Source organism: Biomphalaria glabrata, chromosome 13 (genome assembly GCF_947242115.1).
Source record: "Biomphalaria glabrata chromosome 13, xgBioGlab47.1, whole genome shotgun sequence".
Lineage (NCBI taxonomy): Eukaryota > Metazoa > Mollusca > Gastropoda > Planorbidae > Biomphalaria > Biomphalaria glabrata.
Window position 1 is genome coordinate 34089874 of NC_074723.1, and position 144179 is coordinate 34234052.

Here is a 144179-nt window from a genome sequence, read left to right on the forward strand (position 1 = left end):
TGTGTTGGCCAAATGACACCCTCGCTTTGCGTAGGCCACAGAAACAGATGACCTTTACATCATCTGCTCGAAAGACCACAAGATCTGAAAGGGGGACTGTATTTTTACCTTTTTACACCAAAAGCACACTCGCATATTAGTAAACGATATATTATGGTTCTTTTTCAGAAACTAGTTGGCCGAGTCATTATTCAAGAAAACAAGATGGCCCAGTTAACTAACACAGATACACAAGGAACTTGTTTCTATGGCGAGGAAACAGGTAGTAGTATTATACTTTTAAGTTGTCTTATATTTTTTTCAGCCGTTAAAAGTATTATTTCATTCTCATAGAGAAACAAAAGCTAATGAAATATTCCGAAAGAAACAAAGTTAAAGACATTTCTTATTCCGAATGGTAGGATATATTCGTGCAAGTACTCATTCTAGTTTAGGGTTGGTCAATTATCTAGTTAACTTTTTTTTTTAGTAATTAAATGTGTTTTGTTACCAGGGACTCATGAATGTTTACTGTCAGAAGGAGGCGAAGGCAACCTTCAGTCAGACTATTTTCTCTGTGAGAAGAACCCAGGTCACAAAGAGTTTACACCAATGAAATCTTTCCGTCTGGAAAACCTGCCTGAATTGTATCGCGATCCAGGACTCTACGAGTACGTCAAAGCTGTAGCAGAACTGACGGTCAGGCTGGAGGTCACTGTAACTAGCCCACACATGGCTGCCTGGTTGTGAGGTTTGCGCGCTGGACTGTCGTTCGGATTTATCGATGGTCGAGGGTTCAAATCCTGCCCGCTCCCATCCCCCGTCGTCCTGCGGGAGGTTTGGACTAGGAAGTAAACTATCTTCAACTCTGAAGGAACATCCGAAACATGTAAAACATTTTACAAACATTTTACACAGACCAGAGTTTTACCCTGGCACTCAAGTTCCGTTTCCTTTCTACGACCTAAGAGGCAAGAAAACCATGCGATACGGAAGTGGCCAGATAAACGTGTTTAAATACGAAAACGGATATGGCTGCGACTGTCGTAGCTCGGCACTTGATATCTTTGGAGACATATACAAAAAAATATACAAGACATGCACTTGCAAAAAGTGTCAATCTTCAGAGGTGCCAAGTACTATCTGGTGGGAGATTGTGGTCCACACAGCTGCACATGTGGTCTTTGACGACGTCGAAGCGTCTGAAAACACAATTTGTAAGCTGTTTTACGATGAGCAGGACAGTGATGTTTTCATTATTTATGATCTAAGAGTCAGTGAAATCAATCTCATGGAAGATGTTTGCCTCTTACAGTATTCAACCTGCGACGAATCGATCGGAAAGAAGCTCTTCCAAAAAAATGAACACTTGTGGAATGTCTGGATGATGTCCTTGGCTTTGTACACAACCAGAGCAGACGACAAGCTATGTTTCATAGTATCTCACCCACACGCGTCCACCAAACAGGTCAGTTTCGGCCGCTGGGTGGATAAGGTGACTGTCGCGAATTTGAAAGAGTGTTTCGAGAAGACCAAAATCACCTACTCCACAAGCACGTGCCCAGGGAGTAGCGGCGCCCCAGTGAGCTGCGTCGGCCTTCCAAGCGGGCACTGTCACAGTGGAGCTATCAAATCTGACGGTCTTAACTATAGTGTGATCGGTCTTCAATACATATTATAAAAATAGTTTAGTGATAGGCAGATAGGCTTATACATTTCGGAAATTCCTTTAGAGACTAAAATTAATCATTCATGTCCACACCTCTTTCAAAACTATAAGGAATTCCCCTTAACAGGCTTTTTATCATCCACCAAATAGTTATGTGCCTCTTGAAATAGCGGGGTTGTAGTGTGTCACTTACACCTCGACCAAACCAAAGTAATATACGAAAGGGTTAAACTTATCTAGTTTTAAATAATTGAGGAAGTATAATAAAGAGTCTTTTTCTGAGAGCGTTGAAAAAATCTTTTGGAATTCAGAGTATAGAGATAACTTCTGTTAGCTTTTTAAAAATGTTTATTTCGTATTATTGGTTTATTTCCCTTGTTTTCTTTTTTTTTTTCAAGTATTTAAATGACAAGTTCACTTTTTCTGTCTTCTGTTTATCTTCTTTTCTTCTCTGTCTCTCTTTGTTTCTCTTTTTCATTCTCTATTACCTTTATCTTTCTCTCAATCTCTATATTTCTCGAATTCTTTTTTCCGTTTATCACACATTCTCGCTCGCTCTCTCTCTCACTCACTCTCTCCTGAGCCTGCAAGTAAAGTTCCATTTTCATGACCTTACGTTCTTTCGGCAGATGATTTAAAGGTCATCTTTGTTTCTGTTGCCTACGGTTAACGAGGTTGTCGTGGCCAGCACAACAACCAACCCCATTTACATTTCCCTATTTAATTTCAGGTACCCGGTGATGGTCATCTCATTCCCGGTCACCTCATTTCCGGTCATTTCATCCCAGATAAAATATTTTGTGTACTTCTGCTTATGCTTAGATTTTTTTAGTTCTCATTTTATATAATATATGAATATGTTCATTTAGAATGCTTGTTTGATATGTTTGACATGTTTTTTTAGTGTTTATAGTGTTCCCCTACATTCTTCATACTTGTTGAGAAATGAAGTAATATAAGATAAGAGAGATAAGATAATTTTATTGATCCAATCAAATGGAAAATCAGTTTGTCTTCAATTGACAGCATCAGTGTAACTACTTTACAATAACAGTATAGATGAAAAAATTCGAACAACATTCACACACGAAAATACATACACATTCACAACCAGCGTTTTATGAATTTGACTTCTATGAACTTCTCGATGACGACAGATGATCTTGTAACACTCTGACCGATAGTGGGATAAAGGAGTTTTTAAATCTTTTCGTTTTAGTCCTAATGGAAAGGAGACGACCACTTCGTTCAGATCTGATGTAACAGTGGTTTAATGTGTGCAGGTTGCCCTTAAGAATCAACAGTGTTTTGGAAAGGCATCTTTCATGAAAAAGCTCTTCAAGAGCTATATTCGAGTGATATGCGATGCTTTTTTCAATTAGTCTTTGTGCCAGTGAAGTATATATGTAAATAAGAAGATATATTGTAAAGATGGGTCTGCATTTTATATTGTTTTTATTTGGTGTAGGAATGTCAATATTAGCCGGCGCATATAGCCGTGATGTAATGATCAAAGGCCAATGTGTGATGGATTGAGAGATGAGAACGATTTCAATACTTATAATCATGCCGCTGATAACTTATCTCCTGACCGTCATCTTTCATTTTATCTTTATTTGTCAATCATTTTTTTCTTGAATATGAGCGTATCATTTCAAACCATGATATAACGTTTGATTTATGCTTATAAACGCCCACGTCAGCCTTCCTCTTGAGCTGATTCAATATCACCGATTCATATCGCATTCATACGCTTTGTTGTAATCCTTCTTATAACATTATAGTTATAAATTGTGGCATTGAACAACGTTAAAGGAAGAACATTGACCGCCTGGTCGTGCGGTTTGCGCGCTGGACTGTCGTTCAGATTTATCGATGGTCCAGGGTTCAAACCTTGCCCGCTCCCATCCCCCGTCGTATTGCGGGAGGCTTGGACTAGAAAGTAATTATCTTCAACTCTGAAGGAACATCCGAAACATGTAAAACATTTTATAAACAAACAACAAACAATAGCCTACAAACAAACAACAAACAATAGCCTATCTTATTGAATTCGATTAACACACAAAAACAATGTGTACCTCTATATCTATAGATGTTAATTTTTTTTTATTTTAAAGACATTAAATTATATTTTTTTAATGTGTCACTTTTGTCATGTAAATAAAAATTAAATAAATGAAATATAGTTAATTTCATACTTTTTACAATTATTATTTGTTGAATCACTGGATGTAATGACCAGGGGATGAAATGACCAGGGTATTAAGTGACCGGGGATGAAAGTGACCGAGGATGAAATGATTGGGGAAGAAATGACTGGGAATCAGGTACCCATTAGACCTGGGTGGACTCAAATGCGCCCTTAATATCCCGAAATTAAAAAATCCCAGTCTTCACCAGGATTTGAACCCAGGACACAAATCAAAGACCAACTGCATTTACTTTTCCTTATTTAATGTCAGATACTCATTAGAGCTGGATGGACTTAGAGGCTGGCGCCCTAAAGATCCTGAAATTGAAAATCCACAGTCTTACCAGGATTCGAGCCCAGGACTCTCCACTTCATTACCCAAGCGCTTGACTATTCAGCCACCACGCCTTTGAAACCTTGTAGTATTGCATAAACACAACCACACATTATTTTTATTACTTTATTTTATATGTTTATACATTGTAGCGAGTTATGAACAAATTTCACACTTGTAGAAATAAAATATAAAATCAAAATTAAAATCTTGTGTTCATTATTCATCGTTTCAATGTACAGGTTCGAATGACTTTCCAGGGAAATTAAATTTTATTCTCTCTATCACGTTACTATAATTACTATGTATGCTAATATCATCGTTTTATTTTAGCAATTAAGAATCTTCATCAATGAACATAAAATATCCACTTTAAAAAGATACATGCTTATTTAAACCTTATACAACAATTAAAGGACAAAATATAAATAATCTATCATTTTAGTGCGATAAAGAAAAGAACTTTGATCATATGAGTGTCCTTACAATAAATGATTGATTTCTTAAGGAAAAAAATATTTTTCAAAAAGCATAGCTTACATGTGCTTTCGTATACATAATACCAAATAAAATTATGACTTAATTTATTAAAATCATACAGGACATGATTTTCTGAGCTAAAATTCATATTAAAATGTGATAAAAATGTATTTTTTTAAGTTCAAAATAGTGGCTTAAAAAGTAGCTAAAAATGTGCCAGATGTAGTAAAACAAAGTAAAACAAAGTAAAACAAAGTAAAAGAATGGACTATATTAAATCAAATCCTAGTTTGTTTTCATATTCTGAGAACTTGCACTGAACGAAAGCATTAGTTATAGAATGATCTCAGCACAGAACTGCAACGTCACAACCTGTCGTCAACTTAAACCAATAGCTCGCCAGGATGTGGCAACGAGCCATTGGTCTCAACAGCCCACAGGTTGTGACGTTGCAGATCAGAGTTGAGGCCTTTTATAACGATTGGTCTCACATTGAAAGTACTGATTACATAAATGATGTGATGGGTCACTCTTCTATGTTGCAAATAAATACCTTTACTTGCCACTTTTTCTCTTTCTTTCTTACACTAATACAACATGGGCAACGGTTAGTTTAACAATAAATATAGACATTTCAAATACATTTCCCGTGATACTTAGAACAGGAAGTATCTTTGAGCCAATGAAAGTCTTGACGCTGGGGGACAGAGAAGTGTCTCCGATTTCTTGTCTCCATTTTTTGTGATGTTTACAGTATAGCTCTGAGGGTCAACTGTGGGATGAAATAGATGAATGTATTACGGTAAATATCATACTAGAAGTGAATCTAATAAAATTAGATTCAGATTAACATTTTAAATAACAGAAATTAACTACCATACTTAAGAGAAGATAAAATGTATTCAATCAAGATTAATGTATACACACCAAAAGTGCCATTATGCTAACAATACACAGTACTTAGCATGTCTTCGGACTTAAAAAGGAGGCGGTAGTTTAGACAGACAATATTATCTAGACCAGTGGTTCCCAAACTGTGGTCCTCGGACCTCAATGGATCGGCAAGAGGAACTTAGGGGGTATGCAGAACGATGAAAAATGTACACAATTAAAGCAATTTCTTCGCTAAAAGCCAGTTTATTCAATCAGATAAAGAACTCCACACTCAGTACTGTTTAATATTTATATTACGTATTACTCTATGATAAACTAAACCAAAGATTTGAAGACATTCTCCACTTGGATATTCTCTGCTGAGCATTGAACCTTTTAAAGCGTGTACAAACTCATAGATCCCAATCACAGATGAATCTATACTACTACAAAGACAGCTTTTTGAAATATCCACATACCAGGAACTTCAACCAATATCTGAAAAAGGAGACCACAAATTCTGGTAACTAAAGCAGATTTCAATTTTATAGTCTGCATAATCTAAGTTGTTGGCTGCTTTCCGGCTTCTTACTTGGTAGAAGTTGAACAAGACACTGGCCCCAAAATACCCTTATAGAAGGAAACCTATTTGGAGAGATCCCTGATTTGGAAACTATTGCACAGTTCATCTCATATATTGGTCTAGTCATGTGAACGCTCCAACATAACAATGACAACAATGTAGTAGAAAAAAACTAAAAAGTAGCGTTTTCAGCTTGATCACAGCGGACACTGTAATTGAAGATCATATTATAAGAAGCTTCCATTTTTATCTATTTGAAAAGACAATAGCGTATTACTTATATAATGTTGTGTACCAATTCTAAAGTAGTTTTTTTTTTTTCAACAATGTTTGGTTTACCATTGACCAGGGCCGGTCCTACAGATTGCGGGGCCCTATGCGAAACGGATTTCGCGGGGCCTATTCGGGGTTAAGGATAATATGTGAAAATTAAGATTTTGTAAGAAAATAAATTCGTCATTGTATTTTATTCATATTTTTCATACTAATTACAAAATCACTGTCAAATTATCTCTACGAGCCATCTACAGTAGATAGTAGTCTACCAACAAAAAGCCGATAAACATTCAGATCTGATTTTTAGATTACTATCGACTAGCAAAATATCGCTTTTGTTTTTTTTTGTTTTTAAGAGGTTGAGATAGATTTAGATCAATATTCGTGCGGGGCCTATGAAAGTGCGGGGCCCACTGCGGCCGCATAGGTTGCAGTGGCCTAAGACGGCCCTGCCATTGACCATCAAAAACAATAAAAGTGGAAGTGGTATATAAAACTATATTTACAGATCGCACACTAAATTATACATTTTAGTTTCACCTTCAAGTTGTGGACAGAAGTGGTTGAGGATCATGTCATCTTTGCTGATGTTTCTACAGTTCCTGACGGGATAAATGTTCTTGGTCAGCCCATAACTCTCCACTGTTTTCTCCTCTGCAGACACCTGGTCAAAGATAGAAAACGTCATGTACATTTTATATGTGATCACTTTTTAAAGAATACTATTATTATATCTAATGGTATTGGAGGTGCGGTGGCTGAGCGGTAAAGCGCTTGGCTTCCGAACCAGGGACAGGGGTTCGAATCCTGGTGAAGACTGGGATTTTTAATTTTGGGATCTAAGGGCGCTTCTGAGTCCACCCAGCTATAATGGGTACTTGACATTAGTTAGGGAAAAGTAAAGGTTGGTCGTTGTGCTGGCCACATGACACCCTCGTTAACCGTAGGCCACAGAAACAGGTGACCTTTACTTTTCCCTAACTAATGTCAGGTACCCATTATAGCTGGGTGGACCACAAGGTCTGAAAGGGGAACTTTACTTTACTTTTTATTTAATGGTTAGGGGGGCAGTGGCTGAATGGAAAGCGCATGGCTTCTGAAACTAGGGCTTTTGAGTTAGAATCTCAATGAAGACTGGGATTTTGAAGTTAAGGATTTTTAGGGCACCCCTGAGTCAACCCACCTCTAAAAGGTACCTGACTTTAGTAGGCGAAAGTAAAGGCTGTTGGTCTATGTGTTGGCCACACAAAACATTGCTCGTTAATTATTGGTCAGAGAAACAGATGACTTTAACATCATCTGCCCTATACATTGCAAGGTCTGAAAGAGGAACTTTGTTTTAATTTAAATGAAATGGAAACACACGAGACCAAAAACAAACAAACACGCATGCGTACAAAAACAATTTTTCAACAAAGAAGAGGGAAGCTGAGAAATAGGTTTAGTTGCTAATAGCAACGAAATAATAGGTGAGAATGTAAAGCTATCAATAGTTTCGTACAACGTTTGGGGAGATATGAAGTAACGCAATGAAAGTGATAAGAAGATTATGGAAAGACACGAAAAATCAGAAGAATTTAAGTAGCTTTCAAACAAAATATTAAATCAATATCTATATATCTATCAACGAAAGGCAGCTATAGAAATAGAATCAGTTGCCTCGATCAGCCAGGTACACTAAGGCCTTAGCAAAGATTATGTCACTAATTAACACACTTAAGTAGATTGACCCATGAATACATGGATAGGACATAATCAACGTTTTCTTCTGTTAACTCTAGACATGGTGAATAACTCCACTCTAAGAATTATGTTTTAAAAATTTGTAAGTAGTCTCTCTTATTGCAAGTGGGGCCGCGGTGGCTGAGTGGTTAAGCGCTTGACCCTTGAATACATGGATAGGACATAATCACGCAAAGTCAACGTTTTCTTCTGTTAACTCTAGACATGGTGAATAACTCCACTCTAAGAACTATGTTTTAACAATTTTTTAAGTAGTCTCCCTTTTTGAAAGTGGGGGCGCGGTGGCTGATTGGTTAAGCGCTTGGCTTCCGAACCTGGGGTCCTGTGTTCGAATCTCGGTGAAGACTGATTTTAAGTCCTGGGATGTTTAGGGCGCCCCTGAGACCACCCAACTCTAATGGGTACCTTACTTTAGTAAAGGCGGTTGGTCGTTGTGCTGGCCACATAACACCCTGCTAGTTAACCGTTGGCCAAATAAACAGATGATCTTAACATCATCTGCCCTATAGATCTAAAAGGGGAACTTTAGTTTTACTTACTGAATGTGGACCCCAACTAGTTACATTATGCCTAATAAAGATATAAGTAATCACATGGCAGTTGAATTGGGAGTGATTGTTTTTTGCTCTAATAGTAAATTCAATGCAGTACCAACACGTTAAAAAAAAAAAGACAACATTATAGTAATGGTTAAGGTTAGTGTTTTTTAGTTTATTTCACGCGACCTGAAAGATTGTAAATATTACAAGTTCTTAATGCATTTGTTCATCTTTTATGAGATTAAAAGCAATGATATGTATTTAGTTATGTGATTTTTTAATATGTTTTGTTTTGTTTTACAATGTTTCGGATGTTCCTTCAGAGTTGAAGATAGTTTACTTCCTAGCCCAAACCTCCCGCAGGACGACGGGGGATGGGAGCGGGCAGGGTTTGAACCCGGGAACCCGGGACCATCGATAAATCGATGAACATTTGTTCATTCCGAAAAACTTTATATTCTCGATCGAAATAATTCGCATTGAAAGAGTTAAGAAGATTGAAATTATGTATAAAGTTTATGGAACGATAAGATCATGTTTACTAACTTTATTGGTAAAGACATACGACTGTGGCCCCACAGCTTTGCCATAGGCTCCAAACATCTTCCTCTGCTTCACTGGTTCAGGCGTTGGAATTGAAGCGTTCGGCAAGCCTGCAGATGTAGAGTTAGTAAAGATGTCGATAAACACAAATACAATCCACAAAGAAACTGGAAGAGTTACTCATTTTTATCAAAATTGCTTTCATATAGCGAAACCTTTATGTAAATAGCATGCTCAGTTCACTCTGGTCCCCTTTACCCTTTTAGTGCCAGTAGGGTAGGTTGTACCTGGGACATGGTTATCGCACTGCCTTTAGGCTCTCGGCAAACAAAACTCAGCTCGAGTTGGGACTTAAAAATCGAGCGCCCCCCCCTCCCCCTTTGATAGATAACCAACCGGTTCGCGATGCTTCATCATACAAAAGTCATGGAATGGCTGGCATTCAATAGTAAGAAAATATGTAATAAGGGGTGGTTACACTTACTGGAATACACAAGAATCCAGCACATCTTTGTATATATGGATGGCTGCCTGGTCGTGCGGTTTGTGCGCTGGACTGTCGTTCGGATTTATCGATGGTCGAGGGTTCCTGCCCGCTCCCATCCCCCGTCGTCCTGCGGGAGGTTTGGACTAGGAAGTAAACTATCTTCAACTCTGAAGGAACATCCGAAACATGTGAAACATTTGACAAAACAAAACATATTTTTCCCTAGGATTTTACGTCTAGTCATCGAGTGCTTTATGTCGATGTATAATTAACGTCTTCTGTACAGTTCACGGGTTGTAAGGCGATGACGTAAAACGCGAAGGGGCTCATTGCTCCAGGACCCACTATGAATACAGGCCCAAACGGGCTTTAGTAAAGCTGGGTGTGTGTGTGTTGGCTGTAAGAATTGAAATGCTTTGTTTACGAACGTTCGAAGTTCCACAATCTGCCGCTCTAGACCAGGGGTCGGCAACCTTTTGAGTCGGAAGAGCCAAAAAATAGAATTTACACAATTTTAAAGTTTTAAAGAGCCACAACATTTAAGCACAATAAGCACTCACACAACAACAACTATACTTTTTATTCCTTTATAATTAGTGTTTTTGCAACAAATTAGATAATATATATATATATATATATATATATATATATATATATATATATATATATATATATATATATATATATATATATATATATATATATAATGGCATTATAAGATAATTATTTATAAATTAAAAAAAAACAACCAAAGCAGTTAAACATTTACTTACAATCCTAACTTGTACTTCAATAACAAAATTGAGTAAACAAAGTCAATGGGAGCGATGGCTTTGGTTTTAGAAAGTTTGGATACATTTCGGTCATAACTAGTTTTTTAGTTTCAAACACGACTATTCAACTCATCAACTCTCGGCATTCCTTTTAAAGCTGTCCACTTTTGTTGTGTTACGTACAAAAATGTCTGGACCTCCAATTCTTCCAACTTGATTTTCAAGTCTGTAAATTTTTTATCCCACAAAACTTTACTTTTTAAATCGATCAATTACATTTCTAGAGATCCAGTATCAATTCTAAATGAATCAATGTGGATTTCGTTACTATTTGAGTTGAGATCGTGTACCAGGAATGCCCTAATAGTTTTGTTGGTTTTGAACTGCTCAAATCTGTCAAAAAATTCATCTCAGATTTTTTTTATAACTGTGCTGAAGTAATTCGTGTCAAAAGTTGCACTGATTTTATCGCGATACTGCTTTAGACATTGAAAATGAAGTAACCAGCCGCTCTAAATATCTTCTCAGAAAGATTTTTTTTCTTCAAACCAAAACAATTCTTCCACCAAAACATCAGCTGGATTTTTACTTTCCTTGCAGTTTTAGATTCAGCTCATTTAATTTCTTTGATATATCCACCATAAAGTAGAATCCTAGCAACCATTTATCGTTCTCTAATTTAGGGAGATTAATGCCTTTGTCATTTAGAAATGTATTTATTTCCTTCAAGCACAAAGAAAAACGTTTCAACCTATGGAAAGCCCTTGCATTTTATTGGAAAGAATGAAGTCGGAATACTGAGTCTACATTTCCTTTAAGAATTCATTTAACTAATGATGGTGCTTTTGACAAGATGCTGTTAACAATCTTGATTACCAAATGTTTGGACACAGCGCTTAGTGATGTATTATTCAGTGAAACGTAAGATTTTTGTGGTGTATTTTGCTCCGAAGAATCGTTGTTGCCCCTTTACTTTTTCCTATCATTCTTCCGGCTCTATCTGTTACTTTTGAAAATATTTTATTTAAATCGAGCTTAATGTATGCAAGGTATTTTTGCACGGCATGCGCTACATCATCTCCTTTAGTTTGCCACGAGAGCAGTAGCAATCCTAGAAGCTCTTCTCTTGGGCCTTTTAGAAGACATATCTGACAAAATGGGCAACTTGCGCCGTGTCTTTTATGTCGTAAGACTCATGTATAGCAAGAGATAAGAAAGAAGAATGTGGAATTTTCCCACCTGCAAATATGTTACATTTGAAGACAATTGAGCTATTCTATCTTGTACTGTTTTAGTGGGTAGTGGCAAACCTTTCGATTTTTTTTTTCAAGATATCTGGTTCGTTATTGAAATCACGATACAGTTCTTCAGGTGCTCGTAGGAAGCAGTCTTTGACATACTCATCATCTGTAAATGGTTTGCCTTTTTGTGCAATTTCTAGTGGTACCGCAAAGCTCGCCATATTAGCATTACTTGTACATTGCTTCTATCTTTGAGAAGATAATCGCTTCTAACTCATTGACTTAAAACAACAAACTATACGTCTCACCCAAAGCGAGTGGTGAAGATACCAATTCGTCTGGCGTAGAAAGCGAATTAAAACCTTCATAGGAAAATCCGACGGACTGTCGAAGGTGACGAAGCTTGTGTGGTAAAAAGCGAGTACAAGTGGTTGAGAGATAGAATCAGTGCCTAATCTTCGTTAAACGATTCATAACTTAACAAAAAAATATTTTCGATAAAATAAATAATATTTGCGTATGGAACTAAAGAGCCGCAGCTTCACATCCAAAGAGCCGCATGTGGCTCGCGAGCCGTAGGTTGCCGACCCCAGCTCTAGACAACAGTTTCAACACACAGTTTCAACACACACATTCTCAATTTACCCATATAAATATATTGTAAGGACTCAATATGTTAGACACATAGATTTCGGGACTAATCGGAGACCTTCTTTAGCGACGCTACGGTACATTAAAAACATAGGACGGAAATGGCTTAGAGACAGATTAATGGACATAGCAACTATTGCAGGAGTGATTAATAAAAAAAAATTCGTGTTTAATTTATAAATTTGATTTGCAGATGACCGTGCGCTTCTTTAGTGAATAAGATGATATATTATTTTAAAAAGGCCTTGTTTATTTATTTCTGATGCTGGTTGTGTGGACATATTCTAATCAGTTAAGTAATATCTAGAATCATGTTGGCCTCCTTAAGTCGTAGAGTGACACCTGGTTCATCTGCAACACTGTGACTGGGGAGCCTAATTTTGGAGAGACACCCCTGTCCAGAAATATCGCAGGTTAAGGTGGCTTTCGCTTTTTGGTAGAGGAGCTGGTCATTTTTCGTATGACACGCCTTTCTCCCAGAGCAAGAATAATGAAAACTCGCTAAAACACACAGCACCATTTCAAGTCACAGCAGACAAACAACCTTTCAATAATATATAAATATCACTAAACGAATAGCTATTATATTGTATTGCCGGTAGAGAGAGAGAGATCAAACAAGCGAGATGACAAAGTAAACCTAATTACTTTAGTTAGAGTAATATGAACTCAAAGAATGGTAACTCTTGTACTGTCGCTCCAGCTCTATACTTATGTGTTACATTGTTAAACAATAATAATATTAAATATCAATTGTAAGCATGTCTCAACATCATCCACACAATGTCTGAAAAGGAGACTTAAGTATGTAAATTATGTTTTTTATAGTGATATTTTAAAAATATTACGGTGCTATAAGCTAGTTTAGATACATAAATTAATGTTATAAGTAAACAGAAAAATTCAGTTTTATTAGTCTTTAAGCGTACTTCTATAAGTCCAAAAACTTTCTTAAAGCATAACTTACAAATAAAAACATATTAATAAAAAAAATAAAAAAATAAAATAATAATAAAAAAAAAAAAAAAAAAAAAAAAAAAAAAAGCCCACAAAAGAGGCAAGATGGCCCATAAAAGAGGCATATAAAGCCCAAAAAAGAGGCAAAGAAAAGAGGCATAAAGCCCAAGGATTCCTATGATGATAAAGCTAAAACTGAATAGCGCAAATTCTGAGGTTTCCTTTAAAAAAAAAAAAAAAGCATATTCTCCCTTAAAAAAGTATTATAATGGTTGGTATTACAACCGCCCACGAATTGCCGACCTCATGTGGGATATAAGATTCCTAAATTTCGACTCCATCAATGATATTACTAATTTTTTTTTTTAGAAATTCGTACTTATATATTTATCTCGACATCCCAGTGGACCTTATACTGAGTTGGACAATCCACGATCTTCACACATTTTCGTCTTCTGTGAAGTTGATTTTAAACATTCAATCAGAACCTTGTTTTTGTTGCCCAGGGAATTCGATTACAGTGAGGCTCAGACTGGGTACGGTTACTATCAACCTACCTTATGGGGGCCCAACCTCGCATTTCTGAAACCGGGCCCACGCCTTAGGTTGCTAGGAACGAGGCTCAGATCAAGCAGACGCCAAGAGGGACAAACAGGACCCCAATCCGGTCTGAACAGAAGGGAAAATCAATTATGCATCTTGCGTACGTATTTCAATGTATTCGTAATGCGGGCGAAGTGCCCCACGCGTACCCAAATAAATGGGGCCCTATTATTTCCTTCGGAGGGCCTGTTGGGGTCATCGTCAGTGTAGTACCGATTTCGAATTCTAACCGATTTCAACTCCCATCGTTCTGTTAGAGGCTTGTAGAATTCTTTCAGAAATCATCATCTCATCAAACTCCATTTGAGTGAGGGCTTGAGAGGCTCAAATCCTCTCTTGCAAAAGCCCTGGACAGAAACCCTGCTGTCTTGCGTAGTGCATAAATGTCGCCATACAGGTCGAGAATTTTTGGTTTCCCAGACCTGTCCAGATGGAGATCAGCAAATCTGGGGCACTCAAACAGAATATGAGATACTGTTTCCTCTTCTTCCCTGCAGCGGGGGCACCGTGAATCAAAATTTGGCAATAGCCGTGAGAAATATGAGCCAGCAGGACAGTGGCCTGACCTGAACTGTGCTATAATAGCTTGCTCTAGCCTGGACAGCCCTCACCACGGTGAAATGCGGTCAGCGCGCATTGTGAGCTCCCTGACTCCACAGGCCTTAAGCGGGACCTGTCCCAGCACTCAAACCACTTTTCCATTTCTGTTTTTTTTAATTATAGCCGGAGCATGATGAAAAAATTAGAACCTGTTCGGTGGGTGGAAATGGAATCTAATGTAATTGCTTATATCCGGCTGCGTCTCCATAGCTCCATACTAAGTTATTTTCACTGCACTCTGATCCAATTCTCTTTATAGAGGGGAACAAATTGATTGTGTTTCCTCTTGACGATCAGTGAACGCTATTCAGTTCAATTAAAATATATAAAAAATATATAATTTAAACAACGCACGATTACTGTCATCTATCAATACTGCTTGATGTATCTCCCATTTCTATATTAAAAAAATAATTTAGACTAATTAATTAACTGATTGGTACATTATTGGATTGATTTCTGTTTTATGAATTATCTCATCGATAATGAACAATTGTGCAAAGTTTCCACTTGACACGAGAATGGGGAGTGGGGGGAAATAACGAGTACAAGATTTGTCCCAGACAGACAGACAGAGTGTAAGTTCATATACGCTTTGCAATTATGAAAGGAACTAGTCTTCGTCGGATATTAACTCGAGCCTCAGTTGCTTTTCGGTTAATTTTATTCATCTCGCCCCCCCCCCCACACACACACTGACAAAATTACTTCTTGATACTTAAGCCCATGTGTCCAGACTTACCCATTTGTGCCCAGGCTATCTGACCTCCCTTCAGTATCATTTCACACTTGGCGCCGAAAAATGCTGGACTCCATAGAACTAAATCTGCAAGCTTGCCAACCTGGCCACATGAAAACAACAACAAAAAAAAAGTTAAGTCAGTGAACAAGAAAGTAAACAACTAGACCCTTACTATTCAGTTGATGAATAAGAGTGAAGGTCAAAGTCGGTTTCATAATAATTTTTTTTAAACTTTCGAGGTGGGGGGGCGTAAAAAAGTGGGATTGAATGTAGACTATATATATATATATATATATATATATATATATATATATATATATATATATATATATATATATATATATATATATAATATAGTATAATGAAAAATCAATGTTTATTATTAAAAGATGTGTGTATTGTTATAATTATCGTCAGAGTATCTAGCGCGAAAGCGGCTGCGCGAAAGCGGTTGCACCAAAGCAGCTACGGCTTTCGACAAAACGTCGAGGCTTAGAGGTGACGGAAACCACAGAGGTGCCGAATATGTTCACGGGTCTTATTTTTCATTATTACTGATTGAACATACAGACATATACATCATCATCAAACTCCAATTGAGTTAGGGCTTGGGAGGCTCAAATCCTCTCTTGCAAAAGCCCTGGACAGAAGACCTGCTGTCTTGCGTAGTGCATGAATGTCGCCATACAGGTCGAGAATTTTTGGTTTTCCAGACCTGTCGAGGCGGAGATCAGCAAGTCTGGGGCAGTCAAACAGAATACGAGGCACGGTTTCCTCTTCTTCCCCTCAGCGGGGGCATTGTGAATCGAAATTTGGCCATAGCCGTCAGAAATATGAGCCAACAGGACAATGGCCTGTCCTGCACTGTGCTATAATAGCTTGCTCAGGCCTGGACAGCCTCCACCACGAGGAAGTGCGATCAGGGCGCCTCATGCGTTCCAAGACTCAGCGGGCTTTTTGGGACTCAAACCAATTTTCCACAGCAGACATATATAAAACTTATCATTTATAAGTATAGAATAGAATGTTAAATATTTTTACACTAAATAACAAATAAGCGTTTGTTTTACCTTCACTGATCCGACTAACTCATCAATGCCATGTGCTATGGCTGGGTTGATAGTGTACTTTGCCACATATCTCTTCACTCTCAAATTGTCATTGTCACCCTTAAGAGAAAAGTGAAACGTGAGTTAGTATCACCAAGAAGATTCTTGACAATTAAAAAGAATTTATTTTGTCTAAATAATATATTCCTTATATTATAAGGTTGAAAAGGTTTTTGTAATTTGCATAAACATTTTGTCACTTCTGTGAATTTTAAGCCTATACATTTTATATTTTGAATGTATTGTTATCAACGTATCAGACTGTCTTTCAGTGATGACAATCGGTGGCGATACTAGGGTGGGTGTCGCCCGCTGCGGTCACCTCAGCGTGTCCCCCCTCCCCACCCCTCCCTTTAAAAAAAATCTTTTTTTTCTTTGTTTGTTTGTTTTTTTTGCACTGTACTACATAATAGTTAAAAGTTATCTACGTTATTTGATAAAAATGAGAGTCCTGTTAAATTTTAAAATTCAATTATGTATTACAATTTAACTACAGTTCACAGGGTTCACGTAGTCATGTCAAACTGTGCACTCATCCTTTATCTTTGGAGTCAAAGACATTAACTTTAAAATATAGTTCAACTATGCAACAATGCAGCCATAAGTAAATTACCCTTTTTTAAAAGACATTTTCAGATATAATTATGTTGATCAACTTTTTTTGTCTCTCTTAATATCGTATTTCTAAATCTGATCAATATAATCTATTTTATGTGTGCTAAACCATGTGTGTTGTCAAACAAAATACAATGGTGCTTACTAGTCATTCATACATCAAGACCTACATAGTTTGCTAAAAAAAAATTTATAAACTTTTTAAAAATTACAGATATACTTTCAGTTGTGAGTTTGGTCTGGATATCATTTCCATTATCTCATGGAAATTCTTTATTTCCTAAAGTCTGTTGTGGTTGTTTTAGTAATAATTATAAAGTAGATCTAGGTCCATAATGAAGTCTTTCTTAATAAATCATGGAGTTCGCTTTCAACCAAACAACACATAGTAAATTGTATAATTGACTTGATAAAACGGTATATAACTTGATAAATAATATTGAATCCAAAACGAAGGGGCACAGTCCAAATGTCAACAGTACTACTAAAATTGATGTCTCGCCATTAAAGAGGAGTGAGTCGTTCTTCTATTAATCTTAACCGTGAACCTATCCCATCATTCCTTATTCAGTTAATATCCCATAATTCCCTAGTTCCGTCTAAAATAGATTTTTGTTTTTGTTTGTTAAATGTTTTACATGTTTCGGATGTTCCTTCAGAGTTGAAGATAGTTTACGTCCTAGTCCAAACCTCCCGCAGGACGACGGGGGATGGGAGCGGGCAGGATTTGAACCCTCGACCGTCGATAAATCCGAACGACAGTCCAGCGCGCAAACCGCACGACCAGGCAGCCATCCAATAAAATAGTCTATGTATAGTGTCGTCAAATTCCCAATTAAACTACACCTATAACAAAACTCGTTGTTATTATGGTCGGTATGTCAAATATTCTGCTTTTATAGAAACAGTCCGTGCAATATTTCCTTCCATTGTTTTTCTTCTTTACATCAATACAAGCAAGGACTTCCTTTCCAATAGTATTTCTAGCCCAATGCCCTCGTTTTCCAATTTCCTAATCCAGATGAATTCTTCAAACGTCTTATAATATTCCCATTGCGAAATTTGTTTTTCAACCAGACATTAAATGAAGTCACACATTTCTATTTCAATACAAATAGTTGACAACAAAAGAATGCAGTTTGTTTGCAGGTAAGTGACTAAATCGTTCCCGTTAGGAAGCATCAGAACCATTCTTGGCACTAGCCTAGAAGAAAAATCCCCTAAAATATTCAATTATATCATTCGACTGAAACATTGTAACTTTCCTTCATCTTGGCTAGAGCTTCTTTTACAGAAAAATGAAATAAAATCTTTTTCAGAAATCTAAATGACCAATTATTTAGTTTCCTAGTCTAGAAATTGTACATAAATTACATATTTTATGCCCCAAGAATGTCGCCCTTTATTAAACAGTGACTATTGGTTGGCATCCTGATATTACGGTGCTTGCTACAAATACAATAGACACATTTAAAACGTTGTTTTAAATCAAAGCTGTGTTCATATACATACATGCAGCTGGTAACATCTGAAAGTTAAATATGAAGTAACATGTTAAACCTTTTTGATAGAATTTTATTAAAAAAATATGTTTAGTCCAAATGAAAAAAAAAAGTATATAGATCTTTTTATTAATTGTGGCTAACATGTTTCAATATTTGGCCACTTTCGTTTTTTATTAATTGTCTGTTATTCACAAAGTTCTTTTTTTTTACTTGGGTGTCACCCCCCTAGCGGGTGTCACCCGGTCCAGGCTGCACCCCCTTAGTGACGCCACTGAAGACAACGTTATTGTTATATCCCAAGACTCATACAGGATGGCAGGGGGTATTACAGTGCAGAAGTATCAGACGCCATTATCGTCACCACAATCCATCATTTTTAAGCTCATAATGTTATTTTAAAAAGAACTTTTGAGGTTTTTGAATATTTTCATACCCCGTTGACCTTTTGATCCACTTCTTAACACCTAGTGATACTTATCAACCCGGCATTGCATCTTCTTTAAATACAATTGAAACAATTAATTCTTACATGTGGGTGTTGATAGAAAGAGTATTACATCCGTTCTCCAAATGCTTTGAGTGAAATTCTGTATTTATAATTTTTGTGTATATATACTTTATGAGTAAGCTACCCATTTGTTCTAAAATTGGTTTTCACTGTGTATTTTTATTCTGTGCTTTGTTTTCATAGCTTCATACTTCAAAAAAAAACAAACAGATCAAAATGTTTATTTATAGACTGATGGATAACTTCCTGATCGTTTGGAACGCGATCAGGAATAACCATCGGTCTCACGAATGTCCCGGGTTTGAACCCTGCCCTCTGCCATCCCTCGTCGTTCGGCGGAAGATTTGGGCTAAGATGTAATTATCTTCAGAATATGAAACGAACATCCGAAACATGTAAAACATTGAAACATGGAATTGATATAATGTAAAAAAAAAGCATTATCACAGAGGTGTATCCAACCTTCTCATCACAGAGTCTTCCTCTAAACAGTTTCATCTTGTCTGCTGTCTGCCAGGTACGTGTTATGACTTCACCTATGCGCCCCATGGCCTGAATATAATAATAATTTAATAATAATAATAATTATTGCACAATTTAAGGGAATAATTCCATATATTTATGTCCTAAGTAAGTTTAAAAAAAAACACAAATAACGATAAATCGACTGAAATGAATACATTGGTATATGTTTCTATTTAAAAAACCAGACAGGAAAGACAACCTGAGAATCAGACCCCATCATGCTTATTGCCCCTAGATCATGTAAGATGTCTTCAGCAGCTATGGTCTCGGCTCGTATTCTGGATTCAGCAAAAGCAAGATCTTCTTTTAAATTTCTGGAGAAAAATGAAAAGAAAAGAAAAAAAAATGTATACACTCATACAAGGGAAACTTTCAAAGCTTGTCTGAAAGCCTTCAACATTAAACCAGCCACCTGGGAGACAGAGACACATGACAGAGCATCATAGCGTCACGCTGTGAAAACTGGGGCACAAATTTCAGAGGAAAAGAGAACAACGCTGGCAGAAGAAAATCGCCAGAGAAGAAAAGCAAGGCCAATGACACTATCTCCAACTGGAATAACCTGCCCAGTGTGCAGCTAAACATTCCGGGCTCACATAGGTCTCACCAGCCCCATGAGGAGGCGCAAAACCCCAGTGCAAAGCCCTCAGCCCTCTGGATGACTAAAGTGGTCATCATCGAACCACGATGGACGGACTGTATAATAGAACTATGTACCTAAATATATATCTTGTAATTATTACCCCTACTTTTATAGTGAGTGAGTGAGTGTGTGTGTGTGTGTGAGTGAGTGAGTGTGAGAGTGAGTGTGTGTGAGAGTGAGTGTGTGTGAGAGTGAGTGTGTGAGTGTGTGTGTTGCTATGGTGAAATTGAGAGAAGAAGTTAACGTTTATTTAGTGGCTATGCTATGGGAATGATGTAAGATTAGCGGCACTGTCGTAAGCTGCCAGACGAATCCTTGATACCTGAGTGTAAAGACGTGTTTTTAGTGTGAGATAGATCTGTACAAAATTGTACTAGTCCCATTTCATCTCAAGTTGAATTTGTTTATATATTGTTAAAAACAAGGTTTTATTTAGCTCTGTTCTCAAAGAATTTTTTTTAAAGTTCTTTCAAGCTTTATAAATTAAGATACAATACGCCTATAGCGGTTTAGTTGTCCACCTGAAGTTTGATTATGGAAGTTAACAACCGCCAACATTTACCCATTATTTAACTATTATATTTTGTTTAATTGTTATCTTTTTTTTTTCACGTAAAAGATGTACACTATTATGCAAAGTTAGTTCACAGCAAGTATTTCACTTACTTGTCCAAATGGTGGCACACCATCAGCATATCCAGGTGTTCATCCAGCGTGTTGACTGTGTATGGTCGTGTTGGATTGGTAGACGATGGCAACACATTCTTGTGACCACAAACCCTTAGGGTCAAATGTGTAGTGTTGAGATAAATTGCACATGCCTCAGAAATATTCTTCTAGTTTATTATCAATATAATAATATTTGGTGTCAGAAGGGTTACAGTGAACGTGAAGTATGTGTCCTCTGTTACTTATGCTCGAGCAATTAGTTATGTGAGATTTGGCTGTTTTGTTTTTGGTGTAAATCTGGTTGAATAAAACCAGCACATTTTTATCACAGTGAGGAAGTGTCTACCAAAGCAACCATATTTTGCGTACATATTTTTTGCGTACACATTCTTTACTGCATAGCAAATTTTGGGACACCCAGTTATAGTCGCACTATGAAGAATTCCCACAGATATGATTTATGCTGAGCTTGTAACGATTTATTTATTTTGAAACAAAATGAAATTTGAATAGAACTTGGAATAAATATTTCAATTTCACTTTAAACATTACGTAACGTTACATTTTACACCTTGTGTAACGGAACAATAAACTTAAATTTAAAACACTACGCTAAGGACTGAAAATATAATTACAATTTGCATTTTTTTGGACTTACTTTATAATATCTGGAGCATGTCCGCCCCCTGCTCCCTCTGTATGGTAAGTATGTATGGTGCGCCCTTTGAAGGCGCTGACAGTTGTTTCTACACAAGCAGACTCATTCAGTGTGTCGGTGTGAATCATGACCTAGAACACAGGTTTATAATTTGTAATATTATATTATTAAAAAAATAAAAATTATAACCTTCCAATTACATTAAAAAAGATTGGATCAAAAACTTTATTTTAATAAAAATTCTTTTAGCCATAAAAAAAAAAAAACAACCGTTAAAAGAAATGTGAAATAGAAATGTGAACAAGAAATGTGAACAAGAAATGTGAACAAGAAATGTTTATTACACATTGTTGTACACGTTTTTCCTCCCACACCCAATCAGTAAACAAGCTGAAATTTTGTTAATAAATATTACTTTTTTTTAAATCTGAAAAATCATCTTCACACAACAAAAATTACCTGAATATCAGCTTTCTCTGCAGCATTTAAACAAGTGTGAATGGCGGCTGGGGTGCTTCCCCAGTCTTCATGCAGTTTCAACCTACAGAAAAGGAATTGTTCAGTTTTTGAAATTTTATTAATCATCTTTCTGAAGAAGTGAAAAAAGTCATAAACTTTCGGTCACTGCTTCTCCCTAATTACCACCTTATCAAATTACAGCCACCCCATTCAGGGGCGGACTGGGTGTTAAGATCGACCCGGGCATTTCTATACAATTCGGGTTATATCATACTAGGGGCATCCAATTCTAGGTCTACCTAGTGTATCGATAACTAAACTCATGCATACAATGAATCTTCATAAGTAAGAAATATATAGGCCTTATGTTGCTTTTTCATCGCCAAGTGGGTAAGCCCTAAAAGGATGACGCCTAAAGTAGCCCTGCTAACGAATATTGGTTATTGCATTATTTCGGGAAAATGTGTTAGATTAAATTAGTATTAATCAAAGTATAGAGCCTGCAAAAGGTTGTTTTTTTTAAACACGAAGAGAATAGTATAAAACATTAAAAAATTTAACGCAACACTTTCTATAGTGTCATTCATAAGGCCCTTTAGGTGGCCCTACCGGCCCAGTTGGGTACCGGCCTACCAGGCATTTGCCCAAACGCCCATATAGCCAGTCCGCCCCTGCTCCTATTGGACGACAACAGTTTCTTATAACCTGACCTCCAGAATGCATTCTCTTAGCGTTTACTGTGAATTATTCTTTGTAGTAGAAGCAACAAAAAATAAAGCGCAGCTCATAATAAGGCTAAGATAGGACGAAATAGATTGATAGTGAAACGTGACATTCGAGCTACTTCTAAAATTGGGCGTGATCGTCATTAGATCATATTCATGTTCATCATCATCATCATTCCTTTGAGTTCCTCGTGGAACATAGGGCCTCGACATAAACACGCCACTCTCCACGGTCTCTTGCTAGCTTTTTGATGGTGTCCCAGCTCTTCCCGGTCTTCTCTGCTTCTTCAAGTACACTGCGTCGCCATGTTCTTTTTGGTCTTCCTCTGCGTCTTGTTCCCTGGGGGTTCCACTCTATGGCCTGCCTAGCTCTGTTGCTGGTATCTTTTCTAAGGGTGTGACCAATCCATCTCCACTTCCTCTCTAAGATCTGCACTTCTATATTTTTCTGTCCACTCATCTCCCACAGTTTGGTGTTTTCTACTTTGTCATACCAGTGTATTTTTAGGATATTTCTCTGGCATCTGTTGATGAAGGTCTGTATTTTTTTTGTTGTGGCTTCAGTTGTTCTCCATGTTTCAGAACCATACAGTAGGACAGCCTTGACATTAGAATTAAAGATTCTTAGTTTAGTCTTGTTTGAGATGTAAGGAGATTTCCAGGTTGGTTTTAGCTGTGTAAATGTCTGACGTGCTAGATTTATACGGCGTTTAATGTCTTCATCTGTTCCACCTGATATACTGACTACACTCCCAAGGTATATAAAATTTTCTACTTGGTCTATTGTCTGAGAATCCAATACTATGTCTCCACTTTGTTTATTGTTTACTTTAAGTACTTTAGTTTTTTGGTGGTTTATTTTGAGGCCTACTCTTTTTCCTACTTCGCTTAAAGCTGTGACCTTTTCTTGCATATCCTGTAGTCTGTGTGATAATAGGGCTATGTCATCAGCGAATTCCAGATTTTCCAGCTTTTGTGTGAGAGTCCATTGGATTCCTTTCCCTGCGTTAGAGTAGGCTTCTTTTGTGACCCAATCCAGTACTAGAAGGAACAGGAGTGGTGAAAGAAGACATCCCTGTTTGACTCCTGTTGTGACTGGAAATTCCTCTGACAGCTTGCCACAGTGGGTTACTTGGCAGGTGAAACCATCATAAAGGTTCTTGATTATGGTTATTATTTTATTGGGGATCCCATAATGTCTCATTACAGTCCAGATAGATTCTCTGTCGACACTATCAAAAGCTTTTTCAAAGTCAACAAAAGTTGCATAGAGAGGAGATTGCCATTCGACACATTGTTCTACAATTATCCTGAGTGTAGCTATTTGGTCAGCACAAGATCTCCCTTTTCTGAATCCGGCCTGTTCTTCCCTTAGGTGTTCATCACATGCTCCCTTTATTCTGTTTAGTAGGATTCTGCTTAAGATCTTGCTTGGTACTGACAGCAAAGTGATGCCTCGCCATTTCTCACATTGTGATAGATCTCCACTCTTTGGTATTTTAATTAGCAAGCCCTTTTTCCACTCACCCGGAGGTGTTTCTGTTAAACAAATTTTGTTGAATAGTTTGTGCATTTGGTCAACTATTTCACTTCCTCCTTCTTTTAGGACTTCGGGTGGTATGTTGTCAATTCCAGCTGCTTTACCTTTCTTCATTTGTTTGAGTGCATTCCTTATTTCTTCTTTTGTTATTTCTTCCATGTTTATGTCTAGTGTTGGTCCTGCATTTAGATCTGGTGGATTTCGTGGTTTAGGTCTATTGAGCACTTCTTGAAAATATTCTTTCCATCTTTCAAGTTGTTCATTTATTGAAGAAAGTAGTTTTCCGTATTTGTTTCGGACTGGAACATTGCAATTAGCCTTTTTGGTACTGAGAAGTTTGGTGATTTTGTATAGTTGTTTTATATCTCCTTTACCTGCTGCTTCTTCTGCCTGTTCTGCCAGATTATTGTAAAATGATCGTTTGTCTTGTCTAAGCATTTTGGTGACTTTCTGTGAAACTGCTTGGTAGTCTTGTTTTGATTGTTGCTTGTGGTTTCTTGTTTTTGCTAGGTTAACTGCCTGTTTAGCGCATTTCCTTTCTTCGATTAATTTCCATGTCTCGTCACTAATCCACTGTTTTTTCTTCTTAGGGTTAAGGCTTAGTACTTCATTGCTTGTTTCAGTAATAATTTCTTTGAAATTTTGCCAAGATTTATCGACGCTTTGTTTGGCCTCATCTAGTTGTAGCACAGCAAATCTATTTTGAAGGGATAGTTGGAATTCCTTTTTAATCTGTGTGTTGTTGAGCTTGTCTAGGTCAAATCTTTTCCTTTTGTTTCTTTCTGTTTTATTGCTGGCCAGCTTCATTTTTAGTTTGGCAACAACTAGGTGGTGGTCTGAGCCAATATCTGCTCCTCTTCTGTTTCGTACATCTAGTAATGTGCTTCTCCAGTTCCGTCGTATGGTAATGTGGTCGATTTGATTCTCTGTTTTATTGTCTGGTGAAACCCATGTCACTTTGTGGCATTTTTTGTGGGGGAAAATGCTGCCTCCTATCACTAATTCATTAAATGTGCAAACATTTCTCCATTTTCGTTTATGGTGCCAAGTCCATGGGTGCCCATACTTTTCTCTCTCTCTCTGTTGTCACTTCCCACTTTAGCATTCAAGTCTCCCATGACGATCAAAACATATCTTGTAGGTATTTTGTCAACTATACTTTGCAGTTGGTCATAGAATGTATTTTTGTCAGTATCACTTGCAAGGTTGGTGGGAGCATAGCACATAATGATGTGAACATTTTTGAACTTAGCCAAAAATTTGGCTCTAATTATTCGTTCTGAAACTGGTTCCCATTCTAAAAGACTTTTGAAAGCTTCCTTGTTTAGTAGTAGTGCTACACCATTTTCATGTAAGTCATCTTCTTTTTCCTTTCCAGAGAAGAGAAGGGTTTCTCCTGATTGCAGTCTTGTTTCACCGAATGTGTTCCATCGAACTTCACTCATTCCCAGGATCTGTAGTTTGTAGTTGGCCATTTCCTTGGCAGTTTGTGCACATCTACCTGGTTCTAGTAAAGTGCGGACATTCCATGTTCCCAAGTTAAATGCTGCCTTCTGAATAAGGAAGTGTTTCTTTTTCATTGGTTTAAGTAGAGTGGTCGGCCTCACAGGATTCGTTCGACTTTCCCTGCATAGCTTCATAAGTCTCCTTTGTGGAGCTCTACTTTCGCCTCTGACAATGTTTAGTGTTTGTGCTTTTGTTCTGGTTTCTATAACACTTTTTTTTTCCATGGACAGGTTGTTAGCCTATCGCACAACCCCTGTGTCCCGGGGAGGGGGATGCACCTTTTGTCTGGCCTCTTTCCTAACAGACCTGTCCGGCTTGGTAGTACCTGCCAGGAGTGATGAGCTCCCGCCGGTATAGCTCTGAGGGTCATTGAGGCACTCAAGCTGTCACACCACGGCAAGGTATGTGCATCAGGTGACAGATATTCATGTTAAGCATAAGAAATGAGGTCGTTAGGAGAGGGGTCGTTAGGAGAGGGGTCGTTAGGAGAGTGGTCGTTAGGAGAGTGGTCGTTAGGAGAGTGGTCGTTAGAAGAGTGGTCGTTAGAAGAGTGGTCGGTAGGAGTGTGGTCGTTAGGAGTGTGGTCGTTAGGAGAGTGGTCGTTAGGAGAGTGGTCGTTAGGAGTGTGGTCGTTAGGAGTGTGGTCGTTAGGAGTGTGGTCGTTAGGAGAGTGGTCGTTAGGAGAGTGGTCGTTAGGAGTGTGGTCGTTAGGAGAGTGGTCGTTAGGAATGTGGTCGTTAGGAGTGTGGTCGTTAGGAGATTGGTCGTTAGGAGAGTGGTCGTTAGGAATGTGGTCGTTAGGAGTGTGGTCGTTAGGAGATTGGTCGTTAGGAGAGTAGTCGTTAGGAAACAGGTCGTTAGGAGAGTGGTCGTTAGGAGAGTGGTCGTTAGGAGAGTGGTCGTTAGGAGTGTGGTCGTTAGGAGAGTGGTCGTTAGGAGTGTGGTCGTTAGGAGTGTGGTAGTTAGGGGGAAGGTCGTTATCAGAGTGGTCGTTAGGAGAGTGGTCGTTAGGAGAGTGGTCGTTAGGAGAGTGGTCGTTAGGAGAGTGGTCGTTAGGAGTGTGGTTTTTAGGGGGAAGGTCGTTAGGGGGGGGAGATCGTTAGGGGGGGGGGAGATCGTCAGGAGGTAGGTCGTCAGGAGAAAGATCGATAAGAGGGAAGCTGGGAAGAGGTCGGTCTTAAGGTGGAAAGTCGGGAGGAAAGAGTTTGGTAGGAGGGAGGTCTGGGGGAGGTAGCTTTTTAAGAAAGCTGTCGGGAGACTATTTTTTTCATTTTTTAGATGCTATGTTTTGCTTAACTCTCTACTTTCTATTTTGAATGCAGATATTATCATATCTTATAAATTACAGACTGTGTGTCTTCCATGTTAATGAGACGTAGACTCTGCTAAGTAATTGATCTTCTTGGCCGATTCAGGCAACTCGTTCCATGCTCGAAAGACACCAGGGAAGAACAAGCACATGTAAGACAATAATTATGTAGATATTATTTCTTGTGATTATTTTAATTTGGTAAACTATCAATTTCATACCGATCTTCAGTGCGGATGATTCTTAAGTCAGCTGTTAGAAGGACCCACGGATAAGGGAGGTTTCATGTTACAAGCAAACCAAATACTGTCTTTACTTTCCCAATGTAATGCCAGGCACCCATTAGAGTTAAATAGACTCTAAGGCCACGCTGCGACTTGAGTATCGACGGCTATGTTTGATTTTTTCCACATTATTTCCGGATTGTTTTAAGCTTTGCAACTAACATTGAGCAGTAATGTATGAACAAAATATTCGAGAAAGTAGCTTATCGGCAGCATAGTTTTTTTAGTATATGCAAATATAACAATTTTTAATTAAAGCGCTATTGTATCTTACAGCGGGTTGCCTGAATAAGCCTTGACAATAAATAAATATATAACGTTAAAACATCTGTAGAAAATTAAAAATGAATTATAAGCTACTTGAAAAAAATAGGAAGTTAATAAAGACGAAACGATTTTGACGTTTGCTAATTATTTGAAAATACAAATAATGAAAATATACCCGATAACCCCGGCTTTTATCTGTTCCCACAATTCCTCGGAGACTTTCTCAGTGTCGGTTGTGTTTCCTTTACCAGTGAAACCAAAGTTCAAAGGGAAGCAATCGGTGGACTGCATCATATGCCTTAGGAAAAACAAACATAAACTTTAAAATTAAAATGAATTATTTGGCTAATAAATTATTAAACATAAGCATGTAATTTAATAATAATATGTTAGATTCGTACTAGAAAATACTTTTAATGAATATTGATATGGATCTAGCTGTATTTATATATGTATAATTGCTCACAGCAATTGATTGCTTTTATACCGTAATTATTAAATGCTTCAATACGCGAGAATTGACATTTTGATTTGTAAATCGTACTTTTCCATGATACACAGCTGCCTGCACAGGTTGGGCATAAGTAATCACCAGGCGTCTCTGCATATTTACTCTTCCCTCTACTACTGTTGTGTATGGCATCTGCAATCCGGGAACCTTCCGTTATGCTCGCTCTCAATCTATCCAGTGCCACTTTGTCACAGCTGTTGGTGTCGATTTTGAAGAGCTTCATGTCCCGTTTGCATACATCCGTATACTTTAAAAGTTTACGGTCAGCAGCCTTTCTGCCTTCTGTTAGATCACCAGAATGTCTTGTGGAAAGCGACATTGAGGCATTCTATGAACATGGCCAAGCCAGCCTAGGCGTCTGCTGCTGATAACAGAGAGGATGTCCTGGCACCCTACACTTCATAGTACTTCCTCATCGGTAATTTTATCTTGCCAACTTTTTAAAAATATCCTCCTTAGGCGTCGGAGGCGGAAGATATTTAGCTTTTTTTTTCCTGAATAGGTTGACCATGTCTCACTTCCGTATAGCAAAGTGCTCATCACACAGGTCCGGTAGACACATGGAATTAAGTCTACATTAATGGCAAAGAAGCATAGATTTCTAATCATCTGGAACAGTAGGAAGTGCACAACATTTACGTACACCAGTTCTTCCCAATCTTTGTTCTGCGTAACCCTACTGTTTCTCGATCTACTGGAATAATTAACTAGTAGACCACCACCTGAATACGTAACATACGGCGCTATTTAGTGACGGGTGTACTTTTCCTGAAAGGCACAGTTGTTGAAATGAGGTGGGTGGTTCTCACCCCTCCCATTTTTTTTTCTGAGCGCGCTCTATGTCTCCGCGAAAGTTACGTGGGGTAACTCTTGTCCGACTTGCAGAAATAAAAGAGTTATCTATGCATGACTTTTTCATCGAGGGTTAGAGAGTTGGCGTGCATGCGTCTTGTCCCGCATGGTTGGGTGACGTAGAGAATTATATATACAGATAAGCCGAGTGTTCCGTAAAAGAAAAAAAGTTTGAGACACACTGACGTAGACGACACAGTATCTCTTACCTAATATGGTTAGCACCTGGAGTGCACGTTGTAGCGTTGGTTCCAGTCGCTGGCCCAGTGCCTCCACCAATCAATGTGGTGATTCCAGAAGCTACAGCTTCGTTGGCTAGTTGCGGACATATGAAGTGGACATGTGTGTCTATGGCCCCAGCAGTGACGATTAAACCCTCGCCAGATATGACCTCAGTACAAGCCCCTATGATTAAGCTCTGGAAGAGACCACACACAGATTACGTGGCATTGTATGTCAGATAATAATCTTCCCAAATAATTACAATTAAGCTTAATCCACATTCGTATTGCCATATTTGTATTCATATACACTTCTTTATGCTCTCTTTCTCTTCTCAAAGTCAACTACCCTGAGTCTTTAATTATCGCATCGTTTCCTGATTACTGAACTATACAAAAAAACACCACCAAACCAACACACATACAAAATTTTTTCCCAATACTTAACTACCTTTTTAAGGCGCGGTGGTTGAATGGTAAAGTGCTTGGCTTCTGAACCGGGAGTCCCCGATTCGAATCCTGTGAAGACTGGGATTATTAATTTCGGGATCTTCAGGCGCCTCTGAGTCCACACAGCTCTAATAGGAACCTGCCGTTAGTTGGGAAAGGTCGTTGTGCTGGCCACATGACACCCTCGTTAAACGTGAGCCACGTAAACAGATGACCTTTGCACCAATATCCCTATAGACTACAAGGTTACCTACTACCACCTTTTACGATAAGTACCATTACAATTGGTTGCTTTCAGTGAGACAGACACACACACACACGCGCACACACACGCACACACGCACATATACACGCACACACGCGCACATACACACACATAAGCACAATCTACTTGTAATAACCAAGCAGCTTTTATCTATTATCAGGTACTAGTTTATTGGTTTCAGGGAATTGCCGAGAATCGCGAAAACGTCACATGCCTTTAAAGTGAAAGAAACTTCCCCCTTTCAGACCTTGTGGTCTATAGGGTAGATGTTGTGAAGGCCAGCACAACGACCAACCGCCTTTACTTTTCTCCAACTAATGTCAGGTACCGATTAGGGCGGGGTGAACTCAGAGGCGCCCTAAAAATTCCGAAATAAAAAAAATCGTAGTCTTCACCCGGATTCGAACTCGGGACCCTGGTTTGGAAGCCAAGCACCTTACCACTCTGCCATCCAGTACATATAGTATTGTTGCACCTTTTATTTTTTTCCAGCATGTCCTAATCTTGATTTACGTTACTTGAAAGTGAATAAAACAAAAAAAAAAAAAAAACAGAAAAAAAAAACAACTAAGAAAACAACAAGGTTTCTACCTCGTGCACTCCATCCATGACGTCAGGCTTGCCAGATTTTCCGATTCCAACGATTCTGCCATCCTGAAATTTACGACATTTACGAAATTTACGACAAAATAGCTTTCATTTTGACATTTAAAAAAAATAAAAAAATAAAAATAATAATCTTTATTATCCGTAAGAAAATTTCTCTTACAATGTGTGGATTACACCAAACAAAACATTATAACCATAGATACATTATTATTTATAATCAGCAGCAATAGAAACGGGTCATCTGCTTCCAAAACAATAATGTCTTTCTAATTCTTCTTCGTTCACATTGTACATGTCGGAGAGTTCAGATCAGTAATCCTATGTCTGAGATAAACCGCTCAGTGATTTCCAGATCAGGCAGTTCTCCGTAAAGTTTTTCTTCTATAGAAGGTGGCAATGTCTGAAAGTTGTTCCTTTCCTTTTCACAAAGTTTATATCTGTCTGTCTGTCTAACTGCCTGGTAAAAAGTATGTACACGTTATTTCTCCGACACACATACTCATAAAGAGTCAAAATTTCACACAATTATTTATTCGCATAGACAAGACATGAATCCATTTAAATAAAAAAAATAATCCATTAGTCAGTTTATTACTGGTAATTATTTTGTCTCATATCAACAAGTTAAACTTATCCTTCAGTATTCACATATATGGCTAAATTTGTTGGGTTTAGTCCCCTTAAATATTTGTTAACGCTTTTTCTACCTAACGCGTACTCCGATCAAGCTGAAACTTTAAACCTTTATTGTACCTAACAAAACATAAATCAATTTAAAAAAAAATCAATAAGCCATTTCATTGAAAGTTATTAATTATTTTCTTTGATATCGAATAAGGGAAATAACTTGTCAATTATTGATATAGTCTTATGTGCGAAGTTCTTTCCATTGGGATAAACCTTTTTAAAATATTTACCCTTTTCAGGGGCCGCAAAAAAGCGAAAGCATTCTGACATAATAAATAGATCAGGTTCTAATGAGTTGTGTATGTTAGTTTCACCCCTATTTATTTCATGGTATGGCCCATAAACTTCACTCATTATTTAAATTTTATTTAGACTCATCCACCGTAGATACTACCAAACAAAAGCGGTATGAGGCCTATCAAAAGAGGCGGAAGCCCATCAAAAGAGTCGAAAGCCAAAAAAATTGTATAAACGCAAAGGCCACTGTCGATTGTGTTTTGACTACAAAAGCGGCTATGTATTGTCTCCACAATCACATGATATATGCGGATTTGCATGTGCCTATAATCCATTACAACTCTTTTCTTGAATATTCTGAAGAAACACAAGAGCTGAAAATATTTTCTTGACCTAAATGCTATTAAATTTAGTTAAATAAATTAAATAATTAAAGATTTAAATCACTTGTTCAATGACTGCCATAGCATACTGTAGTTGTTATAACACTCTGTAAATAATACAAATTAACAAATATAATCCAACAATGAATATAACCACACTAAATAATCAACATGGAATAGTTACTATCGCGTAGTGACTGTGAACAATGACCAATGACCTAGTTATATAGTACCTTACAAAGCTTCTTCTGTATTCTTATACAACACTGATAGTAAATACTACAAGCTTCACAAAAAATTCACATTGAGCCTACGTATTATTTTATTCCAAATCGAGGTTATGTAGAATGATTCCACGCACACGTAGTGTGACCTAAAAATATGGAGAGTTTATGTTGATGAAACAAAGTAATGTGCAAAATTGTTTTATGGGACAAAAGTATTTAAATAACTTTAAAACTAACTTACCTTTATCCCAATGTCTGCTTTGACAATACCAGTTTCAGCATCAAGAATGACCGCACTGGTTATAATAGTATCTACCGCCTGACCACTGGCTATACTTGAGGCTTGTCCCATACCATCACGAAGAACCTATTATTTGTAAAGTTCAAAGCAGATTGAGATTTATCGGCCTGATCAATACATAAAGAAATACAAGGTGTTACTAAATATAGTCTAAATAATTTTCATACATTTTTTTCTAAGTTGCAGACTCCTCTTTAAACAAGTAAAAAAAATCTCAAATTCATATCGCCTCACGTCGTGCTTTCACTAAAGCAAAGACTAAGACTGCTTTATTGATCCTTATGGAAATTAGTTGTGATTACAAGGACTCTTTTCTCATATAAAGACAACACAACAGAAACATACACATAAATAGAACAGACACAACATAAAGAGCTCATGTTTCCTGATCAAAGGGTGGCGTTGATAAAGGTATCTATTTCATCATCTAGATTCCAGACCAATTTTTTACTTGTATTTTTTGACTCCACGGGAATAGCAAGATTGCATGGCAGTGGCGTAATAAGCCCTGGGGGACTTTGTCAAAATGCACTGGCCCCTAAAAAAAAAGGTCAAGTCTCCTGGACCCATCCTAGCTACGCCACAAAGGTAAAACAATTTATAATAAAGGGAAATGAACAAACTTACTTTGCCACCCCCAAACTTGCATTCATCGCCATAGACTGCGAAATCGAACTCTATTTCAATAACCAAACTCGTGTCGCCTAATCGAATCTGGAAATATAAATTCAATAAAGAAGTCAAAAATAAGATCTATAACTACAGTGTTGTGATTATTATGAGTAATATTATTATATTTTTTTTCTAGGTTTGACTTAAAAGACTCAGGTGCTCATTCAGAAATAAAAATGTCCTAACGGCCTAGTCCTTACATCCAGAGCAGGGAATAACAATAGGTTGGATTCGAACTTGGAACCACTTGATGACTATGTTTTCATTCACAACTCTGGGCAACCGTCTATGTGTGAAGATAATGTAAAGCTTGTCTGTTTCAGTCAATAGTTTGTGTGAGTGTAACGCACGCAGTACATTCTCAGTGGAATATGAAAATGAATTTCTAATGCTAGTAGAAATATATAGAGTGTAATAGTAATGTATTGATATAATGAATCAATTGAATATTAAAAACTGTAACTGAAAATATTTAATATATTTTGAGGTTTTAAAACATTGGCACTATTTTGGCCATGTCGTGCCCATAAACCTACAATGGTTATTTCCCCTTTATACATGGGGGATAACATTGAACGTGAAAACTACTGTCCTCTACCTCGTCCTAACATGTACATGGGAGATAACACTGAACGTGAGAACTACTGTCCTCTACCTCGTCCTAACATGTACATGGGAGATAACACTGAACGAGAGAACTACTGTCCTCTACCTCGTCCTAACATGTTCATAGGGGATAACACTGAACGTGAGAACTACTGTCCTCTACCTCGTCCTAACATGTACATGGGTGATAACACTGAACGTGAGAACTACTGTCCTCTACCTTGTCTCCTACTGTTGGCCCAAACGTGTTAGCGTAGAGAAATCTTGAGATGACTTCCGGTTTTCCTAGAGGAATTATATCCTGGGAAAAAAAATGTGTTTAAAACATTTTATTTTATCTAAATTTTAAACTTTTGAATAATCGACATTAAAATAGATACGTCTCAAAGTAAATAAATTCATGCATGTGTCATACTTCTATAACAGTTTTAGCTTATTTATTTCTGGGTTTTATTTTCTAATACAAATTGAAGTAAAAATGAGATCTTGAGATATATAGGGCAGATGATTTTATGGTCCTATGTTTAGGTTAACTAGCAGGGTGTCATGTGGCCAACACAATGCCCAACCACGTTTACTTTTCCACTAACCCTAACCCTAATCCTAACCCTAACCCAAATTCCGGTACCCGCTAGAGTTGGTTCGACTCAAGGGCACCCTAAGAATCTCGAAATTCAAAATCCAAGTCTTCACCGAGATTTGAACCCAGGACTCCCAGGACAAATAGATAGTTTAAAATGCGTTGTTGTTTTTTTTATATTACAAAGAATGAACAGTATTGCAAAATGAACTTTGTTATCTAGACTCCTTGTGCTAAATGCCAAGAAATGAAGTTTAATTATCTATAGGTTTACATTTTGATCAAGATTTATAAATATCTTTAACGAATGAAATAATAGAACCATTGTCTGACCTGTTTTTTGTGCCCAAAACTATGCTTGACAATCCTTTTCATCACTTTGGTCAGATCATCGATAGCGCCGTCACACAAGTTATTTCCTCCACGGACAATCCTGTACATTGAAAAGTATCATTTAACATGAACATTGTTTTGAACATTTTCAAATGAACATTTTCTTCAATCATTCAAGGAATATTTTCAAATGAAATTTTTAGACGAAGTTATTCAAAAGAGCATCTCTGAAACAAAATCTTCAAAAGAACACATCCAAATGAGCATTAGCCAAGCAACCTTCATCTTCAAATGAACATCATCAAACCAGCTTTTTAAATGAACTTAATCAAACCAGCTTTTTTAAATGAACATAATCAAACCAGCTTTTTTAAATGAACATAATCAAACCAGCTTTTTTAAATGAACATAATCAAACCAGCTTTTTTAAATGAACATAATCAAACCAGCTTTTTAAATGAACATAATCAAACCAGCTTTTTTAAATGAACATAATCAAACCAGCTTTTTTAAATGAACATAATCAAACCAGCTTTTTTAAATGAACATAATCAAACCAGCTTTTTTAAATGAACATAATAAAACCAGCTTCTTCAAATGAACATCATCTAATCAGCTTCTTCAAATGAACATCATCTAACCAACTTTTTTAAATGAACATAATCAAACCAGCTTCTTTAAATGAACACCATCTAATCAGCTTCTTCAAATGAACATCATCTAATCAGCTTCTTCAAATGAACATCATCTAATCAGCTTCTTCAAATGAACATCATCTAATCAGCTTCTTCAAATGAACATAATCAAACCAGCTTTTTTAAATGAACATAATCAAACCAGCTTTTTTAAATGAACATAATCAAACCAGCTTTTTAAAATGAACATAATCAAACCAGCTTTTTTAAATGAACATAATCAAACCAGCTTCTTCAAATAAATATCATCTAATCAGCTTCTTCAAATGAACACAATCAAACCAACTTGTTCAAATGAACATCATCTAACAAACTTTTTTAAATGAACATAATCAAACCAGCTTCTTCAAATGAACACAATCAAACCAGCTTGTTCAAATGAACACAATCAAACCAGCTTCTTCAAATGAACATCATCTAATCAGCTTCTTCAAATGAACACAATCAAACCAGCTTTATGAAATGAACATCATCTAACCAGCTTGTTCAAATGAACACATTCAAACCAACTTTTTCAAATGAACATAATCAAACCAGCTTCTTCAAAGGAACATAAACCAGCTTCTTCAACTAAACATCATCTAGCCAACATCTTCAAAGGAACATAAACCAGCTTCTTCAAATAAACATCATCTAATCAACATCTTCAAAGGAACATAAACCAGCTTCTTCAACTAAACATCATCTAACCAGCTTCTTCAAATAAACATCCTCTAACCAACATCTTCAAAGGAACATAAACCAGCTTCTTCAAATAAATATCATCTAACCAACATCTTCAAAGGAACATAAACCAGCTTCTTCAAATAAACATCATCTAACCAACATCTTCAAAGGAACATAAACCAGCTTCTTCAAATAAACATCATCTAACCAACATCTTCAAAGGCACATTAACCAGCTTCTTCAAATAAACATCACCTAACCAACATCTTCAAATAAACATCATCAAACCAGCTTCTTCAAATGAACATTGTCCAGTCAACTTCTTAAAATGAACATCATTCGACCAACATTTTCAAATGATATCATCATAGCTTCATTAAATTAAAATAATCCAACCAATCAATTAATGAAAGATTTGACAGAGAAGCCAGGGAGATATATGCTACTGTATTCTGTGTGGAATAGTAATCGAGGTATTGGAGATGCTTGGTTTGACCGGTAATTTCCCCCCCCCCCCCCCGATTTTGATAGATTGGGGGGGAGGGTCTGGTTTTTTCCATTTTCATTTAATAAATCATTTTACATATCTCGAACTAAATAAATTATCCCTTGTATTTCATCTGTGCGTCTGTTGCCCAAACATTGATTGTGCGCTGGTCAATGGTTGAATGTAAGAATAAACCCCTTGACCTTGCAGCGCCAATCCATCTCCAAATAAATAAATAAATATTTCCAGGATTTTAGAGAAAATTTATTTCGCATTGTTTATATTATTCTTTAAATGGCTGGTTTGATCTAGATCAGCGTTCTCAACCTTTTAAGCTCGGCGACCCCTCTTTACAATCCCACACTCTGCCTCGACCCCCCCCCCCCACCTCTCTCAGACACACAGCAATAGAAGAATAGACAAAACTATTCATTTTTTCGATGGTCTCTGGAGACCCCTGGCAAATCGTCAATCGACCCTCAAGGGGGTCGCGACCCACAGGTTGAGAACCCCTGATCTAGATCAAAATAAAAGCAAACTTGATCTTACTTATTGCCTCCAATATCGATCAGCTTCACAGTCTTCACACTCCCAGGTTCAAATCGAACTGATGTGCCAGATGGAATATTCTGAAATTTAAAAACAAATTGCTTTCTCAGTTCAGATATTAGCTGCACTGTAACTCTTTGATTTAATACCGTAACATCGAAACAGAACTTTTGAATTCAGGGCTATACATAGTAACAAAGTATTAACATCTTTTAGGAAACTGAAAACAGATGACATAATCTCTCAGCGTACATTTAAAATATTTTTTAAATGTGATTCAGCAGTTGTCTCATTCTCAAAGAAAAGAAAAACAAACCTACTTACCAGTCTTTTACCGTAGGCAGCCTCTCTGTCAAATGTTAAGAACTTGTTTGTTTCAATAATATGGTAATGGCTCCCAATCTAAATAGTTTAAAATGAAAATATTTCATCACTGTTAAATTAAGAATAGAATGAAAGTATTTAGAAATGCAACTTTAAACTAGCAAAATAAAAATAAAAAATCCATTTAGAAAACATATTAACAACTTTTTTCTAAGAGTAAGAACTTCAAACTTTCAATTGTATATCTCAATAATGTAGAAGTTATTTTCCTTTTTCGATGTCAGCATTATTCATTACCAATAATTAATTGACTAACTTTCAGTTAATTTATTAATTGTTCATGTTTTATTAGGTACAATAAATAATTTTAAACAAACATTTGCTTGATCCGACAATAGGTGTCAAAGAAATAAAGTGTACAATTATTTAAGAGGATAAGAACCTAACATATTTTACCATAGCTTTATTTGGGATCAAACAAGATAATTAATACCCAGTAATTAATTTACTAGTTATGTTTTTTTAATTGATTCAAGTATTCAAATTTCAACATGACCCGACAATGGATGTGGGAGAAATAACTTGTTCCAACGTTTTACAGACAGACAGACAGAGTGATCTGATATATAAATCTCGTAAGTAATTGTTTTTGTATACAGAAATAGTCTCATTGAACGTAAGTTTTATGGTATTGTATGTTAGTGATATTTTGGTTGACTGTTGTAGTCAAACGGAGAATCCATTTTGCTAGGATTGATAAAATTGTTTTATGCAGCAGGCAAAGCACAAGGTTAAGCTGGTTTGACCTTTGGAGAAAGGAAAAGATTATTGATTCGATACTGCGATATTACCAGAGGGGGACTAGGTTCTGAAAAAGATAGAGATTCAGAGAGAGACTGTGAGGGAGCAGGAGAGACATAGTGATGGAGGGAAAACACAGACAAGACATGAGAAACATATTCAGAGAGAGAGAGAGAGAGAGAAATAATGCAATTGATAGTGTAGTATGTGGGAGAGGGTGTACCACATTTTTTTATGCAAAAGCCCTTATCTTAACTGTAAGACTATGTTTTAAATGAGCTTTAGAAAATGTGCATATTAAAAGACCTGAGGTAAGAGTTGCTAGTGGGACTAAGATTTCTCCTAATTGTTAAATAGCAACTAGAAAGTTATCATTTCGACCCTAATACCCTCCTCACCAATAGGAAACTGTCTGGGTCAAGGGAAAGAAGAAGATACAACTTACCTGTACCGGTCTATCACAGAAGCTAACTACATCAAGAAGCGTGGATTGTTTCCCTTCATTGATAGTTATGGTTCCTGGTTGGACAATAAGTTCTCCTGGTGTGACGTCCAAGGGACACTTGATATGTTGTTTATCTTCAGCCTGGGATTTTTTAAAAAATATATTTTTTTAACCAATAACATATCTCAATATTACAGGATTAATGTCCTTTTGCCTATATGAAACAAAATAATAAACAAACACTTGATTCACTTCTTTTTTTTTTTTTCTTTTTTTCTATTGATTCATGAACTTTCAACGTAATGTTCCCTTTCAGACCTTATAATCTAAAGAGCAAATAATGTAAAGGTCATCTGTTTCTTTGGCCAACGGTTACACGGTTACTAAGCAGGGTGTCACGTGGTCAGCACAACGAACCTTTACTTTACCTACTTGAAAATCGACTATAAATAAATTAGCAAAATTAAAATTTAATCTGAGAATGGGAATCGGAAGAGAAAAAAAAATGTACAAATTATAATTCGAGGAACTAGAATTCCTCATATACAGTCAAGTAGCATTAATTTCCCTTTTTAGATACCAAAACAAATAAATAATTAACAATAATTAATTAACTAATTGGTTAATTGATTCATGTTTTGGTATGTACAATAAGTGTGTACAAAAGTTTCAGCTTGATCCGAAAATGGCTGTGGGAGAAATGACGTGCAAAAAAATTGTACCCAACAGACAGAGTGAATTGATATTACCTTTGTTGAAAGGTATGAATCAATTTTTTTTCTACAAATTAAAAATGGAGATCTATTTTTTTCATAGTCTTTTTATTTAACCAGTAATATAACCAATAATGCCCAAACTACGACCCGTAGACCACATCCTGCCCGTGACGCGGAGTAATTGGACCCCTCGGACCTCTCCTCATAATGCATACTAAAGCTGCTTAGGTCTCGGTTCGATTGTCTCCAAATGCAAGAAGTTATACGGTATAAATGTTATCAGAGGCGTCACTTTAAAAAAAAAATTCGTGTGGTTCGGGCCGCACCACGTGACACCCACCCTAGTGACGCCACCGGATTTGTGAAGCCCTTGAAAGTACAAGGCAATTAAATCAGACACTTCGATTTCAAATGTATATGAAGGGATAACATAGACCAATTAACTTTTTTATTCCGTTTCGATTTTATTTTTAACAATTTTATGTTTCTCCTTCTTGGCAGGAACCTCTAGCCAAATGAGGGAACCATCGAGACGCCAGTATATAACGCTAACCACAAGACCTGTCACCCGTTTTATTATTATAAAGATATCTATATAAGTCTTTTTTTTTTTTTTTTACCTATAAAGATAAGTTGTAACATTCATATAGCGCTACTTTCATGCTTATAGCATGCTTAGAGCGCTTTTGGTCCAATCTCATTTGTGGACCAGTTGGGGGGAGGGGGTATCTAGGAGTTGGTTTTTTCGTGCTGCCTTTAGGCGCTCAGTAAACACAACTCTGCCCGAGTCGGGTGTCGAACTTTGAGCCCCCTTCTATGCAGCCAAGCCAAGCCAAGTTCAAGCGCACTTGGCCTCTCGGCCACCAAATTAAACACATATTACCTACCCCGTAGGGCAAAACCTTACCTCAGATGAATTTAGGGTTTCTTTGAACTCAGTGGGTGAAGGAAGAAAACTGCCGTACAAGGCAAGGTCTAGATCACCGTCTTCTCGGACTATTGGGCTGTGAACTGTCACCTGTGTTGAAAGGAAGTCACCATTGTACAAAGACACACAAAGACACACCAGAAAGTCAATAATTATGTCTCTCTGATTCTATGTCTTTTTCTGAGACAGACCAACAGAAAAGAGAGAGGGTCAAAGAGAGAGATTTACACCTGAGAGACTCGAACTCACGTAGCCTGACAGCAAGAGAGTAACTCAGAGACTAATTCAAGGAGATACTGTCATTTGAGCAAAGAGAGAGAGAAACAGAGAGAGAGAGAAACAGAAAGAGAGAGAAACAGAAAGAGAGAGAAACAGAAAGAGAGAGAGAAACAGAAGGAAAGAGAGAAACAGAAAGAGAGAGAAACAGAAAGAGAGAGAAACAGAAAGAGAGAGAGAGAAACAGAAGGAAAGAGAGAGAGAGAGAGAGAAACAGAGAGAGAGATAAACAGAGAGAGAAAAACAAAAGAGAGAAACAAAAAAGAGAGAAAAACAGAGAGAGAGAGAGAGAGAGAAACAGAGAGAGAGAAACAGAAAGAGAGAGAGAGAAACAGAGAGAGAGAAACAGAAAGAGAGAGGGAAAACAGAGAGAGAGAGAGAGAGAGAGAGAGAGAGAGAGAGAGAGAGAGAGAGAGAGAGAGAGAGAGAGAGAGAGAGAGAAACAGAGAGAGAGAAACAGAAAGGGAGAGAGAAACAGAGAGAGAGATAAACAGAGAAAGAGAAACAAAAAAAAGAGAGAGAAACAGAGAGAGAGAAACAGAAAGAAAGAGGGAGAAACAGAGAGAAAGAGGGAGAAACAGTGAGAGAGAAACAGAGAGAGAGAAACAGAAAGAAAGAGGGAGAAACAGAGAGAAAGAGGGAGAAACAGAGAGAGAGAGAAACAGAGAGAGAGAAACAGAGAGAGAGAAAAAGAAAGAAAGAGGGAGAAACAGAGAGCGAGAGAGAGAAACAGAGAGAGAGAAACAGAAAGAGAGAGGGAGAAACAGTGAGAGAGATAGAGAAACAGATAAAAAAGAGAGTGAGAGAGAGAGAAACAAAAAAAAGAGAGAAAAACAGAGAGAGAGAAAAACAGAGAGAGAGAAACAGAAAGAGAGAGGGAGAAACAGTGAGAGAGATAGAGAAACAGAAAAAAAGAGAGTGTGAGAGAGAGAGAGAGAAAAACAGAAAGAGAGTAACAGAGAGAGAGAGAAACAGAGAGAGACAGAGAAAGATTAAGAGGAGATAATATAAGAGGCTGAGAGAGGCAGAAAGTACAGAAAGAGGGACAGATAATTGGATGGATAGATGGATTGAAAGATGGATAGATGGACAAATGCTTGGATAGATAAATGAATATACGGATAGCCAGGTTGTCTATAGAAACAAAAGCGTCTGGAGTTGCGTTTATATTTTATAGTAAGAATCGTTTTTTAATTTAAAAAAAAAAATCATCTCTCATCCTTCCAACGAGCTAGAAGATTTAATTACCAGTTTTGTGCCGTCTGGGAATGTAGCCTCGATTTGAACTTCTTTGATCATTTCAGACACGCCTGGCAGCACCTGGTTTCTACCTTTAAGAAACATTAAGTGGAAGTTAGTCTGATAGTAAGAATTCTTTAATAGTAACATGAAACGTTTTCCTTGTATAATTTTTTTTTCCGACAGCTTAGAAAGTTTACTTCTGTGCCATTCCATCAGTAACAGCTTGTGCATAATTAAAATAAAGTTGATAAAGTAGCTAAATAAACATAATATAAAATGATATTTAAACAACACCAAAATCAGTTTGATGCAATTTCTAGTCAAGGCCACATGCATATATGCTTGTGAGTCTTTAGACGCTGACTGCAGAGCTAGAGAGGAGGATCCTAGCACTGGAATTGAGATGCTACAGAAAGATCCTAGGCATCATATTTAAAGACCGCATCACAAACTAAAAGATTGGACAGAGGGCTACCACAGCGATTGGACCCCACGATGACCTGCTAACTATTGTAAAAAAACGCAAACCAAAACTCTATGGATATATTTTAAGGTCTTCGGTGCTCGCAAAGACCTTCCTACAGGGAACAGTACCAGGAAGAGGAAGAGGCTGACAGAGAAAGCGATGGGAAGACAACATTGAAAAAAAGGACAGGCCTGCCATTGAAAGAGGTTCCATCCAAGGCAAAAGACAAGAGAGGAATGGATAAATACGCCCCCAATGGTCCAACAGACTAAGAGATAGGTGAAGGTGATATAACCAAGATACTAAATAGCTTTCTACCTATCCCCTATTCATTTAAATTACTCCCTATTACACTTGAGTCTCGCCTAAATACTTCTAAACTACAAAGGTAACTTCAGTTTCTTAATAATAGTATGTTTTGCTTCTACATGCTCGCTGGCAGTAAACTCTATTCATATCTATAAAAAAAGTAGTAAAGTTCACCCTTTCAGACCTTGTGGTCTATAGAGCAGATGATGGTCATCTGATTCTGTGGTCTACGGTTAACGAGGGTGCCATGTGGCCAGCATAAGGCGCCCAAGGACCCCGAAATAAAAATCCCAGGATTCGAACCCGGGACCCCCGATTCAGAATCCAAGCGCTTTACAGCTCAGCCACCGCGCCTACTATTCATTTCTATGAGTAAGATAAAAACATTTTTGGAACCTCAATTGTAAGATTGATGAAAAAGACTTGTACCTAAGATCAATCTTCCTTTTTCCATGAGATCCATTACCCTAAAGCCATCTCGAGCCATTTCTTGCATCTAAGAAAAAAAAAAAAGCAGTTTATTACTATATACTATTTTATATTAATAAAGCAAACCATAAAACAAACATACATAGATAACAGTTGGAGATTTGGTCTTTAACTAATAATTATTATTATAGCTTTTATATAGCGCTACATTCATGCTTATAGCATGCTCAGAGCGCTTTTGGTCCAATCTCATTTATGGACCGGTGGGGGGGAGGGGGTATCTAGGAGTTAGTTTTCCGTGCTGCCTTGAGGCGCTCAGTAAACACAACTCTGTCCGAGTCGGTTTTCGAACCTCGAGCCCCCTTCTAGGTAGCCAAGCCAAGCCAAGTTCAAGCGCACTTAGCCTCTCGACCACGCTTCCCACACTGTAAACAATGTAAACATAATATAATTAGCCCTTAACTTTATTCTATAAATACATTTTTGATCTGTCATCTAATTCATACATTAGATTTCTAGTTTTTTTTGTTGTGGTATTTTCTGTTTGCATCTTCATATAAAAAAAGATTTTAAGATCTTTCGCTTATTCTAAAGGACATTTAGAGTCAAGAGATTTTCAAAAAGGCGCTCTAAATTTCTTTGTCTAGTTACTAAAGACTATTAAAAAAAAAAACGTTTTCCTTTCAGACCTTGTGATCTAGCTTTACCACTCAGCCACCTAAAGGGATATTTGGAGTCAAACTATATCAAAATGGAGCTCTGAGGCTAATTACTAAAGACTTGGAGCTTCTCTTTTACAGATTTTAATAAGTAGATTTCAATTTTATAAATGAAATGTATTTGTCTAGGTCACACTAGGACTACTTTTGGTATCTCGTGGATATTGATGCGTAGTAATTTGGCTTTAGTGTTTGTATCAGTTGGCTAAGTCTTTGTTCGTATTGCGCTCTACTGTTACAACCACGAGCAATCTCCTCACAATACTCACCACTGCTGCTATGAGTGCTGTTGCTTCAGGCTGGTTCAACTTCAAGCCTCTCGCAAGCCGTTTCTGCGCCAAGGAGCCAGCGTGGAAGACAAGCAGGCAGTCAAGCTCTCTGGGCAATAAGCGCATCTTTTTCTTTCTCTTCACTATTCAAATAGTGTTATTAAACAGGAATTTCAATTAGCAGCAAAAGAAACAAAATCTAAGATAATTGCTAAATTATAATAAAATCTATTGTTTTTATTGTCTTTTAGGTATAAATACGCTTACAAATAAATAGTAGGCCCTAAAATAAAAGGAAAGTTCCCCTTTCAGAGCATGCGGTCTACTTGGCGGATGATGTAAAGGTCATCTGACGCTGAAGCCCTTGGACACTCTTTTTATTATAATTAGAAAAAAATATATATATAAAACTGTTTTTAGCGGTTGTCCGCTCGTACTAAGCAAGTTGGAGATACAAACATAAAATAAGTATTTGCAATTTTTCTTTTTTGAGTACTATTTATTTGGCTTCCAATCCTGAGGTTTCCGGTTTCGAATTATGGTAAATACTGGAATTTTATATTTGGGGGATCTTTAGGGCTCTTCTGAGTCCACACAGCTCTAATGGGTGCCTGGCATTAGTTAAGGAAAAGTAAAGGCTGTTGGTCGCCGTGCTAGCCTTGGGCTATTCATAAACATCCTAAGGGTCTACATTGAGTATACAATACGCATTTCGATAATCTAACTCTTTCACTCCTAACTGACGATACCAACGTTGGTTTGACCCTATTACATTAAATTAATTTTTTGGTTTTATAAACTTTAATTTGTGTTCTATAAAAAGAGCATGCATTCTTCTATAAATATATGCCTAATTTAGCATTTCCTAATGACATATAAAAAAAATTATTGAAGTTTAACAACTGAAACACAAATGAGCAAAATGAATGATTCCATCGGAACGTTGAAAATAATTACGGAGAGAAAGAGTTAAAAAGTTTCCCCTTTCAGACCTTGCGATCTATGGGGCAGATGATGTTGAGATCATCTGTTTCTTTGGCCAGCAGCTAACGAGCAGGGTGTCACATTTCCCCAACTAATGTCAGATACCCATTAGAGTAAGAGGCAACATAAAAATCCCAAAATTCAAAATCCCAGGCTTCATCGAGATTCAAACACAGGACCATATGCGCCCTTCGTTTCGAAACCAAGAGCTTAACCACTCAGCCATCGCGCCCTCCAGTGTAATAATTTATGTTGTCATGTATATTTATAATGCACACAAAAAAATATAAACAATACTATATTTTTGAGAATCGATGCATACATAAATCGATTAAGATTTGAAACGAATGAAAATGGTCCATGTATGTTTTTATGGAAATGAAAATTCTTTTAGGATTAAGGAGGAAAAAGATGTGCATGATTTTTTTTCTAATATCTTGAAATAATAGATACTCGCTGTCACTGCCAGTACTACTAATTGCATAAGGAAAATAATACACATGCCATGCTCGCCTTTGCTTTTTTTTTTTAGTAGTTCAAAAGGTTTTCCATCGACAAAATCAAGGAGAACAAATTTCATAGTCTCTCACGACAAGTAACATTCTATGTCAAAAAATTGTTTATTGTTCATTTCGTAGTCCTATTTTCAGGCTGGAGACACCATGGCTGTTGTTCTCTGTTGTAGAGTTGTAGACACATGTACGAACACATGTAATATACATGTCCTCACATGCCAAAAGATGAAACAGGATTCTTCCGAAGGCAGCCGCCTTCAGTTTACATGGAAGCCTGGAAGCCTAAAAAATCTCGTAAAATACAATGCTAAATGTTTTTTGTTGGTGCGTTTCCTAGTGGACAGATCAGCGTGAATCTTCATTGTTCTGTTGTTGTTACGTCCAACACTATATACTTATAACTAGGCTAATTAATACAAAGAATGTTCCTGGACATCACTTAGTCAACACGTTGCGGATGAGGCGTGTGTTCAGCGCCATTGTATGGAGGTCCAAAAGAACATTATTAATCTGACATTTTTCCACCGGCTTTCATATGTCAACCTATCATCAAACCAAGATTGAAGCCAAACAGCATTGCAGTGAGCTCAGGAGGAATTTGGTGGACTAGATATAAGTAAGTTATGAATACAAGCCTGTCTGGTCTCGTCTATATAGTTAAGTGAAATATGAAAATAATAAATTTAAAAGCAAATGAAAATAATTACGTTATAGATAACCAGTAAATGTGTAACAGGAGGATGGTTTAGTTGTTTCCAGGTACAGGTTCTGCTCGCTGCCATTATCCATCGTAATTAGGCAGGTTTAAGTTTTTTACAATATATCTTCAGATCCAAACAGTTTAAAAGATTTTTCGAACATCCTTAAGAAACCATTATGTTCTAGGCCTTCTGCAAGACGGCAAAGTATCACTGCAAAAGGTAACTATAGGCATCATAAGCAATAGTCTAGAGCCCCTGCTATTCGAGGGTTACCAAATATGATTTTAGGGAAATTTTTAAATTATTTTATTGGAGGAAGACAAAATAAAAATTGCCTTAAAACGTTTAATGTCGTAAATAGTTTAGGGCCTTATCTATTCTAAATCCGATCCTGCAAACGATAGCGTGGCCAAGGGTTTGAACCAGAAACCATCAAGACGACAGTACCGGGCAGCCATTTTAATTTGCAAAACCCCAAAATTAGCTAGTTTTTAACTAGTTATAATCACTTACCTATTCAGTTAAACGTGAAAATAGCTTGGATTAATTTAGCAAAAGCCGAGTCCTTAACAATTATACTATCCGCAGAGTAAGACACGCATCACAACGAGGCTTGGTGAACTCCACGTGTCAGGTTGACGGACCCCGCGAAAGCTCCTCTGGTGTGAAGTGGGACGAGAAAGGTGGTTTGTCATTAGTTAACTCTGTCCAGAATTGGACTTAAGGTCACACAAGCCAGGTCAAATAAAATATTTTAAAAAACACAGATCAAGAAAGTGTACTATTAATCATATTTTAGTGTGTAGTTTTGTGTGTTGCTTGGTGACGTGTTTTTTTTTCCCTCTAGTGGTAAGTACTAATTATTATAATAAAAGAAAATAAATCTATAGTACCATATTCTTGACATTGCTAGAGTATTATTTAGCTTAAAATTGGCAATTCTTTTCTTGTTTTCTAGTATTGCTAGATGTGCTAAAACTAAAGAAACACCTTTAGTAAAATCACTAAATTTAGAAAGCCTTCAGGACAGAAGACTCAAAAGTAAAGTAGCAATCATACATAAAACACTGAAGCATAATCTTCAAATACAAAAACAAAATCGAATTAAATACTCTGAAAGACACAAAGATGAAGGCACATTCATTATTCCATATGCTAGGACAAATATGTACCAGTGTTATTAGAGCATGGAATGGGTTGCCTGAGCTAGCCAGGAAAACCAGTGACTTGGCAGAATTTAAGTCATTGGTTAAAAAGGCATGACTAGATGCACCACGCGTAGGACGTTATCTTCTTCTTTTCTGAAGAAACGTCTGCATTTTATAAGATAAGATAAGATGGCAAAAAATGTTTTTTTTTTTTTTTCTAATTTTGGGCGTTTTCTTCTAAAAAGGACTTTACGTTCAAAACTCAAGTGGGCAGGTCTTGAATTAACGGACCATAGCGCGGGCAGGTCTTGAATTAACGGACCATAGCGCGGGCAGGTCTTGAATTAACGGACCATAGCGCGGGCAGGTCTTGAATTAACGGTCCATAGCGCGGGAAGGTCTTGAATTAACGGACCATAGCGCGGGCAGGTCTTGAATTAACGGACCATAGCGCGGGGAGGTCTTGAATTAACGGACCATAGCGCGGGAAGGTCTTGAATTAACGGACCATAGCGCGGGCAGGTCTTGAATTAACGGACCATAGCGCGGGAAGGTCTTGAATTAACGGACCATAGCGCGGGAAGGTCTTGAATTAACGGACCATAGCGACGATAGACTGAAAAGCATATCGCCTGACTAAAACATATATCTTCTTTAATCCTTATCATTTTATACTATGAATTGTCTGACCCACCCGCCAGACAAAACAGTTTAAACAGTGTACACTGTTTTCATTCAGGCCGGTGAGAGGGAGCTCTTGTTCACTTTTTCTGGCCTAGAGTTCTAAGAGCCGAAGGCTCAACTCTACCTGACAGTTTGAGAAGAAGAAGAATAAGATACTATTAAAGTGCCATTGAATCTAGGAGGTTAATAAAAAAAAACGCAGACAATGTATCCATTGACAGTTTCCTTTTTACGATATAATCGCAGCGAATTCAGTTTACAGAGAAACGAATGACATCATTTAAAGACGTCTTTATCTTATAATTGAAAGACGTTTCTTAAAAATTAAAGTTATATAATTACGTCCTTCTCATATCTATGTCTTAATCTAGTCGTACTTATTAATTGGAGTTCTAATACTCTTAAGCCATAGCTTTTCCTGGCTGATTTGGGCAACCTGTCCTAATAGCACTAGAGAAGAAAGATCACTTGTATGACTTTGTCCTAGTCATTGGAATAAGAAATGTCTTTATCTTTGTGTTTTTCTGACAATTTTCTTTTTCTTTTTTTTTATTAAATACTTTATGGTTCAAGGTATTAACTATTATTGTTACATTACTTTTAAGTCTCCTATCCTGAAGTGCCTTTAAATGTAGTGCTTATATTCTTACAAATCTTGTGAATATCGATTAGCTGTAAACTTTTAGCTCAATTTATTTTATTTTCCTTATATTCTCTTGAGTTAAGGGGTCCCAAACAGAGGACGCATATTTTGATATTGGTCTAACCAAGTTTAAATAGTCTGAAAAGCAGCGATAAAGCACTTAATGACTTTAAAATACGTCACATGAAATCTCGTATAAACTTAATGATACATTTCCCACAGGAGTAAAATAAAGTCCCTCGCTATTCTGCATTTTAAGTTTGCGGTCATTTAGTTTTTTACGACAAAATCCAAATTATTACATTTTAACGACAGAGCAAGATTATTTTACCGCACAGGTCCATTCCCTTAAAAGGGGCCTTCTCATTTCACATATATTTGGGGGGGGGGGCGCTCTCTTCTTTTTTTTGCATCATGACTATTTTTTTTTGTCGGTTATTCAGGCCATATACCGTTTAGTTTTCCTGACACCTACATCTGACACCTATCCATATCTGAGGGATTTGAACACAATAAATAAAGTAGAATAATATAACAATTTAAAAAATGGAAACTTAATTAAATTTAATCCTGCTCTTTTCTTTCTTCTTCCAGCAAAACTAGCAATTATATTTAAAAAAAAACACTGAACCATAATCTTCAAATACAAAAACAAAATCTAATAAGATACTCAGAAAGACAGAAAGATAAAGGCACATGCCTCGTTCCTTAGGCTAGGACAAATTTGTACAAATGATCCTTCTTCCCTAGTGCTATTAGAGCATGGAATGGAGTGCCTGAGCCAGCCAGGAAAACCAATGACTTGGCACAATTTAAGTCATTGGTTAATATGAATGTCTACATGCATGACGCGATGGACGAAATCATCTTCCCTTTTTTTGAAGTAACGTCTGTATTTTATAAGAAAATATTCTCATGCTTTTAGATTTATTAATTTTTTTAGGTGCTTTGATATTGAAGCTTGAAGGCAGGGTCTCCACTAAGAAAATCTTACCTAGGGCCTCTACTTACTAAAATCCGGCACTGTCCTGTCTTATAGCATTGGAGATTTAATGGCTCATCGAGAGTTACGTTTCTTTGTTTACTAAACTCGTAGCCTGAAATGTTTACAACTGCCACCACAGTGAAGAATTGAGTTCGTTGACTTTTTTTTTAGGTACAGGTAAAAGTTTACAAATCAACATCATTTCGTGGTTTGCCAAAAATAATCTGTCGCACGAAAATAGCGACTTGATTTACCATGACTCTGACACGAGAAAATAATCTTAACTCTTTCTCTCCTTAATTATTGACCACATTCTGGTGGAATCAACGTTGGTATCGTCAGTTGGGAGACAAAGAGTTAATTATAGATGGCAAAATAGTAGCCATTAGTGTTTCAATACTTTGGTGAAGTTATAGAGTTATTTCCCATTACTGTAACAGTACGCGTACTACTTGACCTGTGGAGTAGCTACCGTGGCTCGAAGGAGAAGGTTACTGTGCCCGGGTACAATGACCGACCATTAGAAAGAATCGGGTTACATGTGGTTGTTTGGTAGAAGCTCCAGTAAAAAAAACTACAATAAAAGCGCGTTGTCCTGTTTCTGACCTCCGACTGTAATCTACATCATTCGTTCACCTTTCTTCATTCCTTCATCTGCGATGATGTTTACATGTCAAGGTGGGAAGCTCTTAATTAACCAAGTTACCCACCCCAGCAGATAAATGCATTAATATATGACAGCACCACCACACACAGTACATGTTAAATAAACTAACCAGCACCACCACACAGTACATGTTAAATAAACTAACCAGCACCACCACACAGTACATGTTAATTAAACTAACCAGCACCACACACACAGTACATGTTAATTAAACTAACCAGCACCACCACACAGTACATGTTAATTAAACTAACCAGCACCACACACACAGTATATGTTAATTAAACTAACCAGCACCACACACACAGTACATGTTAATTAAACTAACCAGCACCACCACACAGTACATGTTAAATAAACTAACCAGCACCACACACACAGTACATGTTAATTAAACTAACCAGCACCACACACACAGTACATGTTAATTAAACTAACCAGCACCACACACACAGTACATGTTAATTAAACTAACCAGCACCAAACACACAGTACATGTTAATTAAACTAACCAGCACCACACACACGGTACATGTTAATTAAACTAACCAGCACCACACACACAGTACATGTTAATTAAACAAACCAGCACCACACACACAGTACATGTTAATTAAACTAACCAGCACCACACACACAGTACATGTTAATTAAACTAACCAGCACCAAACACACAGTACATGTTAATTAAACTAACCAGCACCACACACCCTGAAAGGGGAACTGTACTTTATTTACTTATTACCTAATTAAAACGAATTGAGGCTAATACAATAGTTATGTATGCCACATTACATCTTGACTACTAATTATTGTTATTTAATTGCATTTGTGTATCGAATCTTTCACTCTCTGATCCCTTCTGTTTTGTGGATTTGTGTCGGTCATTAAAAGAGAGAGGGGAGGGGGGATTTAAACACAAACCCCTCTTGGCTACGCTTATAGAATCTGGTGACTGATGTATGGATAGTCTTATGGATAGTCTTATGGATAGTCTTATGGATAGTCTTATGGATAGTCTTATGGATAGTCTTATATTGAAGTAAATTTCGGAGTGAGGTTTAAAATCAAAATTTTTCTGAGCTATGCTTTTGGAATTTGGGGATTGTCGTTTGCATTCTTTTTTCTTTTTTGGTTTTGTTTTATAGAAGATGGTAATATGACTGCAAAGCCCCCTGGTAGTGGGTTTTAAACTCAAAACCCCCTTGGCTGCGCTGGGGCAAGTGATGGTTTAGTATTAAAATCTCACCTAAAATGAATAGAATCAAAGCAAAAATCCAGTCACTAAATTTCGATCTCCCCCTCCCTGCGGGGGGGGGGGGGGGGTAGGGGGGTTTCATTTCGGAAGGGGGGAGGTTTGAACCCTACCCCCTCTGGCTACTCCCATGAAATAAACTATTGTTTCTCGTCAAGTAAAAGTACTGTTTATTGTTATTATCACGTGACAGATGATAACAATGAGATCACGAGCTAATGGCGATTTGGTGTCCCGAAAGTAGAGCTATCGTATTAATTCGTTCAATGAATCATCAGGTGGTAGAGATTCTCTGACATTCTCTTAATTTATACACTTATGCTTCTCTTGGTTTAATTATATTAATTTATTCATCTTATTTCTCGGCCATCTTCCTAAATCATTAACCTCTTTTTTGGTTGCTTCCCCTCATACAAAGGGAAAGTTGTGACATATCACTTGTACAGGATACAGTTATTCCGGTATGCGCTTCGAAATGAGGACATCTTTGTTTAGGAGTTCAAAGGTCAGAAGCTCGAACTGTCATACTGAAATATCATATTTAATAAAAAAAACATGTGAAACGAATAAAGCACTCAATTAAAAAGGAATGATATCTGAGTGGAGATTACGCAATATCCATAAGACAACGGCCGTGTGGTATGCACTTCGAAATGTCGTAATATTTATTATATCTTATATGAAGGAACATAGCCTAGTGCTAAAACATTTGGCTTTCTAAGCGAGCCTTATTTATTATATCTTATATGAAGGAACATAGCCTAGTGCTAAAACATTTGGCTTTCTAAGCGAGCCTTATTTATTATATCTTATATGAAGGAACATAGCCTAGTGCTAAAACATTTGGCTTTCTAAGCGAGCCTTATTTATTATATCTTATATGAAGGAACATAGCCTAGTGCATAAACATTTGGCTTTCTAAGCGAGCCTTATTTATTATATCTTATATGAAGGAACATATCCTAGTGCATAAACATTTGGCTTTCTAAGCGAGCCTTATTTATTATATCTTATATGAAGGAACATAGCCTAGTGCTAAAACATTTGGCTTTCTAAGCGAGTAATATAGAGCTAGAATCCAGGAAAGCAGTAGAATTTCAAACTTCTGGATTCAAAGACTCGTTTAAAAAAAAAAAATGGGTACCAGGCATAAAATGGGGGGAGTAGGGATACTTCATTGTCTTCTCTGAAAAGTAAACGTCGCTAATTGATAAGTAAAGGTCATTGGTCGTTTTACTTGACAATTGACACCCTCGTTAATTAATTGTCGTCAAATACTTCAGGTAAGATTAATATCATCCTAATTGACTTTTATATATATATATATATAAATATATTCGCATTTCGGATGCAAATTTTAACATCCATACAGCTTCCTGGGCGACTAGTACGGGCATAGACCCTGGGGACGTTTTTTTCATTACAGTTATTTTTTTTTTTTTTAAATCGATATAGCATTGCTGATAGAATATAGAAACCCTGGCACAAGGGCAATACCCCTGTTTACGAGAGAGAGAGAGGATTGACCTATAAAGTGTCGTATCCTATTGGCATCTGCATAATTTGAGTCTTTATGCTAATTTAGCGAACACCTGTGCTGCCATGGGAAATAAACGGAACCTTACTTGCTTGGAATCTTTGAATCTTGTAAAGAAACGAAAGATAATGACATTTTTTTAAAATTAATATAACTTTTAAATTACACTAATACTTTCAGAAATTTACGTAGAAGATGGGTTCGCATTCAACTCCAGGCTTTAAGTTCATTAAAGGTAAATGTATACTTATATTTACTTACTTGTTGTTCTTATATCGTACCTGTTATGAATGTAGTAGAGTATACAGTGAATATGACATAGATAAAAGAAGCAGATGGAAGAGACATCATTGTTGTGTTGAGGATATATATAGTATATAGTTCGTCCATCGTGGTTCGATGATGGTCACTTTAAAGATAATTACATCCTAGGCCAAAGCAACCGCAGGACAACGGGAGAAAGCAGTGGGAGGAGGGTGAGGCCGGGAGCATAGAAAACACTATTTCAGAGTCCAGAGCGCTCACCCAATGATCAGGCATCGGGAGACAGAGAGACAGACAGAGACAGAGAGTCAGACACAGAGAGAGAGAGAGAGATGTAGGCAGAGACAGGGAGAGAGCGGCATAGACAGAAAGATATAGACAGAGATATAGAGACAGTGAGATAGAGAAAGAGAAAGAGACAGAGAAAGATATATATATATATATAGAGAGAGAGAGAGAAATAGAGACACAGAGATAGAGAAATAGAGAGAGATATATATAGAGAGAAATAGAGACAGAGATAGAGACAGAGAGATAGAAATAGAGACAGAAAGAGAGGCAGAGACACAGACACAGAGACAGAGAGTCAGAGGCAGAAGGAGAAGCAGATAGAGAGAGAGAGAGAGAGAGAGAGAGGCAGAAACATAGTCAGAGACACAGCGAGAGTCAGAGAGGCAGAAAGATAGTCAGAGACACAGCGAGAGGAGGCAGAGACAGAGAGAGAGAGAGGCAGAGGCAGACAGTCATTGACAGAAAGTCAGAGACAGAGGGAAATGCAGAGACAGAGAGAGATATATATATAGAATTAGTACCAGACAAAATTTCACAAATTTTCAGACACTCTCGCTTTGCGGTTTGGTATTAGCGTAAGCTACTTATGAATGCTGGATTTATCGTGCACGCTAATGTATTATTTTAAATCCTTGCCATTGAAAGAGAGCCCACTAAACGAACAAGAGAGATAGAGTGAATATGATGAAGTCTCTTTTTTTTTTTTGTAGTGTAGGCTATATAAATTTAGAACATAGTTGTCCATATCAGCGCCAAATCTGGCAAAGCCAAATCTGGTAAAGCCAAATCTGGCAAAGCCAAATCTGGTAAAGCCAAATCTGGCGAAGCCAAATCTGGTGAGGATTTTTTTTTATAACTTTTGGTCTCGATTGTATTTCCTTGAACTAATGAGCTTGTATTGTTACATTTATTCACCAGGCAGTCTGGGTATCAGGTCCGAACACTCGGGTCATTCAAATGGTGGACACAGCCATTCACATGACCACGGACACACCCACACCCATGATCTGCCCGATGGCCCTGGACTCTTCGACCAACGTGACCTGCCTATGTACAGAACTGACTGGAATCAGGTCATTGTCCCTATATGTCATATACAAAAAGTATAATTTCATTATTTTTTTTTTTAATAGTAAGTGTTGTTTTTTTTTTAATTTTAAACGACCCATGTTCAGAAAACACCTCATTGGAAGATTTTTTTTTATTACAATACCTCTATTCAAGTTACAACTTCATGGAACCTTCAGGATATTTTTCTGTAATAGAAGTGTTGTCTTTATAAAACAAAAAAGTATTTGTAATGTTTTTTATCCTTTATTTTGTTTTTACAATAGACAGAATAAAAAAAAAATTAAGGCAGAATTTTCGACAAAGTTAAGCATTTCTTATTTTAATTTGGCAATGATAATTTCTTTTTTTAAATTGTGTACTTTATTGTAATAAATATTTAGTATGCAGATTATATCAACTCATTCTGTCTCTAGGTCTGTCTGATATAGATTCTGAAAATGTTAATCTACACACCATTGCTGAGTTCATAAAGTTAAAACTTTTCCCAAATATTCATTGTTCCTAATAAAACATGAATTAATTTAGACCAATCAACTAGTTGATTAAATTCTAGTAACGTATCTTTTTAACTTATAGATAGCAGACGTTACTTCAAAGAAAACAGATAATTACGTCATACGCATTCATGTGTCAATTTAGTCATGTATGTTAATCAATCTTTTAAACTCTGATAAGTCATTGGTTTTCCTGGCTGATTCAGGCAACCCATACTATTTTTTAATGGCACCACACTAGAGAAAAAGGAGCACTTTTACAAATTTGTCCTGGCGTATGGAATAAGAAATGTGTCTCTATCATTTTGTCTTTCTAAAAATGTTATTAGGTTTTATTTTCTATTTGTAAATTATAGTTCAATTTTTTTTAATGTATTAATGCTACTTTACTTTTTATTCCTTTGACCTGAAGTGTCCTAATTGTGTTAGGCATTTAAAGAGGAAATAAAATTTACAATATTGAGACATGTGGCTGCAATATTTAAACTCTTCCCTTAGATAATTTTATTATTTGTTAATATTTTTTTTCAGTAATATTCTGCTTGTTTATCTACATTCGAATTACTATCACTTTTATCTGATCACTCTTTTTCCACAACTCACTTTTTCTGCTACTCTCTGTATTTCTTCATATTTCTTCATATTAGAGGGTTTTTTTTTTCTGTCTCTTTTTTTCTTTTTGTCTTATTTTCTGTGTGTCTCTTTTTCTCTTTGTGTCTCTTTTTCTCTTTGTGTCTCTTTTTCTCTTTGTGTCTCTTTTTCTCTTTGTGTCTCTTTTTCTCTTTGTGTCTCTTTTTCTTTTTGTGTGTCTTTTTCTCTTTGTGTCTCTTTTTCTCTTTGTGTCTCTTTTTCTTTTTGTGTTTTTTTCTCTTTGTGTCTCTTTTTCTCTTTGTGTCTCTTTTTCTCTTGTGTCTCTTTTTCTTTTTGTGTCTCTTTTTCTCTTTGTGTCTCTTTTTCTCTTTGTGTCTCTTTTTCTCTTTGTGTCTCTTTTTTCTATCGCTCCATATTTTTTTCCTTTCTTTTTGTATTTCGTTTATTCTCATCTTTCTCTCTCTCCCACCCCCATTTTTTGTCTATCCATAGCAATCTATTTCTTTCGTTCACTCACTCTCTAACCCCTATCTCTTTCCTTTCTCTCTATCTCTCTGCCTGTTCTCTTTAACCAAGCTTATTTTATTTTCTTATTTCTATGTCTCTATTTGTTTCATTTCACTGTCTTTCTCTCCGTTGTTTATTTTGTATGTTGACTAAATCATTCTCTCTTACACTCACTGACAATACAGATACACACACACACACACTTTGTTTCAATTTTTTTTCCTCTCGACATACTGTCTCCATGAGTTGCCAAAGATTTCAACCAATTCACTAACACAATCACACGGAGTAATGAATATATGTTTTTGACCCAGAGAGCTCAGAGGGTTAGGGTAAACAATGTCATATCTAATGAACGCATAGTTAACACAGGGGCGCCCCAGGGGGCTGTGACATCGCCATTGTGGTTCATTTTGTACACCAATGATTTTCAATCCGAAAGTTCTTGTTGCTCCTTCACAAAATTCGCTGATGATGCGGCTCTTCTTGCCCTGCTCTCAGAGAGCTCAGACGTAAATGAGTATTTCAAAGAAATAGAACACATTGAAAAATATTGTAAAGATATTTTTTTATTATTAAATGTAAAAAAAACAACCAAAGAAATGATAATCGATTTTCGTAGGGACAAGAAGGAAAATAATATTGTTTCTGTAGATGGAGAGACTATTGATATTGTGCAAACCTTTAAATACCTTGGTACTATCCTAGACAATAAACTAAATTTTACTGCAAATACTGATTATACCAGCAAAAAAGGGCAGCAAAGATTACGATTACTAAGAAAACTGTCCTCGTTTAATGTTAGCGAAAAGGCCTTGGCTATGTTTTATCACGCTCACATCTGCAATATTTTAAGTTTCAATATCACTGCCTGGTATAGCAATCTGAGCATTAAAAATAAAAATAAACTTTATAGAATCCTAAATGCTGCTGGCAAAATCAATGGCAAAAAACAAACCCCGTTTGGGCAGTTGTTTGAGACAAACATCTATAAAAAAGCTAACAAGATCCTCGAAATAAAGAATCACCCTTTGTGTCAGGATTTTGTGATTTTACCATCACAAAAGAGATACAAGACACCGATAGCAAAGACAAACAGACACAAACACTCTTTTGTTCCCCTGGCAATCAAATCATTAAATAAGAACAATCTGGTATAAACTTTGTCACATGTAAATTATGAGTGAGTCTGGTGTGAATGTACACTTTGGTTTCTTATAGTTATAATGTTTTTTGTTTGGTGTAATGCACAAATTGTAAGACAAATTTCCTTACGATAATAAAGATTATTATTATTATTATTATAATTATATATATATATATATATATAATGTAATATATAAACAGAGCTTATATTAGGAAAAGAAATGCACATTTACAGTCATATCTCTATATTGTAATATTTATTTCCCTTTTTCAATATCAAACGAAATTAATTAATTACAAATAACTATTTAATTGATTAATATTTATTTATTTTTTTCGGGGGGGGGGGGGGATAATAAATAATTGTGCCAAGTTTTAACTTTATCCTAGAGTAAGAATGGAGCGAAACAAACTTTGTACCAGGCAGATAGCTAGCCAAATGGAGTTGAAATAAGTTTTTTTTTTAAAAATCGCTATACAGCGGTTAGTAGCTTTCCGCTGTTTTCTTGAGATGTACGAATAGTGTCTAGATCAGTGGTTCCCAAACTTTTTTGTCTTGTAGACCCCTTGCCATGTTTTCTGGTTTTCGGTAGACCCCCTGCTTGATTTGCAATTTTTTTTTGCAAATTCATTGCCATTTTTTTAAAACTTATTTCTAACTGTAGTGAGGTGAAGAGATTAAAAGTAGTTTAAAGCTACAATAAATGTATAGAGATCTATTATTTTTTATTCATAAAATTCAAATTTAAACCAAACGCGCTGGAAATGTTTTGTTTTTGTCAGGATATGCATCCGTTGCTATGGATATTATGTTTCATATAGGAATTTGTTGTTCTATAAAGTAGATATTCAAACATTAAATATTAATTAATAAATTAATTTGCCTAAGTGGTATTGTAAAAATTTTCGCAAAGAGTAGTCTCCAGTGTATCTCTTGATCTTTCACGTCTGGCTCAACTATTTTTACTAACAGGAGAAGGGGCAAAAGTGAGTAACTGGCGCCTAAACCAGTACGCTTCGAGCAGGAAGGGCTCATTAGCCTTGGCTTGTCACCCACCTAGTTGATGGAAAACTGAATTCAAACCTCTGCTGCATTGCAGCTAAACCCAAACATGGCCAAAGGCTTCGTGGGTTAACCCTCAGGACAAATATGGAGCTGGCGACCCTTAAGCAGTTTTCAGCACACAGCGCTACACCCTGTCAGAGCCTGTGACACTGCTGATCCCAAACAATATATATGTCATTTGCAAAAAATTACATAAGAAGCTTTTAATTTTATAATTCATGGCACCGATGTGCTCTTGAACTGTATTGTTGCTTAATGAAATTCTTTTAATAACATCAGATTAGGTTTGTGTAAAACAGTTTTTACAACTACAACGGCTGGTAAAATTACCAGTTTAACCTTTTGTGTTTTCCGTATTTTGTTATAAGTAAAGAGATATTGTAAGACTCTCACAAACCATCAACTTCTCTATATGATGTCGAAGAGAGATTTTGTGGGTCTATTATTAACTTTGAGTGTTCGAAAGCTTTTCAAATCTGTATCTATTGTGACAGGGTGGCATTGTCTCAGATGATGCTCCAGTCATATCGTCATAAAAAGGCAACCGCTTGTTTATTAAGGAAGGAAGGAATCCCAATTTTAAATAATCATTGCTGTACAACCCATATTTCTTTTTGTTAAACATTAGTTACATATGAATAAATTAAGCTATTTAAAAAAAAAGTATATAAATTAAATACAACAATTTTTTTGTTTGAATAGCAGGATAAATATTTAAATGATTAATTAAGGTACAAATCATATATTAGTGTATGAAAGAATTACGTTAATGGGATGTAAAATTAAAGTCACAACCCGCTTAAATTAAATCAACTATCGTAGACCCCCGTGGACATCTCATAGACCCCCAATTATATTTTTCACTTTCGTAGACCCATTGGAAGTCTTCATAGACCCCTGGGGGTCTATATAGACCACTTTGGGAATCACTGGTCTAGATTAAACTGCTCTAGAAACTGCCACATATATCACAGTGAATCGTCCAACAAGGGGAGATTAACCCTTACTTGCGTGAAACCAGTTGTCTTACTTGTTAGGTCAAGGTCATGTGTCTTTATCATGGATAACGTAGAGGAATGGCGCGGCCTCTCTCTTGACATCCTGCTAAGAACAGCTGCTGGCCGAGACCATTTGATAGAGAAGGTCTGAACACTGACCAACAATGTCTCAACCTTGTGGGCAGTTTGACTAGTGCGAGGCAAGGAAAGAAATTTTGCAAATTAAAATAAAATATTTGACGAATTTATTATTTTAATAAAAATGTCTGTCATTAGGAGCTCAGTTCAGGTATGACCAGAGCCGGATTTTAGCAACACCCTGACCCTATTTTTCAATATTTAATAGGTGCAATTTTTTGCTATAAAGTACATTTTAGAAATCCTGTTAGGACTTAATAGTAAGACGCGAAGAAGACGGATTAAATGGAGTATTTTCTTTGTCACGTGACATAACATTTAAAAAGGTAGAACAGAAAAGTTGAGAGACAGATTTACGGACGAAGAGACCGGATGTTGTAACGTGGCGAGTTGGACTGTGCCCCATCTTCCTGTAATCAAGTTTTGAGTTCTAAAATTCCGGATTTACTGATTTTCTATCATTCGTTCTGTTTTTGGTTTGGACATTTAAGAACTCTCGATAGTAATTAATAACATTTCAATCAACAGACTCTCATCAGCTTGTTCAACACCATCTTCGCGTAGCTATTGTTGTGACACGGTTGCTGTGTGTGGTCAACCGTGACACATGGTCAAGTGTTGGGTATCGGAGAGTTAGGGGACTTGCGGGAAGTGACGAGTGTGTAAACAAGAGAGAGAGAGAGGAAGTCAGCGAGTGAAGTTGGGTATCTGGATACAACGTTGCCGTGTATATGTGTTTTGTTAAAATGTTCCACAATTAAAAGGCACTGTCAACGTAAAAGGACTTGTTTCTTCACAGCTATCAACCACCAACAAAGCTCTTATTTAGTGGGGAGTGTGGTCGAGAGGTTAAGATTATGCGCTTACGGTTCGACACCCGACTCCGTGCAGAGTTGTGTCTACTGAGCTCCTAAAGGCAGCACGGAAAAATACTCCCAAATACTCCCTCCCCGCTCAGGTCTACAAATGAGATTGGACCATAGCGCTCTGAGCGTGCTATAAGCATGAAAGTAGCGCTAAATAAAAGCTATAGTAATAATAATAATTGTAATCCCACTTTTAACAAAGTGTTCATTATCTCTACAGAGAGGCTTCACAGTAGGAGTAGGTGGGCCTGTGGGGTCTGGAAAGACTGCTCTTGTCCTAGCCCTCTGTCAGCTGTTGAGAGATGACTATGGAGTCTGCGTCGTCACTAACGATATTTTCACAAAGTATGTAGAAACGTCATAAGCTAAAACAAGTTGTTTTATTATTATTATTATTAAATTCCTCCTTTAAAAATCAGCAGGATCCTCACATTAGCAATTATTTTGCTTTTAAAAACTAATGAATGTTAAATTTAAAAAGAAAAACATTTTTACCCGGCCAAGTTCCCCCTCCTTGCCAAGTTCCCCCCCCTTCCCAAGTTCCCCCTCCTTGCGGAAACAAAATCCTGGTTGGCTATAACTCCACTCTGAGAAGATAATTTCTAATGAAAGATAGTGAGATGAACTCCTATTGAAAAAACAGCAGGAAGGACTCAATCCTCCCGTAAAGCTCTGGCAAGAAACTAGGCCGTTCGGCGTAATGCCTCATAGCTACCATACAAGTCAAGTGACTGCTCAGACAGGTCCCCCCTTAGCTCGCGGAGCTGGGGACACTCGTACAAGACGTGCGACACTGTTTCGACGCTCTGTCTAAAGTGACGGCATCGGGAGTCAAAGTTCGTGCAGAACCGGGTAAAGTATGCCCCAACATGTTCCGTCCTAAACTGTGCAATGATTGCTTGTTCTGACCTCCTTAACCACCACCACGGATCGTCGCGATCTGGGTGACTCATATGCTGCCAGACACTATGTGCTCTGTCGGATTCCTTCCAGGACATTAACCACTTCTCATGAATGAGTGCTTCGATTTCTGCCGTAATGTATTCATAATACTTTTCATTTCCTTGATGTTAGTATGATCTGAATAGGATTTCTGTTGATTTATAACCACCTCACAAAATCTTTGATATACATTTGTATATTCTGTTTTATTTTACGTCTCGAGAGAAGATATTTTCCTTTAGCAAGTTCTTGTGTGACTAAAGAGGCCAATCCTTGATACACAGCTGCGGTCACAGGTTGGGCATCTGTAATCACCAGGCACCGTTACATTTTCATTCATCCTTTTTTCTAGTATGCTTGGACATTACATCATTATCTATAAATACTGATACTGATATATAGAATGCATGGAATATTAGCGTTACAATGATTCTGTAATGATGGCCCAAATCGCATGAGAAACGTAAATAAATTCTCTCAACTTCTTTCAAGTATTATATTTGTGTATTGTGTTGTGTTGTTTCATTGTCCAGAGAAGACTGGGAGTTTCTAAACAAACACAACGCTTTAGAAGCCGAAAGGATGAGGGCCGTGGAAACGGGAGGATGTCCTCACGCCGCCATCAGAGAGGTCAGTTAAACAGTTTTCTTATCTAATAAGCTAAAGACTTTCCTTAAAAAATATATTTACGTCTTACGAGTAAACAAAAATTCCTTATTCAGACCTTGGCTCTACACTCAAACCATCTGATAAATAATATATTATAAACTTAGGTTGATAAAGCCAGCAAACATTATATCACACTTGAAGTTTTGTTCATAAAAACCCGACTAGTAATAGAAGTCTTTTTTATCTTAGTAATAATGGGTGCTAAAAATCTAAATCGACCACCTGCGGACAATGGTTATGCTTGCCCTGGATGTGGCAAAATATGCAGGTCACAGCTGGGGCTGCGCAGCCACGGGAAATTACTGTACTCATCATTAATCTTCGGGCTCGAAGACAAGCCTTATGAATAATGGGTGCTAAAAGTGTATGTCAGTGATACTCGACGTTCTTTGTGCGGGCGATATCTGACCCTTCGTATCTTCTGCCCAAGGTGGAGAAATAAATTGAAGATATTCGTTTCATTCGGACTCGACGTTTATCCAGGTGACTCGACCACTTACACGCATGTCAGATATGTAAATGGATTCCAGGTCTAAGACTATGCTGTTCGATGAGACTCGGTAGCCATTTACTAGCGATCAATATCTGAAGTATTTCTGGTTTAAATCCGTTTCTTTCTAGCATGCTACTTTTCGTTGTGTAATTTTGGTTTGTTGATTTATACTAATATAATATATGTCTAAGCATTTAATTATAAAAACGTATACAGGCATATACAATTTCCAGTTAAAAATCTGATTAAACACTCTCCAACACACAAGTTTAGTGTAGTAAATTACATTCGAATGTGGTTTAAAATAAACAGTGGACTCTTTCCGTCTTTTCCCCTATAGGATTATTCAATGAATATGGCAGAGGTAAGGGAGCTAACTCAAAAATATAATCCTGATGTCATCTTTATTGAGTCAGGAGGAGATAATTTAGCAGCAAACTTTTCAAGAGAGCTGGCAGATTTCATCATCTATGTCATTGATGTAGCAGGTAAAAAAACAACAATTTATTTAAACATCAGCATCAATCTTATTTTAAATTAGAATTAAAACATTTATTTGTATTTCTTGTGTACTACGTTACGAATGTTAAGATATGGAAACTTATTTTACCACTGTCTGGTTTAGTGAAATGAACAGATTGGTTACACTTATCGTATATATCAATGGTAGTACCCAAGGATATATATGACATTGCAAAACTACCTTTAAAGCAGAATGGAAAAATTCTTACATATACAGTCCCTTCCACTAAAAAGGTGGGACAGAAACGATGGCTGCCTGGTCGTGCGGTTTGGGCGCTGGACAGTCGTTCGGATTTATCGATTGTCGAGGGTTCAAATCCTGCCCGCTCCCATCCCCCGTCGTCCTGCGGGAGGTTTGGACTAGGAAGTAAACTATCTTCAACCCTGAAGGAACATCCGAAACATGTCAAACATTTTACAAAACATAATAGAAGCATGAACGTTTCGCTATACAATAGCAATCAAAATGTCTAGACATTTATTCTTGAAAGGTTTCCATTAATAATTAAATGCAAACAAGCACCATTCCGATAATCTTTTAATATTGTAGTATGCCAGTTATAAATAGAAAACAGCACCTTAGCTGCGACTTATACATTATGTAACTTTTAGGTGGTGACAAAATTCCAAGAAAAGGTGGACCAGGCGTGACTCAAAGTGACCTTCTGGTCATCAACAAAACAGATCTTGCAGACGCAGTTGGCGCCAGTCTTCAGGTACTGACAAACGACACTTAATACATTAGTACAACGTAAATTAACAGATTTTTAAAATTCATTTTACCTAAAACAACGGAAAAATTTCACAATATTTTATGTAGTGCAAAGTAAGATAACAGAACCGTTCTTTTTTATTTTTTTCACAGAAATATTGGAAGTAACAAGCGTTAGCAAAATGATTAGCAAAATGATAAGCAGAAATGAATAGATACTTCTATTTTACATATCTTGCAGACCACATAACAGCGTGCTGTCTACTTAAACAAATTTAGTAATTGCAAGTAACATACCTAGCAGTTAAAATTAACATATGTAGCACTTGCATTTAGTATGTACAGCAACTGCAATTAACACAAGTACTACCAATCTACATACCTAGTAAAAAGCAGCATATCTGGCAAATTGCAGTTCACCTATCTAGCAGATGCTATTGACATATATTGCGGAAGCATTGAACATAGCTTGCAATTACAAAATATATATAGCAGTTTGTGATAGTAAGTGTATGTGTTTTGCGTGGCTGGTAGTGCAGTGTGTGTGCCTATGTATGAAATGACCAGTGGACCTTGAGTGTACATGCTTGAGTGAACAGTAGTGTGTCAGGGACTGTGTGTAAAAGGAAGGCAGTTTAAGAGAACAAGTGGCTGGAGTAAAGAGCATAAAGAAGGACGAATAAAATCATTGTGTTTATTGAAGCTCGCGTTGTTTTAGTCTATTACACAGTTGCACTTTACGTGTCATGATGATGCAAATAATATATCTAGCCTTTTTAATTAACATATCTATAAGATACAATTAACATATGTACGAGCAACACGTTTTTAACTATTAAATGTGAGTAGCCCTTCGAAGCTTGGGTAGCCTAATTGAAGAGTTATATCTCTTATTCCTGCTTCTTTTTAAAAGAATTGGACCTTTTTTCTCCAAACAGCTCTACCATTTGTAAGCCTAGATGCACTAAGGCCCCGTACTGGGATTAGTCCCTTACAGCACGGTCCTTGTATCTGGCAGTGTTCTTTAGGGTCTGCCTGTCTCCGTACAGAGCGAGACCCCCGCATGCACCAGTTCTATCTGTTTCAAGACTAGTCGTATCTTTGAATGTGTTTCTGTGCATCCTGCATTCGTAGAGGTTGTGCTCCATGGTCTCGTCTTCTGCGTGGCAGTGTCGACATCTGGGATCGTGATTTTCCTGGATCCTAGAGAAGTAAGCCTCCTATCGGACAGTGTCCAGTGCGGAATCGTGCCAAGATTGCTTGCTTCTTTCTGTCTAACTGCCTCCACTCGTCTTTTCTGTTTGGGCGTTTGAGAACTTTCCCGACTTCCCGTCCCGTGCTACAAAGTTCCCAGCTGTTGTACCATTTGGACTACAGTTCTACCTGAAACATCTCTAGACTTTTTGAACGTAAATAATTGTTCGAAAATTGTTGTCTTTATATTAAAACTCTTGGGACCAATTTGTTCAAAATCCAACTTATGTACAATTTCATTGACCAGTTGATTGCACAAACTTTTATTTTGTAAGTCATTAACTTAAGCTCTATCTAGACCAGGGGTTCTCAACCTGTGGATCGCGACCCCGTTGGGGTCGATAGAGAATTTGCCAGGGGTCGCCTAAGACCATCGAAAACATGGATTGTTTCTGTCTATTCTTCTATTGCTGTATGTGTGTGTGAGAGGGGAGGGGGTCGCGGCAGAGTAGGGGATTGTAAAAAGGGGTCGCCGAGCTTAAAAGGTTGAGAACCGCTGATCTAGACTACTAGATCTACTGCATCTTTCAGTGATGGCGATCTCACGTGACAGTGTGGAGGAAAGTCAAGAAATATTTAAAATCACCTTCACCTTAACCTATCCCTTTAATGTCGATGAACATTTGGGGCACCCCCCCCCCAATGATCTGTCCAGTCTTTCTCCTTTCCTCATGTCTTTTTTCTTGGATAGAATCTCCTTCAATGGCAGGCTCGCTCATTCTTTTATGTTGTCTTCCCATCGCTTTCTCTGTCTGCCTCTCTTCTTTTTTATGGTACAGCTCCCAAAACTAAGGTCTTTGCGAACCTTAAGGATCTTGTAATATAGCCATCGAGTTATAGTTTAGGTTTATTTTTTGACAGTGTTTAGCAGGTCATCATGGCGCCCACTTGCCGGTTGTTGTTTTTTTACATTAAATATTACGCAAAATGCAGGGCCCCCCAAAGAGGTCAAGCCCCCGGCCCCCAAATGATGAAAAATTCCAAGCTAAGCCACCGATATATAAAATATTGAACCATGCTTAAGATGTATTTCATTAATCACCTAAAAATTCACTTTTCCTGGCATACAGAGAAACAAAATTACAGCTTTTCAATATTATTTTTATCAAACAGGTGATGGTCACAGATGCCAACCGAATGCGTCACGATGGGCCAGTGGTTCTCACACAAGCCAAAAACGGCATCGGCGTTCAGGAAGTAGCAAGCCATATCTTCAAGGCCAAAGAATTACAACAGAAGCTTAGTCAATAAACTGTATTCACCAAATGAAACCTGACATCTGAAACACGTTTTTTGAATCTCGAATTCTGAAGCTAGTCTTCAGTAAACTATATATACAACTTTCCATCTGTCACATGTATTTTATAATATGTCATCTGTGGTAGTCATTTGTAATTAATTATCTGTAATCAATGATCTGTAATTAGGCTTCTGTAACTAGACTTCTATAACAGGTTATTTGTAACTTTTCTTTAGTAACCAGTTCTTCTTTGTATCTGATTCGCCGTATCTGTTTCTATGTAACTATACTATTATTACGTATCTAGTCTCTGTATCTAGTCTCTGTATCTAGTCTCTGTATCTAGTCTCTGTATCTAGTCTCTCTGTCTAGTCTCTCAATCTGGCCTCTCAGTCTTGTCTCTGTATCTAGTCTCTGTATCTAGTATCTGTATCTAGTCTCTCAATCTAGTCTCTGTATCAAGTCTCTGTGTCTAGTCTCTGTATCTAGTCTCTGTATCTAGTCTCTGTGTCTAGTCTCTGTATCTAGTCTCTGTATCTAGTCTCTGTGTCTAGTCTCTGTATCTAGTCTCTGTATCTAGTCTCTGTATCTAGTCTCTGTGTCTAGTCTCTGTATCTAGTCTCTGTATCTAGTCTCTGTGTCTAGTCTCTGTATCTAGTCTCTGTATCTAGTCTCTGTATCTAGCCTCTGTGTCTAGCCTCTGTATCTAGTCTCTGTATCTAGTCTCTGTATCTAGTCTATGTATCTATTCTCTGTGTCTAGTCTCTGTATCTAGTCTCTGTATCTAGTCTCTGTATCTAGCCTCTATATCTAGTCTCTTTATCTAGTCTCTCTGTCTAGTCTCTGTATCTAGTCTTTGTATCTATTCTCTGTGTCTAGTCTCTGTATCTAGTCTCTGTATCTAGTCTCTGTATCTAGTAGGGGTGCACCGGATAGTACTTTTTGATATCCGGCCGGAGCCGGATATAACCGGATAGTACAATTAGATATTCGGCCGGAGCTGGAGCCGGATAGCTACATGACTCAAAAAGCTTGTTTTACTGAAGTTTTTGCAAATCTTCTATATAACATACCTATATTCATATTATTTTGTTATTTACTTTCTTACTTTAAACTCTATCACTGATTGATAAATTAAATTGAACAGCATTTTTTTTACAGATATGCTTATCATAAACTAATCTTTGTAACATGATATGGTGTGTGCGTATGTATTGTAGGGCAGAATATGGGATAACTCATGCAGAATATATAAACATATATGTAACTAATGTAACTCTTTCAAAGGTAAAGTTCACTCTTGGTTTTATAGCGTAAATCTTTCTTAAGTACAATCTAAGTTGCATAGTGGGTAGATGTTTGTGTTCATGTATTTGACACCATCAACTTGTCATTAGGCTCGTGTTTTAAAGGCCACAAACCGCTTCTGGTTTGTATCTAATACAGATAATGGCTTAGTAAATATCTTAAGTACAGCAAATTTCCAGCCGTATGCTGGGCATTAAATTTTGTACAATGCAAAACATAGCTGCTTCGGTCAAATGACTCATTCAACCAATGGGCAGTTAAACCAAAATATCAGCTGTCCAAGTGTCCGTTGAGAAAGCGATGCTTTTAGCATCAGATAGCATTTCACGAAGCTTTGAGGAAATATTGTCGTAGATATCTGGAATAACACGTTCTGTAAAATATTTGCGACTAGGCACAGTGTATCTTTTCTCCAGTACTTTTAAAAGTCCAATAAATCCAGGCTTCTCAACTACTTGGTAAGGTTCCATGTCAGTTGCAATCATCTTTGCTATGGCCAAGTGAATGCGTTTAGCATTATCACTATTAATATCCCACAATTTAGCTTTGTCTAAGACCTCTTTAATCCCTGGTTGCTGCTTGTGTGTGAGGCTTGACGAATCACTGGAGCTCGTAGACGTACTGGTACAGGCAGTGATATTACTTGATGCTGATTTCAATGCAGTCATTTCGTTGAATAAGTCTGGGTGTTTCGAGCGTAGTCTTGTAGTCCAGCCCCCCCCCCCTACTAAAGATTAACTACTAAGTAAACAAACTCAGTTTCCTCGAAAGGTGTGACCACTAGAGAGTGTCAATACGCTGACATTAAACCTACGTCCATCGTATTTAACTTGTGGTTACCCACCCATAAAAAACTCAATGTGATGGACTAAACAAATAAAAGGGGATGGGAGTTATTCATCTCTACCTCTGGAGATATACCCGCACAGCTAGACAGACGTCTGGTCAGCATGACGTAGTCAAGGAATGTAGCATTTTAACATGTTAACTAACTTACTCAAAGGTCAAGACAAATTGAAAAAAGTGCTCTGCTCTGTATGTAAAGCGCATTTATGATGTAAAGTTTCATCTCTATTTATATTAAGTTATTAACACGCCTTGTCTTTATAATAAACGATGTTTGGTGCATATTCATAATGGCTCTATTTTTAAGCACATTATTTTGTTTTCATACAAACATTAATACATTCTATAACAGACAGTAATGGAACTAGGTCCACTTTATGCATATTAAATTATGTACTTTTTACTATCCGGTTTACTATCCGGTAGTGATATCCGACCGGAGCCGAATAGCACCGGATAGTAAAAAATGCCGGATATTCGGCAGAAGCCGGAGCCGGAGGGACTATCCGGTGCACCCCTAGTATCTAGTCTCTGTTTCTAGTCTATGTATCTAGTCTCTGTATCTAGTCTCTGTATCTAGTCTCTGTATCTAGTCTCTGTGTCTAGTCTATGTATCTAGTCTCTTTATCTAGTCTCTGTATCTAGCCTCTGTATCTAGTCTCTGTATCTAGTCTCTGTATCTAGTCTATGTATCTAGTCTCTGTATCTAGTCTCTGTATCTAGCCTCTATATCTAGTCTCTGTATCTAAACTGTGTGTCTAGTCTCTGTATCTAGTCTCTGTATCTGGACTCTGTGTCTAGTCTCTGTATCTAGTCTCTGTATCTAGTCTCTGTATCTAGTCTCTGTGTCTAGTCTATGTATCTAGTCTCTGTATCTAGTCTCTGTATCTAGCCTCTATATCTAGTCTCTGTATCCAAACTGTGTGTCTAGTCTCTGTATCTAGTCTCTCAATCTAGTCTCTGTGTCTAGCCTCTCAATCTAGTATCTGTATCCAAACTGTGTGTCTAGTCTCTGTGTCTAGTCTTACATCATAATTTTGTTTTTATCTTTAGGTCATTAGTCTAAGTGTAATTATGTAATATTATTGTGTTAGATCCAGATATACTTGTTTGGATTATATAAAATATGAAAAACTGGTGCTTTTTTGTTAATTATTTAATTTTTTTAAACATGTTTTCTTTATTAAGCCTAAAGAATATAATGTTTAAATTTTAAAATAAAAAAAAAAAAATTAAATTATCACATAGATACTATATCAGACTTTTCATTTTCCTATTTTAAATCTCTAATAGTATTTATCACGATAAGAAAAATATTCAGTATTATTCAGTATCCACATTTGAGGGCAGTTTAAGCTTTGTTTTTGATTTTGAAGGAACATCGATTTTGGAAGATGTGTTACGTAGCCCCTTTAAACCTACTAATAATTATGATAATATAAAATATCAATTATGATTATTTATAAATGTGACTAGGTACTGCAAGTGTATGAATGCTATTTTCTTCCTATAAATTTAATTGTAAAATATGAACAACAAAAATTTTGTTAGCATCCAGAAACATCTTTTTGTGCATCCAGAAACATCTTTTTGCGCATCCAGAAACATCTTTTTGCGCATCCAGAAACATCTTTTTGCGCATCCAGAAACATCTTTTTGCGCATCCAGAAACATCTTTTTGCGCATCCAGAAACATCTTTTTGTGCATCCAGAAACATCTTTTTGCGCATCCAGAAACATCTTTTTGCGCATCCAGAAACATCTTTTTGTGCATCCAGAAACATCTTTTTGTGCATCCAGAAACATCTTTTTGTGCATCCAGAAACATCTTTTTGTGCATCCAGAAACATCTTTTTGTGTGTGTGAAAAAATGAAAATTGACAAAACAATTTCAAGAAACTTCACCCCACTCTCTCTCTCTCTCTCACTCTTTTACACGTGTAACTTATAGACTATGCATTTATGTAGCTTTTTCACTTAGTGGTCTGTCGGCAAGTTTGACTATTTAAATATGTCCCGGCTTTGGAATTTCTGAGTGCCCCTATCAAGATCATGTCAGCTTTTTTGTTCACTAGAGAAAGTTAAAACCTGCTTATCTGTTTATCCTAATAATAATTTTTTTTTAAAAATTGCTTACTAATGTTTCTTGGATTTTATTATCAAACTAATAGCCATACGCTATGACCCATGACAGTCAGGCTGTGGCGAAGTTTAAAGACACATATCTTTAGTAATGTATTGGTAAATATAGAGGTAGAGACACATATTAACGAATGAACTCACTTTAAATCCTTTCTTAATGACGTCAAGGAAATGACACGTTTTCTCGCTTGTTAAATACTTGGCATTCATTTTTAGTGTACCAAGTAAAATTTAAAAAATTATGTAATAAGAAAAAAGGGAAATGTCATTCGTTTATTTTGTACGATGTTGGGTATTCAGTAACCTTAGATTCATTCAATCAATTATTGTGAACAATCCCAATAGACAGTATCTCTTATTCAATGTTTGATAATATTGAAAAGTAAACATGTCTGTACTTATAAAGGTCTAGTAATTAGCACATAAATAGCTGATATTTCTCGAAGGCATCTTTTAAAATTAATTGATGGCTGTAAGCATAATATTTTGTCACGCTTACATGCCATCCTGTAAGTATACATTTGGTTGAGTATTGACTAAAACATTAGACGTAATCCATGTTTAAGTCTATAATTAACTACGTAAGTGAAATTTTACGCTCTTAGACAATTAGCCGTTCAGATATTTTCCCGTTTTACCCTCAAGGTCAGGGAATCTGTAGTTAAGTAAGTTAATTATTACGCAAGTCATGTATTAGTTTGCCGACTATTTTCTCAACGAATACACATTTACACACTACTCGATTCCAGTCTATTATAATTTTATAACCAAGATTATGATACATATTATTATATATATGTTGCTTGAAAAAGTTAAATTATTAGTACGAAGTCTGTCTGTTAAATACTTGTAAAATTCTACATATTTAACTTTTCAAAAGTTTTAAACTTAAATAACTGTATTACACCGGTACAAGATTTTAAGAATTTTAGTTTACGCTATATTTCTACCATAAGCTGAATATAGGGTAAATTTTATGAGTTCTGCATATTTAGTCCTAAATTGGAAAGCTATCTTTCTCCAGAACAGTGGCGCGTTCGTTCTAATTTTTACAGCTGTCAATAACAAGAGAAACAATAATTGCATATTATGCATTTAATTTAGAAGCTAAAATAGGTTTGTTTTTAAATAATTATTAGTATTCAAACATTAACAAGTATAATGTGGGTAGGTTACGAACAATAAAATTGAATTGAACAAGACCCAATGTATATTTCATATTTGTTTGACCATATAGACACAAAGGCATTTATAATTTTACACAATACCTACAAGATCTAAGTCACAGAATTTGAATCTACTTTAAAAGGGCTTCTTTGAGAATCTAGAAAAACACAACCATCTCCCTTTTTTTAAAGGACGTCTGTAATTTTAAAAACAAGAAAATTCAAAATCAATATCAGCGATGGATTCCAGCAACTCCACATTCAGCGTGAAGATAGTACAGACCACCATTGTCAGCCCAATCCTACTTAAAGCCGTCATTGTCGTCAATTTCTTTGTTTTCACTGAGGCGATTGGTCTCTTTGGCATTGTCGCAAACGTTGTCAATATTGTAAATTTGAGAAGGCAAGGCTTCAGAGATGGGTTTAACATCACGCTAACAGCCTTGGCCGTGAGTGATCTCGGGATCTTGGTTACTCAACAGATCTACATTCAAATTTATAATCCGTGGACGGATGAGTCCCTCTTTGCAATGCTGAAGAGCCACATGATGCTGTTTGTCATTTACGCCAATGATTACTTTGTCAGAGTCAGCGGCCTGATCACCTCCTTTGGTGCCTTCGAGCGATGCCTCTGCGTGGTTCTGCCAATGAAAGTCAAACTGGTCGTCACGCGCAAGACTTCAACCTTTGTGAATGTGTCCATCTTTCTGGTGTTGATCGGTTATGTTGTACTTCCGTATAGTTTGATGTACGTTGGCTGGAAGTACATACCAAACGAAAACAAAACTATCGCGTATGTTTTCTTCAAAGAAAATAGGAATAGTATTATGAACCTATTCTACATTGTGGCTGGCATATTTCTTCCCTATTTTACTATTCTAATGCTTTTAGTATTTACTGTCATATTGATATCGAAGCTGAGGTCTAAGTCAGAGTGGCGACAGCGGGTCTCAACCCAGGGAAGACACGCCTTTCGTGAATCGGACAGTGTCAGCTACAAAGAACGAAAAGTCACGGCCATGTTGTCAGCCATGTCTGGACTCTACGTCGTCTGCCTCCTGCCGCATTCGGCCTTGAACTTGGCCATGGGGTTGGTTGACGGAATGAAGATATATGGTATCTATTATGATATCACTACTCTGGCCTATACGTTCGTAGTCCTGGCGGAGACGGTCAACTGTAGCCTGACCCCGATCATCTATTTTAAGATGAGCTCTAAATACAGGGAAATAACTCTTGAATTGCTTCGATGCAAGAAGAAATAAAGAAACTGATATAAATGGGATTCTTCTCTTAATTCTGCAAAATACATTTATAGTTTTATTTTATTATCATTATAGTTGTGAGTCCCCTCATTTCGACAGAGTTAAGAATCAGAAAGTCTGTCTCTAAGCTTTTTTAGTCGATAGATTAGGTATTAGATTTAGATTATGTATCAATCATTTTTGTTCAATTCTTATATTCAATTCGTAACTTTGTGGAAACAAAACCTGGGTTAAAACGTCTGGATGGTTTGGCCCTATTCCTAAAAATGGCTCCAACGATTTTCCTAGAAATTTGAGTCGCTGTATATTGTTGGGTAAAGAATTACTAGCTCGTTGGCCACACTGGGAAACTCTAGTTTTACCTTTTTTTAAAAAAGTGGCTTAAGTAAATCAAGTAAAGTTCCCCTTTTAGGCCTTGTGGTCTATAGGGCAGATGATGTAAAGGGCACCTGTTTCTGAACAATATCAAGCATCAGAAACTAGAACACATAGCTTTATCTCAACAGCTATTCAGCAAACTAAATAGCCTCAGCTTTTATATTAGAAACAAATTCAGTGACTAGTTAGAATTATCTGCCCGGAAAAAAAATCTTTCAAATGTTGGTTATTAGTGACTGTAGAGGATGCCAAAACTTTCATAGCTAACTCTGCGAAAATTGGTGTGATAGAAGAAAACTTGTTTCAAAATGTGAGAAAATATTTCCAGTGTCTGGATAACTTGTAAAGAAATTGCCTATAAACAAAAAATAATATTATAGAATTAGATGTCGCTGATCCAGCTAAGCAAACCATTACATCTGGTGTAAGTCTCATTTCACTTGTAACAAAAAATCCCATGCTTTTTAATGAAATTTTGTTGCCGCTATTATGAAATGAGGAATACACTAGATTCATTATGATCATAAAATCATTGCCAAGTAACAAAAACGGCATTATTCTGAAGTTTTCTAGAAAAGTCTATGGCAAAAGTGTTCACATTTTGACAAATGTACAAAATGGCCTGGGGCGATTTGCGTAGGCATCCATCTCATGACATGGGATGTGTAGTTTCATCGCTGTAGGTGGGGGTCGATCGGTGGCGGTGACAGTGGGCTTGCCTCTTGAGCTAGCCAGGGGTTCTCAACATGTAGGTCGCGAACCCCTCGGGGGTCGATTGACGATTTGCCAGGGGTCGCCAAAGATCATGGAAAAAAAATGGATTGTTTCTGTCTATTCTACATTGCTGTGTGTGTTTGCCGGTGCGGGGGGTCGCGGCAGTGTCGGGGATTGTAAAAAGGGGTCGCCGAGCATAAATTGTTGAGAACCGCTGAGCTAGACGAAGCCATCCATGTCGCTTCCGTCTTCTCCTCCAGTTGGCCTTCACCTGGTTGCACTGATGCCCTGGTCGCATCGCCATGCACTTATGACTCATCAAACGTCGCCTTCTTTTCCTCCAGTCGACATTCATCATGCTGCAGTGACGTCGTGATTCCATCGCCATGCACCTTGGACTCAAGCAGACGTCGATTTCTTCTGTCATTCACTACTGTCTCACCACCAGGTTTATAACAATACAAAGGAAACAATATTGATGTTTGGATATATATTTAGACACGTTTAATTAAAGTGGATATAAAGAACTGGTTTAACAGAGCAAAAAATACAAGGGAAGAAACCCTAAGCAATGGAGACGAAAGGAATTAAAGATGTGTAAATAAGAGCTACTACGAGGTTTAAAATGTTTCACTATCATTTAATATACTACTTTCACTTTTTGATTGTCCTATTTAATTATCTATTGTTAATATTTTTAAGGTATATATATTTTAGGTACATGATATTTTAAAAAAATATTCATTTTTGTGCTATAAAAAACAATCTCGTATGAGGAATAAAACTTCTTGTCTTCAAATTTTTTATTTTAGAACCATCGATAAAAATGGTGCAAAGTATATAAAATGTTTTAACGATTCTATATCTTAAAATTTCTAGAAAACACGATGTGTTTTATTTATGTATTGAAAACAGCATTAATAAATTTTGAACCTAGAGCCCCCTTTATAGGTAGCCAAGACAAACTAAGTTGAAGCATACCTAGCCCCTGGTCCCCGCTTCCTACTTGAACTATTACTTTAACTATATATATATAAATATATATATAGTTAAAGTAATAGTAATAGTAATATACAAATATATATATATAAATATACTGGGCCGGTCTTAGGCCACTGCAACCTATGCGGTCGCCCCGCGCTTTCATAGGCCCCACGCTAATTCAGGGTGTAATTATTAAATTGCAAATTATATACGAAAAACTCCTGGAAATCTCCTGAATTTATTAAAATCTCCTGAAAACTCTTTAAAATCTCCAGAAAAATAGAGAAAATTGTCATTTGTGGGTGTCATTCATTGCGGAAAACGGCAATCCTCTGTGTGATAAAAGGACAAAAGGCATTGTCAGCTTTCATGTAATAATCGGGCGAATTTATACCTTAATCGGAAGTTCCAATACTTTTATTTACTTTTATAATCATTTATAATCACTAGTATATAAATATGCCATTGGTTTACAAGGTTCGTAAAGTACAGATCGCAATTTTTAACTTAGTAAAGTCAAATTTTTTTTTCTTATACAAAATCATAATTTTCACTTATTATCCTTATTCCCACACAGACTAGGCCCCGCGCAATCAGTTTCGCATAGGGCCCCGCAATTGCTAGGACCGGCCCTGTAAATATATGTATATATATATAACAAAATGTAGTGCCAACATGTTAAATAAAATATAGGACATTGGCTTAAATTTTCAACAACTCTATTTCATTGTTCAGAAGTATGACACGTTTATATTCATATCTTGAAGTACATTTTCATAAGATCGGTAATAGGCCTACACCAAAAATTCTGATCAGGTCCGACATTCAGAAAGAAACACTTGTCGTTGCTTACATAATCACCTACAAACTCAGTTCGTGGACCTGTGCTGTGCCTGCTACCTGTAAAAGCACAGGCCTGTATGTTGTTATCGTATCCAATCTACAGACGTGTGTCCTGTTGATGTACCAGTCCACAGACTGGGCGTTGATCAAAATGTGCCACTCAAATACTTGGTTGACAAGCATCTTGTACTTATATATCCTGATCTCGCTTCCCCAATGCCCGTCAATGTATCTGTTGACTACGTAAAATTTCTCGCTGCATTTTGCTGAATCGCAGGTACTGGACTCGGCACAATAGTCATCACACCTGGCTCTGGCATGATAGTAAGTTTGACTATCTTTAGTCAAGTTGATGGTGAGAGTGTCGTATTTCAGAAGAGTTGCTCTCATATAAATCTACAAAATATATAGTGGTTAAAAAAAAATAAATGTACACTAATGTATCTAATTGTTAGAAAATACATTAATTAAAAAATATACGTAAACTTGTAACTTTAGAAATACAATATTACATATTAAAATGTCTTCCAAACGAAGATCCCCCCATCTAAATCGCGAAATGTTAAGATGGTGTTCTTATGACGTCATAAATAAATTTGACTTAGATCTTGTTGGGGCTGACAACGGAGTCCATAGTTCAGTGAGGCCAACCACCCCCTTCCCTGAACGCGATGGTACATTATAGGTATATAGAGTGGCTCCTATCGTGGGCTCTGCCTCCGACCTCGCATTCGCAAATAATGGGGAAACCCACTGTGTTGGCTTAAGGTACCGTGACCAATGAACAAAACGGATGTGATTAAATGATCATTTTGTTGATGATGGAGACCAAAGCATAGGTGAAAGTGAATGTGAAGTTATATGTGAACTAGGCCTAACTGAAGACATATAACGAATATCTAATTGATCTAATTTTTTTTTTTTTTTGTAAAGGATCAATCTCTTTCTTATTCCTCAAGAAAAAAACATTTTCGTAAAAAAAAAATGTCCTTTTTTTTTCAAATGCATCAAATGTACTTTATTAAGAGTCTTATTAAAAAAAGAAACTTGTACAAATTAAATTAGTCACAGAAGCTGTACTAACCTCCGATACTGATATGGACATATCGCAATATTATTGCTACTAAAACAAAACACAATAGCTATGATGTCACAACAATTTTTTTACTGATATTTAGTTTTGTTAGATGTCAACATTGAGAAAAAAAATACAATAAGCGATAAATGAGATTCAGTGGCTAATAAAATATACAGTGTAAAGTCTTGTACACATTTTAAAAAACACAAGCTAAAACAAAATGTATTTCTCTCACACTGAAACTAAATAAAAGTATCAAAAAGTTAGAGGCGAGGTCAATTTGAGCAAAAAAATCTCATAAGAGAAAATATATAAATCAGGCAAAAAAAAAAAAAAAAGATAAATGTAAGTTGCTGTTTTTGAATGTAAGTCTCACGTGATATAACAATTAAATTTAAAAAAAAAATAGTTAAAATGTCTAGCAGCAGTGGTTCTTAGCCTTCAATGACGCAAAAAGCACTAATACATTTTTCAACTGTACCTAGTAGTACTAAAAGGTCATCAAAGAAAATTATGCTGTTTGCGCATTGAATGTCTTTAATTTCATCAACTGTACAGGTGAAATGATTCAGGTAATGTAGCTTAAAATATGAAAAGCTAAGACTACATATTAACTACCTATTTTGTCAATGTATATGAATATAAATCAACAAAGAATTCTGGAAAATCATTTGTAAAACAACGAAAGAAAACTTGGAATGCATGTTTCATCATATGAACATTACTACTTGTTTTTGAGTTAAATGAAAACACTGCAGATTTCATCTAAGTAAGACTCTGTATTACTCTGTTTTGTTTCAGTTTTTCTAATCGAATGGCTAACTGTTTCTCTACCTTATCTGGAAGTGTGGGATTGGTAAAATATTCTGCAGCAAATTCTCTAATGCTTTCTGGACGTTTCATAAGAACATCGCTCAAAAACCCAGCAATGGACCTCATTCACCAATCGTAGACAAACAACCTTTAGTCACGTGATCTTATTGATAAAACAATGAAAAAAACTGTCATGTGACAACCATCCATGAATTAAACATGAGATCGTAAATTATATAGAAGAGATAGAGCACCACGTGGCTAAATGTTGTTTGTTTACGATTGGTGAATGAGGTCCATTAAACATTCAACTTCAGGATGTTCTCTTAAATATTTTTCATTCCCAATTCTAGTTTTTATCTTAAATTGGTTCAGATCCGCTTGTTGTGCCTGGCTGAGGGCTCCTAAATCATTTACGCCACCTAAATCATGTTTTTCCATCCCGTGAGGAGGGCCATGATTAGGTCCTTTAGTTCAGTGTTACTATGTCCATTGTCCTATTGCAGTTCACGCGATAATATGAACAACTACTTTTTAATTGCTGTTTTAAATTCTGTTCAACTTATATGCATACTATATAGATTTTTTCTCTTTAAAAAATAGTAAACATTTTTAGTGTGTAAAAATAGTAATTAGTACAACAGAACTTACATAACTTAACAGTACAAATGTAAAAAAAACAAATCTTTTTGACAAAAAATCTACAACCGTGTGCATAAATGTGCTAAAAATATTGTTAATTGTCATCTCCTAAAATAATGAGCCTCCCGTGTTTGTTACTATTAATAGAGAATAGTTGTAAAAGTGGTGTATTTTTATGAAAAAACTGCTTGCATAAGTGATTTAAAAAATTATATTTTTTGATTTCAGAAAAGAAAAAAGTTTGCGTTGCATCAGAAACTTTGAATGGTCTAAAATATTTTGATGTCGGATTTTCACTATGTTTTCTAGTTTACGAGATCTAAACGGGACGGACGGACAGATATTCCACAAAAAACTAATAGCGCCTTTTCATCTTTCGGGGGCCGCTAATAAAAGCTAGTTTGTTTTGAGGAAGAATAGCGGAACTTAAAAATACTACATTTGACGGCCTTAGAAAGGGGGCAGCTTTTATTTGTGCATTATGCCACTTTAATGACATTCGGCGTTTTCCTTCTTTATTATTAAAATTCTTGTTCTACATTCGCTTTCAGAGTCGACTACGTTATTTTATAAAATTCTTAGCCTTTCGCCTGTGTTATTGGATTTCGTTATTTGAGAGTTACCTCCCGTTTGACTCAGCTGCATAAGACACATCTCGGGATCGCCTAACAAAATGTAAAAGCGCTTTGAAAACGGTTCGTTGGCATCAGTAGCCTTACAAGCATTTCGTGATCATAAACCATAACTAGGGTTAGGATACATAATTAGCACAATCAAGAAACATTTTTATTTGTGAGTGGCTGTCTTTTTGTGTGGTATGTGCTGACTGTCTTCACGAATGTTTTGAGTTCAAACCCTCATGACATCACTTGCATAAAGTTTGTGCTTTGTCTTAATAATTTTTGTTTTAAACAGAACGGTTTATATTTAAAACCAAAACTAAAACTTAAATCGAATAAATAAGAGTTCTACGGTTAAATAATATAAAAGAGTGGTGGCTCCATCGCCAGATTATGCTACTACTCACCACATCTCCAGGTACTAGGTATGACGGTATTTGAAATGTCCTATCTGTGATAAGAGAAGTGTTATACGCCAGGTTCAATTTCACCAGTTTTCTCTTTAGGTAGACGCCACTGGAAGTGGAAAAACTTAGCCCCGTGATGCCTCCAGCCATGCAGGGCGAGCAGCGCGTCATCGGCGTATCGCACAGAAGAGCTGTACAATTCGTGTGGTTCAGACAACGCCGGGGAATCATCGTCGATGATTTAAAGGGTTGGCCATCCTGGCATCCTTCCAGTTGCATGTTGGGATAGTACAGGAAGTTGGGAGAGCAGCAGAGAACTGGCCGAAACACGAAACAGGACAAGTAAAGGGCAAGCACTGCGTAAATAAACATTCTCAATACGTAGTCCAAGTTGTTAATAATACTAATGATCAAAGCATCGAGATCTAGTTATATACACCTGTAAGAAGCTACATCAACTGGTATTGATTTGATCAATAATCAAAATATCGATCTGAGATTAAAACGTTATTTCAAGAGGCCGCGAATAAGCTCTCATAAAATGTCATAATCATCAGAATCGAAATAATGTCATTATTTGAAGAATCGATTTTTCTATATGAGAAGGCCGATGCTGCTTCTGAGTGTTTTGATCTATGATGTGTATGAATGCCAAGGCGTGTGTTATTTTGTGTGTGTGTGTGTATGTGTTTGTGTATGTGTGTGTGTGTGTGTTTCCATGTTCTGTGCATTTTTTATTTTTACATTTTTATGCAATTCGAATGTTAATATAAAGATATTTTTTTCTTATATGAGTGCTGAAATTAATGCAGTATGTTTGTAAGTGGAGTCACTGGGCATTTGTTTTAGTGCAGGACCATAGTGGCGTTGATACGATACCTTTGAGCAAATTGCGACTATATATTTAGTGAACAAGATGACAGCGATGTATTGATGTTACGATGAGATTGTGTTGATCAGACTACTTGTTTCTGATATCATTATATAATATATAATATAATAATAATAATAATATATAATGTAATATAATATAATAATAATAATAATAATAATAATAATCTTTATTATCCGTAAGGAAATTTGTCTTACAATTTGTGCATTACACCAAACAAAAAACATTATAACTACAAGAAACCAAAGTGTACATTCACACCAGACTCACTCATAATTTACATGTGACAAAGTTTATACCAGATTGTTCTTATTTAATGATTTGATTGCCAGGGGAACAAAAGAGTGTTTGCGTCTGTTTGTCTTTGCTATCGGTGTCTTGTATCTCTTTTGTGATGGTAAAATGACGAAATCCTGACACAAAGGGTGATTCTTTATTTCGAGGATCTTGTTAGCTTTTTTAGAGAAGTTTGTCTCAAACAACTTCCCTAATGGGGTTTGTTTTTTGCCAATGATTTTGCCAGCAGCATTTAGGATTCTATATATAATATTCTATATTCTATATAATATTCTATATATAATAAATCTTTCTTGTAGACAATACTTCAATTCTAAAACAATAACGTGACCTTGTGACTTTGGTCCAATACTGATACCTTTTTTAAAAAACATAAATACAAAGCTTTTATTCTGGAACTACGATTAAAAAACGTACATACATTTACAACACAATTCACTTCATTTAAATTATTTTATAGTAGTCTACACTCTCCCTTCAACTGAATATATCAGTGCTTTACATACTACCTTTTGCACCTTTTCTTGTAACGTCCAAACTATTTTTAGAAACATGCAATTAATATTAATGTAATGTTAAAACCATAGACATAAATAAATATAGGCTGGCCGATAAAAGAGTTTTATGAAACGAAAATTTGTGACTTGCAATTTTGTGTACTTTATTATACAGCATTTATGAGCAGTGTAGTTTGGTTTAATCTCTAAGACAGAAGATCATGCAACTTTTCAGAATTCGGAAATCCAACAATAATAGATATACATGTTTTCAAGTTACATGAAGTTATTTCCTTTTTCCAGTCTAAATTTATATATGTCTATGGTTAAAACTAATATATCTTTACAATGGGGATTCCCCCTTAATGGATGAAGCCTTAATGGTTTAAACCCTGTACATTTGCAAAGCAAAACCCTGCACTGTTGTAAGCCCAACATAACTAACACCCTGTACGGCACAACTGAAGAAAACAGCACACTTTTTTTCCTTGGCACAGTCTGCAAAAGAGCTCACAGCTCAGCAGCAATAAAGCTGGCTAGAAGAAGAAGAAGAAGAAGTAAGTCCAGCACTGGTTGGAATGACCACTCAATGATTTTATCTAAAGTATAGCCTTACAGTTTGGAGCAGACCAGGATTTAAAAATCTAGGGATCAGTGTCCATATCAGCATTGCAGACCATTTTTTTAATCGATTATAAATGAGTGTCTGGGATCACACGTGAAGTTATTATACAAGGTGGATAAGCGTCCCAAACAATCTCATTGGTGAAACAAAACATTTCCTTGCAATCTGAACTGAAGAAAGCCATCAAATAAGTGAGCTACATCCCTTAGATCTTTACTATCTCGTGTCGTGGTCTTGGTGAGATGAGTCAGTGATGTGAGTCAGTGATATGAGTCAGTGATATGAGTCAGTGATGTGAGTCAGTGATATGAGTCAGTAATATGAGTCAGTGATGTTATTCAGTGGTATGAGTCAGTAATGTGAGTCAGTGATATAAGTCAGTGATATAAGTGAGTGATATGAGTCAGTGATATGAGTCAGTGATATGAGTCAGTGAGTCAGTGATGTGACTCAGTGATATGAGTCAGTGACTCTACTGCTTTTATCATTCCTTCAAACACCCCCCACCCTTTTACACAAACACACTTTACAAGAACACATCACGTCCGTAGCGTAGCTGACCTCACATCAGTGGCGTAGCTGACCTCACATCAGTGGCGTAGCTAGGGTAGGGGAGAATTTGAAAATCCATCCGGCCCCCCACTTGAGCTTTCAAAAGTGTTCATGATAATTTAGAGTTTTCTACAAAAGTTTTTAGTACTGAAGAGATGACATTGCCAACAACACATAAGACACTAATAGTGGGAAGCGTGGTCGAGACGCTAAGTGCGCATGTCTTGGCTACCTAGAAGGGGGCTCGAGGTTCGACACCCGACTCGGACTGAGCGCCTATAGGCAGAACGGAAAACCAACTCCTAGATACCCCCTCCCTACTGGTCCACAAATGAGATTGGACCAAAAGCGCTCTGAGCATGCTATAAGCATGAAAGTAGCGCTATATAAAGCTATCACAGTTCACGTAAAAATTGTTCAATTACTTTTACGACTGTTTGGCGTTAAAAAAAGGGCGGGGATTGGGAAACAAATATATATCAATAAATAAATATGTAATTACAACTTGAACTAACAGATTTTTTTTTCAGAGATTATTATGCTCTGTCTATACAAGGGGAGATAACAATTAAAATAGATTCGATGAACGAGTATATATTTTCATACAGGAGTGGTCTATCCTTTGTTTTTTCTGTTTGCTATACCCGTCCAGATGTGAACGCAAGCTTGACTCGATTTTATCCTTTTAGTATAGCAGTTTGGAATTAGTTCGTAAGTTTTACATAACCTGTATAACTATCTGATATAAGCTGCCTGGTCGGAATGGCTGCCTGATCGTGCGCAGGGCGGCCTTAGGCCACTGCAACCACTGGCGGATCCAGAACTTTTGAGTGGGGGAGGGCGATTTTTTTCCAAACCCTAACCCTAATGCCCAGTAAACCCTAACTCTATGCATAAACGTGCATATATATATATATATATGAGAATTTTTAAAAAGCAGCATTTCTCAACCTTTGGTGAAAAACAAAAAAACTGGGGCATCGCTATAACGTTTTTAAGTGGGGTTCGGGGCGAAGCCCCGACGACAAAAGTGTTTTCTTGCTTTTTTCACTGCAGAAAAGTATTCTCCTGACATTTACAGCTCAATATTCATCAATGGAGTTCGGGGCGAAGCCCCGCCGCCAAAAGCGTTTTCTTGCATTCTTCACTGTAGAAACGCATTCTCCTGACATCTACAACTTATTATTTATCAATGGAGTTCGGGGCCCGACGCCAAAAGTCTTTTCTTGCATTATTCATTGCAGTAACGCATTCTCCTGACATCTACAGCTCATTATTCATCCATGGAGTTCGGAACGAAGCCCCGCCGCCAAAAGCGTTTTCTTGCATACTTCACAGAAGAAACGTATTCTCCTGACCTAAAACTCATTATTCATACTATTAAAAAAGGACCTTTTGAATAATGTTGTACTTGAAAAATATTCTAATATGAATTTATAGGCCCTTAATACATTGCAAAAAATCCGATTTGTTCCTTGAAAAGATAAGATACCCCACATATTTAGATTTTTGCTTTGAGGATCTCCGCCGAAAAAAAATTATTCGATAAATAATATTCAAGAAAATCAAAGTATAAATTGTGAGTTATAGTCCCAAATTTATTTAACTAGAAAAATATCAGATTGAGTAAAGGTTAGAAAAAGGCGACTATGAAAAAATGATTTGGGTTTAGAACTCATCTCAATCTCTTATACTGAAAAATTTCGTTTGAATTCTAATTTTTTGAATGCAAAGTCTTTCTTAAAATAGTTATGATAAATTCATGTGAAATTACATAAACTCTGTCTGGAAATGGGAGGGGCGGTAGAGTGAAAACGATTAATCCTCGCTCCTTTAATAATTTCTGCTAAAGATTGCGTTTGGCATTAAAGAATAGGGGTGTGGCGACTCGATGTAAGAATTTAATTTATAGTATATATAAATTATATTAGTGACAGATGTTTTTGTTTTGTAATTTCCACTAACTGTAATACAAAAAGAAAAAGTAGGCCTATTGGTTTGTCCGATGGGGGAAAGGCGATTGCATGAATCGCCCCTCCCACCTGGTACAACCCTTTTTCATTTAAATTTCACTAATGATAAAATTTGAGATTAGAGTGTGGTACGACATAATATACAATGAGTTCACATATCAATATGTAGTTTATATTATATAGATATTCAACTAATTTTGTTCACAAACTATGATTCTCCACAAAAATAGGACCGCCCCCCCCCCCACTCAGAGGGCTAGAGTGGGGAGGGCAGTACATGCAATTTCCCCCTCCCCCAACCTCACCGAAACGGCCAAGATACAAGAAGACGAGCGACATAATATAAATCTATATATCAATTCAACTAATTTTGTTCACAAACTATGATTTCTCCATTAAAGTAGGACCGCCCCCCCCCTCAAAAGGTTTAGGTGGGAAGGGCAGTAGAGATAAATTGGCAAACAGGGAACGACATAATACAAAGATCGGTTAAAATATCAATAACAAGTTTTAATCACATAGATATGTAATTGATTCTGTTAGCAAGCTGTGATTTCTACAAAGAAATTGGACCGCCCCCCCCCACTCGAAAGTTTATGGGGGGGCGGGATTGATACCATCGCCCCCTCCCGACCCCACCCAATCGGCCAACATACTAGAGGGGGGGCGAAATAATCTAAAAATAGGTTGAAATATAAATAATTAGTATATATTATTAACATAAGTAATGAATTCGTATACAAATTGTGTGAATTCTATACTAAAATTCGTCCGCCCCCCCCAGTGGGGGGGTTGGCCGAGTGGGGGGGGGGGGTGATCGCCCCTACCGCCCCCCCCCCTGGATCCGCCAGTGACTGAAACCTATGCTGCCGCAGCTTGCCACGTACTTTCATAGGCCCCGCGCTAATTCCTGTAAATCATTAAATTAAACTATTTTAATTTATTATTAAAGGGTTACCGTAGCCTTCTGATTTTCCAGAAGCTCCTAGAAATCTCCTGAAATGGCAATATATACGAACTAGTCATAAAATTCTTCTGAAATTATTATTAAAATCTTCTGAAACCTTATACAAATCTCATTAAAAGCTGGAGATTAATTAATAAAAACGGCATTGCCAGCTTTCATTAAAGGATATATTAATAAGGCGAATTATTAACTAATAAAGAAGTTTAAATACTTAATTTATTTTAATAGTCACTAAATCTATCTTAACCTCTTACAAAATATCAAAAACGATATTTCGCTAGTCAATAGTAAATCTAAAAGGCAGATCTGAAAGTTTATCGGCTTTTTGTTGGAAATCTACCATCTACTGTAGATGGCTCATATTGTTAATGTGACCGTGATTTTGTGCTTAGAAAAGTATGACTAAAATGCAAATACGTATTTGTTTTCTATTACGAAATCTTAATTTTCACTTGTTATCCTTATCCCTACCAAGATTGGGCCCCGCGCAAACCGTTTTGCATAGGGCCCAGTAATCTGTAGGACCGGCCCTCTACATAAGCCTAGGATAAATATTTTTTGAGTGAAAGGACTAGGTGCATAATGATGTATGTATGTATGTATGTATGTATGTATGTATGTATGTATGTATGTATGTATGTATGTATGTATGTATGTATGTATGTATGTATGCATGCATGCATGTATGTATGTTAGTATATATGTATATATGTATATATATAGGTGTGTGTATGTGTGTGTGTGTGTGTCTGTATGTATGTATATATATGTATGAATGTATGTGTATATGTATATGTATGTATGCATGTTTGCATGTATGTATGTATGTATGTATGTATGTATGTATGTATGTATGTATGTATGTCCCGCAAAGAAATCAAAACCGTTAGACCAATCTTGATAAAACTTGGTATAAATGTTTCTTAGATCATAGCGGAGACCGCAGTGTATGTTTAATGTCCCTTTCAGAACCGTAAGGCCCTAACAATTAAAAAAAAACAACAAAAAAACTAAATTTATCTCTATTATAGAACGAAACTTTTTAATAAATCGGGTAAACCCGTTTTCACAAAATGAAAAGGTATTATTTAAAAGACGGATATATTCAGTTTAAGGGAGGGCAACGACGAGAATGAAAGAATTTAAATTGTATTGTGTTGTACATTTATGTACATTTATCAATCCTAGTTCTAGAAATAAGGCTTTGTATTTGTTAAAAAAAAATAGTATTTGGTTTATAATTCAAGGTCTTATCTCCGGCATCAATTATTGTTTGAGAATTGACCTATTGCCTGCTACAGAGGTCTTCACATAATCATTTCATCAGAAACAGAGTCTGATCAACACAATCTCATCGTAACATCAAGACATCGTTGTCATCCCGCTGTCTAAATATATCGTCACATTTAGCTGAAACGTATCGTATCAATGTCACTATGGTCCTGCACTAAAAAAAAAAAAATTCCGAGTGACCCCCACTGACAAGCATACGTCACTGATCTCAGCATTTATATAAGACAAAAAAATATCTTTATATTAACATTCGAACTCCATACAAAGGTACACATAAAAATAAATACACAGAACATGGAAACACACGCACACATGCACACCAAAGCACACTCCTTGACATTCCGACCCCTCATTGATCAAAACACTCATAAACAGCCTTGGCCTTCTGAAGAGAAAAAAAATCGTTACTTCAAGTAATGACAGTCTTCGATTCTTCGATGATTACGATATTTATAAGAGCCTTTTCATGGCCACTTGGGATACATTTTTAATAACAGATCGATATTTTACTTTCTTATTAAATCAATGCCAGTTGATGTAGCTTACTACAGCTGTATATAACTAGATCTCGTTGCTTTGATCATTAGTATTATTAACAACCTGGACGACGTATTGAAAATGTTTATTAACACAGTGCTTGCCCTTTACTTGTCCTGTTTCGTGATTTGGCCAGTTCTCTGCTGCTCTCCCAATTTCCTGTACTATCCCAACATGCAACTGGAAGGATGCCAGGATGGCCAACCCTTTAAAACATCGACTATGATTCCCTGGCGTTGTCTGCACCACACGAATTGTACAGCTCTTCTGTGCGATACGCCGATGACGCGCTGCTCGCCCTGCATGGCTGGAGGCATCACGGGGCTAAGTTTTTCCAATTCCAGTGGCGTCTACCTAAAGAGAAAACTGGTGAAAATGAACCTGGCGTATAACACTTTTCTTTACACTGAAGGGACATTTCCAATACCGTCATACTTGGTACCAGGAGACATGGTAAGTATTTTTCTAGTATACTTACTGGTGTGGCGAATTGCCATATTTTGTGGGACAGGTAGTGACCATTCATATTCATTAAATGTTGAGCTCTTATTTATTTGATTTAAGATTTAGTTCTGGTTTTGAATATAAAGCGTTCTATTTAAAACAAAAATTATTAAGACTAAGCACAAACTTTTTGCAAGACGTAAAGTGATGTCATTAGGGTTTGAACTCAAAACATTCGTGAAGAAAGTTAGCACATACCACACCAAAAAGACAGCCACCCACAAATAAAAATATTTCTTGATTCTACAAATTATGTATCCTAACCCTAGTTACGGTTTATGATCGCGAATTCTTGTAAGGTTACTGGTGCCAAGGAACAATTTTCCAAGTGCTTTTACAATTTTTAGGCACTTTCACGCTGTGTCTTATGCAGCTGAGTCAGACGGAGGTAACACTCAAATAACGAGTTCCAATAACACCGGCGAAAGGCTAACAATAGAAGGTAGTCGACGCTGATAGCGAATGTCGAACAAGAAGTTTAATAATAACGTCGAATGTCTTCAAACTAAATCTATACCCTCATAAAAGCTGCCCCTCTAAAGCCTTTACAAGTAGTCTGTTTACGTTCCGTTATTCTTCTTTAAAACCTAGTCTAGTTTTTAATTAGTCGCGTCATTGCCTTTGAGTCAAAACTAACCCTTTCTATGAGACTAATTAACTAGTTCCTAATCGTGTCATAACAGCTTTCAACTTCTGATTTACTTCGCCCCAGTAAACGGCAAATTTCTCGGAAGAAGATACTAGCAATCGATCTAAGTTGCTAGGTATCACTTACAAAGACCGCATCACAAAAGAAGGGATTAGAAGCAGGATTAATACAGCAAGGCCAACAACGACCACACCACTGTAAAAGCTCCATCGCCACATCACCAGGTCCTCATGGCTCGAAAAGATCTTTCCTTCAGGGAACAGTACCAGGAATAAAATGAAAAGCTGTTATGGAATCCGTATATTGACGAAACTATCAAAAATCAAAAAAAAATAAGGGTTAATGAAAAGAAATTTCTATAAATCAAATAAGAACATAAAATTCAAATGTTATTTACTTTGGTAACGCCAATAATAGAATATCATTCTCTGTTTGGAACCCCTCACTTCAAGAAAACATAGAGAAACTGGAACAGACACAAAAAAGAGCAGTGAGATTCATTACAAACGAATATTCACATTTAACTAGAGTAACACCTTTAATAAAATCACTAAATTTAGAAAGCCTTCATGATAGTAGACTCAAAAATAAATAATAATCTAATAAAATAGTCAGAAAAACACAAAGATAAAGCAAATTCCTCGTTCCATATGCTAGGACAAATGTGTACAAATGCTCCTTCTTCCCTAGTGCAATTAGAGCATGGAATACGTTGCGTGATCTAGCCAGGAAAAGCATTGACTTGTCAGAATTTAAGTCATTGGTTTACATGCATGACTAAATGCATGACACGTAGGACGTAATCATCTTCTGTTTTGAAGTAACGTCTGTATTATATAAGATAAGATAAGAAGAAGAAGAAAATCAAGTCAAAGAAAGCTGGAATGAAAGGCAAAAGAAAGTTAACACAAGATCGACAAATCTTGTGTGGTTGGGGCACCACACGTGATCTGCTGACCTCCTTTCTCCATTCCTCTTTGCCTTAAATTTAACATCTTTCCATTCTTAAATTTTATTTTCCCATCGCTTTCTATTTCTACCTTTTCTTCTTTTTCCTGGTACTGTTCCCTGAAGGAAGGTACTGGCGAACCCTATGGACCTTGTAATATATCCATAAAGTTTTATTTAGCGTTTTTGTGATCAGTAGTATGCAGATTAACATAAGACAACATAGCCATAGTGATCCTATTTTGAAACTCTGCATTTGTGATGCGGTCTTTGTAGGTGAGACTTTGTATCCTTCTATAGCATCCCAACTCCTTTATTGTTATTATTATTAATATTTTACGAATGCGAGGTCAAAGGCAGAGCCCACTTTATGCCTATACTGTACAATCGCGTTCAGTTAGGGGGTGTGTGGCATCACCGATTTATGAACCCCGTTGTCACCCACAACAAATCAAATTTATGACGTCATAAAAACATCTTAAAATTTCGTGATTGAGATCGAGGCATCTTGGTTTGGAAGCCATCTAAATATGTAATATTGTTTTTCTGAAGTTAAATTGTTTTTAAAATTTTTATTTAATAACAATTGTGTACATTAATGTACATTTATTATTTTTTTAAAATTTCTTTTTATTTGTAGATTTATTTGAGAGCCACTATCCTGAAATACGACACTCTCACCATCAACCTGTTCAAAGATAGCCAAATTTACTATCATGCCAGAGCCAGGTGTGATGACTATTGTGCAGAGTCAATTACCTGCGATTCGATAAAATGCAGCAAGAAATTTTACGTAGTCAACAGCTACTACAACGGGCATTGGGGAAGCGAGATCAGGACATATCAGTACGACATGCTTGTCAACCAAGTATTTGAGTGGCACATTTTGATCAACGCCCAGTCTGTGGACTGGTACATCAACAGGGCACACGTCTGTCGATTGGATACGATAACAACTTACAGGCCTGTGCTTTTACAGGTAGCAGGCACGGCACTGGTCCACGAACTGAGTTTGTAGGTGATTATGTAAGCAACAACTGTTTTTTTTTATTTCTGAATGCCCGGGCAGTGCCGGATTTTAGTAAATGAAGGACCTCGGCAGAATTTTTGTGGCGGCCTAAACCCAATATTATGTAAATGTACTTTAAAATATACATAAAATTATAAACGTGTTATGCACCTAAACAATGAAATAGAGTTGTTGAAAATTTAAACCTATGTCCTATATTTTATTAAACATCTGGGTCCTACTTTTTGTTATATATATATAAATACTAAATAGGGAGGTCCCTTTTAAGGGATTTACGTAATATAAAAGAAGCGTGATGGCTGAATTATAAAGAGATTGGCTTCCGGGATCTGTTTGTTCGATATTGGTGAAGTTCCGGCCAAATTTTGATGCCCGTAGCCGACACTGTGGGGAATCAGAAGAGACGGTGGCGCACGTCTTGCAAGAGTGTCCGTCTGTCTGTTTGTCTGTCTGATACCACACGTTTTTTATGCCACTCCCCATTTTCGGATAAAGTTGGTTGTTAGCATAATTCTTCATTGTTCCAATTGTTCCAAACATAACATGAATCAATAAAAAAAAGTATTTTTTTTTTAAACACATTTATAATATTTTGCTTGTCAAATTTGAAGATTTATTAGTTACAAATAAAACCTAATAAAATGGATGGCTGCCTGGTCGTGCGGTTTGCGCGCTGGGCTGTCGTTCGGATTTATCGATGGTCGAGGGTTCAAATCCTGCGCGCTCCCATCCCCCGTCGTCCTGCGGGAGGTTTGGACTAGGAAGTAAACTATCTTCAACTCTGAAGGAACATCCGAAACATCCGAAACATGTCAAACATTTTACAAACATTTTACAAACATTTTACAACCAGAAGCTAGATAGCTAACTCGTTGACATACAAGCTGCCTGAGATAAAAAACCGTGTTGACAGTTTCCATGGCGACGCCTCCGCCATTCGTGTACATATACATAAACTCTCTGTTAAAGTAGATGGAAGAAAAGTTGGCCCTGGGAACCACGTGGAGTTCAAAGGTTACGTTGTTGACATAAGGGAAGTCCGCTATCTGAATTTCACTAGACATTGAGCTGCACTAGCGGATCCAGAACTTTGGAGTGGGGGGGGGGCGATTTTTTTCCAAACCCTAACCCTAACGCTCAGTAAAACCTAACCCTACGCATAAACGTGCATACAGTGCGCGCACGCGCACACACACACACACGCACACATACACACATATATATATATATATATATATATATATAAATATGATAATAAAAAAAGCAGCATTTCTCAACCTTCGGCGAAAAACAAAACAACTGGGGCAGCGCTATAAGGTTCTCTGGTGAAGTTCGGGGCGAAGCCCCGACGCCATAAGCGTTTTCTTGCTTTTTCACTGCAGAAACGCATTCTCCTGACAAGTACAGCTCATTATTCATCAATGGAGTTCGGGGCGAAGCCCCGACCCCATAAGCGTTTTCTTGCTTTTTTGACTGCAGATACGCATTCTCCTGACAAGTACAGCTCATTCTTCACAATGTAGTTCGGGGCGAAGCCCCGACGCCAAAAGCGTTTTCTTGCTTTTTTCACTGCAGAAACGCATTCTCCTGACAAGTACAGCTCATTATTCATCAATGGAGTACGGGGCGAAGCCCCGACCCCATAAGCGTTTTCTTGCTTTTTTGACTGCAGATACGCATTCTCCTGACAAGTACAGCTCATTCTTCACAATGTAGTTCGGGGCGAAGCCCCGACGCCAAAAGCGTTTTCTTGCATTCTTCCTTGCAGAAACGCATTCTCCTGACATCTACAACTCATTACCCATAAAGCTCATTATTCATACTACTTAAAAACGACCTTTCAAATAATGTTATACCTGAAAAATATTCTAATATGAATTTATAGTCCCTGAATACATTGCAAATAAAACCGATTTGTTCCTTGAAAAGATAGGATACCCCACGTATTAAGATTTTTGCTTTGAGGATCGCCGCCGAAAAAAAACTTATTCGATAAATAGTATTCAAGAAAACTCTAGTATAAATTGTGAGTTATAGTCCTAAATTTATTTAGCTAGAAAAATATCAAATTGAGTAAAGGTTGGGAAAAGGCGACTATGAAAATGTTATTTGAGTTTAGAACTCATCTCAATCATGACTCTTATACTGAAAAATTTCGTTTGAATTCTAACTTTTCCAATGCAAAGTCTTTCTTAATACATTACATTACATTGTTACAATACACTGTATAGAGAATTTTTAACACGACGCACAGAGGGCCCATTTATAAGAGAGTATTATAAAACCTTTAAAAGTTTATGACATAATGGCATCTATGTGGCCATTTCAATGACCATAAAGGGCCCAATTGGGTAACGGCCCACCGTGCATTTCCCTTAATGCCAATATAGCCAGTCCGCCCCTGTCAATAAAAGTACACAAATAATAAAATTACCAAGATAAGTTAGATGATCGACGTAAAATATTTGACAGGCCTTTCTCTTGATTCTGATCAGGATAGCTGCTAAATCAAAGGAGTGAAAAATTGTTTCGTAACAGCAATCCAGTGATATTATGAAAGAGATAGATAATGATAAAAATATTTCAAAGAGATGAGCACTAAATATATTTTCTGACAACATAGCAAGTTTCAGAATATTCTAATACAGTTATTTATTTGTTTTAAAAAATGAATAAAAAAAAATAAAAAAAAAAATATAACTCTTCGGAGATTTGAACTCTCTACAATTGCCTTGAAAATGCAATGTTCTACGCAACTGCCACAAGTCACTTGTATTAACACACAAATTTTGTGTATCTCTATATACATTTTTAAATAAAAATTTCTCACTGAAAGATAATTCTACAATTTTTATGTACTATTTTACAAATGCTGCTTCAAAATGTTGAGTTTTATATAAATTATTAAATTGTATATGTTTTTAAACATTATTTGTAAAGAGAAAGCATTTTTAATGCTGATGCTATATTTGACATTTAATTTTCTAAATCTAGTAATATTTATATAAATTAAAAATTGATGACATGTATTTCATGAGTTATTCATCCTGCAAGGAATGACCTTTCCGTTTTTTATTTTCGTAGTACAACGGCATAGAGAACTCTATAAGTGTTTAAATAAGAAAAATGTGCATTTCTTATCAAAATAAATTTCAATTTACAGTAAAAATTCACAGTTGCATAAACTTTCTAAATTGATTATAAAAATCATTATTTTAACACTATTAAAATAAAAAAAATGTTGTTACTTTTTTTGGGAGGACAATTTATAATATTTTGAATATAGTACATGTCTGTAATCTACCAGTTTTACTTTTAATATTAAGTTTATATAAATAGAAAACTAAGACGGATATTATTAGCACACCACATACTCAAAGATGGTACTACTTCTATCCAATGACCATCACATGATCTATTTTAAAACGCAATCGTCCATACGTAGTAATATAAAAGATAGAATCATATCAAAATGGAACATTAGGCCGGCAAGTCAAGGAACGGAAACACATTAAGGAACCAGGAGCGAACACGTGAAAACCCAAGAAAAAGGAAAGAAGAGTAACTCCAAGAAATCAAAATCAAGGGCAGACTTTTACGTTCTATGTAAACACTGTTTATTCTTCTGTTGTTCTTGTATTGAGAATCAGGCATGACCACATGATTGTCGTGCGGGCGTGAAGTTTTCTTTGCATTTAATATTGGTGTTTTAGCGTATAGGAAGTAGTTTCTTTTTAGTGCGTTTTCTTGTCTAGAATATTTTGTGTGCGTGTGTGTTTACGTCATCCTTAGTTCTCGCAAGAGAGAGAGAGAGAGAGCTTCTTTTGTGTGCTGGGTAGCGGGTTTTGTGTTTCCCCCTAGTAAGGGTACGTAAGTACATAGTTTTATTAAGTAGGCTGATCTTTCGGTACGGGTGTCGCTATTGAAAAGTTCTTTCTTGTAGCGGCATCACTATATCTAGGTTTTCTTGTCGTTTCAGGGTGTTAGGCTTTGGGCTGTGGAAAAGTTTAATTTAATTTGTACGCTTACTTAAAAATATGCATCTTTTTGTTATTTAATAAAAGCCCAAAAAAGAGGCAATGCCCAAAAAAGAGGCAAAGAAAAGAGGCGAAAGCCCAAGGATTCCTAGGATGTAAACAGCTCGACAACTGAAGTCAAAAGCTATTGGAAGTCATTTCGTTCGTAATATTTTCCTCTCTATCTATAAGTCTGATGGTGCAGTAGTAGTTTTGACAGAGTTATAAATTGCCTTTTATTGCAAGGGTAATGACGAGTGGTTGTGTACAGGGCTTCTCCTGACTGCCAGATCTTGAGAAAAATCTTAAAAATGCGTTTCTTTATGTTCTTCTCTCCAGCCTGTTGAAATTTACAAAAATTTGATTGAACTCCAACTCATTTCCCCCATTTTCAGATAGGTATCGGAAAGCGAGTTGGAAACATTTGATTAAAAACTAAAACAGCTGGCGGAATATGTCTAATTAGAGAGAACCATGGCACAGCTAGAAACTTTAAATCCATGGAGCGCTGGGCTTCCTGAGAGACATATCAAATGATGAATTTACAAAGGGACAAGAAGAATTCTTTTTTGTTGATGCAGTGACATAAAGTGTGTCCAATTTTTGCTCCATTCAATCATATTGGGGTGCCAAATGAAGTGTTTAGATTAAATACTAAATCTACTTTTAGATATCAGAAGAAAAAAGTTTGTAATTTAACAAATTAACACTTTGGCTGGCAAACAATACTCCTTAATACTGTAGCGAGGCGAACATTGAGCTGGTTTGGCTATATTGTTAGACTCCACTCACTGTCAATATCATCCTTAATAAAAAAAAAAGGGGCGGACTGTGTGTCAAAACGGCCAGGGCATTTCTATACAATCAGGCCCATAATTGCATATTACATGATGGGTATCCAATTCTTGGCCTATATGTCCTCAAAATAGTTCTATTAAATTGAATCATTGGTAACTGTACACATGTATACAGTGAGCTCTCTAATTTTGAATGAGAGTATAGGCCCTATGTTGCCTTTTAATCGCGAAGTGTGTAGCCACTATAAGGATGACTCCTACTAGATCCAGTAGCACGTGCTACGGATGTAGGCTATTACATTATTTTCGAAAATTTGTTACATTACACTGTATAGAGAATTTTTAACACGACGCACAGAGGGCCCATTTATAAGAGAGTATTATAAAACCTTTAAAAGTTTATGACATAATGGCATCTATGTGGCCATTTCAATGACCATAAAGGGCCCAATTGGGTAACGGCCCACCGTGCATTTCCCTTAATGCCAATATAGCCAGTCCGCCCCTGTCAATAAAAGTACACAAATAATAAAATTACCAAGATAAGTTAGATGATCGACGTAAAATATTTGACAGGCCTTTCTCTTGATTCTGATCAGGATAGCTGCTAAATCAAAGGAGTGAAAAATTGTTTCGTAACAGCAATCCAGTGATATTATGAAAGAGATAGATAATGATAAAAATAGTTCAAAGAGATGAGCACTAAATATATTTTCTGACAACAATAGCAAGTTTCAGAATATTCTAATACAGTTATTTATTTGTTTTAAAAAATGAATTAAAAAAAAAAAAAAAAAAAATATAACTCTTCGGAGATTTGAACTCTCTACAATTGCCTTGAAAATGCAATGTTCTACGCAACTGCCACAAGTCATTTGTATTAACACACAAATTTTGTGTATCTCTATATACATTTTTAAATAAAAATTTCTCACTGAAAGATAATTCTACAATTTTTATGTACTATTTTACAAATGCTGCTTCAAAATGTTGAGTTTTATATAAATTATTAAATTGTATATGTTTTTAAACATTATTTGTAAAGAGAAAGCATTTTTAATGCTGACGCTATATTTGACATTTAATTTTCTAAATCTAGTAATATTTATATAAATTAAAAATAGATGACATGTATTTCATGAGTTATTCATCCTGCAAGGAATGACCTTTCCGTTTTTTATTTTCGTAGTACAACGGCATAGAGAACTCTATATGTGTTTAAATAAGAAAAATGTGCATTTCTTATCAAAATAAATTTCAATTTACAGTAAAAATTCACAGTTGCATAAACTTTCTAAATTGATTATAAAAATCATTATTATAACACTTTTAAAATAAAAAAAATGTTGTTACTTTTTTTGGGAGGACAATTTATAACATTTTGAATATAGTACATGTCTGTAATCTACCAGTTTTACTTTTAATATTAAGTTTATATAAATAGAAAACTAAGACGGATATTATTAGCACACCACATACTCAAAGATGGTACTACTTCTATCCAATGACCATCACATGATCTATTTTAAAACGCAATCGTCCATACGTAGTAATATAAAAGATAGAATCATATCAAAATGGAACATTAGGCCGGCAAGTCAAGGAACGGAAACACATTAAGGAACCAGGAGCGAACACGTGAAAACCCAAGAAAAAGGAAAGAAGAGTAACTCCAAGAAATCAAAATCAAGGGCAGACTTTTACGTTCTATGTAAACACTGTTTATTCTTCTGTTGTTCTTGTATTGAGAATCAGGCATGACCACATGATTGTCGTGCGGGCGTGAAGTTTTCTTTGCATTTAATATTGGTGTTTTAGCGTATAGGAAGTAGTTTCTTTTTAGTGCGTTTTCTTGTCTAGAATATTTTGTGTGCGTGTGTGTTTACGTCATCCTTAGTTCTCGCAAGAGAGAGAGAGAGAGAGCTTCTTTTGTGTGCTGGGTAGCGGGTTTTGTGTTTCCCCCTAGTAAGGGTACGTAAGTACATAGTTTTATTAAGTAGGCTGATCTTTCGGTACGGGTGTCGCTATTGAAAAGTTCTTTCTTGTAGCGGCATCACTATATCTAGGTTTTCTTGTCGTTTCAGGGTGTTAGGCTTTGGGCTGTGGAAAAGTTTAATTTAATTTGTACGCTTACTTAAAAATATGCATCTTTTTGTTATTTAATAAAAGCCCAAAAAAGAGGCAATGCCCAAAAAAGAGGCAAAGAAAAGAGGCGAAAGCCCAAGGATTCCTAGGATGTAAACAGCTCGACAACTGAAGTCAAAAGCTATTGGAAGTCATTTCGTTCGTAATATTTTCCTCTCTATCTATAAGTCTGATGGTGCAGTAGTAGTTTTGACAGAGTTATAAATTGCCTTTTATTGCAAGGGTAATGACGAGTGGTTGTGTACAGGGCTTCTCCTGACTGCCAGATCTTGAGAAAAATCTTAAAAATGCGTTTCTTTATGTTCTTCTCTCCAGCCTGTTGAAATTTACAAAAATTTGATTGAACTCCAACTCATTTCCCCCATTTTCAGATAGGTATCGGAAAGCGAGTTGGAAACATTTGATTAAAAACTAAAACAGCTGGCGGAATATGTCTAATTAGAGAGAACCATGGCACAGCTAGAAACTTTAAATCCATGGAGCGCTGGGCTTCCTGAGAGACATATCAAATGATGAATTTACAAAGGGACAAGAAGAATTCTTTTTTGTTGATGCAGTGACATAAAGTGTGTCCAATTTTTGCTCCATTCAATCATATTGGGGTGCCAAATGAAGTGTTTAGATTAAATACTAAATCTACTTTTAGATATCAGAAGAAAAAAGTTTGTAATTTAACAAATTAACACTTTGGCTGGCAAACAATACTCCTTAATACTGTAGCGAGGCGAACATTGAGCTGGTTTGGCTATATTGTTAGACTCCACTCACTGTCAATATCATCCTTAATAAAAAAAAAAGGGGCGGACTGTGTGTCAAAACGGCCAGGGCATTTCTATACAATCAGGCCCATAATTGCATATTACATGATGGGTATCCAATTCTTGGCCTATATGTCCTCAAAATAGTTCTATTAAATTGAATCATTGGTAACTGTACACATGTATACAGTGAGCTCTCTAATTTTGAATGAGAGTATAGGCCCTATGTTGCCTTTTAATCGCGAAGTGTGTAGCCACTATAAGGATGACTCCTACTAGATCCAGTAGCACGTGCTACGGATGTAGGCTATTACATTATTTTCGAAAATTTGTTACATTACACTGTATAGAGAATTTTTAACACGACGCACAGAGGGCCCATTTATAAGAGAGTATTATAAAACCTTTAAAAGTTTATGACATAATGGCATCTATGTGGCCATTTCAATGACCATAAAGGGCCCAATTGGGTAACGGCCCACCGTGCATTTCCCTTAATGCCAATATAGCCAGTCCGCCCCTGTCAATAAAAGTACACAAATAATAAAATTACCAAGATAAGTTAGATGATCGACGTAAAATATTTGACAGGCCTTTCTCTTGATTCTGATCAGGATAGCTGCTAAATCAAAGGAGTGAAAAATTGTTTCGTAACAGCAATCCAGTGATATTATAAAAGAGATAGATAATGATAAAAATAGTTCAAAGAGATGAGCACTAAATATATTTTCTGACAACATAGCAAGTTTCAGAATATTCTAATACAGTTATTTATTTGTTTTAAAAAATGAATAAAAAAAAATAAAAAAAAAAAAAAAATAACTCTTCGGAGATTTGAACTCTCTACAATTGCCTTGAAAATGCAATGTTCTACGCAACTGCCACAAGTCACTTGTATTAACACACAAATTTTGTGTATCTCTATATACATTTTTAAATAAAAATTTCTCACTGAAAGATAATTCTACAATTTTTATGTACTATTTTACAAATGCTGCTTCAAAATGTTGAGTTTTATATAAATTATTAAATTGTATATGTTTTTAAACATTATTTGTAAAGAGAAAGCATTTTTAATGCTGACGCTATATTTGACATTTAATTTTCTAAATCTAGTAATATTTATATAAATTAAAAATAGATGACATGTATTTCATGAGTTATTCATCCTGCAAGGAATGACCTTTCCGTTTTTTATTTTCGTAGTACAACGGCAAAGAGAACTCTATATGTGTTTAAATAAGAAAAATGTGCATTTCTTATCAAAATAAATTTCAATTTACAGTAAAAATTCACAGTTGCATAAACTTTCTAAATTGATTATAAAAATCATTATTATAACACTTTACTTTTAAAATAAAAAAAATGTTGTTACTTTTTTTGGGAGGACAATTTATAACATTTTGAATATAGTACATGTCTGTAATCTACCAGTTTTACTTTTAATATTAAGTTTATATAAATAGAAAACTAAGACGTATATTATTAGCACACCACATACTCAAAGATGGTACTACTTCTATCCAATGACCATCACATGATCTATTTTAAAACGCAATCGTCCATACGTAGTAATATAAAAGATAGAATCATATCAAAATTGAAATGGCTGGCAAGTCAAGGAACGGAAACACATTAAGGAACCAGGAGCGAACACGTGAAAACCCAAGAAAAAGGAAAGAAGAGTAACTCCAAGAAATCAAAATCAAGGGCAGACTTTTACGTTCTATGTAAACACTGTTTATTCTTCTGTTGTTCTTGTATTGAGAATCAGGCATGACCACATGATTGTCGTGCGGGCGTGAAGTTTTCTTTGCATTTAATATTGGTGTTTTAGCGTATTGGAAGTAGTTTCTTTTTAGTGCGTTTTCTTGTCTAGAATATTTTGTGTGCGTGTGTGTTTACGTCATCCTTAGTTCTCGCAAGAGAGAGAGAGAGAGAGCTTCTTTTGTGTGCTGGGTAGCGGGTTTTGTGTTTCCACCTAGTAAGGGTACGTAAGTACATAGTTTTATTAAGTAGGCTGATCTTTCGGTACGGGTGTCGCTATTGAAAAGTTCTTTCTTGTAGCGGCATCACTATATCTAGGTTTTCTTGTCGTTTCAGGGTGTTAGGCTTTGGGCTGTGGAAAAGTTTAATTTAATTTGTACGCTTACTTAAAAATATGCATCTTTTTGTTATTTAATAAAAGCCCAAAAAAGAGGCAATGCCCAAAAAAGAGGCAAAGAAAAGAGGCGAAAGCCCAAGGATTCCTAGGATGTAAACAGCTCGACAACTGAAGTCAAAAGCTATTGGAAGTCATTTCGTTCGTAATATTTTCCTCTCTATCTATAAGTCTGATGGTGCAGTAGTAGTTTTGACAGAGTTATAAATTGCCTTTTATTGCAAGGGTAATGACGAGTGGTTGTGTACAGGGCTTCTCCTGACTGCCAGATCTTGAGAAAAATCTTAAAAATGCGTTTCTTTATGTTCTTCTCTCCAGCCTGTTGAAATTTACAAAAATTTGATTGAACTCCAACTCATTTCCCCCATTTTCAGATAGGTATCGGAAAGCGAGTTGGAAACATTTGATTAAAAACTAAAACAGCCGGCGGAATATGTCTAATTAGAGAGAACCATGGCACAGCTAGAAACTTTAAATCCATGGAGCGCTGGGCTTCCTGAGAGACATATCAAATGATGAATTTACAAAGGGACAAGAAGAATTCTTTTTTGTTGATGCAGTGACATAAAGTGTGTCCAATTTTTGCTCCATTCAATCATATTGGGGTGCCAAATGAAGTGTTTAGATTAAATACTAAATCTACTTTTAGATATCAGAAGAAAAAAGTTTGTAATTTAACAAATTAACACTTTGGCTGGCAAACAATACTCCTTAATACTGTAGCGAGACGAACATTGAGCTGGTTTGGCTATATTGTTAGACTCCGATCACTGTCAATATCATCCTTAATAAAAAAAAAAGGGGCGGACTGTGTGTCAAAACAGCCAGGGCATTTCTATACAATCAGGCCCATAATTGCATATTACATGATGGGTATCCAATTCTTGGCCTATATGTCCTCAAAATAGTTCTATTAAATTGAATCATTGGTAACTGTACACATGTATACAGTGAGCTCTCTAATTTTGAATGAGAGTATAGGCCCTATGTTGCCTTTTAATCGCGAAGTGTGTAGCCACTATAAGGATGACTCCTACTAGATCCAGTAGCACGTGCTACGGATGTAGGCTATTACATTATTTTCGAAAATTTGTTACATTACACTGTATAGAGAATTTTTAACACGACGCACAGAGGGCCCATTTATAAGAGAGTATTATAAAACCTTTAAAAGTTTATGACATAATGGCATCTATGTGGCCATTTCAATGACCATAAAGGGCCCAATTGGGTAACGGCCCACCGTGCATTTCCCTTAATGCCAATATAGCCAGTCCGCCCCTGTCAATAAAAGTACACAAATAATAAAATTACCAAGATAAGTTAGATGATCGACGTAAAATATTTGACAGGCCTTTCTCTTGATTCTGATCAGGATAGCTGCTAAATCAAAGGAGTGAAAAATTGTTTCGTAACAGCAATCCAGTGATATTATGAAAGAGATAGATAATGATAAAAATAGTTCAAAGAGATGAGCACTAAATATATTTTCTGACAATATAGCAAGTTTCAGAATATTCTAATACAGTTATTTATTTGTTTTAAAAAATGAATAAAAAAAAAAAAAAAAAAAAAATTCTTCGGAGATTTGAATTCTCTACAATTGCCTTGAAAATGCAATGTTCTACGCAACTGCCACAAGTCACTTGTATTAACACACAAATTTTGTGTATCTCTATATACATTTTTAAATAAAAATTTCTCACTGAAAGATAATTCTACAATTTTTATGTACTATTTTACAAATGCTGCTTCAAAATGTTGAGTTTTATATAAATTATTAAATTGTATATGTTTTTAAACATTATTTGTAAAGAGAAAGCATTTTTAATGCTGACGCTATATTTGACATTTAATTTTCTAAATCTAGTAATATTTATATAAATTAAAAATAGATGACATGTATTTCATGAGTTATTCATCCTGCAAGGAATGACCTTTCCGTTTTTTATTTTCGTAGTACAACGGCATAGAGAACTCTATAAGTGTTTAAATAAGAAAAATGTGCTTTTCTTATCAAAATAAATTTCAATTTACAGTAAAAATTCACAGTTGCATAAACTTTCTAAATTGATTATAAAAATCATTATTATAACACTTTTAAAATAAAAAAAATGTTGTTACTTTTTTTGGGAGGACAATTTATAACATTTTGAATATAGTACATGTCTGTAATCTACCAGTTTTACTTTTAATATTAAGTTTATATAAATAGAAAACTAAGACGGATATTATTAGCACACAATACACTCAAAGATGGTACTACTTCTATCCAATGACCATCACATGATCTATTTTAAAACGCAATCGTCCATACGTAGTAATATAAAAGATAGAATCATATCAAAATGGAACATTAGGCCGGCAAGTCAAGGAACGGAAACACATTAAGGAACCAGGAGCGAACACGTGAAAACCCAAGAAAAAGGAAAGAAGAGTAACTCCAAGAAATCAAAATCAAGGGCAGACTTTTACGTTCTATGTAAACACTGTTTATTCTTCTGTTGTTATTGTATTGAGAATCAGGCATTACCACATGATTGTCGTGCGGGCGTGAAGTTTTCTTTGCATTTAATATTGGTGTTTTAGCGTATAGGAAGTAGTTTCTTTTTAGTGCGTTTTCTTGTCTAGAATATTTTGTGTGTGTGTGTGTTTACGTCATCCTTAGTTCTCGCAAGAGAGAGAGAGAGAGAGAGCTTCTTTTGTGTGCTGGGTAGCGGGTTTTGTGTTTCCCCCTAGTAAGGGTACGCAAGTACATAGTTTTATTAAGTAGGCTGATCTTTCGGTACGGGTGTCGCTATTGAAAAGTTCTTTCTTGTAGCGGCATCACTAGATCTAGGTTTTCTTGTCGTTTCAGGGTGTTAGGCTTTGGGCTGTGGAAAAGTTTAATTTAATTTGTACGCTTACTTAAAAATATGCATCTTTTTGTTATTTAAAAAAAGCCCAAAAAAGAGGCAATGCCCAAAAAAGAGGCAAAAAAAAGAGGCGAAAGCCCAAGGATTCCTAGGATGTAAACAGCTAGACAACTGAAGTCAAAAGCTATTGGAAGTCATTTCGTTCGTAATATTTTCCTCTCTATCTATAAGTCTGATGGTGCAGTAGTAGTTTTGACAGAGTTATAAATTGCCTTTTATTGCAAGGGTAATGACGAGTGGTTGTGTACAGGGCTTCTCCTGACTGCCAGATCTTGAGAAAAATCTTAAAAATGCGTTTCTTTATGTTCTTCTCTCCAGCCTGTTGAAATTTACAAAAATTTGATTGAACTCCAACTCATTTCCCCCATTTTCAGATAGGTATCGGAAAGCGAGTTGGAAACATTTGATTAAAAACTAAAACAGCCGGCGGAATATGTCTAATTAGAGAGAACCATGGCACAGCTAGAAACTTTAAATCCATGGAGCGCTGGGCTTCCTGAGAGACATATCAAATGATGAATTTACAAAGGGACAAGAAGAATTCTTTTTTGTTGATGCAGTGACATAAAGTGTGTCCAATTTTTGCTCCATTCAATCATATTGGGGTGCCAAATGAAGTGTTTAGATTAAATACTAAATCTACTTTTAGATATCAGAAGAAAAAAGTTTGTAATTTAACAAATTAACACTTTGGCTGGCAAACAATACTCTTTAATACTGTAGCGAGGCGAACATTGAGCTGGTTTGGCTATATTGTTAGACTCCACTCACTGTCAATATCATCCTTAATAAAAAAAAAAAGGGGCGGACTGTGTGTCAAAACGGCCAGGGCATTTCTATACAATCAGGCCCATAATTGCATATTACATGATGGGTATCCAATTCTTGGCCTATATGTCCTCAAAATAGTTCTATTAAATTGAATCATTGGTAACTGTACACATGTATACAGTGAGCTCTCTAATTTTGAATGAGAGTATAGGCCCTATGTTGCCTTTTAATCGCGAAGTGTGTAGCCACTATAAGGATGACTCCTACTAGATCCAGTAGCACGTGCTACGGATGTAGGCTATTACATTATTTTCGAAAATTTGTTACATTACACTGTATAGAGAATTTTTAACACGACGCACAGAGGGCCCATTTATAAGAGAGTATTATAAAACCTTTAAAAGTTTATGACATAATGGCATCTATGTGGCCATTTCAATGACAATAAAGGGCCCAATTGGGTAACGGCCCACCGTGCATTTCCCTTAATGCCAATATAGCCAGTCCGCCCCTGTCAATAAAAGTACACAAATAATAAAATTACCAAGATAAGTTAGATGATCGACGTAAAATATTTGACAGGCCTTTCTCTTGATTCTGATCAGGATAGCTGCTAAATCAAAGGAGTGAAAAATTGTTTCGTAACAGCAATCCAGTGATATTATGAAAGAGATAGATAATGATAAAAATAGTTCAAAGAGATGAGCACTAAATATATTTTCTGACAATATAGCAAGTTTCAGAATATTCTAATACAGTTATTTATTTGTTTTAAAAAATGAATAAAAAAAAATAAAAAAAAAATATAACTCTTCGGTGATTTGAACTCTCTAGAATTGCCTTGAAAATGTTATGTTCTACGCAACTGCCACAAGTCACTTGTATTAACACACAAATTTTGTGTATCTCTATATACATTTTTAAATAAAAATTTCTCACTGAAAGATAATTCTACAATTTTTATGTACTATTTTACAAATGCTGCTTCAAAATGTTGAGTTTTATATAAATTATTAAATTGTATATGTTTTTAAACATTATTTGTAAAGAGAAAGCATTTTTAATGCTGACGCTATATTTGACATTTAATTTTCTAAATCTAGTAATATTTATATAAATTAAAAATAGATGACATGTATTTCATGAGTTATTCATCCTGCAAGGAATGACCTTTCCGTTTTTTATTTTCGTAGTACAACGGCATAGAGAACTCTATAAGTGTTTAAATAAGAAAAATGTGCATTTCTTATAAAAATAAATTTCAATTTACAGTAAAAATTCCCAGTTGCATAAACTTTCTACATTGATTATAAAAATCATTATTATAACACTTTTAAAATAAAAAAAATGTTGTTACTTTTTTTGGGATGACAATTTATAACATTTTGAATATAGTACATGTCTGTAATCTACCAGTTTTACTTTTAATATTAAGTTTATATAAATAGAAAACTAAGTCGGATATTATTAGCACATTAATAGATTAAAGATGGTACTACTTCTATCCAATGACCATCACATGATCTATTTTAAAACGCAATCGTCCATACGTAGTAATATAAAAGATAGAATCATATCAAAATGGAACATTAGGCCGGCAAGTCAAGGAACGGAAACACATTAAGGAACCAGGAGCGAACACGTGAAAACCCAAGAAAAAGGAAAGAAGAGTAACTCCAAGAAATTAAAATCAAGGGCAGACTTTTACGTTCTATGTAAACACTGTTTATTCTTCTGTTGTTCTTGTATTGAGAATCAGGCATGACCACATGATTGTCTTGCGGGCGTGAAGTTTTCTTTGCATTTAATATTGGTGCTTTAGCGTATAGGAAGTAGTTTCTTTTTAGTGCGTTTTCTTGTCTAGAATATTTTGTGTGTGTGTGTGTTTACGTCATCCTTAGTTCTCGCAAGAGAGAGAGAGAGAGAGCTTCTTTTGTGTGCTGGGTAGCGGGTTTTGTGTTTCCCCCTAGTAAGGGTACGTAAGTAAATAGTTTTATTAAGTAGGCTGATCTTTCGGTACGGGTGTCGCTATTGAAAAGTTCTTTCTTGTAGCGGCATCACTAGATCTAGGCTTTCTTGTCGTTTCAGGGTGTTAGGCTTTGGGCTGTGGAAAAGTTTAATTTAATTTGTACGCTTACTTAAAAATATGCATCTTTTTGTTATTTAGAAAAAGCCCCAAAAAGAGGCAATGCCAAAAAAAGAGGCTAAGAAAAGAGGCGAAAGCCCAAGGATTCCTAGGATGTAAACAGCTCGACAACTGAAGTCAAAAGCTATTGGAAGTCATTTCGTTCGTAATATTTTCCTCTCTATCTATAAGTCTGATGGTGCAGTAGTAGTTTTGACAGAGTTATAAATTGCCTTTTATTGCAAGGGTAATGACGAGTGGTTGTGTACAGGGCTTCTCCTGACTGCCAGATCTTGAGAAAAATCTTAAAAATGCGTTTCTTTATGTTCTTCTCTCCAGCCTGTTGAAATTTACAAAAATTTGATTGAACTCAAACTCATTTCCCCCATTTTCAGATAAGTATCGGAAAGCGAGTTGGAAACATTTGATTAAAAACTAAAACAGCAGGCGGAATATGTCTAATTAGAGAGAACCATGGCACAGCTAGAAACTTTAAATTCATGGAGCGCTGGGCTTCCTGAGAGACATATCAAATGATGAATTTACAAAGGGACAAGAAGAATTCTTTTTTGTTGATGCAGTGACATAAAGTGTGTCCAATTTTTGCTCCATTCAATCATATTGGGGTGCCAAATGAAGTGTTTAGATTAAATACTAAATCTACTTTTAGATATCAGAAGAAAAAAGTTTGTAATTTAACAAATTAACACTTTGGCTGGCAAACAATACTCTTTAATACTGTAGCGAGGCGAACATTGAGCTGGTTTGGCTATATTGTTAGACTCCACTCACTGTCAATATCATCCTTAATAAAAAAAAAAGGGGCGGACTGTGTGTCAAAACGGCCAGGGCATTTCTATACAATCAGGCCCATAATTGCATATTACATGATGGGTATCCAATTCTTGGCCTATATGTCCTCAAAATAGTTCTATTAAATTGAATCATTGGTAACTGTACACATGTATACAGTGAGCTCTCTAATTTTGAATGAGAGTATAGGCCCTATGTTGCCTTTTAATCGCGAAGTGTGTAGCCACTATAAGGATGACTCCTACTAGATCCAGTAGCACGTGCTACGGATGTAGGCTATTACATTATTTTCGAAAATTTGTTACATTACACTGTATAGAGAATTTTTAACACGACGCACAGAGGGCCCATTTATAAGAGAGTATTATAAAACCTTTAAAAGTTTATGACATAATGGCATCTATGTGGCCATTTCAATGACCATAAAGGGCCCAATTGGGTAACGGCCCACCGTGCATTTCCCTTAATGCCAATATAGCCAGTCCGCCCCTGTCAATAAAAGTACACAAATAATAAAATTACCAAGATAAGTTAGATGATCGACGTAAAATATTTGACAGGCCTTTCTCTTGATTCTGATCAGGATAGCTGCTAAATCAAAGGAGTGAAAAATTGTTTCGTAACAGCAATCCAGTGATATTATGAAAGAGATAGATAATGATAAAAATAGTTCAAAGAGATGAGCACTAAATATATTTTCTGACAATATAGCAAGTTTCAGAATATTCTAATACAGTTATTTATTTGTTTTAAAAAATGAATAAAAAAAAAAAAAAAAAATATAACTCTTCGGAGATTTGAACTCTCTACAATTGCCTTGAAAATCCAATGTTCTACGCAACTGCCACAAGTCACTTGTATTAACACACAAATTTTGTGTATCACTATATACATTTTTAAATAAAAATTTCTCACTGAAAGATAATTCTACAATTTTTATGTACTATTTTACAAATGCTGCTTCAAAATGTTGAGTTTTATATAAATTATTAAATTGTATATGTTTTTAAACATTATTTGTAAAGAGAAAGCATTTTTAATGCTGACGCTATATTTGACATTTAATTTTCTAAATCTAGTAATATTTATATAAATTAAAAATAGATGACATGTATTTCATGAGTTATTCATCCTGCAAGGAATGACCTTTCCGTTTTTTATTTTCGTAGTACAACGGCATAGAGAACTCTATAAGTGTTTAAATAAGAAAAATGTGCTTTTCTTATCAAAATAAATTTCAATTTACAGTAAAAATTCCCAGTTGCATAAACTTTCTAAATTGATTATAAAAATCGTTATTATAACACTTTTAAAATAAAAAAAATGTTGTTACTTTTTTTGGGAGGACAATTTATAACATTTTGAATATAGTACATGTCTGTAATCTACCAGTTTTACTTTTAATATTAAGTTTATATAAATAGAAAACTAAGACGGATATTAATAGCACGACATACACTCAAAGATGGTACTACTTCTATCCAATGACCATCACATGATCTATTTTAAAACGCAATCGTCCATACGTAGTAATATAAAAGATAGAATCATATCAAAATAGAACATTAGGCCGGCAAGTCAAGGAACGGAAACACATTAAGGAACCAGGAGCGAACACGTGAAAACCCAAGAAAAAGGAAAGAAGAGTAACTCCAAGAAATCAAAATCAAGGGCAGACTTTTACGTTCTATGTAAACACTGTTTATTCTTCTGTTGTTCTTGTATTGAGAATCAGGCATGACCACATGATTGTCGTGCGGGCGTGAAGTTTTCTTTGCATTTAATATTGGTGTTTTAGCGTATAGGAAGTAGTTTCTTTTTAGTGCGTTTTCTTGTCTAGAATATTTTGTGTGTGTGTGTGTTTACGTCATCCTTAGTTCTCGCAAGAGAGAGAGAGAGAGAGCTTCTTTTGTGTGCTGGGTAGCGGGTTTTGTGTTTCCCCCTAGTAAGGGTACGTAAGTACATAGTTTTATTAAGTAGTCTGATCTTTCGGTACGGGTGTCGCTATTGAAAAGTTCTTTCTTGTAGCGGCATCACTAGATCTAGGTTTTCTTGTCGTTTCAGGGTGTTAGGCTTTGGGCTGTGGAAAAGTTTAATTTAATTTGTACGCTTACTTAAAAATATGCATCTTTTTGTTATTTAAAAAAAGCCCCAAAAAGAGGCAATGCCCAAAAAAGAGGCTAAGAAAAGAGGCGAAAGCCCAAGGATTCCTAGGATGTAAACAGCTCGACAACTGAAGTCAAAAGCTATTGGAAGTCATTTCGTTCGTAATATTTTCCTCTCTATCTATAAGTCTGATGGTGCAGTAGTAGTTTTGACAGAGTTATAAATTGCCTTTTATTGCAAGGGTAATGACGAGTGGTTGTGTACAGGGCTTCTCCTGACTGCCAGATCTTGAGAAAAATCTTAAAAATGCGTTTCTTTATGTTCTTCTCTCCAGCCTGTTGAAATTTACAAAAATTTGATTGAACTCCAACTCATTTCCCCCATTTTCAGATAAGTATCGGAAAGCGAGTTGGAAACATTTGATTAAAAACTAAAACAGCCGGCGGAATATGTCTAATTAGAGAGAACCATGGCACAGCTAGAAACTTTAAATCCATGGAGCGCTGGGCTTCCTGAGAGACATATCAAATGATGAATTTACAAAGGGACAAGAAGAATTCTTTTTTGTTGATGCAGTGACATAAAGTGTGTCCAATTTTTGCTCCATTCAATCATATTGGGGTGCCAAATGAAGTGTTTAGATTAAATACTAAATCTACTTTTAGATATCAGAAGAAAAAAGTTTGTAATTTAACAAATTAAAAATTTGGCTGGCAAACAATACTCTTTAATACTGTAGCGAGGCGAACATTGAGCTGGTTTGGCTATATTGTTAGACTCCACTCACTGTCAATATCATCCTTAATAAAAAAAAAAAAGGGGCGGACTGTGTGTCAAAACGGCCAGGGCATTTCTATACAATCAGGCCCATAATTGCATATTACATGATGGGTATCCAATTCTTGGCCTATATGTCCTCAAAATAGTTCTATTAAATTGAATCATTGGTAACTGTACACATGTATACAGTGAGCTCTCTAATTTTGAATGAGAGTATAGGCCCTATGTTGCCTTTTAATCGCGAAGTGTGTAGCCACTATAAGGATGACTCCTACTAGATCCAGTAGCACGTGCTACGGATGTAGGCTATTACATTATTTTCGAAAATTTGTTACATTACACTGTATAGAGAATTTTTAACACGACGCACAGAGGGCCCATTTATAAGAGAGTATTATAAAACCTTTAAAAGTTTATGACATAATGGCATCTATGTGGCCATTTCAATGACCATAAAGGGCCCAATTGGGTAACGGCCCACCGTGCATTTCCCTTAATGCCAATATAGCCAGTCCGCCCCTGTCAATAAAAGTACACAAATAATAAAATTACCAAGATAAGTTAGATGATCGACGTAAAATATTTGACAGGCCTTTCTCTTGATTCTGATCAGGATAGCTGCTAAATCAAAGGAGTGAAAAATTGTTTCGTAACAGCAATCCAGTGATATTATGAAAGAGATAGATAATGATAAAAATAGTTCAAAGAGATGAGCACTAAATATATTTTCTGACAATATAGCAAGTTTCAGAATATTCTAATACAGTTATTTATTTGTTTTAAAAAATGAATAAAAAAAAAAAAAAAATATAACTCTTCGGAGATTTGAACTCTCTACAATTGCCTTGAAAATCCAATGTTCTACGCAACTGCCACAAGTCACTTGTATTAACACACAAATTTTGTGTATCACTATATACATTTTTAAATAAAAATTTCTCACTGAAAGATAATTCTACAATTTTTATGTACTATTTTACAAATGCTGCTTCAAAATGTTGAGTTTTATATAAATTATTAAATTGTATATGTTTTTAAACATTATTTGTAAAGAGAAAGCATTTTTAATGCTGACGCTATATTTGACATTTAATTTTCTAAATCTAGTAATATTTATATAAATTAAAAATAGATGACATGTATTTCATGAGTTATTCATCCTGCAAGGAATGACCTTTCCGTTTTTTATTTTCGTAGTACAACGGCATAGAGAACTCTATAAGTGTTTAAATAAGAAAAATGTGCATTTCTTATCAAAATAAATTTCAATTTACAGTAAAAATTCCCAGTTGCATAAACTTTCTAAATTGATTATAAAAATCGTTATTATAACACTTTTAAAATAAAAAAAATGTTGTTACTTTTTTTGGGAGGACAATTTATAACATTTTGAATATAGTACATGTCTGTAATCTACCAGTTTTACTTTTAATATTAAGTTTATATAAATAGAAAACTAAGACGGATATTATTAGCACACCATACACTCAAAGATGGTACTACTTCTATCCAATGACCATCACATGATCTATTTTAAAACGCAATCGTCCATACGTAGTAATATAAAAGATAGAATCATATCAAAATGGAACATTAGGCCGGCAAGTCAAGGAACGGAAACACATTAAGGAACCAGAAGCGAACACGTGAAAACCCAAGAAAAAGGAAAGAAGAGTAACTCCAAGAAATTAAAATCAAGGGCAGACTTTTACGTTCTATGTAAACACTGTTTATTCTTCTGTTGTTCTTGTATTGAGAATCAGGCATGACCACATGATTGTCGTGCGGGCGTGAAGTTTTCTTTGCATTTAATATTGGTGTTTTAGCGTATAGGAAGTAGTTTCTTTTTAGTGCGTTTTCTTGTCTAGAATATTTTGTGTGTGTGTGTGTTTACGTCATCCTTAGTTCTCGCAAGAGAGAGAGAGAGAGAGCTTCTTTTGTGTGCTGGGTAGCGGGTTTTGTGTTTCCCCCTAGTAAGGGTACGTAAGTAAATAGTTTTATTAAGTAGACTGATCTTTCGGTACGGGTGTCGCTATTGAAAAGTTCTTTCTTGTAGCGGCATCACTAGATCTAGGTTTTCTTGTCGTTTCAGGGTGTTAGGCTTTGGGCTGTGGAAAAGTTTAATTTAATTTGTACGCTTACTTAAAAATATGCATCTTTTTGTTATTTAGAAAAAGCCCCAAAAAGAGGCAATGCCAAAAAAAGAGGCTAAGAAAAGAGGCGAAAGCCCAAGGATTCCTAGGATGTAAACAGCTCGACAACTGAAGTCAAAAGCTATTGGAAGTCATTTCGTTCGTAATATTTTCCTCTCTATCTATAAGTCTGATGGTGCAGTAGTAGTTTTGACAGAGTTATAAATTGCCTTTTATTGCAAGGGTAATGACGAGTGGTTGTGTACAGGGCTTCTCCTGACTGCCAGATCTTGAGAAAAATCTTAAAAATGCGTTTCTTTATGTTCTTCTCTCCAGCGTGTTGAAATTTACAAAAATTTGATTGAACTCCAACTCATTTCCCCCATTTTCAGATAGGTATCGGAAAGCGAGTTGGAAACATTTGATTAAAAACTAAAACAGCCGGCGGAATATGTCTAATTAGAGAGAACCATGGCACAGCTAGAAACTTTAAATCCATGGAGCGCTGGGCTTCCTGAGAGACATATCAAATGATGAATTTACAAAGGGACAAGAAGAATTCTTTTTTGTTGATGCAGTGACATAAAGTGTGTCCAATTTTTGCTCCATTCAATCATATTGGGGTGCCAAATGAAGTGTTTAGATTAAATACTAAATCTACTTTTAGATATCAGAAGAAAAAAGTTTGTAATTTAACAAATTAACACTTTGGCTGGCAAACAATACTCTTTAATACTGTAGCGAGGCGAACATTGAGCTGGTTTGGCTATATTGTTAGACTCCACTCACTGTCAATATCATCCTTAATAAAAAAAAAAGGGGCGGACTGTGTGTCAAAACGGCCAGGGCATTTCTATACAATCAGGCCCATAATTGCATATTACATGATGGGTATCCAATTCTTGGCCTATATGTCCTCAAAATAGTTCTATTAAATTGAATCATTGGTAACTGTACACATGTATACAGTGAGCTCTCTAATTTTGAATGAGAGTATAGGCCCTATGTTGCCTTTTAATCGCGAAGTGTGTAGCCACTATAAGGATGACTCCTACTAGATCCAGTAGCACGTGCTACGGATGTAGGCTATTACATTATTTTCGAAAATTTGTTACATTACACTGTATAGAGAATTTTTAACACGACGCACAGAGGGCCCATTTATAAGAGAGTATTATAAAACCTTTAAAAGTTTATGACATAATGGCATCTATGTGGCCATTTCAATGACCATAAAGGGCCCAATTGGGTAACGGCCCACCGTGCATTTTCCTTAATGCCAATATAGCCAGTCCGCCCCTGTCAATAAAAGTACACAAATAATAAAATTACCAAGATAAGTTAGATGATCGACGTAAAATATTTGACAGGCCTTTCTCTTGATTCTGATCAGGATAGCTGCTAAATCATAGGAGTGAAAAATTGTTTCGTAACAGCAATCCAGTGATATTATGAAAGAGATAGATAATGATAAAAATAGTTCAAAGAGATGAGCACTAAATATATTTTCTGACAATATAGCAAGTTTCAGAATATTCTAATATAGTTATTTATTTGTTTTAAAAAATGAATAAAAAAAAAAAAAAAAAAAATATAACTCTTCGGAGATTTGAACTCTCTACAATTGCCTTGAAAATCCAATGTTCTAAGCAACTGCCACAAGTCACTTGTATTAACACACAAATTTTGTGTATCTCTATATACATTTTTAAATAAAAATTTCTCACTGAAAGATAATTCTACAATTTTTATGTACTATTTTACAAATGCTGCTTCAAAATGTTGAGTTTTATATAAATTATTAAATTGTATATGTTTTTAAACATTATTTGTAAAGAGAAAGCATTTTTAATACTGACGCTATATTTGACATTTAATTTTCTAAATCTAGTAATATTTATATAAATTAAAAATAGATGACATGTATTTCATGAGCTATTCATCCTGCAAGGAATGACCTTTCCGTTTTTTATTTTCGTAGTACAACGGCATAGAGAACTCTATAAGTGTTTAAATAAGAAAAATGTGCATTTCTTATCAAAATAAATTTCAATTTACAGTAAAAATTCCCAGTTGCATAAACTTTCTAAATTGATTATAAAAATCATTATTATAACACTTTTAAAATAAAAAAAATGTTGTTACTTTTTTTGGGAGGACAATTTATAACATTTTGAATATAGTACATGTCTGTAATCTACCAGTTTTACTTTTAATATTAAGTTTATATAAATAGAAAACTAAGACGGATATTATTAGCACACTACATACTCAAAGATGGTACTATTTCTATCCAATGACCATCACATGATCTATTTTAAAACGCAATCGTCCATACGTAGTAATATAAAAGATAGAATCATATCAAAATGGAACATTAGGCCGGCAAGTCAAGGAACGGAAACACATTAAGGAACCAGGAGCGAACACGTGAAAACCCAAGAAAAAGGAAAGAAGAGTAACTCCAAGAAATTAAAATCAAGGGCAGACTTTTACGTTCTATGTAAACACTGTTTATTCTTCTGTTGTTCTTGTATTGAGAATCAGGCATGACCACATGATTGTCGTGCGGGCGTGAAGTTTTCTTTGCATTTAATATTGGTGTTTTAGCGTATAGGAAGTAGTTTCTTTTTAGTGCGTTTTCTTGTCTAGAATATTTTGTGTGTGTATGTGTTTACGTCATCCTTAGTTCTCGCAAGAGAGAGAGAGAGAGAGCTTCTTTTGTGTGCTGGGTAGCGGGTTTTGTGTTTCCCCCTAGTAAGGGTACGTAAGTACATAGTTTTATTAAGTAGGCTGATCTTTCGGTACGGGTGTCGCTATTGAAAAGTTCTTTCTTGTAGCGGCATCACTAGATCTAGGTTTTCTTGTCGTTTCAGGGTGTTAGGCTTTGGGCTGTGGAAAAGTTTAATTTAATTTGTACGCTTACTTAAAAATATGCATCTTTTTGTTATTTAAAAAAAGCCCCAAAAAAGAGGCAATGCCCAAAAAAGAGGCAAAGAAAAGAGGCGAAAGCTCAAGGATTCCTAGGATGTAAACAGCTCGACAACTGAAGTCAAAAGCTATTGGAAGTCATTTCGTTCGTAATATTTTCCTCTCTATCTATAAGTCTGATGGTGCAGTAGTAGTTTTGACAGAGTTATAAATTGCCTTTTATTGCAAGGGTAATGACGAGTGGTTGTGTACAGGGCTTCTCCTGACTGCCAGATCTTGAGAAAAATCTTAAAAATGCGTTTCTTTATGTTCTTCTCTCCAGCCTGTTGAAATTTACAAAAATTTGATTGAACTCCAACTCATTTCCCCCATTTTCAGATAGGTATCGGAAAGCGAGTTGGAAACATTTGATTAAAAACTAAAACAGCCGGCGGAATATGTCTAATTAGAGAGAACCATGGCACAGCTAGAAACTTTAAATCCATGGAGCGCTGGGCTTCCTGAGAGACATATCAAATGATGAATTTACAAAGGGACAAGAAGAATTCTTTTTTGTTGATGCAGTGACATAAAGTGTGTCCAATTTTTGCTCCATTCAATCATATTGGGGTGCCAAATGAAGTGTTTAGATTAAATACTAAATCTACTTTTAGATATCAGAAGAAAAAAGTTTGTAATTTAACAAATTAACACTTTGGCTGGCAAACAATACTCTTTAATACTGTAGCGAGGCGAACATTGAGCTGGTTTTAGACTCCACTCACTGTCAATATCATCCTTAATAAAAAAAAAAGGGGCGGACTGTGTGTCAAAACGGCCAGGGCATATCTATACAATCAGGCCCATAATTGCATATTACATGATGGGTATCCAATTCTTGGCCTATATGTCCTCAAAATAGTTCTATTAAATTGAATCATTGGTAACTGTACACATGTATACAGTGAGCTCTCTAATTTTGAATGAGAGTATAGGCCCTATGTTGCCTTTTAATCGCAAAGTGTGTAGCCACTATAAGGATGACTCCTACTAGATCCAGTAGCACGTGCTACGGATGTAGGCTATTACATTATTTTCGAAAATTTGTTACATTACACTGTATAGAGAATTTTTAACACGACGCACAGAGGGCCCATTTATAAGAGAGTATTATAAAACCTTTAAAAGTTTATGACATAATGGCATCTATGTGGCCATTTCAATGACCATAAAGGGCCCAATTGGGTAACGGCCCACCGTGCATTTCCCTTAATGCCAATATAGCCAGTCCGCCCCTGTCAATAAAAGTACACAAATAATAAAATTACCAAGATAAGTTAGATGATCGACGTAAAATATTTGACAGGCCTTTCTCTTGATTCTGATCAGGATAGCTGCTAAATCAAAGGAGTGAAAAATTGTTTCGTAACAGCAATCCAGTGATATTATGAAAGAGATAGATAATGATAAAAATAGTTCAAAGAGATGAGCACTAAATATATTTTCTGACAATATAGCAAGTTTCAGAATATTCTAATACAGTTATTTATTTGTTTTAAAAAATGAATAAAAAAAAAAAAAATATAACTCTTCGGAGATTTGAACTCTCTACAATTGCCTTGAAAATACAATGTTCTACGCAACTGCCACAAGTCACTTGTATTAACACACAAATTTTGTGTATCTCTATATACATTTTTAAATAAAAATTTCTCACTGAAAGATAATTCTACAATTTTTATGTACTATTTTACAAATGCTGCTTCAAAATGTTGAGTTTTATATAAATTATTAAATTGTATATGTTTTTAAACATTATTTGTAAAGAGAAAGCATTTTTAATGCTGACGCTATATTTGACATTTAATTTTCTAAATCTAGTAATATTTATATAAATTAAAAATAGATGACATGTATTTCATGAGTTATTCATCCTGCAAGGAATGACCTTTCCGTTTTTTATTTTCGTAGTACAACGGCATAGAGAACTCTATAAGTGTTTAAATAAGAAAAATGTGCATTTCTTATCAAAATAAATTTCAATTTACAGTAAAAATTCCCAGTTGCATAATTTTTCTAAATTGATTATAAAAATCATTATTATAACACTTTTAAAATAAAAAAAATGTTGTTACTTTTTTTGGGAGGACAATTTATAACATTTTGAATATAGTACATGTCTGTAATCTACCAGTTTTACTTTTAATATTAAGTTTATATAAATAGAAAACTAAGACGTATATTATTAGCACATACATACTCAAAGATGGTACTACTTCTATCCAATGACCATCACATGATCTATTTTAAAACGCAATCGTCCATACGTAGTAATATAAAAGATAGAATCATATCAAAATGGAACATTAGGCCGGCAAGTCAAGGAACGGAAACACATTAAGGAACCAGGAGCGAACACGTGAAAACCCAAGAAAAAGGAAAGAAGAGTAACTCCAAGAAATTAAAATCAAGGGCAGACTTTTACGTTCTATGTAAACACTGTTTATTCTTCTGTTTTTCTTGTATTGAGAATCAGGCATGACCACATGATTGTCGTGCGGGCGTGAAGTTTTCTTTGCATTTAATATTGGTGTTTTAGCGTATAGGAAGTAGTTTCTTTTTAGTGCGTTTTCTTGTCTAGAATATTTTGTGTGTGTGTGTGTTTACGTCATCCTTAGTTCTCGCAAGAGAGAGAGAGAGAGAGCTTCTTTTGTGTGCTGGGTAGCGGGTTTTGTGTTTCCCCCTAGTAAGGGTACGTAAGTACATAGTTTTATTAAGTAGGCTGATCTTTCGGTACGGGTGTCGCTATTGAAAAGTTCTTTCTTGTAGCGGCATCACTAGATCTAGGTTTTCTTGTCGTTTCAGGGTGTTAGGCTTTGGGCTGTGGAAAAGTTTAATTTAATTTGTACGCTTACTTAAAAATATGCATCTTTTTGTTATTTAAAAAAAGCCCCAAAAAGAGGCAATGCCCAAAAAGAGGCAAAGAAAAGAGACGAAAGCCCAAGGATGCCTAGGATGTAAACAGCTCGACAACTGAAGTCAAAAGCTATTGGAAGTCATTTCGTTCGTAATATTTTCCTCTCTATCTATAAGTCTGATGGTGCAGTAGTAGTTTTGACAGAGTTATAAATTGCCTTTTATTGCAAGGGTAATGACGAGTGGTTGTGTACAGGGCTTCTCCTGACTGCCAGATCTTGAGAAAAATCTTAAAAATGCGTTTCTTTATGTTCTTCTCTCCAGCCTGTTGAAATTTACAAAAATTTGATTGAACTCCAACTCATTTCCCCCATTTTCAGATAGGTATCGGAAAGCGAGTTGGAAACATTTGATTAAAAACTAAAACAGCCGGCGGAATATGTCTAATTAGAGAGAACCATGGCACAGCTAGAAACTTTAAATCCATGGAGCGCTGGGCTTCCTGAGAGACATATCAAATGATGAATTTACAAAGGGACAAGAAGAATTCTTTTTTGTTAATGCAGTGACATAAAGTGTGTCCAATTTTTGCTCCATTCAATCATATTGGGGTGCCAAATGAAGTGTTTAGATTAAATACTAAATCTACTTTTAGATATCAGAAGAAAAAAGTTTGTAATTTAACAAATTAACACTTTGGCTGGCAAACAATACTCTTTAATACTGTAGCGAGGCGAACATTGAGCTGGTTTGGCTATATTGTTAGACTCCACTCACTGTCAATATCATCCTTAATAAAAAAAAAAGGGGCGGACTGTGTGTCAAAACGGCCAGGGCATTTCTAAACAATCAGGCCCATAATTGCATATTACATGATGGGTATCCAATTCTTGGCCTATATGTCCTCAAAATAGTTCTATTAAATTGAATCATTGGTAACTGTACACATGTATACAGTGAGCTCTCTAATTTTGAATGAGAGTATAGGCCCTATGTTGCCTTTTAATTGCGAAGTGTGTAGCCACTATAAGGATGACTCCTACTAGATCCAGTAGCACGTGCTACGGATGTAGGCTATTACATTATTTTCGAAAATTTGTTACATTACACTGTATAGAGAATTTTTAACACGACGCACAGAGGGCCCATTTATAAGAGAGTATTATAAAACCTTTAAAAGTTTATGACATAATGGCATCTATGTGGCCATTTCAATGACCATAAAGGGCCCAATTGGGTAACGGCCCACCGTGCATTTCCCTTAATGCCAATTATAGCCAGTCCGCCCCAGTCAATAAAAGTACACAAATAATAAAATTACCATGATAAGTTAGATGATCGACGTAAAATATTTGACAGGCCTTTCTCTTGATTCTGATCAGGATAGCTGCTAAATCAAAGGAGTGAAAAATTGTTTCGTAACAGCAATCCAGTGATATTATGAAAGAGATAGATAATGATAAAAATAGTTCAAAGAGATGAGCACTAAATATATTTTCTGACAATATAGAAAGTTTCAGAATATTCTAATACAGTTATTTATTTGTTTTAAAAAAATGAATAAAAAAAAAAAAAAAATATAACTCTTCGGAGATTTGAAGTCTCTACAATTACCTTGAAAATGCAATGTTCTACGCAACTGCCACAAGTCACTTGTATTAACACATAAATTTTGTGTATCTCTATATACATTTTTAAATAAAAATTTCTCCTTGAAAGATAATTCTACAATTTTTATGTACTATTTTACAAATGCTGCTTCAAAATGTTGAGTTTTATATAAATTATTAAATTGTATATGTTTTTAAACATTATTTGTAAAGAGAAAGCATTTTTAATGCTGACGCTATATTTGACATTTAATTTTCTAAATCTAGTAATATTTATATAAATTAAAAATAGATGACATGTATTTCATGAGTTATTCATCCTGCAAGGAATGACCTTTCCGTTTTTTATTTTCGTAGTACAACGGCATAGAGAACTCTATAAGTGTTTAAATAAGAAAAATGTGCATTTCTTATCAAAATAAATTTCAATTTACAGTAAAAATTCCCAGTTGCATAATTTTTCTAAATTGATTATAAAAATCATTATTATAACACTTTTAAAATAAAAAAAATGTTGTTACTTTTTTTGGGAGGACAATTTATAACATTTTGAATATAGTACATGTCTGTAATCTACCAGTTTTACTTTTAATATTAAGTTTATATAAATAGAAAACTAAGACGGATATTATTAACAGGTAAGATAGTCAAAGATGGTACTATTTCTATCCAATGACCATCACATGATCTATTTTAAAACGCAATCGTCCATACGTAGTAATATAAAAGATAGAATCATATCAAAATAGAACATTAGGCCGGCAAGTCAAGGAACGGAAACACATTAAGGAACCAGGAGCGAACACGTGAAAACCCAAGAAAAAGGAAAGAAGAGTAACTCCAAGAAATCAAAATCAAGGGCAGACTTTTACGTTCTATGTAAACACTGTTTATTCTTCTGTTGTTCTTGTATTGAGAATCAGGCATGACCACATGATTGTCGTGCGGGCGTGAAGTTTTCTTTGCATTTAATATTGGTGTTTTAGCGTATAGGAAGTAGTTTCTTTTTAGTGCGTTTTCTTGTCTAGAATATTTTGTGTGTGTATGTGTTTACGTCATCCTTAGTTCTCGCAAGAGAGAGAGAGAGAGAGCTTCTTTTGTGTGCTGGGTAGCGGGTTTTGTGTTTCCCCCTAGTAAGGGTACGTAAGTACATAGTTTTATTAAGTAGGCTGATCTTTCGGTACGGGTGTCGCTATTGAAAAGTTCTTTCTTGTAGCGGCATCACTAGATCTAGGTTTTCTTGTCGTTTCAGGGTGTTAGGCTTTGGGTTGTGGAAAAGTTTAATTTAATTTGTACGCTTACTTAAAAATATGCATCTTTTTGTTATTTAAAAAAAGCCCCAAAAAGAGGCAATGCCCAAAAAAAGAGGCTAAGAAAAGAGGCGAAAGCCCAAGGATTCCTAGGATGTAAACAGCTCGACAACTGAAGTCAAAAGCTATTGGAAGTCATTTCGTTCGTAATATTTTCCTCTCTATCTATAAGTCTGATGGTGCAGTAGTAGTTTTGACAGAGTTATAAATTGCCTTTTATTGCAAGGGTAATGACGAGTGGTTGTGTACAGGGCTTCTCCTGACTGCCAGATCTTGAGAAAAATCTTAAAAATGCGTTTCTTTATGTTCTTCTCTCCAGCCTGTTGAAATTTACAAAAATTTGATTGAACTCCAACTCATTTCCCCCATTTTCAGATAGGTATCGGAAAGCGAGTTGGAAACATTTGATTAAAAACTAAAACAGCCGGCGGAATATGTCTAATTAGAGAGAACCATGGCACAGCTAGAAACTTTAAATCCATGGAGCGCTGGGCTTCCTGAGAGACATATCAAATGATGAATTTACAAAGGGACAAGAAGAATTCTTTTTTGTTGATGCAGTGACATAAAGTGTGTCCAATTTTTGCTCCATTCAATCATATTGGGGTGCCAAATGAAGTGTTTAGATTAAATACTAAATCTACTTTTAGATATCAGAAGAAAAAAGTTTGTAATTTAACAAATTAACACTTTGGCTGGCAAACAATACTCTTTAATACTGTAGCGAGGCGAACATTGAGCTGGTTTGGCTATATTGTTAGACTCCACTCACTGTCAATATCATCCTTAATAAAAAAAAAAGGGGCGGACTGTGTGTCAAAACGGCCAGGGCATTTCTATACAATCAGGCCCATAATTGCATATTACATGATGGGTATCCAATTCTTGGCCTATATGTCCTCAAAATAGTTCTATTAAATTGAATCATTGGTAACTGTACACATGTATACAGTGAGCTCTCTAATTTTGAATGAGAGTATAGGCCCTATGTTGCCTTTTAATTGCGAAGTGTGTAGCCACTATAAGGATGACTCCTACTAGATCCAGTAGCACGTGCTACGGATGTAGGCTATTACATTATTTTCGAAAATTTGTTACATTACACTGTATAGAGAATTTTTAACACGACGCACAGAGGGCCCATTTATAAGAGAGTATTATAAAACCTTTAAAAGTTTATGACATAATGGCATCTATGTGGCCATTTCAATGACCATAAAGGGCCCAATTGGGTAACGGCCCACCGTGCATTTCCCTTAATGCCAATTATAGCCAGTCCGCCCCAGTCAATAAAAGTACACAAATAATAAAATTACCATGATAAGTTAGATGATCGACGTAAAATATTTGACAGGCCTTTCTCTTGATTCTGATCAGGATAGCTGCTAAATCAAAGGAGTGAAAAATTGTTTCGTAACAGCAATCCAGTGATATTATGAAAGAGATAGATAATGATAAAAATAGTTCAAAGAGATGAGCACTAAATATATTTTCTGACAATATAGAAAGTTTCAGAATATTCTAATACAGTTATTTATTTGTTTTAAAAAAATGAATAAAAAAAAAAAAAAATATAACTCTTCGGAGATTTGAAGTCTCTACAATTACCTTGAAAATGCAATGTTCTACGCAACTGCCACAAGTCACTTGTATTAACACATAAATTTTGTGTATCTCTATATACATTTTTAAATAAAAATTTCTCCTTGAAAGATAATTCTACAATTTTTATGTACTATTTTACAAATGCTGCTTCAAAATGTTGAGTTTTATATAAATTATTAAATTGTATATGTTTTTAAACATTATTTGTAAAGAGAAAGCATTTTTAATGCTGACGCTATATTTGACATTTAATTTTCTAAATCTAGTAATATTTATATAAATTAAAAATAGATGACATGTATTTCATGAGTTATTCATCCTGCAAGGAATGACCTTTCCGTTTTTTATTTTCGTAGTACAACGGCATAGAGAACTCTATAAGTGTTTAAATAAGAAAAATGTGCATTTCTTATCAAAATAAATTTCAATTTACAGTAAAAATTCCCAGTTGCATAAACTTTCTAAATTGATTATAAAAATCATTATTATAACACTTTTAAAATAAAAAAAATGTTGTTACTTTTTTTGGGAGGACAATTTATAACATTTTGAATATAGTACATGTCTGTAATCTACCAGTTTTACTTTTAATATTAAGTTTATATAAATAGAAAACTAAGACGGATATTATTAACAGGTAAGATAGTCAAAGATGGTACTATTTCTATCCAATGACCATCACATGATCTATTTTAAAACGCAATCGTCCATACGTAGTAATATAAAAGATAGAATCATATCAAAATAGAACATTAGGCCGGCAAGTCAAGGAACGGAAACACATTAAGGAACCAGGAGCGAACACGTGAAAACCCAAGAAAAAGGAAAGAAGAGTAACTCCAAGAAATCAAAATCAAGGGCAGACTTTTACGTTCTATGTAAACACTGTTTATTCTTCTGTTGTTCTTGTATTGAGAATCAGGCATGACCACATGATTGTCGTGCGGGCGTGAAGTTTTCTTTGCATTTAATATTGGTGTTTTAGCGTATAGGAAGTAGTTTCTTTTTAGTGCGTTTTCTTGTCTAGAATATTTTGTGTGTGTATGTGTTTACGTCATCCTTAGTTCTCGCAAGAGAGAGAGAGAGAGAGCTTCTTTTGTGTGCTGGGTAGCGGGTTTTGTGTTTCCCCCTAGTAAGGGTACGTAAGTACATAGTTTTATTAAGTAGGCTGATCTTTCGGTACGGGTGTCGCTATTGAAAAGTTCTTTCTTGTAGCGGCATCACTAGATCTAGGTTTTCTTGTCGTTTCAGGGTGTTAGGCTTTGGGTTGTGGAAAAGTTTAATTTAATTTGTACGCTTACTTAAAAATATGCATCTTTTTGTTATTTAAAAAAAGCCCCAAAAAGAGGCAATGCCCAAAAAAAGAGGCTAAGAAAAGAGGCGAAAGCCCAAGGATTCCTAGGATGTAAACAGCTCGACAACTGAAGTCAAAAGCTATTGGAAGTCATTTCGTTCGTAATATTTTCCTCTCTATCTATAAGTCTGATGGTGCAGTAGTAGTTTTGACAGAGTTATAAATTGCCTTTTATTGCAAGGGTAATGACGAGTGGTTGTGTACAGGGCTTCTCCTGACTGCCAGATCTTGAGAAAAATCTTAAAAATGCGTTTCTTTATGTTCTTCTCTCCAGCCTGTTGAAATTTACAAAAATTTGATTGAACTCCAACTCATTTCCCCCATTTTCAGATAGGTATCGGAAAGCGAGTTGGAAACATTTGATTAAAAACTAAAACAGCCGGCGGAATATGTCTAATTAGAGAGAACCATGGCACAGCTAGAAACTTTAAATCCATGGAGCGCTGGGCTTCCTGAGAGACATATCAAATGATGAATTTACAAAGGGACAAGAAGAATTCTTTTTTGTTGATGCAGTGACATAAAGTGTGTCCAATTTTTGCTCCATTCAATCATATTGGGGTGCCAAATGAAGTGTTTAGATTAAATACTAAATCTACTTTTAGATATCAGAAGAAAAAAGTTTGTAATTTAACAAATTAACACTTTGGCTGGCAAACAATACTCTTTAATACTGTAGCGAGGCGAACATTGAGCTGGTTTGGCTATATTGTTAGACTCCACTCACTGTCAATATCATCCTTAATAAAAAAAAAAGGGGCGGACTGTGTGTCAAAACGGCCAGGGCATTTCTATACAATCAGGCCCATAATTGCATATTACATGATGGGTATCCAATTCTTGGCCTATATGTCCTCAAAATAGTTCTTTTAAATTGAATCATTGGTAACTGTACACATGTATACAGTGAGCTCTCTAATTTTGAATGAGAGTATAGGCCCTATGTTGCCTTTTAATCGCGAAGTGTGTAGCCACTATAAGGATGACTCCTACTAGATCCAGTAGCACGTGCTACGGATGTAGGCTATTACATTATTTTCGAAAATTTGTTACATTACACTGTATAGAGAATTTTTAACACGACGCACAGAGGGCCCATTTATAAGAGAGTATTATAAAACCTTTAAAAGTTTATGACATAATGGCATCTATGTGGCCATTTCAATGACCATAAAGGGCCCAATTGGGTAACGGCCCACCGTGCATTTCCCTTAATGCCAATATAGCCAGTCCGCCCCTGTCAATAAAAGTACACAAATAATAAAATTACCAAGATAAGTTAGATGATCGACGTAAAATATTTGACAGGCCTTTCTCTTGATTCTGATCAGGATAGCTGCTAAATCAAAGGAGTGAAAAATTGTTTCGTAACAGCAATCCAGTGATATTATGAAAGAGATAGATAATGATAAAAATAGTTCAAAGAGATGAGCACTAAATATATTTTCTGACAATATAGCAAGTTTCAGAATATTCTAATACAGTTATTTATTTGTTTTAAAAAATGAATAAAAAAAAAAAAAAAAAAAAAAAATAACTCTTCGGAGATTTGAACTCTCTACAATTGCCTTGAAAATGCAATGTTCTACGCAACTGCCACAAGTCATTTGTATTAACACACAAATTTTGTGTATCTCTATATACATTTTTAAATAAAAATTTCTCACTGAAAGATAATTCTACAATTTTTATGTACTATTTTACAAATGCTGCTTCAAAATGTTGAGTTTTATATAAATTATTAAATTGTATATGTTTTTAAACATTATTTGTAAAGAGAAAGCATTTTTAATGCTGACGCTATATTTGACATTTAATTTTCTAAATCTAGTAATATTTATATAAATTAAAAATAGATGACATGTATTTCATGAGTTATTCATCCTGCAAGGAATGACCTTTCCGTTTTTTATTTTCGTAGTACAACGGCATAGAGAACTCTATAAGTGTTTAAATAAGAAAAATGTGCATTTCTTATCAAAATAAATTTCAATTTACAGTAAAAATTCCCAGTTGCATAAACTTTCTAAATTGATTATAAAAATCATTATTATAACACTTTTAAAATAAAAAAAATGTTGTTACTTTTTTTGGGAGGACAATTTATAACATTTTGAATATAGTACATGTCTGTAATCTACCAGTTTTACTTTTAATATTAAGTTTATATAAATAGAAAACTAAGACGGATATTATTAGCACACTACATACTCAAAGATGGTACTATTTCTATCCAATGACCATCACATGATCTATTTCAAAACGCAATCGTCCATACGTAGTAATATAACAGATAGAATCATATCAAAATGGAACATTAGGCCGGCAAGTCAAGGAACGGAAACACATTAAGGAACCAGGAGCGAACACGTGAAAACCTAAGAAAAAGGAAAGAAGAGTAACTCCAAGAAATCAAAATCAATGGCAGACTTTTATTTACGTTCTATGTAAACACTGTTTATTCTTCTGTTTTTCTTGTATTGAGAATCAGGCATGACCACATGATTGTCGTGCGGGCGTGAAGTTTTCTTTGCATTTAATATTGGTGTTTTAGCGTATAGGAAGTAGTTTCTTTTTAGTGCGTTTTCTTGTCTAGAATATTTTGTGTGTGTGTGTGTTTACGTCATCCTTAGTTCTCGCAAGAGAGAGAGAGAGAGAGAGCTTCTTTTGTGTGCTGGGTAGCGGGTTTTGTGTTTCCCCCTAGTAAGGGTACGTAAGTACATAGTTTTATTAAGTAGGCTGATCTTTCGGTACGGGTGTCGCTATTGAAAAGTTCTTTCTTGTAGCGGCATCACTAGATCTAGGTTTTCCTGTCGTTTCAGGGTGTTAGGCTTTGGGCTGTGGAAAAGTTTAATTTAATTTGTACGCTTACTTAAAAATATGCATCTTTTTGTTATTTAAAAAAAGCCCCAAAAAGAGGCAATGCCCAAAAAAGAGGCAAAGAAAAGAGGCGAAAGCCCAAGGATTCCTAGGATGTAAACAGCTCGACAACTGAAGTCAAAAGCTATTGGAAGTCATTTCGTTCGTAATATTTTCCTCTCTATCTATAAGTCTGATGGTGCAGTAGTAGTTTTGACAGAGTTATAAATTGCCTTTTATTGCAAGGGTAATGACGAGTGGTTGTGTACAGGGCTTCTCCTGACTGCCAGATCTTGAGAAAAATCTTAAAAATGCGTTTCTTTATGTTCTTCTCTCCAGCCTGTTGAAATTTACAAAAATTTGATTGAACTCCAACTCATTTCCCCCATTTTCAGATAGGTATCGGAAAGCGAGTTGGAAACATTTGATTAAAAACTAAAACAGCCGGCGGAATATGTCTAATTAGAGAGAACCATGGCACAGCTAGAAACTTTAAATCCATGGAGCGCTGGGCTTCCTGAGAGACATATCAAATGATGAATTTACAAAGGGACAAGAAGAATTCTTTTTTGTTGATGCAGTGACATAAAGTGTGTCCAATTTTTGCTCCATTCAATCATATTGGGGTGCCAAATGAAGTGTTTAGATTAAATACTAAATCTACTTTTAGATATCAGAAGAAAAAAGTTTGTAATTTAACAAATTAACACTTTGGCTGGCAAACAATACTCTTTAATACTGTAGCGAGGCGAACATTGAGCTGGTTTGGCTATATTGTTAGACTCCACTCACTGTCAATATCATCCTTAATAAAAAAAAAAGGGGCGGACTGTGTGTCAAAACGGCCAGGGCATTTCTATACAATCAGGCCCATAATTGCATATTACATGATGGGTATCCAATTCTTGGCCTATATGTCCTCAAAATAGTTCTATTAAATTGAATCATTGGTAACTGTACACATGTATACAGTGAGCTCTCTAATTTTGAATGAGAGTATAGGCCCTATGTTGCCTTTTCATCGCGAAGTGTGTAGCCACTATAAGGATGACTCCTACTAGATCCAGTAGCACGTGCTACGGATGTAGGCTATTACATTATTTTCGAAAATTTGTTACATTACACTGTATAGAGAATTTTTAACACGACGCACAGAGGGCCCATTTATAAGAGAGTATTATAAAACCTTTAAAAGTTTATGACATAATGGCATCTATGTGGCCATTTCAATGACCATAAAGGGCCCAATTGGGTAACGGCCCACCGTGCATTTCCCTTAATGCCAATATAGCCAGTCCGCCCCTGTCAATAAAAGTACACAAATAATAAAATTACCAAGATAAGTTAGATGATCGACGTAAAATATTTGACAGGCCTTTCTCTTGATTCTGATCAGGATAGCTGCTAAATCAAAGGAGTGAAAAATTGTTTCGTAACAGCAATCCAGTGATATTATGAAAGAGATAGATAATGATAAAAATAGTTCAAAGAGATGAGCACTAAATATATTTTCTGACAATATAGCAAGTTTCAGAATATTCTAATACAGTTATTTATTTGTTTTAAAAAATGAATAAAAAAAAAAAAAAAAAAAAATATAACTCTTCGAATTTTGAACTCTCTACAATTGCCTTGAAAATCCAATGTTCTACGCAACTGCCACAAGTCACTTGTATTAACACACAAATTTTGTGTATCTCTATATACATTTTTAAATAAAAATTTCTCACTGAAAGATAATTCTACAATTTTTATGTACTATTTTACAAATGCTGCTTCAAAATGTTGAGTTTTATATAAATTATTAAATTGTATATGTTTTTAAACATTATTTGTAAAGAGAAAGCATTTTTAATGCTGACGCTATATTTGACATTTAATTTTCTAAATCTAGTAATATTTATATAAATTAAAAATAGATGACATGTATTTCATGAGTTATTCATCCTGCAAGGAATGACCTTTCCGTTTTTTATTTTCGTAGTACAACGGCATAGAGAACTCTATAAGTGTTTAAATAAGAAAAATGTGCATTTCTTATCAAAATAAATTTCAATTTACAGTAAAAATTCCCAGTTGCATAAACTTTCTAAATTGATTATAAAAATCATTATTATAACACTTTTAAAATAAAAAAAATGTTGTTACTTTTTTTGGGAGGACAATTTATAACATTTTGAATATAGTACATGTCTGTAATCTACCAGTTTTACTTTAAATATTAAGTTTATATAAATAGAAAACTAAGACGGATATTATTAGCACACTACATACTTAAAGATGGTACTATTTCTATCCAATGACCATCACATGATCTATTTTAAAACGCAATCGTCCATACGTAGTAATATAAAAGATAGAATCATATCAAAATGGAACATTAGGCCGGCAAGTCAAGGAACGGAAACACATTAAGGAACCAGGAGCGAACACGTGAAAACCCAAGAAAAAGGAAAGAAGAGTAACTCCAAGAAATCAAAATCAATGGCAGACTTTTATTTACGTTCTATGTAAACACTGTTTATTCTTCTGTTTTTCTTGTATTGAGAATCAGGCATGACCACATGATTGTCGTGCGGGCGTGAAGTTTTCTTTGCATTTAATATTGGTGTTTTAGCGTATAGGAAGTAGTTTCTTTTTAGTGCGTTTTCTTGTCTAGAATATTTTGTGTGTGTGTGTGTTTACGTCATCCTTAGTTCTCGCAAGAGAGAGAGAGAGAGAGCTTCTTTTGTGTGCTGGGTAGCGGGTTTTGTGTTTCCCCCTAGTAAGGGTACGTAAGTACATAGTTTTATTAAGTAGGCTGATCTTTCGGTACGGGTGTCGCTATTGAAAAGTTCTTTCTTGTAGCGGCATCACTAGATCTAGGTTTTCTTGTCGTTTCAGGGTGTTAGGCTTTGGGCTGTGGAAAAGTTTAATTTAATTTGTACGCTTACTTAAAAATATGCATCTTTTTGTTATTTAAAAAAAGCCCCAAAAAGAGGCAATGCCCAAAAAAGAGGCAAAGAAAAGAGGCGAAAGCCCAAGGATGCCTAGGATGTAAACAGCTCGACAACTGAAGTCAAAAGCTATTGGAAGTCATTTCGTTCGTAATATTTTCCTCTCTATCTATAAGTCTGATGGTGCAGTAGTAGTTTTGACAGAGTTATAAATTGCCTTTTATTGCAAGGGTAATGACGAGTGGTTGTGTACAGGGCTTCTCCTGACTGCCAGATCTTGAGAAAAATCTTAAAAATGCGTTTCTTTATGTTCTTCTCTCCAGCCTGTTGAAATTTACAAAAATTTGATTGAACTCCAACTCATTTCCCCCATTTTCAGATAGGTATCGGAAAGCGAGTTGGAAACATTTGATTAAAAACTAAAACAGCAGGCGGAATATGTCTAATTAGAGAGAACAATGGCACAGCTAGAAACTTTAAATCCATGGAGCGCTGGGCTTCCTGAGAGACATATCAAATGATGAATTTACAAAGGGACAAGAAGAATTCTTTTTTGTTGATGCAGTGACATAAAGTGTGTCCAATTTTTGCTCCATTCAATCATATTGGGGTGCCAAATGAAGTGTTTAGATTAAATACTAAATCTACTTTTAGATATCAGAAGAAAAAAGTTTGTAATTTAACAAATTAACACTTTGGCTGGCAAACAATACTCTTTAATACTGTAGCGAGGCGAACATTGAGCTGGTTTGGCTATATTGTTAGACTCCACTCACTGTCAATATCATCCTTAATAAAAAAAAAAAAGGGGCGGACTGTGTGTCAAAACGGCCAGGGCATTTCTATACAATCAGGCCCATAATTGCATATTACATGATGGGTATCCAATTCTTGGCCTATATGTCCTCAAAATAGTTCTATTAAATTGAATCATTGGTAACTGTACACATGTATACAGTGAGCTCTCTAATTTTGAATGAGAGTATAGGCCCTATGTTGCCTTTTCATCGCGAAGTGTGTAGCCACTATAAGGATGACTCCTACTAGATCCAGTAGCACGTGCTACGGATGTAGGCTATTACATTATTTTCGAAAATTTGTTACATTACACTGTATAGAGAATTTTTAACACGACGCACAGAGGGCCCATTTATAAGAGAGTATTATAAAACCTTTAAAAGTTTATGACATAATGGCATCTATGTGGCCATTTCAATGACCATAAAGGGCCCAATTGGGTAACGGCCCACCGTGCATTTCCCTTAATGCCAATATAGCCAGTCCGCCCCTGTCAATAAAAGTACACAAATAATAAAATTACCAAGATAAGTTAGATGATCGACGTAAAATATTTGACAGGCCTTTCTCTTGATTCTGATCAGGATAGCTGCTAAATCAAAGGAGTGAAAAATTGTTTCGTAACAGCAATCCAGTGATATTATGAAAGAGATAGATAATGATAAAAATAGTTCAAAGAGATGAGCACTAAATATATTTTCTGACAATATAGCAAGTTTCAGAATATTCTAATACAGTTATTTATTTGTTTTAAAAAATGAATAAAAAAAAAAAAAATATAACTCTTCGGAGATTTGAACTCTCTACAATTGCCTTGAAAATACAATGTTCTACGCAACTGCCACAAGTCACTTGTATTAACACACAAATTTTGTGTATCTCTATATACATTTTTAAATAAAAATTTCTCACTGAAAGATAATTCTACAATTTTTATGTACTATTTTACAAATGCTGCTTCAAAATGTTGAGTTTTATATAAATTATTAAATTGTATATGTTTTTAAACATTATTTGTAAAGAGAAAGCATTTTTAATGCTGACGCTATATTTGACATTTAATTTTCTAAATCTAGTAATATTTATATAAATTAAAAATAGATGACATGTATTTCATGAGTTATTCATCCTGCAAGGAATGACCTTTCCGTTTTTTATTTTCGTAGTACAACGGCATAGAGAACTCTATAAGTGTTTAAATAAGAAAAATGTGCATTTCTTATCAAAATAAATTTCAATTTACAGTAAAAATTCCCAGTTGCATAAACTTTCTAAATTGATTATAAAAATCATTATTATAACACTTTTAAAATAAAAAAAATGTTGTTACTTTTTTTGGGAGGACAATTTATAACATTTTGAATATAGTACATGTCTGTAATCTACCAGTTTTACTTTTAATATTAAGTTTATATAAATAGAAAACTAAGACGGATATTATCAGCACACTACATACTCAAAGATGGTACTATTTCTATCCAATGACCATCACATTATCTATTTTAAAACGCAATCGTCCATACGTAGTAATATAAAAGATAGAATCATATTAAAATGGAACATTAGGCCGGCAAGTCAAGGAACGGAAACACATTAAGGAACCAGGAGCGAACACGTGAAAACCCAAGAAAAAGGAAAGAAGAGTAACTCCAAGAAATCAAAATCAATGGCAGACTTTTATTTACGTTCTATGTAAACACTGTTTATTCTTCTGTTTTTCTTGTATTGAGAATCAGGCATGACCACATGATTGTCGTGCGGGCGAGAAGTTTTCTTTGCATTTAATATTGGTGTTTTAGCGTATAGGAAGTAGTTTCTTTTTAGTGCGTTTTCTTGTCTAGAATATTTTGTGTGTGTGTGTGTTTACGTCATCCTTAGTTCTCGCAAGAGAGAGAGAGAGAGAGCTTCTTTTGTGTGCTGGGTAGCGGGTTTTGTGTTTCCCCCTAGTAAGGGTACGTAAGTACATAGTTTTATTAAGCAGGCTGATCTTTCGGTACGGGTGTCGCTATTGAAAAGTTCTTTCTTGTAGCGGCATCACTAGATCTAGGTTTTCTTGTCGTTTCAGGGTGTTAGGCTTTGGGCTGTGGAAAAGTTTAATTTAATTTGTACGCTTACTTAAAAATATGCATCTTTTTGTTATTTAAAAAAAGCCCCAAAAAGAGGCAATGCCCAAAAAAGAGGCAAAGAAAAGAGGCGAAAGCCCAAGGATTCCTAGGATGTAAACAGCTCGACAACTGAAGTCAAAAGCTATTGGAAGTCATTTCGTTCGTAATATTTTCCTCTCTATCTATAAGTCTGATGGTGCAGTAGTAGTTTTGACAGAGTTATAAATTGCCTTTTATTGCAAGGGTAATGACGAGTGGTTGTGTACAGGGCTTCTCCTGACTGCCAGATCTTGAGAAAAATCTTAAAAATGCGTTTCTTTATGTTCTTCTCTCCAGCCTGTTGAAATTTACAAAAATTTGATTGAACTCCAACTCATTTCCCCCATTTTCAGATAGGTATCGGAAAGCGAGTTGGAAACATTTGATTAAAAACTAAAACAGCCGGCGGAATATGTCTAATTAGAGAGAACCATGGCACAGCTAGAAACTTTAAATCCATGGAGCGCTGGGCTTCCTGAGAGACATATCAAATGATGAATTTACAAAGGGACAAGAAGAATTCTTTTTTGTTGATGCAGTGACATAAAGTGTGTCCAATTTTTGCTCCATTCAATCATATTGGGGTGCCAAATGAAGTGTTTAGATTAAATACTAAATCTACTTTTAGATATCAGAAGAAAAAAGTTTGTAATTTAACAAATTAACACTTTGGCTGGCAAACAATACTCTTTAATACTGTAGCGAGGCGAACATTGAGCTGGTTTGGCTATATTGTTAGACTCCACTCACTGTCAATATCATCCTTAATAAAAAAAAAAAAGGGGCGGACTGTGTGTCAAAACGGCCAGGGCATTTCTATACAATCAGGCCCATAATTGCATATTACATGATGGGTATCCAATTCTTGGCCTATATGTCCTCAAAATAGTTCTATTAAATTGAATCATTGGTAACTGTACACATGTATACAGTGAGCTCTCTAATTTTGAATGAGAGTATAGGCCCTATGTTGCCTTTTCATCGCGAAGTGTGTAGCCACTATAAGGATGACTCCTACTAGATCCAGTAGCACGTGCTACGGATGTAGGCTATTACATTATTTTCGAAAATTTGTTACATTACACTGTATAGAGAATTTTTAACACGACGCACAGAGGGCCCATTTATAAGAGAGTATTATAAAACCTTTAAAAGTTTATGACATAATGGCATCTATGTGGCCATTTCAATGACCATAAAGGGCCCAATTGGGTAACGGCCCACCGTGCATTTCCCTTAATGCCAATATAGCCAGTCCGCCCCTGTCAATAAAAGTACACAAATAATAAAATTACCAAGATAAGTTAGATGATCGACGTAAAATATTTGACAGGCCTTTCTCTTGATTCTGATCAGGATAGCTGCTAAATCAAAGGAGTGAAAAATTGTTTCGTAACAGCAATCCAGTGATATTATGAAAGAGATAGATAATGATAAAAATAGTTCAAAGAGATGAGCACTAAATATATTTTCTGACAATATAGCAAGTTTCAGAATATTCTAATACAGTTATTTATTTGTTTTAAAAAATGAATAAAAAAAAAAAATATAACTCTTCGGAGATTTGAACTCTCTACAATTGCCTTGAAAATACAATGTTCTACGCAACTGCCACAAGTCACTTGTATTAACACACAAATTTTGTGTATCTCTATATACATTTTTAAATAAAAATTTCTCACTGAAAGATAATTCTACAATTTTTATGTACTATTTTACAAATGCTGCTTCAAAATGTTGAGTTTTATATAAATTATTAAATTGTATATGTTTTTAAACATTATTTGTAAAGAGAAAGCATTTTTAATGCTGACGCTATATTTGACATTTAATTTTCTAAATCTAGTAATATTTATATAAATTAAAAATAGATGACATGTATTTCATGAGTTATTCATCCTGCAAGGAATGACCTTTCCGTTTTTTATTTTCGTAGTACAACGGCATAGAGAACTCTATAAGTGTTTAAATAAGAAAAATGTGCATTTCTTATCAAAATAAATTTCAATTTACAGTAAAAATTCCCAGTTGCATAAACTTTCTAAATTGATTATAAAAATCATTATTATAACACTTTTAAAATAAAAAAAATGTTGTTACTTTTTTTGGGAGGACAATTTATAACATTTTGAATATAGTACATGTCTGTAATCTACCAGTTTTACTTTTAATATTAAGTTTATATAAATAGAAAACTAAGACGGATATTATCAGCACACTACATACTCAAAGATGGTACTATTTCTATCCAATGACCATCACATTATCTATTTTAAAACGCAATCGTCCATACGTAGTAATATAAAAGATAGAATCATATTAAAATGGAACATTAGGCCGGCAAGTCAAGGAACGGAAACACATTAAGGAACCAGGAGCGAACACGTGAAAACCCAAGAAAAAGGAAAGAAGAGTAACTCCAAGAAATCAAAATCAATGGCAGACTTTTATTTACGTTCTATGTAAACACTGTTTATTCTTCTGTTTTTCTTGTATTGAGAATCAGGCATGACCACATGATTGTCGTGCGGGCGAGAAGTTTTCTTTGCATTTAATATTGGTGTTTTAGCGTATAGGAAGTAGTTTCTTTTTAGTGCGTTTTCTTGTCTAGAATATTTTGTGTGTGTGTGTGTTTACGTCATCCTTAGTTCTCGCAAGAGAGAGAGAGAGAGAGCTTCTTTTGTGTGCTGGGTAGCGGGTTTTGTGTTTCCCCCTAGTAAGGGTACGTAAGTACATAGTTTTATTAAGCAGGCTGATCTTTCGGTACGGGTGTCGCTATTGAAAAGTTCTTTCTTGTAGCGGCATCACTAGATCTAGGTTTTCTTGTCGTTTCAGGGTGTTAGGCTTTGGGCTGTGGAAAAGTTTAATTTAATTTGTACGCTTACTTAAAAATATGCATCTTTTTGTTATTTAAAAAAAGCCCCAAAAAGAGGCAATGCCCAAAAAAGAGGCAAAGAAAAGAGGCGAAAGCCCAAGGATTCCTAGGATGTAAACAGCTCGACAACTGAAGTCAAAAGCTATTGGAAGTCATTTCGTTCGTAATATTTTCCTCTCTATCTATAAGTCTGATGGTGCAGTAGTAGTTTTGACAGAGTTATAAATTGCCTTTTATTGCAAGGGTAATGACGAGTGGTTGTGTACAGGGCTTCTCCTGACTGCCAGATCTTGAGAAAAATCTTAAAAATGCGTTTCTTTATGTTCTTCTCTCCAGCCTGTTGAAATTTACAAAAATTTGATTGAACTCCAACTCATTTCCCCCATTTTCAGATAGGTATCGGAAAGCGAGTTGGAAACATTTGATTAAAAACTAAAACAGCCGGCGGAATATGTCTAATTAGAGAGAACCATGGCACAGCTAGAAACTTTAAATCCATGGAGCGCTGGGCTTCCTGAGAGACATATCAAATGATGAATTTACAAAGGGACAAGAAGAATTCTTTTTTGTTGATGCAGTGACATAAAGTGTGTCCAATTTTTGCTCCATTCAATCATATTGGGGTGCCAAATGAAGTGTTTAGATTAAATACTAAATCTACTTTTAGATATCAGAAGAAAAAAGTTTGTAATTTAACAAATTAACACTTTGGCTGGCAAACAATACTCTTTAATACTGTAGCGAGGCGAACATTGAGCTGGTTTGGCTATATTGTTAGACTCCACTCACTGTCAATATCATCCTTAATAAAAAAAAAAAAGGGGCGGACTGTGTGTCAAAACGGCCAGGGCATTTCTATACAATCAGGCCCATAATTGCATATTACATGATGGGTATCCAATTCTTGGCCTATATGTCCTCAAAATAGTTCTATTAAATTGAATCATTGGTAACTGTACACATGTATACAGTGAGCTCTCTAATTTTGAATGAGAGTATAGGCCCTATGTTGCCTTTTCATCGCGAAGTGTGTAGCCACTATAAGGATGACTCCTACTAGATCCAGTAGCACGTGCTACGGATGTAGGCTATTACATTATTTTCGAAAATTTGTTACATTACACTGTATAGAGAATTTTTAACACGACGCACAGAGGGCCCATTTATAAGAGAGTATTATAAAACCTTTAAAAGTTTATGACATAATGGCATCTATGTGGCCATTTCAATGACCATAAAGGGCCCAATTGGGTAACGGCCCACCGTGCATTTCCCTTAATGCCAATATAGCCAGTCCGCCCCTGTCAATAAAAGTACACAAATAATAAAATTACCAAGATAAGTTAGATGATCGACGTAAAATATTTGACAGGCCTTTCTCTTGATTCTGATCAGGATAGCTGCTAAATCAAAGGAGTGAAAAATTGTTTCGTAACAGCAATCCAGTGATATTATGAAAGAGATAGATAATGATAAAAATAGTTCAAAGAGATGAGCACTAAATATATTTTCTGACAATATAGCAAGTTTCAGAATATTCTAATACAGTTATTTATTTGTTTTAAAAAATGAATAAAAAAAAAAAATATAACTCTTCGGAGATTTGAACTCTCTACAATTGCCTTGAAAATACAATGTTCTACGCAACTGCCACAAGTCACTTGTATTAACACACAAATTTTGTGTATCTCTATATACATTTTTAAATAAAAATTTCTCACTGAAAGATAATTCTACAATTTTTATGTACTATTTTACAAATGCTGCTTCAAAATGTTGAGTTTTATATAAATTATTAAATTGTATATGTTTTTAAACATTATTTGTAAAGAGAAAGCATTTTTAATGCTGACGCTATATTTGACATTTAATTTTCTAAATCTAGTAATATTTATATAAATTAAAAATAGATGACATGTATTTCATGAGTTATTCATCCTGCAAGGAATGACCTTTCCGTTTTTTATTTTCGTAGTACAACGGCATAGAGAACTCTATAAGTGTTTAAATAAGAAAAATGTGCATTTCTTATCAAAATAAATTTCAATTTACAGTAAAAATTCCCAGTTGCATAAACTTTCTAAATTGATTATAAAAATCATTATTATAACACTTTTAAAATAAAAAAAATGTTGTTACTTTTTTTGGGAGGACAATTTATAACATTTTGAATATAGTACATGTCTGTAATCTACCAGTTTTACTTTTAATATTAAGTTTATATAAATAGAAAACTAAGACGGATATTATCAGCACACTACATACTCAAAGATGGTACTATTTCTATCCAATGACCATCACATTATCTATTTTAAAACGCAATCGTCCATACGTAGTAATATAAAAGATAGAATCATATTAAAATGGAACATTAGGCCGGCAAGTCAAGGAACGGAAACACATTAAGGAACCAGGAGCGAACACGTGAAAACCCAAGAAAAAGGAAAGAAGAGTAACTCCAAGAAATCAAAATCAATGGCAGACTTTTATTTACGTTCTATGTAAACACTGTTTATTCTTCTGTTTTTCTTGTATTGAGAATCAGGCATGACCACATGATTGTCGTGCGGGCGAGAAGTTTTCTTTGCATTTAATATTGGTGTTTTAGCGTATAGGAAGTAGTTTCTTTTTAGTGCGTTTTCTTGTCTAGAATATTTTGTGTGTGTGTGTGTTTACGTCATCCTTAGTTCTCGCAAGAGAGAGAGAGAGAGAGCTTCTTTTGTGTGCTGGGTAGCGGGTTTTGTGTTTCCCCCTAGTAAGGGTACGTAAGTACATAGTTTTATTAAGCAGGCTGATCTTTCGGTACGGGTGTCGCTATTGAAAAGTTCTTTCTTGTAGCGGCATCACTAGATCTAGGTTTTCTTGTCGTTTCAGGGTGTTAGGCTTTGGGCTGTGGAAAAGTTTAATTTAATTTGTACGCTTACTTAAAAATATGCATCTTTTTGTTATTTAAAAAAAGCCCCAAAAAGAGGCAATGCCCAAAAAAGAGGCAAAGAAAAGAGGCGAAAGCCCAAGGATTCCTAGGATGTAAACAGCTCGACAACTGAAGTCAAAAGCTATTGGAAGTCATTTCGTTCGTAATATTTTCCTCTCTATCTATAAGTCTGATGGTGCAGTAGTAGTTTTGACAGAGTTATAAATTGCCTTTTATTGCAAGGGTAATGACGAGTGGTTGTGTACAGGGCTTCTCCTGACTGCCAGATCTTGAGAAAAATCTTAAAAATGCGTTTCTTTATGTTCTTCTCTCCAGCCTGTTGAAATTTACAAAAATTTGATTGAACTCCAACTCATTTCCCCCATTTTCAGATAGGTATCGGAAAGCGAGTTGGAAACATTTGATTAAAAACTAAAACAGCCGGCGGAATATGTCTAATTAGAGAGAACCATGGCACAGCTAGAAACTTTAAATCCATGGAGCGCTGGGCTTCCTGAGAGACATATCAAATGATGAATTTACAAAGGGACAAGAAGAATTCTTTTTTGTTGATGCAGTGACATAAAGTGTGTCCAATTTTTGCTCCATTCAATCATATTGGGGTGCCAAATGAAGTGTTTAGATTAAATACTAAATCTACTTTTAGATATCAGAAGAAAAAAGTTTGTAATTTAACAAATTAACACTTTGGCTGGCAAACAATACTCTTTAATACTGTAGCGAGGCGAACATTGAGCTGGTTTGGCTATATTGTTAGACTCCACTCACTGTCAATATCATCCTTAATAAAAAAAAAAAAGGGGCGGACTGTGTGTCAAAACGGCCAGGGCATTTCTATACAATCAGGCCCATAATTGCATATTACATGATGGGTATCCAATTCTTGGCCTATATGTCCTCAAAATTGTTCTATTAAATTGAATCATTGGTAACTGTACACATGTATACAGTGAGCTCTCTAATTTTGAATGAGAGTATAGGCCCTATGTTGCCTTTTCATCGCGAAGTGTGTAGCCACTATAAGGATGACTCCTACTAGATCCAGTAGCACGTGCTACGGATGTAGGCTATTACATTATTTTCGAAAATTTGTTACATTACACTGTATAGAGAATTTTTAACACGACGCACAGAGGGCCCATTTATAAGAGAGTATTATAAAACCTTTAAAAGTTTATGACATAATGGCATCTATGTGGCCATTTCAATGACCATAAAGGGCCCAATTGGGTAACGGCCCACCGTGCATTTCCCTTAATGCCAATATAGCCAGTCCGCCCCTGTCAATAAAAGTACACAAATAATAAAATTACCAAGATAAGTTAGATGATCGACGTAAAATATTTGACAGGCCTTTCTCTTGATTCTGATCAGGATAGCTGCTAAATCAAAAGAGTGAAAAATTGTTTCGTAACAGCAATCCAGTGATATTATGAAAGAGATAGATAATGATAAAAATAGTTCAAAGAGATGAGCACTAAATATATTTTCTGACAATATAGCAAGTTTCAGAATATTCTAATACAGTTATTTATTTGTTTTAAAAAATGAATAAAAAAAAAAAAATATAACTCTTCGGAGATTTGAACTCTCTACAATTGCCTTGAAAATACAATGTTCTACGCAACTGCCACAAGTCACTTGTATTAACACACAAATTTTGTGTATCTCTATATACATTTTTAAATAAAAATTTCTCACTGAAAGATAATTCTACAATTTTTATGTACTATTTTACAAATGCTGCTTCAAAATGTTGAGTTTTATATAAATTATTAAATTGTATATGTTTTTAAACATTATTTGTAAAGAGAAAGCATTTTTAATGCTGACGCTATATTTGACATTTAATTTTCTAAATCTAGTAATATTTATATAAATTAAAAATAGATGACATGTATTTCATGAGTTATTCATCCTGCAAGGAATGACCTTTCCGTTTTTTATTTTCGTAGTACAACGGCATAGAGAACTCTATAAGTGTTTAAATAAGAAAAATGTGCATTTCTTATCAAAATAAATTTCAATTTACAGTAAAAATTCCCAGTTGCATAAACTTTCTAAATTGATTATAAAAATCATTATTATAACACTTTTAAAATAAAAAAAATGTTGTTACTTTTTTTGGGAGGACAATTTATAACATTTTGAATATAGTACATGTCTGTAATCTACCAGTTTTACTTTTAATATTAAGTTTATATAAATAGAAAACTAAGACGGATATTATCAGCACACTACATACTCAAAGATGGTACTATTTCTATCCAATGACCATCACATTATCTATTTTAAAACGCAATCGTCCATACGTAGTAATATAAAAGATAGAATCATATTAAAATGGAACATTAGGCCGGCAAGTCAAGGAACGGAAACACATTAAGGAACCAGGAGCGAACACGTGAAAACCCAAGAAAAAGGAAAGAAGAGTAACTCCAAGAAATCAAAATCAATGGCAGACTTTTATTTACGTTCTATGTAAACACTGTTTATTCTTCTGTTTTTCTTGTATTGAGAATCAGGCATGACCACATGATTGTCGTGCGGGCGAGAAGTTTTCTTTGCATTTAATATTGGTGTTTTAGCGTATAGGAAGTAGTTTCTTTTTAGTGCGTTTTCTTGTCTAGAATATTTTGTGTGTGTGTGTGTTTACGTCATCCTTAGTTCTCGCAAGAGAGAGAGAGAGAGAGCTTCTTTTGTGTGCTGGGTAGCGGGTTTTGTGTTTCCCCCTAGTAAGGGTACGTAAGTACATAGTTTTATTAAGCAGGCTGATCTTTCGGTACGGGTGTCGCTATTGAAAAGTTCTTTCTTGTAGCGGCATCACTAGATCTAGGTTTTCTTGTCGTTTCAGGGTGTTAGGCTTTGGGCTGTGGAAAAGTTTAATTTAATTTGTACGCTTACTTAAAAATATGCATCTTTTTGTTATTTAAAAAAAGCCCCAAAAAGAGGCAATGCCCAAAAAAGAGGCAAAGAAAAGAGGCGAAAGCCCAAGGATTCCTAGGATGTAAACAGCTCGACAACTGAAGTCAAAAGCTATTGGAAGTCATTTCGTTCGTAATATTTTCCTCTCTATCTATAAGTCTGATGGTGCAGTAGTAGTTTTGACAGAGTTATAAATTGCCTTTTATTGCAAGGGTAATGACGAGTGGTTGTGTACAGGGCTTCTCCTGACTGCCAGATCTTGAGAAAAATCTTAAAAATGCGTTTCTTTATGTTCTTCTCTCCAGCCTGTTGAAATTTACAAAAATTTGATTGAACTCCAACTCATTTCCCCCATTTTCAGATAGGTATCGGAAAGCGAGTTGGAAACATTTGATTAAAAACTAAAACAGCCGGCGGAATATGTCTAATTAGAGAGAACCATGGCACAGCTAGAAACTTTAAATCCATGGAGCGCTGGGCTTCCTGAGAGACATATCAAATGATGAATTTACAAAGGGACAAGAAGAATTCTTTTTTGTTGATGCAGTGACATAAAGTGTGTCCAATTTTTGCTCCATTCAATCATATTGGGGTGCCAAATGAAGTGTTTAGATTAAATACTAAATCTACTTTTAGATATTAGAAGAAAAAAGTTTGTAATTTAACAAATTAACACTTTGGCTGGCAAACAATACTCTTTAATACTGTAGCGAGGCGAACATTGAGCTGGTTTGGCTATATTGTTAGACTCCACTCACTGTCAAAATCATCCTTAATAAAAAAAAAAAGGGGCGGACTGTGTGTCAAAACGGCCAGGGCATTTCTATACAATCAGGCCCATAATTGCATATTACATGATGGGTATCCAATTCTTGGCCTATATGTCCTCAAAATTGTTCTATTAAATTGAATCATTGGTAACTGTACACATGTATACAGTGAGCTCTCTAATTTTGAATGAGAGTATAGGCCCTATGTTGCCTTTTCATCGCGAAGTGTGTAGCCACTATAAGGATGACTCCTACTAGATCCAGTAGCACGTGCTACGGATGTAGGCTATTACATTATTTTCGAAAATTTGTTACATTACACTGTATAGAGAATTTTTAACACGACGCACAGAGGGCCCATTTATAAGAGAGTATTATAAAACCTTTAAAAGTTTATGACATAATGGCATCTATGTGGCCATTTCAATGACCATAAAGGGCCCAATTGGGTAACGGCCCACCGTGCATTTCCCTTAATGCCAATATAGCCAGTCCGCCCCTGTCAATAAAAGTACACAAATAATAAAATTACCAAGATAAGTTAGATGATCGACGTAAAATATTTGACAGGCCTTTCTCTTGATTCTGATCAGGATAGCTGCTAAATCAAAAGAGTGAAAAATTGTTTCGTAACAGCAATCCAGTGATATTATGAAAGAGATAGATAATGATTAAAATAGTTCAAAGAGATGAGCACTAAATATATTTTCTGACAATATAGCAAGTTTCAGAATATTCTAATACAGTTATTTATTTGTTTTAAAAAATGAATAAAAAAAAAAAAAAAAAAAAAATTACTCTTCGGAGATTTGAACTCTCTACAATTGCCTTGAAAATCCAATGTTCTACGCAACTGCCACAAGTCACTTGTATTAACACACAAATTTTGTGTATCTCTATATACATTTTTAAATAAAAATTACTCACTGAAAGATAATTCTACAATTTTTATGTACTATTTTACAAATGCTGCTTCAAAATGTTGAGTTTTATATAAATTATTAAATTGTATATGTTTTTAAACATTATTTGTAAAGAGAAAGCATTTTTAATGCTGACGCTATATTTGACATTTAATTTTCTAAATCTAGTAATATTTATATAAATTAAAAATAGATGACATGTATTTCATGAGTTATTCATCCTGCAAGGAATGACCTTTCCGTTTTTTATTTTCGTAGTACAACGGCATAGAGAACTCTATAAGTGTTTAAATAAGAAAAATGTGCATTTCTTATCAAAATAAATTTCAATTTACAGTAAAAATTCCCAGTTGCATAAACTTTCTAAATTGATTATAAAAATCATTATTATAACACTTTTAAAATAAAAAAAATGTTGTTACTTTTTTTGGGAGGACAATTTATAACATTTTGAATATAGTACATGTCTGTAATCTACCATTTTTACTTTTAATATTAAGTTTATATAAATAGAAAACTAAGACGGATATTATTAGCACACCACATACTCAAAGATGGTACTACTTCTATCAAATGACCATCACATGATCTATTTTAAAACGCAATCGTCCATACGTAGTAATATAAAAGATAGAATCATATCAAAATGGAACATTAGGCCGGCAAGTCAAGGAACGGAAACACATTAAGGAACCAGGAGCGAACACGTGAAAACCCAAGAAAAAGGAAAGAAGAGTAACTCCAAGAAATCAAAATCAAGGGCAGACTTTTATTTACGTTCTATGTAAACACTGTTTATTCTTCTGTTGTTCTTGTATTGAGAATCAGGCATGACCACATGATTGTCGTGCGGGCGTGAAGTTTTCTTTGCATTTAATATTGGTGTTTTAGCGTATAGGAAGTAGTTTCTTTTTAGTGCGTTTTCTTGTCTAGAATATTTTGTGTGTGTGTGTGTTTACGTCATCCTTAGTTCTCGCAAGAGAGAGAGAGAGAGAGAGAGCTTCTTTTGTGTGCTGGGTAGCGGGTTTTGTGTTTCCCCCTAGTAAGGGTACGTAAGTACATAGTTTTATTAAGTAGGCTGATCTTTCGGTACGGGTGTCGCTATTGAAAAGTTCTTTCTTGTAGCGGCATCACTAGATCTAGGTTTTCTTGTCGTTTCAGGGTGTTAGGCTTTGGGTTGTGGAAAAGTTTAATTTAATTTGTACGCTTACTTAAAAATATGCATCTTTTTGTTATTTAAAAAAAGCCCCAAAAAGAGGCAATGCCCAAAAAAGAGGCAAAGAAAAGAGGCGAAAGCCCAAGGATTCCTAGGATGTAAACAGCTCGACAACTGAAGTCAAAAGCTATTGGAAGTCATTTCGTTCGTAATATTTTCCTCTCTATCTATAAGTCTGATGGTGCAGTAGTAGTTTTGACAGAGTTATAAATTGCCTTTTATTGCAAGGGTAATGACGAGTGGTTGTGTACAGGGCTTCTCCTGACTGCCAGATCTTGAGAAAAATCTTAAAAATGCGTTTCTTTATGTTCTTCTCTCCAGCCTGTTGAAATTTACAAAAATTTGATTGAACTCCAACTCATTTCCCCCATTTTCAG

At 35.5% G+C, this 144179-nt stretch overlaps 6 protein-coding genes across 7 annotated transcripts in view; 3 read left to right on the plus strand and 3 right to left on the minus strand.

Annotated features, from left to right (window-relative positions):
- Positions 1-729, plus strand: part of LOC106065541 (uncharacterized) — an 856-nt gene extending 127 nt beyond the window's left edge. Inside the window, exons 1-2 of the mRNA XM_013224378.2 lie at positions 1-262; positions 494-729. The exon at positions 1-262 is cut by the window's left edge and continues 127 nt beyond it. Coding sequence (XP_013079832.2) covers positions 154-262; positions 494-729 — 345 coding nt within the window. The 5' untranslated portion in view covers positions 1-153. The remainder of the gene's footprint in view (positions 263-493) is intronic.
- Positions 730-3742: 3013 nt separating this feature from the next.
- On the minus strand, positions 3743-46700 carry LOC106062876 (urease subunit alpha-like). Its single transcript, XM_056008717.1, has 25 exons — positions 46558-46700; positions 43845-43987; positions 42857-42923; positions 41659-41741; positions 40114-40224; positions 38491-38631; positions 37245-37322; positions 36921-37000; positions 34524-34623; positions 33831-33911; positions 32960-33046; positions 32273-32398; positions 30480-30542; positions 29162-29370; positions 27765-27887; positions 21959-22040; positions 21500-21630; positions 20839-20952; positions 19729-19843; positions 19467-19556; positions 16338-16436; positions 15268-15367; positions 9217-9323; positions 6929-7052; positions 3743-5428 (listed from the first exon to the last, which is right to left on the minus strand). Exons 2-25 carry the CDS (start codon positions 43968-43970, stop codon positions 5313-5315), a joined length of 2553 nt encoding a protein of 850 aa, XP_055864692.1. The 5' UTR covers positions 43971-43987; positions 46558-46700; the 3' UTR covers positions 3743-5312.
- A 96-nt stretch (positions 46701-46796) lies between these two features.
- Positions 46797-67270, plus strand: LOC106062878 (urease accessory protein UreG-like). 2 transcript variants are annotated; one of them, XM_056008719.1, is made up of 8 exons: positions 46797-46893; positions 53144-53198; positions 54437-54591; positions 60616-60740; positions 61871-61967; positions 62840-62987; positions 63634-63737; positions 66101-67270. In XM_056008719.1, the coding sequence occupies exons 2-8, from the start codon at positions 53159-53161 to the stop codon at positions 66236-66238; spliced, it is 807 nt and encodes a 268-aa protein (XP_055864694.1). In that variant the 5' UTR covers positions 46797-46893; positions 53144-53158; the 3' UTR covers positions 66239-67270. The 2 variants fall into 2 exon arrangements, with proteins under 2 accessions (XP_055864694.1, XP_055864693.1); XM_056008718.1 differs by lacking the exon at positions 46797-46893 and having other exon boundaries at positions 53084-53198.
- Positions 67271-71928: 4658 nt separating this feature from the next.
- On the plus strand, positions 71929-72954 carry LOC106062879 (neuropeptides capa receptor-like). Its single transcript, XM_013221192.2, has one exon. The coding sequence runs from the start codon at positions 71929-71931 to the stop codon at positions 72952-72954; it is 1026 nt and encodes a 341-aa protein (XP_013076646.2).
- Positions 72955-75151: 2197 nt separating this feature from the next.
- LOC129922448 (uncharacterized) lies at positions 75152-79786 on the minus strand. Its single transcript, XM_056008504.1, has 2 exons — positions 79434-79786; positions 75152-76269 (listed from the first exon to the last, which is right to left on the minus strand). The coding sequence occupies exons 1-2, from the start codon at positions 79710-79712 to the stop codon at positions 75892-75894; spliced, it is 657 nt and encodes a 218-aa protein (XP_055864479.1). The 5' UTR covers positions 79713-79786; the 3' UTR covers positions 75152-75891.
- LOC129922449 (RIIa domain-containing protein 1-like) lies at positions 77288-78224 on the minus strand. Its single transcript, XM_056008505.1, has 2 exons — positions 78070-78224; positions 77288-77886 (listed from the first exon to the last, which is right to left on the minus strand). The coding sequence occupies exons 1-2, from the start codon at positions 78203-78205 to the stop codon at positions 77717-77719; spliced, it is 306 nt and encodes a 101-aa protein (XP_055864480.1). The 5' UTR covers positions 78206-78224; the 3' UTR covers positions 77288-77716.
- Positions 79787-144179: the final 64393 nt, after the last annotated feature.

Coding starts and splice junctions, on each gene's coding strand:
- LOC129922448 (XM_056008504.1), bottom strand. CDS start 79,712: ATGCAACTGGAAGGATGCCAGGATGGCCAACCCTTTAAATCATCGACG. Junction 76,270..79,433: donor ACCTAGTACCTGGAGATGTG/GTGAGTAGTAGC, acceptor TATATTTTGTAG/ATTTATATGAGAGCAACTCT.
- LOC106062876 (XM_056008717.1), bottom strand. CDS start 43,970: ATGCGCTTATTGCCCAGAGAGCTTGACTGCCTGCTTGTCTTCCACGCT. Junction 20,953..21,499: donor CATGCTCCAGATATTATAAA/GTAAGTCCAAAA, acceptor TTTGACCCTAAG/GGTTTGTGGTCACAAGAATG. Junction 5,429..6,928: donor CTTCTGTCCACAACTTGAAG/GTGAAACTAAAA, acceptor TTCATCCCACAG/TTGACCCTCAGAGCTATACT.
- LOC129922449 (XM_056008505.1), bottom strand. CDS start 78,205: ATGGAAAAACATGATTTAGGTGGCGTAAATGATTTAGGAGCCCTCAGC. Junction 77,887..78,069: donor AGAACATCCTGAAGTTGAAT/GTTTAATGGACC, acceptor ATTGGTGAATGA/GGTCCATTGCTGGGTTTTTG.
- LOC106062878 (XM_056008719.1), top strand. CDS start 53,159: ATGGGTTCGCATTCAACTCCAGGCTTTAAGTTCATTAAAG. Junction 54,592..60,615: donor ACAGAACTGACTGGAATCAG/GTCATTGTCCCT, acceptor TTATCTCTACAG/AGAGGCTTCACAGTAGGAGT. Junction 63,738..66,100: donor CAGTTGGCGCCAGTCTTCAG/GTACTGACAAAC, acceptor TTTATCAAACAG/GTGATGGTCACAGATGCCAA.
- LOC106062879 (XM_013221192.2), top strand. CDS start 71,929: ATGGATTCCAGCAACTCCACATTCAGCGTGAAGATAGTACAGACCACC.